This window comes from Microtus pennsylvanicus, chromosome 19 (genome assembly GCF_037038515.1).
Source record: "Microtus pennsylvanicus isolate mMicPen1 chromosome 19, mMicPen1.hap1, whole genome shotgun sequence".
Lineage (NCBI taxonomy): Eukaryota > Metazoa > Chordata > Mammalia > Rodentia > Cricetidae > Microtus > Microtus pennsylvanicus.
The window spans coordinates 2547027-2653173 of record NC_134597.1 but is presented as its reverse complement, the minus strand read 5'-3'; the positions used below and the strand labels follow the sequence as shown (position 1 = coordinate 2653173).

The window sequence follows — 106147 nt, the reverse complement described above, 5'->3', positions numbered from 1 at the left end:
GGGTGACAGTTATGTGGCTTGATCTACGGGGAGGGGGTTCTGGTAGTGGCACCAGGACCTATACCAGGTACACGAGCTGGCTTTTTGGAGCCCATTCCCTATGGTGGGATACCATGTTCAGCCTTGATACAGGGGGGAGTGGCTTGGCCCTGCCAGATCTTGTTGACTCCCCAAGGAAGGCCTTACCCTCTCCAAGGAGTGGATGGGGGATGGGAAGGGGAAGAGAGATGGGAGAGGGGAGGGGAGGGAGGAAGAAATGGGGCTGGTATGTAAAATGAAAAGTATTTTTTAATAAAAAAAGGGGGGAAAGCTGTCTTTTCTTACATCACTGTCATTTGTTGCTAGGTTTATTATTCCATATGTTAATATTTTGCAGTTGGAATATGTTAATTTATTTTCTGGGGCATTCTGGGTACATGATTGGTACTGCATTGTGGGTGACTGATATCTTCTTTATATATCATTCCCCTCTCAGACTCATCCCTTGGTACCCCCTCCATCCCTCCGCCCTTTATGCCCATCTACCCTCCCCATCACATTCTCCACTGTCCTACTTCCCTTTACTCCTATTGATAAGGCTGAAGCATTCAAAGAAAATTGATGCTAAAATGGATTTATTATCTCATTAAAGATACTATTATTAATATATTTATTATTGTATGTTGCTTTTTGATGTAGTAGGTTGACTGTCATTGGTCCTTAGTTGTGTGATTGACATTTGTTATGCATCCCCATCCTCTCTCTTCCCACTGCCCACCTTTCCAATTCTCTTTTTCCTACCCCTACACTGTTTCCTCTCTTTCACTCTTCCACTTATTGATAACTTTAAAATATCTTAATTAATATTAAATATGTATAATCAATGAAGTCATTCTTGATGACTTAATTATTAATATGTTAATAGCCTACAACTGCAGTATCCTTATTGTCTTGGAGGCTGTGAGTATACAATTGATCTGGACTGTGATTGATGTGTTCTTTAGATACCCTCGCATCTCAATGTCACATCCAGTCCCACCTCTCACTTTCTCCACCCTTCTCTCTTCTCCCTCCCCTCCTCTCTCCCTATTATACTACCCCCTTTACTCTAATAAATAAGCCTCAACTATTCCAATATTGATACTAAAGATAAGATTTATTATGTCATAGGAGAAACTAATTTCTTTACTATTCATGGTATTGTTTCTTACATGATAATGTAAAATCAGGTAACATCCTTGGGTATTCTGGTTATCTTGACCCTGGATTGTGTGATTGACATTTTTTAAAACATAACAATCCTCTCCTCAATCCATCCCATTCCTAATCTTCTCTCTTTACTTCATTACTCTCCCCACCTCTCTCAGTGTCCCTCCATCTCCACTCTAATTAATTTCAAGTATTCCATTTAATAATGTTTTATGATGATGAAAGCCACTATTAATTGTTGGCCTTATCATATCTGCTAATATTTTTCAGCTGGAATTCAGCTGATCCCTTGGGTGTTCTAGGCATATAATTGATAATGAGTTATGTGATTGGTATTCTTTATGCACCGTCCCCATTCCAAAGCCACACCCAACCCCAACCTCTCTTCGTGCCCTTCAGTCCCTACATTCACCCTGCTTTCTGCCCCCAAATGTTCCCCTACTCTCCCTCCCTCTCCATTTATTTTGTATGAGGAGGGGGGAACACCATTGTCCCACTTTGAGCTTATGGAGGTCAAAGGTCAGCTAATAGGTACTCATCTTCTTCTTCCACCAGGAGGGGTCCAGGGATCCAATCCAGGTTGTCCAACTTGGCAGCAAGCAACCTTATCTGTTGCGCCATCTTGCTGGCCCCCAATTCCACTTAAGTAAATCCTAATTGTTTCAAGTACTATTAGTATTGGGGTTTATTATGTCCATGGGCTTGATTTTATTTGGTGACTCTGTTACCACAGATACCCATGTTTTGCATCTGGAACATGTTAAGTTGATTTCCTTGGATCTTCTTGGCGATATTGCTACAGGGTTGTATGAGTGGGACTGACAGGCTCCTTACCCACCACCCGCCCTACGGGATTACTAACGCCACACCTTTACTCCTCCTTCAGTTCTTCCTTCCCCATATCTCAAGAACACCAGTCACATTGAATCATACCCGTGTTATGTCACTGGAATTACCATTAATTGGTGCGTCTGCATGTTAGTCTTTTGCTCCTAGAATACACTTATTTCCCGGGGTATTCTTGGCGTAGGCTCTGTGATTGATGTATTCTTCATATAAAACCCCTCCTGTCACCGCTTCCCATCCCCCACTCTGCCTTGTGATCCTATTTGCCCATCCTCCACTTATAAATCTCAGTTGTTCCAAGAACATGACTAAGGTCATGTCATTGTAATCGCTATGGATCGGGTGCTTCCTACACATGCACTTTATAAGTGGAATAATTTAGTTTGCTGGGGCAGTCTGGGTACATCATGGATAAGAGTCTATGGGACTGGTATGTGGCACGGCACGGCATCCTCCACCCTCCTGCCCCATCTCCCATCCTTCTACCCTTGTTCTTCTTCCCTTTCATTCTCAGAGGTCCCGCCCCCTCTAATATATTAATAAATCAAGTATTCCAAGTCATACGGAGATTAATGATTATGTCGCCGGACTTGCTGTGAGGTGAATATTTGGCTAATGTCACAGCTGGAATGAACTGGTCGATATCTTGGAGTATTCTGGGTATATTGTTAATGAACTGTGTGACCGATTGATATATTGTTAATGATGAACCGTGTGACCGATTGCTTATATGCCATCCCTATCCCAAACATCTTCCCAACCCCACCCTTCCCCACCCTCTTTTCCCATTTGCCCCCCCAACCCCTTTACTTCCTAGTTGCCACCGGTTACCACTCCAGCCCCGCCCACTGCTCCTCCCTCCATTCTTGATGATGGGTGGGCGCTGAAATGATCAGGACACAGTTTGCCTTAACCACTACGTCTTTATTTATTGAATTTTTATTGTAACAGCAATATAGTAAAGAGAATACAGTAATATCGTTTGAAGGGTGGGGTTGGGAAGGGGAAGGGAAGAAGGGGTGGGGTTAGGGAGGGGAGGGGAGGAGGGCTACTGACAAGGAAAGAACAAGAGATTTTATTCATCACATTCTTATAATTTCCATGAACATTTGTCATTCAGCATTACAAGTTTTATTCCAGAAACAGTTTCTCAAATATGTCCCTTAATGTTTTACTCACAATCTATCCCTGGAGATAATTCCTGGGCCTTTATTAGACTGATCTAATCATCTTTGAACTTTCACTAGAATTCTCTCCATGTCTAATTCACTCATAGAATGTTGATTTCCCTGCAGTTCCCTCAGAGTAGAATTTTAAAGGTAAAATTGTAGGGAGGGGTAAGAGGGACAAATAAGTACACTGGTCCACTTATTGTTATCTTATCCTAACTTATCCTATCTTAGCCTAACTTATCCTAACTTATCCTATCTTATCCTAACTTATCCTATCTTATCCTAACTTATCCTAACTTATCCTATCTTATCCTAACTTATCCTAACTTATCCTATCTTATCCTAACTTATCCTATCTTATCCTATCTTATCCTATCTTATCCTAACTTACCCACCCACCTATGATTACTTAATAATCCCTCCCAGCCTAAAATTCTTAATGACTATGTATCCCCTATTACTTGACTATAGAAAAAGAAAAAAGAAAAACAATACAATGTTCAAGACCAACTCAAAAATGTTCTACAATCTGAAACAACCAAAAGCTTTCATTCCCATCAGATGCATGTTCCCTCTCCAGCTGAATATGTAGCGTGGTTCCTGCAGACTCTTCTGTTCCGCAGGTGGTCCTTCAGGCCTCTCCAACAGGGTGCTCTCCATTGCCCATCTCGGAACTGTGTGGGATGCAGGATGCTGATGATGCGCGACAACCAGATCAGTTCAGGAGTCCAAGAGGTACCTGCAAACTTAAACACAACTCTAGACGGCACCATACAGATGCCCCTCTCAAATGAGCATCTCAGCCAAATGCCTCCTGGTTCAAACCAAACTAACTGACCCTTCATGATGTTAATGAAAAATTAAAATTTGGGCCCACAGCCAATTAGTTAATTTTGTCAGTTTGTATTTTCCTCCTTTTCCAACTTATCTTTCCTTCCTAATAAATGAATAAGGGCATTTTTGTTGGAAATGCCAAATAAAAGAAAAAAAATTTAATGTAAATTTGATCAACAGAAGAAAAACAAAAGGAAACTTAACAACTTAACAAACTAAAAGGAAACTTAACAACTTAACAAACTAAAAGGAAACTTAACAAAATTCCAGTAAATTGAAGAGTACTTATCCTTAACACCTAACCCTTATAGCTAGTATAGAGGAACAGGGCATAGTACACACTGCCAAAAGTCATTAAGCAAGCTTCAAAAAACAATCCAGTGTGTGTCAGGGCTGTTGTTTGTGAGCTGTGGGCCCACACCAGCATCTTCTCCCTGACCGTCGTGGTCAGCTTCTCCCGATATCTGCTTGCAGTGGTGGCAAATGTCCGTGTGTCTACGCCAGGGCTGCAGAAGATGGCCCATTTCTAGGCACTCTGCAGCTTGAAGATCAAATCAATGAAAACGCATGAAGGATGAAACTGAGTTCTGAGGTAAACTGAAGTAACGCTTCACAAAAATCAGAAGCACAAATGCACCATTTAAAAGTAATTAATGTAAAACATGATGACTGGCAAGCTCTCTGGTCCCACTGAGCAGGAATCAATAGCCAATCAGGGTTCCTCCAATTGTATATCTTTTTTTTGTGAACTTTAAAGGCCCAATTAATAGAATTTAGATTGTACGTGTACTTCCTAATTCAATGGAAACTCTGAAAGCATAGCCAACACTTAAAAACAAAATGTTTTTTAAAAAAAATCTACTAAACTACTTAAACATGCAAGGGTAGGGGAGAGATGATGTTGATGGAAAAGGAAAGTTCGCCGTGAAGACAAAAAAAACGATGTTGTGTCCTACTGCTCAAACTGAACTAGAGACTGAGTCTCAGCAGTCAGGCAGGAAGGTGACCAATCCTGCAGCAGGGTGAACGGCAGCCGTAGAGAATCAAACAAAAAGAAAGAGGTTAGACAAATGGAGTTTGAAGTCGGCGAAGTTCCGGAGGGTGCAGCAAGTTAATCACGGAAGCCTTTCGGTGCTGCACCAGAAAGTCTGGCTTCCTTCAGAAGGTGCCCGTCCTAGGATGCGGGCAGGTCGTGTCCTTCCTCCTCCTCTCCTCCCCTCTGTAAGAAATCCGCAGGTCCTGTGTTTGCATCAGCTTCTCTGTAAAGAAATTAGCCAGTCTGCAATTGAGATGTCAAATTACTAACTGGCAGTCAAGATGGAAAGCTGACGTTAGCCCTGCGTGCCTTTGTGCCTTCAGGTGGTCTGAAGATCCAGTAGCACACACAGTCATTGACTGAGAAGCTGCACAGGTCAAAGTTGAGGGCAGAGACACTCCGAAGGTCACGACAGTCTTTACAAGGTACTGTAGGATGGAGGTGGTGGAGGTGGCGGCGGCGGTGGCGGCGGCGGAGGTGGCGGCGGCTGCGGCGGAGGATACTGGGGTACCGGATGAGGATGATGGCGGTACCAATGTGGACACCAGGTGATCACAACAGGGGTGAGGATCATTCTTCCATGTATATCTCGTCCCACTGGGTGCCATGCAAACATCACCTGATGACCTGCGTAGGCATAGACAGGGATATGGTGATGATGGTGGTGGTACCCGTGAACGTGAGGGACAAATTCACCATAGGTTGCCAGGTGTGCTTGGTCTGCCATGTTTGGAAGAGTCATGCGAACGTACTGGTTTTGGACTGTGCAGTTGTGTGGAGCTCTGCAATTGTACGTGACTTGGAGTTTCCACCCTCTCTTCACTTGCAGGACCTGGGCTCCGTTGGGAGCGACGGTCGGGATCATGAGTCCATTCTTCACGTTCCTGTCCACGAATTCTCGCAGGGCAGCCATTTCAGATTCAGTCAACGAGTACACATGTCCACTGGGAACGCTGTGAGGTCCAGGGTTCATCTCTATGTGGGGGTCAACCAGCCGCTGACCCGGGTAGACGTGCTCATCCACAGGTGTGTACACATTCTGGACGTAGTAATACCGCACAGGGTGGAAAACTCTGTATCCATCCACGTGGTAGAAGAACGGTGGATGTGGAGGATAAGGCGGTAGCAGCAGCGCAGGAGGTATCTGGGAATACACCCGGCAGCGGAATCGGCAGTAATCAGAGTTGAAGACAATGGAGCGAGTGCTCCAGGTAATGTGAGGGTCGTGTGTGCTCAGCCAACGAATTCCCAGGACAATGGGAAAGAACGGAGACTGAGTCACATCGAAAGACAGTAGTTCTCGGTGGTCACCCAGGTCAACAATCAGGTGGTGTGTTTCTAGAACAATTGGGCCCGAGGCTATAGGATGCCCATCTATCGCTTCCACCATGATTGGCCATTCTTTGATTCTCAGAGGAATCCCATTTTGGATGACGAAGTCTTGATCGATGAAGTTGCCGGATGCGCCAGAATCAATCATAGCTCGGACAAACAGGGTGTGTCGGCCCGGGATATGGATCTGGAGCATCACTTGCAGGTGCGGAGTCGAAGCCTCGGGGGGTGGGGACCTTATTCTGTCTGGCCCGGTCGCTGAAGGTCCCTCTACAGCGGGGCCGGGGAGTTTCCCGACGGTGAATTTTTGGAGGCCTTCGCTGGACAGTTATCAGCGTAGTGGCCTCCACTGCCGCAGTATAGACATAAGTTCAGTTTGCGGCGTCTTTCTTTTTCTTCCTGGGTCAGGCGCATGCGGGCACCTCCCACAGGCTCAGTAGGATCAGACTGGCGGTGGTTCTGAGGCATCACCAGGGCCCTGGGTGGCTCAGATCGAGGCTTGCGAGCAGCGGCAGCAGCAGCAGCAGCAGCGCGGGCCTGTCTTCTCTCAATGTGAATGGATAGACCGATCAGAGCAGAGAGGGTGTTTGGGAGCTCGTGGCGGGACACCTCCTCACGAATTTCGTCGCTGAGGCCTTCAAGGAACTGGTCAATTAGAGCCTGCTCATTCCAATCCAGATCCTCGGCCACCATCTGGAATGAGTTGGCGTACTCGGCAACAGATCCCAAGCCCTGGCGCAGACGTCTGATCTTGCGTTTGGCAGCTTCACGTCTCTGAGGGTCTTCAAAGACTTGCCTCAACTCCATCATAAAGGCACGGTAGTTGTTCATCAGGTAACTGGCTCGTTCCAGCTTAATAGAAGCCCAGCGGGCGGCTCGGCCGGTCAGCATGCTTGTCACGAAGCATACACGGATACGGTCAGCAGAGAAATCTCTGTTGCTCCTCTCCATGAAGGTCTGGCACTGGGCAATGAAGTAATTCAGATTGTCAGGGTTGCCATCAAACTTCTCAGGAAGGAATTCAAGGCAGTCGTCGTCAAAGAAGATGGTTGGAGCAGCGGCCGCTGCAGCACCCTGGAGCGCAAGGTCATCGTCACTGTCTTCTAGGCGGAACCGGAAGTGAATGTGTTGAGGTTCTGGCTCAACTTCGACTTCCACGTGATCGCGCAGGTGGCGAAAGCTGCGAAGGTTGCGAAGGCTGCGAAGGCTGCGAGGACTGCGAGGGCTGTGAGGGCTGCGAAGATAATTGCCGAAATTGCCGAAGTTGCCGAAATTGCCAAAATTGCCAAAATTGCCGAAATTGCCGAAATTGCCGTTGTAGCCTGGGAAGAGCTCCACCTGGGTGTGCAGGCTGTTGTTCCTCATGGCCGGCCTGACCACCTGTTGATCTCCGAAGCCGTTGTCGCTCTCTCCAGAGATCTCACCATGGCGGCGGCGGCGGCGCTGGTTGTTGTTGGGCACGCAGGGGCTCTTGGGCTTGTTGTTGTTGTTGTTGTTGTTGGGGGGAGGAGGAGGAGGAGGGGGCGGGCAGTCGAAACCCCCGGTAGCCATGGTGGTGGTAGGAGGGGACCTCCCAGGTGTTGCCTCACACCGGGGAGGGTGCCCTGGATTCTGGGCCCTTCGTGGTCGGCGTCTCCTCCGGGGCCTCAAAACACGCTTATTCCTGTAAATGAGAGCAAAAGCATCCATTCAACATATACATTCAAAGCAGTCGCTATAAACAATATAAAAACAATATTATAAATATGTAAACAATATAAAAATATCTATTGATAATTAACAGAACACACGCCCTCAAAGGGGGATGAAGGAATCACTCGCAAAATAATAAAAAGCACACCGCCTCTTGATGTCCAGACATCCAAATGCCTGTTCTCCTAAAAAAGCCACCTGCTCCTTATAATTAATACACGACCTTTATCAGAAGCACACTCATCTTTCCAGGCTACAAAGTACACAATCGTAAACAACTCCATTTGTATGGAGGTTACACAGCAAGAAAGCTCCAAGGCAAAGATAAATAGGAAGTGAATTATGCAAAATAACTTCTAATTATGCAAATAATCCCAACACCATACCTTTTATTAATAAGGGTGTTAGGAAAAAAATAACTAATACTCTAATCAATAACAATCCACACACACAAAAGAGGTGGGTATAAGAACCACAATGCCTGTACTCATCAGCTCTGAAGAAATGAAGTACACACTTGGCCAAAGGTCACAACAGAGGTGAACACTTAACACCGAAGGTCTAATTATAAAGTCGACCAACCACTATCACAAACACAAGGCTGTCTAATTGCTTTTATGATCACAAGTTAATGTCCTCAGAATTGTCTATGGGACAGAAAAGGCAATGAACAGTACAAAGGGATGTCAGTTTACCTTAATAAGCAATCATTAATCAAATATTAATTGATGCCTCCTAAAAAGAAATAGGTTATACAATAGGACATCTTTTCTTAATGATGCCTGATAATACAACAAATTTAATTATGACTTAATTAAATAATGCAGGTATAAATCACTGAATTATACCTGTTAATTAGTTAACAAGGTTATTAATTTTAAAAAAGGCAACTTTCTTATAAGCGGGAAGGGGCTGTAATTATAGCAGCTTGGTCACCCAGAATTACAGATAATTAAAAATATACTTTATTATGTTTATTAATTAAAATTATTCAAAAAAATGAAGAAGTTTATTTATACTACAGGTCACCGGTGCAGTCTTTAGTTTTTAATTGAGATTTCCGTAGGGCCCACCCACAGGCTTCTAAATTTAAGGTGGGATAGGCCTGGACTCCAGAAAGATGAGTGGATGTGGGAGGGGGGAAGAGTTGAAATGTTTTCATAATGAGGGTAGTGATAACCATGGGACACTGTCTGCTTATGTACTTCCTAAAAAAAAAAAGTTAAGTACAATTAGATAATTATGGATTCATAAGGATCTCAAATCTCAAATTAAGACAATTAAAGTAGTTATAGTAAAGAATAAGATATTAAAGTTTTACAAACTTTGAAATTGGACAGTCTAGCAAACTTTTTAAAAAGTTTAACTAAGTTTACTGAAGTTAAAAAAAAAAACTTTTTAAAAGTTTAAACTACAAACAACTTTTAGGTTTAAAGCCTGAAACTTCAGAAAGTTTTGAAGTTCTGTTTTCAAAAGTTTGAACTTCTTAATAGTTACAAACTTTTAATTTAAAAAGTTCAAATGAAAGTTTAATGACATAAAGTTTAAATAAACAAAAGTTTAAAACTAAGTTATTTTTCTCTGGCCAATCAAGGCGAAAATGGGCACTATTAAATTCTATGAAACAAACAAAGATTTAAAAATGTTAATTAGAAAAGTTGGGTGGAAAGCAGCTAATATTTTATTCAATAGAATATTTTTTGAAAAGAGGAAAACTGTCATCCCACGTGACACCTGTTCATCACCCTTGTCCATCCCCCTGCTTTCCCCCCTCCCATCTTTTAGACCCCTCCCCTGCTACAACCACCTGCAGCCATTTTCCCTTTATCCCAAGCCGTCCTGTGGCCTCTCCAATGAGTAGAGCACACAAGGTCCTTAAAGGACAGGGAAGAGTGTGCCATTTTAACAGGTTTAACACTTCTACTTAATCACTTTAAACAGATAACTGATAATATTCATGTTTTTAAAAATTAGAAGACACCTTGACCTGTGGCATTCCCAATTCTTTAAAGACAAGTATATTAGTAACAAAGACCATAGTCAAAACAAAGCAATATTTTTTAATTAAACTGCTGTAATCTCTCCTCAAAAAAAAAAAAAAAAAACCACTGGTCAGGTGACTAAAGTGTGACTTCTGTCATCTAGAAAATAACAATTTCAAAGCAGAAATTAAAAACTTCCTTAAGATGGTCTCAGCATGGCTTGGTGCGGCCTAATCCAGGTCAGGAAGGTACACAACCAAACGGGGTGGGCTTTACTGAAGCCAAGTCTGGTGGACATTAACACTTACAAAAGACAATTCATTGTAGGACAGAAATTGCATTAGCAAATCAGCAATCAATACACCATTTGTATTGATATTGCAAAATATCTCATTGTTTGTAAAAGATAATTTAAAAAGAGACTTGAGTTAAGGGAATGGGGGAGGGGCTGTACCCCTATACCTTGGAGAAGTGTGCCCCTCCCACGAGGAAACTCAGGGGGGCTGCACCCAGGCACCTTGGAGAAGTGTGCCCCTCCCACCAGGATATTCAGGGGGGCTCCACCTGGGCACCTTGGAGAAGTGTGCCCCTCCCACGAGGATACTCAGGGGGGCTGCACCAGGGCACCTTGGAGAAGTGTGCCCCTCCCACCAGGATATTCAGGGGGGCTGCACCTGGGCACCTTGGAGAAGTGTGCCCCTCCCACGAGGATACTCAGGGGGGCTGCACCAGGGCACCTTGGAGAAGTGTGCCCCTCCCACCAGGATATTCAGGGGGGCTGCACCTGGGCACCTTGGAGAAGTGTGACCCTCCCAAGAGGATATTCAGGGGGGCTGCACCAGGGCACCTTGGAGAAGTGTGCCCCTCCCACCAGGATATTCAGGGGGGCTGCAACCGGGCACCTTGGAGAAGTGTGCCCCTCCCACGAGGAAACTCAGGGGGGCTGCACCAGGGCACCTTGGAGAAGTGTGCCCCTCCAACGAGGAAACTCAGGGGGGCTGAACCCGGGAACCTTGGAGAAGTGTGCCCCTCCCACGAGGAAACTCAGGGGGGCTGCACCAGGGCACCTTGGAGAAGTGTGCCCCTCCCACGAGGATACTCAGGGGGGCTGCACCCGGGAACCTTGGAGAAGTGTGCCCCTCCCACGAGGATACTCAGGGGGCTGCACCCTTGCACCTTGGAGAAGTGTGCCCCTCCCACGAGGATACTCAGGGGGGCTGCACCTGGGCACCTTGGAGAAGTGTGCCCCTCCCACGAGGATACTCAGGGGGGCTGCACCCGGGCACCTTGGAGAAGTGTGCCCCTCCCACCAGGATATTCAGGGGGGCTGCACCAGGGCACCTTGGAGAAGTGTGCCCCTCCCACGAGGATATTCAGGGGGGCTGCACCCGGGCACCTTGGAGAAGTGTGCCTCTCCCACGAGGATACTCAGGGGGGCTGCACCAGGGCACCTTGGAGAAGTGTGCCCCTCCCACGTGGATACTCAGGGGGGCTGCACCCGGGCACCTTGGAGAAGTGTGCCCCTCCCACCAGGATATTCAGGGGGGCTGCACCTGGGCACCTTGGAGAAGTGTGCCCCTCCCACGAGGATACTCAGGGGGGCTGCACCCGGGCACCTTGGAGAAGTGTGCCCCTCCCACGAGGATACTCAGGGGGGCTGCACCCGGGCACCTTGGAGAAGTGTGCCCCTCCCACCAGGATATTCAGGGGGGCTGCACCTGGGCACCTTGGAGAAGTGTGCCCCTCCCACGAGGATACTCAGGGGGGCTGCACCCGGGCACCTTGGAGAAGTGTGCCCCTCCCACCAGGATATTCAGGGGGTCTGCACCTGTGCACCTTGGAGAAGTGTGCCCCTTCCACGAGGAAACTCAGGGGGGCTGCACCAGGGCACCTTGGAGAAGTGTGCCCCTCCCACCAGGATATTCAGGGGGGCTACACCCGGGCACCTTGGAGAAGTGTGCCCCTCCCACCAGGATATTCAGGGGGGCTGCACTCGTGTACCTTGGAGATGTGTGCCCCTCTCACCAGGATATTCAGGGGGGCTGCACCCAGGCACCTTGGAGAAGTGTGCCCCTCCCACCAGGATACTCAGGGGGGCTGCACCTGGGCACCTTGGAGAAGTGTGCCCCTCCCACCAGGATATTCAGGGGGGCTGCACCCGGGCACCTTGGAGAAGTGTGCCCCTCCCACGAGGATACTCAGGGGGGCTGCACCCGGGCACCTTGGAGAAGTGTGCCCCTCCCACGAGGATACTCAGGGGGGCTGAACCCGGGAACCTTGGAGAAGTGTGCCCCTCCCACGAGGATACTCAGGGGGGCTGCACCCGGGCACCTTGGAGAAGTGTGCCCCTCCCACCAGGATACTCAGGGGGCTGCACCTGGACACCTTGGAGAAGTGTGCCCCTCCCACCAGGATATTCAGGGGGGCTGCACCCATGTACCTTGGAGAAGTGTGCCCCTCCCACCAGGATATTCAGGGGGGCTGCACCCAGGCACCTTGGAGAAGTGTGCCCCTCCCACCAGGATACTCAGGGGGCTGCACCTGGACACCTTGGAGAAGTGTGCCCCTCCCACCAGGATATTCAGGGGGGCTGCACCCAGGAACCTTGGAGAAGTGTGCCCCTCCCACCAGGATATTCAGGGGGGCTGCACCAGGGCACCTTGGAGAAGTGTGCCCCTCCCACCAGGATATTCAGGGGGGCTGCACCCAGGCACCTTGGAGAAGTGTGCCCCTCCCACCAGGATACTCAGGGGGGCTGCACCCGGGCACCTTGGAGAAGTGTGCCCCTCCCACCAGGATATTCAGGGGGGCTGCACCTGGACACCTTGGAGAAGTGTGCCCCTCCCACCAGGATATTCAGGGGGGCACTTTTGGTTTTTAATAATACAGTACTAGCTAAACAAATTAAAGGCCTCATTTGGCTTGTGAGGTCACCACTTTAAGGTTTGTGACCTTCCCCACTCCTAGACCCTAGGCTCACCCTATTGGGGGTCTTGCATTTTGGGGGTGGGGCTCTACTGTAAAAAAGAGTATTTAATCAGAAAAGTAATAGGGCCCTGGGAAAACAGTTAAACAGTAATTATAAACAAGTAATGAAAAGTTTGAGAGCAACTGGGGCAGCACAAATTTTGACTTAATTTTAATTTGATTTATCCCTTTCAAGGGGCTAGATTAGGAGTGGGGTTTTCAGAACACTCCCATTCCTGAAAACTGGAAGGTCACACCAAGCTACCTGAGTCAGGGACCATCTTCACATACGATAATTACATTTTAGTCTATTTAGAAATAAATAAGTACATCTGATTAATTATTGGGCCTTTACAATGACTTCAAATTCTTCTTTAATTCCCCCAAACACATCAAAGTATAATAATAGTAAATAATCTTATATAAATGTCTCATTAGGAAATGAAACACCAATAAGCAACTCTTAGTTGCTTTAAATTTTAAATGTCCTTTTCTTAATATTATGTGAAATGCAAATTCTAATTTGCATGTATTTATTTCCAATGTTTTGAACCTCTTTAATAGGCAGATAAAATTAAGGAGGGGCATTAGGAGGGGGAGAACTGTGGGCAAGAGCCTATAACTCCCCTTAACAAAATCCTGGTTCATAGTCTGTAATATATAGAACCATTTTTCTTAATTTCTTCATTAATTAAGAGATATTTCTATTTGGCTTGTCTGTAAATTACAGATGTTTAATTAAGCCAGTTGAAACAATCTATGTCTTGTAATGTAACCACTCAGTTACATCACACAAATTTTAAATGTCAACATGTAGCATTAATAACCCACTTGCCCCAAATTTAAATTAGCTTTTTATGAAAAAAGCTAATTCCTTGGGACAGCAAATAATTAGCTTTTTATGAAAAAAGCTAATTACTTGGAATATCAAATAATTAGCTTTTTATGAAAAAAGCTAATTATTTGGAATATCAAATAATTAGCTTTTTATGAAAAAAGCTAATTATTTGGAATATAATTTTATTTCACATTATAATTACAGCTTACTTTACTGGAACTCAAAAACCCACTTTTTAAATGTGTGAGAGAGTGACCAGCAGCTCAGCTCAGGACAGCAAAGCACCACAGGAAAAGGACCAAAAACTCAAAAGCCTGAAGGCCAGCAGCAAGACATTAATTTGCTTTGGCCATTCAACAAACAGTTACTGAATGCCTACTATGTGCCAAGCACAGTTTACTGTATATAGGCATGTCAGTCAGAGCTAATCACCTAGAATTCTTAAAGAAAATCAAGAAACTGAAACGTTTATATGCTCACAAACTTCTTCCTCAGAGGCCAAGCCATAAACCAGTGCCACTTCAAACTCCTAAGAAACACAGTTCAAGCTGCTCCTGTTTCTGTATTCACCAAAGCATTCAATTCCAGGAAGTCCAATGGTGTCTTGAGAAAATAATTAAATATGAAAATATTTTAAATTTAATTTTTAATTTAAAATAAATAATTGGCTTAATTGCTTTAAGGCATCAGCCAGGTCTTATTAGAAGTTCCCATATCCCACTATCAGTTTTAATTGTGGGATCATTTTATTTAATAATGCAAGGCACTTATTAAAAGTGCTTATACATGCCAAGCATACTTATTATTGTTGCTAATTATTCTTATTATTCTTATATTTACTAGACACCTGTGGACAAAAATCAAAACTGCGCAACATTGAAACAGCAGGGAGGCGGGGCTGTACAGCCAGGCTCAGACAGTGTGGCGCACTTGCGCAGTGGAGGCAAACCTGCTGGGAGGGGCTGGGGCCCACACTGCGCATGCGCAGGCAGGATGAGGGGAAGGCGGGGCTCTGAGCCTCCTCAGTGGAGGAGCTCTGGGCGGAGTCAGGCATTAGAGAGGCGGGGCATGGGCTGGACAGAGCAGGTTACGTCAGAGGAGGCGGGCCTCAGGAGGGGCTGGGGAGGCCGCCACAGAGGAGGCGGGTCCTGGGCGGGGCTGAGGAGGCCACGTCAGAAGAGGCAGGCCTCGGGCGGGAGGGGCTGGGAGGCCGCCTCAGAGGAGGCAGGCCTGGGGCAGGGCTGAGCTGGTTACGTCATTGGAGGCGGGCCCTGGGAAGGTTGGCTCTATGACGTCAGCACTTGGGAGGGAGGGCCTGTGGAAGCATGTTCTGGAAAAGCGCGTGACCAGCGAGGCGCGTGGACGAGGCGCGTGGACGAGGCGCTAGGCCTCGACACTGCAGAGGCAGGCTAGGAGGGGAGGGGCAGGTCTGAGACTGGCTGCTACAGGGCCGCAGAGTGTCTGCGCGCCTCCCCCCGCCCCCCCACCTCCCCAGACCGCCCCCCACCAGCTCCCAAGTGTCCAATTTCCGCGCATGGCCGCAAGAGCAAGCCACCGCCACCCCCCCCTCCTCCTCAATCCGCGCATGGCCGCAAGAGCAAGCCACCGCCACCCCCCCCTCCGCCTCAATCCGCGCATGGCTGCAAGAGCAAGCCACCGCCACCCCCCCTCCGCCTCAATCCGCGCATGGCTGCAAGAGCAAGCCACCGCCACCCCCCCCTTCTGCCTCAAACCCATCTAGCAAACCAGTTTGCACAAACTGTTGCTGTAGGCCTATCTGCGCCACCAAGCCAACTGCATCGTCACCTCAATCAATCACCCCTAGACAAGGCCCATTCGGCCATCTCCAAAATCCAACACCCCTCCACGCTCCTGCCTGAGCAGGAATGGCGTGGGCAGAATTTTAAACACTAATTTTTGCAGCCCAGGGCTCCATTTTGCCCCCCCCCCCGCGCCCACCATCACGCAGCTAGCTGTCCTACAGAAAAACAGAAACGGGACCTGTTCCAAAACGGCGAACCGCGTTTTGTACCCCCCTCCAGGGAGAGAGTTGTACTTTTTCCCTCGTCTTTCCAAAACCACTTTTTCTGGAGCTCAAGAGTGGGCTATTGCTCTGCAGCAGTTTGTGACGCATTTGTAAATTCATTTTTCTTGCGTACTCGTATTCGGTTACCTTCCTACGGCTCAGAATTCAGTGCGTGAAGCACGAATCGGCCGCGGATCGCCGCGGATTGCCGCGCGGATCGCCGCGGTTCGGGCTGATTTGTTGCGCCTGAAGCGCAAGTTTGCGCGCAAAAGCGCATAAGGCGCCCATTAGTACATGGCAGAGCGCATGAAGCGCCCATTAGCACACACTGGAGCGCAATAAGCGCCCATTGGTACATCGCAGAGCGCATGAAGCGCCCATTAGTACAGAAAAGCGCATGAAGCGCCCATTAGTATTTCGAAGCGCATGAAGCGCCCGTCCGGTTTTAGCGCATGAAGCGCCCATTAGTAGTTCGTAGCGCATGAAGCGCCTGTTAGTTCATCGCAGTGGCGCATGTAGCGCCCGTCTGCAGCGCAAGTAGTAAAGCGCGCTTCTCCGTTTGTAGCGCATCGAAGCGCCGTAGAGTTGCAGAGCCGTCACTTCGTAGCGCCTTTCAGGAGCAGATTGCAATTCGGTCTGTAGCTCATGTGCGTCTGCAGCTCATCACTGTCCGCAGCTCATGCGTCTACTGACCAATTCCGGACGCGGGTCGTGGACACCCGAAGCCGTGAAGGCTCGCTTTCCACACTCGCGTCTCTCAGGATCCGGCCACTGAAGGCGTGGGAAAAGAAAAAAGATATGCGAGGAGATATTCCGGGGCGCTACTTCATCTCCCGCAGCTCCTGGAAAAACAAAAAACGGGGATTGCGTGTGATCGTTAAAAAAAAAAAAATCCTCACCGCATACTCACCACTCGAGGACCCCTCTGCGAAGCCGGGAAGGATGACGGGGTCCCACACCTGGCCCGCGATGGTCCACTGGTGACCGCGGTCCGGAGAAGCTCCGGACCGCAGTCGCGCAGCGGACCGCGGCGAGGCCCGGTGGACCGCCTCGGATGGGCTCCCTTCCTCAGGTCGCCGTCAGGATTCTGCTGGGTTCTTCGACACACTGGAAACGCGTGTGCCGAGAGCTCCGGACTGCCCGCCTTATATAGTCTGTTCCGAGGAGGGGGCGCCAAATCCCAGCGTGCTTCGCGGGCTTGCGGGGGCGGAGAGGGGGGGGCTGCGTGGGCGGGCGCCTGGGGGGATGGGGGGATGCGGCGTGCGCTGCGCTGGCCCGCCGCTAGGGGGAGCATGGGCCCGGATGGGGGGTGCACGGGACCGATGCCGAAACGGCCTAGCTGGGAGGAAAGAAGAAAGGGAGGGGAGGGGAGAAGCCGGCCTGGGCAGGCCAAGAATTCTATTATCGTGGTAGTGGGAGCTGGGAGACCCCTGTGCTTGGACGGGAAAGGGTCGGGGGACACGCAAGATGAGCCCCGCGACCACTGGCACGTTCTTACTGACAGGTTAGTGGCCTGCGCGCGACATGGAGGATGGGGGGGGACACCACAGGCCGTCGCCTCCCCATCCCCCCACTCGGGTTCCGGGGTACCAGGGCGCGCCCAGAGGGTGCTGAGCCCCTCTCTACGCTCACTGCCCCACAGCACCCCGCTCTTCGGGCATGCTGAAGCCCACTTCCCCGGCCCCGTGGGTCCCTCCCCAGGCTTGACCCCTGGCCCTTTCTTTCTTTCGGCACCCCCACGGCCCCTCCCTGTCCAGCAGGGCAGGAATCCGGCTCCAGTTTCTACTGTGAGCACCCCTCCTCCCCCCCCCCGCACCTCCACCCCCACCCTGGTGGTGGACATCTTCGGATCCCTGAAGCAGAGACCTGGGGTTCATTGCCCCTTGGGGTGGGGGGGGGTCTTTACCCCACCATTGAGACTCCTTGGCCTACATGCGAGCCAAAGGACATGGCTGACCAGCTGCTTTCTTCTTACACAAAGATGCTCGTCTTTTCTCCCTTTCGGGAATCTGATTGAGAGACAGAGACCACCGAAATATGACATTCAAAAGACTGAAATCCCCCCCACCCCATTCTTTTTTTTTAAGAATATTTCCTGGTGGCGCAAACCTGCTTTTTCTTAGGTCTTACCAAACAAGGAAGCAGAATCATAAAATGCTGGGAACCAAAGGTGTCCGGGTCAGGGTCAGCCATGGCTGGGGGCCAGAGATGCTGCAAGCAGCACCCGTTGCCCTACTGGATACATTCTGAGGGGAAAGGAAGGAACAATTAAAAACAGCTGTGGGTGCTTTGGAGGTCTCAGCTACGGGCTTTTGGTGATGATTACAAGGTTTACACAGAGACCTCGGCTTTCTCCCCGCGCCGCCGTTATGTTTATCTAAGTCTTGGGGGTGAATGAATGTTTTTGAGCACAGTAACTGCACGCGTAAACCTAAGAAACAGGTTGTTGAGACTCAACTACAAACATTTGCTCGGCTTGGTTCATATAAACTTGTGATTTTTGTTTTTAACGTTAGGGAAATTTGCAAAGGGTCAAAATCACTCAAATACTGAAGAGAAAGGAGGCGAAATAAAGCAACGTGGATTACCACTTAAGCTGCTCAAAATGTTAGGTGCTGAGAAAATTGACAATCTGTTGCTAAATCTTTGTCCAAAAAGTTAAAGTTAAAAATCAAATTGTCTACAACGGAGTTGGATTTATTCACCACAGGTGAAAGATATTTGTCTTTCCAGACTAAAACTCGGTGCGTTTCAGGAAGATTCCTACAGCTTTTTCCCTTAAAGAAAAAAGCAAGACTTTGATTCATTGTACACCACAAGGTGGAAGGGACCTTGCGCTATAAAAAAAAAGCGTTCAGCTTTTTAGCATTAAGCTAATACTCATTGATTTACTGGGAACCAACTTATCAGAAATTATGCGTTGACCCCCAGAAACAGAAATGAGGAGGTGCAGGTTTCCAGCAGGAAAGGCATTTATCAAGGAAGCTAGGTGAACATAATCATGTTTTTTGAATTTAAAAATGTTTATTCTCTTCTGTGAGACAGACTAATTACAGGATTTTTAAAGGAATGTTTATTTAACAGTCGCTGTTCTGGCTGCCGCGGGACTGCCTTGTGCTTCGCAGTTGTTTCTCGTACGAAGTTAATTCACCTAGCTGTTCCTTGATAGCTTTGCTTTTTCCAAAGGTGAAATTTATAGTAAGCATGGATTAAAAATATAAGAAAATTCAAGTTTAAAATATCACCGAATCTTTCAAAGTTTAAACTAGTTTGATTTTTCATTTCAAAATTTGAACCAGGATTTTTTTTGTCTTAAAAAGTAAAAAAAGGCTTTGTTTGTATTTTTGTAATAATAGTTATTCTATTCATTGTCCAAATTCCAGAGAGAGCCTTAGTAAAGGCGACCGAGATCACCTGTGACACCCTCGCCTTGCTGCGGGGAGGCAAACTACCTCTTTGCTTACAGAGGTATCTAAAGAAGACATTTTTTTCAGAGGGTTGCGTATATTTTTTTCTCAATATAAACAGTGGATCAAATTAATTTTCTTTATGTTTTCTTTCCAAGTAAGTAGATTTTGAGCATCAAATAACATTAATTTTACAGTTTTCTTTAAAAGAAAATATTAAATTAATATTTTCTGGTTGATGTATATGAGCAGCCGTAACAGCAGCGGTTTCAAACCCACGAGCTGAACAGACTCCCTGACCTCAGTATTCTCACGTGTAGCTGTAATCCTGATCAATATCCTTGAGGTTTTTAATGTCTACTTAGGAAAAGAATTTCACTTTGCGTCAAATTATAATTTTCCCATGGAAAAAGCAATAACAGATATTCAGGTAAAACTTTCTTGCTATCTGAAGGAGCAAAACAACATTGAACTGAACAGACAAAATTAATAGATACTTTAGATTTTTCTTGTTGTTGTCACCAAAACGTACTTTAAATCCCCGTGTGTCCTAATTCTGATAGACAAGACTCTCAAATTCTCTTGGTGTTTACCATGCAGGTGAATTTCAGATTTCCTAAGCGATTTTCTCTGTGTGGATTTTTTTGTGCCCGGTTTTCACAAGGGTCAGCATGGAAGGCGTGCACTGTTCCTAGGCATGACTTACCTCCCTAGGTACTAGCTGTCCTTTGTAGCTGAACGTTTTGTCCATTTCTGTTAGAGTTTTCTCTGGAGCTATCAATTTCTTGCTTTGCCACCATGTTTAGTTTTCGGTAGTGTAGGCAGGGAAAGTACTTTAGCACCAAGTAGGGTTTTGATATCACACATAATATTTCTTCTGTTTGTATATTTTACCTATTTTATGGCAATTTGCCCTGTATCTGTGAAGCTGTTGATTTGTATCTTATATTTAGGGTAAATTCTAGAGGAGTAAGGGATTTCTATTCTAAAGCATGGGTAGAATTTTCACATGCCAAATAGTAGACCTCCTATTTGGACATTTTATCCTTTTTAATGAGAATTTGATATGCTGATTTGCCACCTGTAGTTGGCTTAAACAAGATAAAATTTTTACTTGTCAGAAAAGTAGCTAGGGTTTGAATTGCTCATTTTATCTATTGTTGTAACCGTTTACCATGAATTTAGCAGCTATTGGTTTGCTCTTATAGGTAGCACATCTTTTAGTCCGGGGAGTAAATTGTATTTCTAAGCCAAATGGAATTTCCACTTGTCTCCCCGACTTTGCAAACAGGAATGAACAACACCACAAAGAAGGACTAGATATAACCTGAGAGAGAAAGATAGCGTGTGCCCAGCTTTCAGCACTACTGCGCTGATGAAACTCGTCCCTAAAGAAAAGATGGTAACGGTGAAGAAATCCTGGCTTGTTGAAAATGCTTCAAGTCAAATAGTCCGATTGTTTGTGGATCTCAGGACAGTGTTTGCACATGCCGCTTTTCAGATGGTTTGTGGATCTCAGGACAGTGTTTGCACATGCCGCTTTTCAGATGGTTTGTGGATCTCTGGACAGTGTTTGCACATGCTGTTTTTCAGATTGTTTGTGGATCTCAGGACAGTATTTGCATGTGCTGTTTTTCAGGTGGTTTGTGGATCTCAGGACAGTGTTTGTACACGCTGTTTTTCAGATGGTTTGTGGATCTCAGGACAGTATTTGCATGTGCTGTTTTTCAGATGGTTTGTGGATCTCAGGACAGTGTTTGTACATGCTATTTTTCTCTACAAGTATCCCACAATTGTTTCTTTTCTTTTTCCTTAATTGCCTATAGGCTCATACCCTTCCCCGTCCTTTTTCTTTAAGCTTACCCTTCCACAGTCTCTATTCTAAGCCCCTAAATCTATATTCTGTTTATTTATTTCCTAGTCTCAGCGTGGAACAGGACCCTAGGTAATCAGATGAGACAGGTTTGTCTGTTCGGGTTCTTGGGCTGGAAGGAGTCTTTACACTTTGCTCTGTTTTAGTCTCTATCCGGTTTTTCCAATTTCTCAACGTCTCTAGCAGAGGCAGACAGAGGGATGGCTGGACACACACAGACACGCACACACGCTTTCGCGTGCTCATACACACAGGCACACACACCATCCAGACTGTTTTTCTAAATTTCAGGATCCAGGTTTCTAGTCTGTTCTTTCCCTTATTATTAGGTTCTTAAGTCTAAATAGCAATGTAGTGCTGAAAAGAATAGGTAAAGAAGAACCGGGGAGAAAGGAAGAAAGCGAGGCTGATATTCCTAGGGATCAACAAGTCGTATCAGAGACTATTTTTCTGAGTAGAGTTTTCCGGTTGGAAAGAGATTCTCAATGGTCTAAAGCCATTTCACATGGACTGCTTCCAAGCCGAATTCTCTGTACATGATTTTCATTGTGAATTATTTTAAAGAATTTGTAACTGTAGTAAAGACGGCAATGGATTAAACAATAGCAACAATAAACCCCAAGAACCTCTGCAGCCTGCCATAAACCTTTTCACTGGTATTCTTTCTGGCTTTTGCTTGGTGTGAATGTATGTTTTCATAGACAAGTACTTTTAAGCTGTGTGGATCTTTTACACTTTATTTGGAAAGATAAGAGCCTTGTTTTTAGGGAAGCAGTTTGCAGCCTGATGTGAGAGATGGTATTCAGACTAATTACCAGGATCTGTGTGTGAGCCAGACACTAAATGGGACCAGCGCTGGCCAGATGTGTACAGGTTACTTCCTGGGTCTGAAGAAGTGGGAACCGACTAGAGCCACAAAGCCTCACCCTGGGTCTTCACTTGTTTAACATTGGCATAGTGATTTTTGACAGAGATCTAGAAGGCTTGCTTTACAGTTCATGGATGACTGGAAAAGGAATAGCTGTTGAAAATATGTAGCAGAATTTAGAGCTAAATACCATTTAAGTTGAGTCGAGTGTCATGCCGCAAGCACAGAATGCAGCAGCCAGTGTACTTTAATTCACTGATATGAAGAGGAGGGGGTGACTCTGGTGTGCTTCCTGTTTCTTAGGAAGACCAGTATGAAGCAAGGGCATGGTGTGGCTTATGAAAATAAAAATCCAAGTTAGACTGTGGGATTAACTTGTAATGTCTGTACATCATAAAAATTAATAGGGCCTTGTTCTAATCAAGCACATCTGGAGTATTGTGTTCATTTCTGGCTGTCAGTTTGAAGAGAGATGTTGACACATTAGACAACTTGCAGAACAGTCTGTGAGGTTGGTGGGCAAGTACTCTGTCCTGGAGGGTATCCTCAGAGGGTCTGGAAATGCTTAGCTCCAGTCGGGTGGAAGTAGCCATGAGCTCCCCTCTGCTTCAGAGAGCAGAACCAGCATGAGTGGGGGAAAGTGCACATAGAGTCAACCCAGGGGCTTCCCAACAGTGCAGCGCAGCAGGAACATCAACTCCACTGTTCTCTTACAGTATCTGGAACATTCGCCTCCTTTGCAGTGGGGACTCTGAGGAGAACTGGAACGTTTTCACGTAGCCAGTACACAGACTTGTCATGGAAACCTTTCGTCTCCTGACAAACGTTCTAAAAAGAATGAGCATACAAGTTACAAGTTCGTGTTTCTCTCCTCTGCATTACAAACGTGAAAAAAAAAAAATCCAGGATCCTTTCTCCCTTTGTCTTAACTAACTCCCCAGAGTCACTTTTTTTTCTTTCTCCCCTCATTCCCCCGGTGTCTTGTGTGGTTCAAGCAGACTTCTGCCTAGTGCTGGCAGATACTTGGGACTCCAGAGTTACCAGGCAGGCCACTGGCCCAAGATAGCTTGGTGCCTGCCATCCTTTTCCTCAGAGGAGTGTGGGACAGAGCTCTGCAGTAGCCCTTTTCCCCCTTGTGGTATAATAAACTTTATAAAAAAGTTGAGGTTTTTTTGTTTTTTTTTTTTCAGTAGTACCATAAAATCATAATCACCAACTGTGGCTTCCAGCCTGTGCTGTTTTAACGGCTGTCAGCATGAGCTGGTTTCTCCCTGCCTCGGGGGCACATTCTTACTGTGACAAACAACAGGTCTCCGGAAGATTTTTCTTCCGTGCATCTGCCCATTGATCGTTTATTTTGATAGCCATATCTAACTTGGAAGACGTGATTATCCAAGATGAATTCAGGAGGTTATAGGACTTCCATAGGGGACCTTTTTTTTGAGCAGTATTCCTCACTTCCTAGAATCTGCATTAAATACTTGGGAACCTTGCAGACTCTGGAGGGCTCTGTAAGAGAGGTGAAGGGGAGGGAGGCTCGGGTGCCGTCCTTGCTAGTCAGCTCCCCCCCACGGCTTTCACTCCTGCCTCATCCGGGAACTTTATTCTCCGCGCCAGTGCTCACAAGTCAGCATCCTGACTGCACGAAGTGGATTTTACTGTTAAACAACTTCCTTCTCTTTCTTACTCAATTTGTAACAGTGCCGTACACTTCGGTGAGGTTGTAATTACACACACAGCCGCTTGTGGTGGCTGCCTTCCCAGTCGCTGGGGATGCCACAGGCATTCTTTGGCTCAGCTCCTATTTCCGGAAGAGAAACTCTCAAAAGTGAGGTTCTGGCACGGCAAAGCTCACCTGATCCACAGCCGGCTGGCTACTTGCAATTCCTTGAGTGCGGTGCCTGCCCATGTCCCTGAACTACAAAGTAATAACCCCAATGTTTAAACTTTAAAACTTATTATCCTGGGAAATGACTGTGCTGCTTCCAAACATTGGTTGCTGGTGTGGCTATTGTTGCTCTCAGAAGCATTAATGTGTTAGTGAAGGCTATACACTGTTCTTAGGTCTCTCTGGTGAGGTTTTTTTTTCTTCATTGTTGTTGTTTGTTTTAAATCTTCATTTTAATGCACCTATGTTAGTGGTTTAAATTATTTTATTGTTTAAAAAAATATCTTTCACACGGCTCACTTTCTAGCTAATTACCTTAGGCTAATCAGGTATTTAGAATAGATCCTTGGTAGCCTGTACCCCAGGAATCACACAGCATCTGTTGTGACACAGAAGGACAGACTTTCTTTTCAGATAAATGAAAGGGCTGGTTTCAGAATTGTTTGGGAAATAGGCAGCTTTGGTGTGGATTGCTTCCCATTCCCTGCCCTTTCGCTCATTCATCCCCTCACCACTTGATTCTTATGGAGATCGGTGTTCACTCTCTGAATTAGAAAGAGATCAGTTAATTTTCCTAGCAGTTATCGCAGGGAGTTTCAGCTCTATATTTTTTTTCCCAGCAATTTGCAAAGAAATATAGCTTCTGTTTTACCTTCGAATACAAAAGCAAAGAAAACATTAGCTCTAAGATTTTTGTTTTCTCTCTTTACGAATCTGTGTTTCTCACTAGGCAGTAAAATGATACTGCTTGCTCTTTTCCCCCATGCAACAGTTAATCAGTGTAGCACCTTTGACAGCTTTGATTTTCGGTAGTTACACAGTTGATTCTAATCAAAGCCTAGCACTGCAGCAGGCTGTTAGCTATCTTATTAGGATCTGAATTATACATTTTATTTTTTGGTCTCACAATTTTCCCTATGGATGGTTAGCCTACATGTAAACAGGTAAAAGCACTGAGAGGTACAGACATGGATGCTTATTACAGTTGATAGTAAAAATGAAAAACTAGGAAACCCTTGGTAATTTTAATGAATGAGTAATTATTTTATACTTTGTTTGGAGATGCATTGGGTGTTTTTGAGACCATGTGACAGATGCTGAGAAATATGTGATCCAGCTATAGAGCTTTTTACACTATTGAGTTGACAAAGATGAATCAAACTTTTTTTTTCCTTCAAGATTAGTCTTTGCGAAGATTAATCAAAGAATCACATACAATATCATACTCAGCCGGGCGGTGGTGGCGCACACCTTTAATCCCAGCACTCGGGAGGCAGAGGCAGGCGGATCTCTGTGAGTTCGAGACCAGCCTGGTCTACAAGAGCTAGTTCCAGGACAGGCTCCAAAACCACAGAGAAACCCTGTCTCGAAAAAAAAGAAAAAAAATATCATACTCACTGGAACTAAGCTAAATGCTGCAGACACCAGCAGAGGATTTGGCTGGAAGAAGGGTGAACAGGCTTTTCAAGGAAGCGTTCAGATGTGAAGGGGAGTAAACGCTAGGGAGATGAGTCAGGAAAGGGCCAGTGAGACCAAGGCTCTGCTGAGGTCCCGGGGCAGCCAGAGCATGCTAAATAGAAAGTACTGAAAGACGGGCAAGGACAATGCCAGCAGGCCAAGGAACCAATCTCTCCCGACCCAGTACACCTACTTAAAGAGGTTCATCGGGTAGTAACACCAACAGGACGTCTCAGAGGGGGGTTAAACAGGACAAGGCCAGATTTGCATTTCAAAAAGAGTACTCTAACAGCTGTGTGAAGAAAAGGTTAGAGGCCTCTGAATAGCCGGCCGCTGGAGGTTGTTTAAATCCAGGTTGGAGAGAGTGACCTTGTGGGCTAATGTAGGAATAGCAAAATGGACCGAGGAGGAACATTTTTGAAGGGTAAAATTTGGGTGAGGGTATCAGATTGAATTTGGGGTTGTTTGCCAGAAGGCTATGATTGCTACATTTTTTTTGTCATCTGTGCGATGGCCGCTGTAGTGTCAGAAGGAGGTCTGATAGCTGGTCTAAGTTTGATCCGGTTGAATTCACGGTGACAGTAAATAAAGTAAGATTATAAAGTATGATTGAGTCACAGGATGGAAAGCTCGGCAATTTTAACATGTAAATAGGTGCGAGTATGCTCTTAAGAGAAAAGCAGAGGGAATCACATGTATGGGAGAACATGGTATGTATATTTATGCCTGTGTACCAATATATGTTTCACATGAATAAACCATAGAAAGGTGCAAAGACAGTGCATGTTTTAGCCAGTGGGTGGCCTTGGGTAGCATGACAATAGGGATGTGAGAAGGGACCTTTATAAAACAGGGCTTCCTGATCGAAGTGTTATGAAGCACGACTCTTATAATACAGACAACTAATGACAGTTTAAAACAAACACTTGATGCAAGCCTGTTTCTCTTTTCAGATGCCTGCTAATTGGAAAGAGGGTGTAGCAGTATTGTGATTTTGATTCTGAAGAGCAGCAGCCTTAGCTGCGGCTTCCCTTTGGTAGCCCGGTGGCTCACGCTGACCCCAGTGCTTTCTAATCCCTTTCCACTAGATCGCACTAGCAGTCTGGATTTGTTCTTCTTTTCATTCCAAGCAAACGAGCGCGCGCGCGCGCGTTAGGTAGCTACGATGCCTATAGCTGCTGCGGGCATGGCAGACGGCTTTTGTTAGGGGTCCCAGTGCGTTCCCTTTCAGCAGACAGTTCTGTGAAGCACAGGGAGGACTGCGACTTTCCTTCTAATTCATTTGAGCGAGGGAGCAACCCTTAGCTGGAGACCTCTGGTCTCAGTTCCTCTGTCAGATGTCGCAATTTAATTTTCACCCAGTCGTGGAATTATGTTTACTGCAAAACTGAACCGTGCACCTGGCAGGCAGCTTTTCCCCCTTTGGTTGCATTCTTCCCTCAGAAAAAACACCTAAAGAGTTCATGAGATCTCAGGGAAGATGTAATGGGAATGGAATTCACATAGCATCTGCTTTCTTCAAAGAGATAAAGGAGGACTCTGAGTCGCCAGAACTCCCTGGCTGAGGGTCAGGCCTGAGGACATGCCTGGTTACCTGACTCTTCGTTCCAGGAGGCAATGGGACAGAGTTTCACAAGGCTGGAGGCACTAGGCTTAAAAGTTTTTGAGGTGCTTCCAGAATGTTCCCTAGCCCAGCATTGAAATATGGTTAAATTTCATGCATCACAGTTGTGGGAAAAATTGAGAGTGCTATATAATGCCAGCTGAAGTGATCATTTTTTTAATTGGAGATCACTTGTGGATTATCATTTCGTGCTAACTTTCACTGTAAAGGTTTTATACGTGTTCTCTCTCATTCAGTACTGACAGGGCCTCTGTGATGGGAGCCCTGCTCTGTTCCTGTCCCACCAGAGAAGAAACTGAGGCACCGAAACACTGGATAACCAGTGTTATGTGAGTGCAGCTGGCTTCCTGCAGTCTCCCCGCAGCACTGCCTTGCTGCCTCTCGGCTCTTCACTCTCCTTTCTCCTCCACGTCGCCTAATCGACCTTGCTTCACGACGAGAAAGAGTCTAGTAAACTGGAATCGTATTAAATAGCTGCTCAGGTTCTGCTAGGATTTTGTTTTTGTTTTTGAAGTTCTTGATCTCAAGTCCGGCTGTAGCAAGCACTTCCCTTGGGAAAACCTTTTCTGGCACCTGAGAGCAGCTCAGACGACAGGCTCAGAGAAGCCTCTTCCCCGCCTAGATGCTTACCGACTTGATGGCTTTCTTCTGTCAATGAATTGCTTTGTGTTTTCCTTTTGTTTTGATGCAAAAGCGCACCGGCTTAGTTTCTCCCTCTCAGCCGAAGCACCGGCTTGTTGCTATCTCTAATGCACGAATCGGGCAATGCACTTTTTTTTTCTCAGAAGCAAAATAAACTGTAGTTGAAATGCTAGCAATAATAAGGGTATCTGAGCTGAGAACATGCTGTTTATGCATTGCATTCTTAGGTAGGGTTGATAAGTATCTAATAGTGATTTTGCCGTCAGCTGCAAAGTGGGTTTAAAATCCCATCCCGCCACTTACAAAGCATGTGACTGGTGGCAAGTAACATCATTTCATAAGACTTCTTATTCTTATTGTGAAACGGAACTAATACTACCTATTTCACAACACTTAATTCAAGGATGAAATTGGTAAATATGTATAAACACTTTTGTTCAGTGTCTAGCTATCGTAACACTGAAAACATGGACGTTAATTTAAAAAGTTATAGGTGATGTTTTTTTTTTTTTTGTTGCTGTTGTACAAAGGAAAAAAGCAATAGAAACAGTTTAGGAAGCAGTTTTATAAGGAGTAGGAAGAAAGCATAAGGAAAGGAAAGTGGGCCTGGAGATGCGTCTCAGTGGGTAAAGGGACTTTACTGCTAGATTTAAAAGCCCAGAAATCTGAGTTCAATCCCTGGAACCCATGTACAGTTGAAAAGAAAGAACTGACTTCACAATGTTTTCCTTTGATCTCCAAACACAGAGTGAGGCACGTGCACCACAGACATCCCTCTCTCACACACATGTGAACACACACCCATGATGATAATAAATATTTTTTTAAAAAGGAAAAGAAAAAAGGTCTTGAAGGGAGTTGGAGAAGGGAACACTGGGTGATGTGAGCTATCCAGTCAACAGAGGCAGCATCTTTGAGCAGTGTCTTTGCATATGCAAAGAGATAACTGGAGCAGGGACCTGAGAGAGGCCTGAGAAGGCTTGATCGCTCCCTGCTAAGGTGAGTGTGCTAATCAGATTAAATTTCATTTGGCATGTCCTGCTGTTTACTTGGACAGTGATGTCTGAGCAAGTTATTATTTATTATTTCTGTCCCTTGTCTGATTAGCTCATCAGCAATCAGCCACTATTCATAGCTCCTCAATTGCTTGTATTAAACAGCAGCTCCCCTCCCCTAGTCTGCAAATTACCCAGGTTGGGGAAAGAGGAATACTCTCTTTTCAGAGACTGCTTGCCCCTTCCCTTGCCAGATGAAAACTTCTGCTGCTACAAGCCTCCAAATGAATCAGAAAAATCCTAAAACAAACTTTAAGTATTGTGTGGTTTCTAGAGAGCCCGAAGGCATGCTACCTTCAGATTCATTTGGCTCGGATTATTTTGGTGGGGAAGCATTGAAGAGCTGGCTGTGTTGTGGACAGCGGTGGCCCAGTGAATCCTGTGAACTGCTACAGACTTTACACTGTGTGAAGGCAGGATCCGGAGCCCTCGCTCTTTGCCTTTACGGCTCTTTAGTTAGAGCAAAGCATTCTTGTCAGTGTAATTGTGTCAGATGCTCACCGCTCTTCCTGTAATGATTTCCGAGGACTGTGTGCAGCCTTCGCAGTTCGCCCAGTTACTGGTCTATTCAGGTTGGCATTATTTTACACATTGAAAAAGTTGTATACAGGAAAAGTATTTTTTTTAAACTGAGTCATCACTTTTAAAAGATTTTTTTTCTCGTAGGAAATAAAATGCTCTCTTTGGTCTTCTAATGAAGAGAAAGCTACCGAACATTACTTTTGTTTTTTTCAGTGAGTAACCTCCATTTTCAGTGCAGATTGCAGGTTTTTTTTTTACACAAGAAATTAGTTAAGTGCTTCCATAATGTTGAGCATATAATTAAAAGCAAATAATTATTTTCATATTATTGGGACTTTTCTGTAAAGTGTGTGGGTACTGGCATGTCTATGCAACCCCATTCTCTGTGGTATTCTGTCTTGCCGTTAATAACACTGCTTGTGAGCAGAGCATAATAGTTGCCCTTTTATTTAGGTTTATCAGGCTTCAGTTTTTCTGAGGTCAGTCAGCTATTATATGAATTTTAAAAATGAATATGCAAGGACCAGTGGGGTAGCTCCATGGTTAAGGTACGTTTCCATGAAGTGCTATGGCCTGGAGCCCAAATAAAACAGAAGGAGAGGATTGATTGTAAAATTGTCTCACAGATGTGTAACATGATACGCCTAGTTTCATGAACATGTATCGCACACCCCACTATATAAATAAACACTTTAAAAGAAAGCTCTGGCTTTCTCTTACATTAGAAAAAGAAAGATGTACTCAAAGCATTGCTGCTCCTCAGGTGTAGTAGCATTTGTGCGATGCATGCAGCTGTTTCGTCCTACCTTAATCCTTGACAGTTGGGGCACTAATCAGATGTTTTAAAATATCTTATGAAAGATAACTAAGTTATCTCTATGGAAGACTCGGGAAGTGTGGAAGTGATACATTAGTTTACCAACCACAGACACAAAGTGGCTGCAAAGCTCTCTAGGTTAGTCAAGTTCTGAAAGCAAGAGTAGAAGAAGAAAATCTCACGGATTTAGAGTTATGCACATCAACCCCTTGAATCACTCATAAAGCACAGTGCGTGTGGTTTTGTGCATCAACTCTGCGCAGTGATTCCTGGGTACGGCATAGTCTGATGCGGTTGAAGGGGGGAAGAATCAGCCCAGTGCTATCTGGTCTCTCAACCCATGCTTCCTTTGTGATGAGTCACCACCCAGTTCACAGAGAAGTGACAAGCCTCGTCTGCCTCCTGGATTTACTACCTTGTGCTTTAAGATTAAGCCTCTGTAATCTTCAAACACATTGAGTCCCTTGGGTTTGTAAGGATTGAGACAATACATGAAAGCTCTTCACTCAGGGTCTGGCAGTGTGAAAACAGTCAAATCGAAATGCTGCTGGAAAGTCCAGCTGAATTTGTCGTCTGCTTCCCGCATCTGTAGGGTGGGCTTCTTCACCATCCAGCAGCGGCTCTCATCTTCTGGCTGTCAGGATAGATTAGCTTGGGGGTCAGGAGGTAGGGGTTTCAGTGCTGATTTCCCTCTTGTTTTGGTACATACACGCAAGTCATATGCTTTCATGTAATATTAGTCTTCCGGACTTACTTCCTAACTGTTTATGAGAATCACGTGATGAAATTGTGTAGCCCATCTACCTAGCTTTTCTTTTATAGAGTCATGGATATCTGTTGTGTTTAGATTTGCTATAAAGCTTTTAAGGTATATGGGACATTTATTCTGAAGGGGCTGCCTAGGTGTGTAACCAAGCTTGCTCAAGCCTTTGGAACCCAAAGATGAGGAGACCTAGAGAGGACTTCTGAGTCATGGGACATTGTTAGCAGTTTTTGGATTTTGTTTAAAATTGAAGCTATTAGGAATGCCTACCATGTGTCTGAGATTAGCCACTTAGTAGAGCAAGCTAGTTCACTCAAGTTCACGTAGTTCTAAAAGTGAGTGCCAGCCAAGTACTTTCCTCCCGTGGGGTGCTAGAGCCTCCCACTTACTCCCCGAAGATTTGTGCTTGTTTGATTATGTGGGTTATGACCCAGGGCTTTGCAGGATTTGTTTGTTTGTTTGTTTGTTTGTCTGCCTTTTATCTCTTTATCCTGCTGTTACCTGTAAGTACAGGAATCAAAGGCATGTATTACCACAGTCCATAGATTCTGGATTTAGTTGCATTCTTCTTTTTCTTTTTCCTTTTCTACGGGTACTTGATATTTTTTATTTAGTCTGTTAAATATGTTGCTCAAAAGTCAACGTGAAAAGAAAATGCATTCACAATGTCTGACTTCATGTCTTTTAGCGTTAAAATTTTCGGGACTCTCCATGTTTGTTTGCAGTTGTCCTTCCTCATTAAAGAAGTATTTTCTGTATTTATATTGTCTGTTTCTAGCCCCCAAAGTTCTACTTTTCTTGGACTTGTGTCCCAATTATTATGGTTCTTTTCTTTATCTCGCTATGCCTTTCTTTCTCCTCTCATCTTTTCCAGTGCTAACGTAAACCCTCCGTTTGCCTCTGCTAGCATGACTCCACCGTTTCTCCACCCTGCCTGCCGCCACTGCCCACTTTGCTTCCTCGTGCTGACGGCTCTCACGGAGGGACTGCGCTGGCAGCTTCCGCATCTTCATCTTTGCAGTTTTATTCTTCCTCCACTTTACTCGAACTCCACTTTCAGGCAGTCACAAGTAAAGCTCCTACACTTGAAAGCTGGTGTTCTTTTTTCTAACGCTCTCATCGTCTGACCACTTTGTAGCAAGTGAGGATACGGGTCAAACCCTCTTCCTTGACATTTCTTCATTGGTGTATGGTGCGTTTCAGACCTGTGACTACCTTTGTCTTCTCTTTGCGGACTCACTCTCTGATTTCGATATAAAAGTATTTATGTTAACACATTCTACTTTTACTGTCCCTGCCAATTTTGTGCATTCTGTCTTACTCATTTCTTTTTTAGTTTTTAAATGTACGTGTGTGCATGAACTCTTGGGCACAGCCTAGACACAGATACCTGAGGAGATCAGGATAAAGCATCAGATTCCCCTGAGTTATAATAGATCATGATCTACCTGAGTTGGATGCTAGGAGCCAAACCAGTGTCTTTTTAAAGAACAGAAAGTGTTCTTGACCACTGAGACGCCTCTCTAGCCCCTTGTGTGCTCTCTTTTTCTGCATTTTGGGTTTAGAAGAAAGGATAAATGAATGGGAGTAAACTCTAGGGGATTCTGCAGCCATGCTCAACCCAGAAGCATGGCGAGAAGAGGGAGAGTAGACTAGAGAACTGGTGTCGTCCAAAGAATGGACGCTAACTCCGTGACTCTGGCCAGGTAAGGGAAAGGACTGAAGTCAGCAGTGAGATGTGCAGTTTGGATGAAGAGAGGCAGGAAGAACTGTGTACGTGCTCCAGACCACTTCATGGCGTAGAGTGTCAAATGTCTTCCCTGGGGGCATGGTGTGCTTGAGAACTGCCCTGGGACGTCAGCTTTTGCAGTCAGTTCTGTTGAGAAATGACTTCAAGTCTGTACCTGAAGCCCCTTTATATTTGCTTGTCAACCAAATCTGTAGACCTGTCTTCTTAACTGGGTTCACTTGGCTGTCCATTTGGTACCCTAAATTTAAAATATCTCCAATTTGATTATCCTCTTTCTCCTGAAGTTAACCTTTCTTCTGGGTTTTTCTGGCCAGTGTCATTCTAGACCAAACCTTCAAAGCCATCTTTGATTCTCTTTTATCTACGTACCCTGAGGTTTGAAAAGTATTCAGTTTTATCTCTTTTGGGTCTTGTGGCTGGCGCCTCTTTGTCTTTCCCTTAGCTCTGAGCTGGCTGTTGCGATGGTCTCAGCGTATCGATGGGCTCTATCTAATCCTCTTCATCGCCGCCACTTTAATATTTCCAAACTCAGCTCTGCGTTGATGTAATGCAAAATTCCTAGCCAGAGATAATTGTCTCCCCTCCAGTGTTCCTGCGGCCCCTGTGCCTTTGGCCATCCGTGGACATCATTGATGTCATTTTATAATCAATATTTCTGTATAGACATTAGCATTGGATCCTCACAGACCGTAAGCGCCTTATGGATCAGGAACCATGCTTGTTTACTTGTTATTCCTGTAGCTTCCCCACATGGGCAGGTAATAAACATCTGCAGCTACTTTGACCAGATGTGATCTGAGCCAAGTTAACAGTATCGGTGATACTCATTTTTACTTTGACATTAATTTCATTTCTTTGTGTGCATTTGTTTTACTCTGAAAAGCTTTTTTATTAAGCTGTGCTGATGGCATAAATGGAACAGTTAACTGGAAGACCAGACAAGCGAACAGTTTTATTATCAGCAGAAAAATGGCTGCTGGGAAGAAAGACGGTGAGTTTAGGCTTGCCTCTGCTTGGGGGGGTCAGTGTCCACGTCAGTGTTCCTCTTGCTCTGCTCTAGTCCTGTGGCAGTGAGTGTTTAATAAGTCAATCTGGAAAATAAGATTTTGTTTTCCTAATCTTCTAAAAAGACTCTTGATCCTCTTGTGTTCTTAATACACTGTTTTCCTTAAAAAACAAAACTAAAAATCACTCTGGTTTTTAACCTGCGCCCCTCATCCAGCTTCTGTTGTGCCTCTCACAAAAATCGTCTGAGTCTGCTCATTATAACAATCTATTGAAAACATTGAAAAAAATTAAGAAGTGTAATTAACAATATGGTTTTAAAACACTTTATGTAAACTTAGAAAAATGGCCTTAAATATTTTGTCTAATTTTGGGTGATTTGATTGTAAACCAAATTGATGGTGTGCTATTAAATAATTACTTGGTACTTAATATTTTTTAGAAAGGTGGGTTCATTCTTGTACATTTTTCTCTCTATAAATGTGTCCATTAGCAACATTACATGACTTCTGAAATAGTGCATTTGGGCGAAAGCCTGCCTAAGCATTAGGTTTTTTAGACTATCAGTTGCCATTGTCAACTTTCACTCCATATTCATGTAGCTAATGTTTACTACATTAGCTATAGGTGATTATAAAGATTAACCAAATAATAGACTGGTTTCTGTAACTTTGGGGTCACCAAAATGCTTGCTTAATATTGATAGTGTTAAAATATTTTGAAAAGAGCAAATTCGTATCATAAAATGTTCTTCCGGTAAGATAAAAAAAAAGGAGTTTCTCCATATACCCTTGAAGTTGGGGTCGCTAAGATTTTTATAACTGGGACCCAACTATACAGCAACGAGAATCTTCACCCTCCACATCTGTTTCACAGTCAGGTAACGTTTCCCAGGATCGCCTCTGTCTTTGAAACAAACATCTGTGTATCTTGAGGGACTTTCATTGCTCATGTCTATATGGAGATAACAGCTTTATAACAGTAACTGTCCATGAAAAGACGCCAAATAGTTGTCTTAAAAAAAACAAAACAACACCAGAGTGCTCGTTCTTGGATTGCTCGTGGTCCCTCTCCACACATCCTCTTTTATGTCCTGCAGATTCTCCCACAGGTTCTTCAGAAGACTCACTCTGATAACCCTTATTATTTTGTTAGTTTGACAGAGCCTCATTCCTCTTTCTTTCTATGGGTCTGATGTGTTTGTGTCTTTCGTTGTTCTGGTTAGCACACTCTTACTTATACCCTGTTCTTTCCAAAGGAATGGAGCCTTCTTTGGCTCTGCTATGCCCATGGGATCCCCAAAGATTCTTCCTCTGATCTTTGCAGAATTGCATAATAAATCATAGTGATCTTTTTATCTTTTCATTCTTTCTCTTGTTTTAAACGATGATTCTTAGGCCTTCTGCCCTCTCTGCCCTACCCCCCGTGGTCCCTGTTTGATTTGCCAAAAATGACCTGTTTAAGAAGCTGTTAGCTCCAGCCAAGTCACTAAACCAGATCTACTCTGAAGGAGATGCATTTCCAGGCAGACAGACAGACAGGCGGACAGACAGCATCCACTAGAAACTCCAAAGGGTGATTTCTTTTTTTTTCAATGTCATGCTTACACTTGGACCTGAAACGAATGTTCAGTGTGTAACTTGAGACATACTACCTCTTGAGCTAGAAATAAAAACCCTTCTCAAATCTCTCCATGAAACCAGCTTGGGTTGTGCTGCTCTTAAATTCCTCATCCCTGAGATGTTTTCTCCTTCCATGTTTCTTCATCCCATCTAACATCCAGCGTTCTTCTGAGTGATTAGCGTAACGTGTCGAGAAAGCTGTTAGTTTTGCTAATGATAATGAAGAAAACTGGCCATTACTTTTAAGACTTAGCAACAAGTACTAGCAGCCTGTGTGGTGAGGATGTTGTCAGTGCTATCTCTGAGTTCTCATCTCTGTCATGTCCTTGACTACGAATGCCGGTCACTAGTTGACAGTTTCGAGGGAGCACAAGTAGAAGAGCGTTTATATAGGAAAATTAATTTAGTGGTTATTTTTGACACAATTTTAAAAAATCACGTTGTAATTCTTAACTAAAACAGTGGAACAGAAGTTCTGTAAATAAAATTCAGAGGAATTTGGTTGACTTATACCTGCATATTTCACATTATTCTCTGATATATAGTGATTATAAAAGCCATTAAAAAAAACCTCCAAATATGGATCCCCTTCTTTTATCCTAAAGTAATTTTAGAGAAATTAAAACTGTAATGTGTATCCTTAGGGTAATTTACATGAAAAGAAGTATATTTTCATATTTACACACTTAAAGTTTTCATTACATGTTAATTATACGAAGTATATTTTTCCATTTGACACTTCCATATTTTCATGTAGTGAGCTTTGATTGTCTTCTTGTATTCGCTTCCTCTTGTTATCCTCCCTTCTTTAGGAAGATTCACATTCTAAAATTTGTCAACCTTAGGTTTACTGCTTGACATGCATTGTGGGTTTTTTTTCTAAGAAATTAAGACAAAAGTCAAAATGATTGTGCCTAGATTCCCTAATTATTTTCAACTTAAAGGTTAAACTTTAACTGAATATTCAGGGGATAAAATAGTATGCGCATTAGATGGCTTAATCTTCCGTCTTAAAGGAGGCTGCTTTATTGACAAGTAAATGAGTGTCAGGAAGACAAAGCCGGCACAGTGGTGGAGCACTTGCCGCTTTGCAAAGGACTTTAGTTGCCAGAAATCACACAGGTGACTCCCAGCCAGCTCTAGTTCCAGTGCCAGAGCACACACAGACAGTGAGACACTCTTTCATATACACAAAATAAAAGTAAATCTGAGAGACACACAAACACATACACACACTCAGAGAGAGAGAGAGAGAGACAGAGAGAGAGACAGAGAGAGAGACAGAGAGACAGACAGAGAGACAGAGAGAGACAGAGAGGAGACTCGAAGATAGAGATAGGGTTCTTAATTCTTAATTACCTCTTTTATTCCATGAGCGAAGAGGAACAGGAAGTGCCCTAGGCTGAAAATATTCCTTTGCCTATGATAGGAGGTAAAATTGGGAGTAGAATCTCAAAACTTTAAGACTCTAAAGGACCATGTACAAGATATGTGAGACTCTCCTCCTGAGTTTTAGCTACGACGTTGAGATGCCTCCCCCTCTTATAAACCACTATGTAGGCTTCTTCCTACTTGAGTTTGTTAAGGTTTGTGTGTATACAGTTGCCTTTTCTTGTTCTGAAGTGTAATTAAGATTCTCTGAAATGAGAAGCTTAGATTATCTGATCAAGTTCTAGTTCTTTATAAATCACGCAGATTTTAAGAAAGCTAAGAAGCTATGCGATATAAACAATATAAAACAATCTTATTGTAGCAGAGCCGTTAACTACTGAATGTGCTAACTTGTGTTTTGTATTGTCAGATTGATAAACTCCATGGCTGATCTGTCGGTCCTGCATCTATACTTGTGAAACAAACATTTAGCCTCTCTGAGTTCACGTTTGTGGACAACCTACACAGTAAAATGGGGGACTTATTCTTCCAGCGAAGCAAATGCATGTCAATCCCGGCTTGTGTTGGATGCTGAGGCTGTGTCTGGGTCAGGAGTGCTTTGATCTGTCTTTTAATAAAGATATTTGCATGCCTAGCGAGCATGGCACATAAAACCCTTTTCAACTTTTTGGCGTTCTCCGAATCCCGTGTTCTATTGATCACCCATTAACAATAGTTTGTACCCTTTTCCTATTGACATTTAAGCCACACAAACAAAGGGGGAAAATACATTTGATTAGATAATCAAGAAGATAATTGCAATTTAGAAAAAAATAAAATTAGTATCTTAAGCTAGGGAGAAAATTTTTCATGAAGAAATTCTTCTCTCTTTTTATATAAAAAGATCCAAGCCATGTTTTCCGCCTCCCATGAACAGAAGCGTCTGTATCTCTCAGCAAAGGAGGCACTCTAGTGCTGTCCTTAGGATGAATCCCGCAGCTTAGCATGGACAGTTTGTGACTGCTAGGGAAACAAAGCTGCCTACCTCTAAATGAACGGGCCCGCTGGCCTTTGATACCCTGAGGTGAAGGGCTGACAGCAGAGAAACGCTTTCAGTTGAAAGCCAACATTTATAAAGCTGAATTGATCAAACCTAGCATAAATCTCAATGAGATGTTAAAAAAAAAAAGAAGAAAATACATTGTTTATCTGTTTGGCTATTAAGATCTCTTAAAATATTTTTCTACAGTAATTCTCTGGTTTAATAATTAAATTTTAATTTTAAGGGTGTAATAACTTGTTAAAATGAATTAGGAAGGAATTCATACATTTATTAAGCACTGCAGATCCCGAGGTGAATTATCTTGAGTCAGAGAGCCAAAGGGATTCATCTTGCAGGTTGCTCCGGTGCGCTGAGTAGCGGCTTCTCGCAGTGCTGGCTATGCAGGGGCTCTGAGCTGGAGGAGATTGTTAAGCCCCTTAAAGCTGTAATATGAAAAATGAAGTCTCATTTCCCCTGCTAGTACTTACGATGTTTGATTTTCAGGACACTCATGCCTAGTTGCTTAGGTCAAGCTTCGCTTTTTAAGTTATATTAAGAAAGGTGCCTGATCAGTGCTCTCCTTATAGCTTGAACATCCTGGAAAATCTTCTTCACAATTTTTATCTCATTTCTTCCAGGTAGTATTTTCCATTAAGATAATGCTGTGAACAGTTAGAAATATATATGCTCTCTTATTTAAATAATTTGTCTCCCAGAGTACCTTTTTGATAGTTCCCAATGACTGGACACGGAGGGCACATTGATAAAACTGAGATGATTTTAGTAAGAAACTTGTCATTTCTCATGCGAAAGCTATTCCTTATAGTAGCTTGGTGGGTTTTTTTTTTGTTTGTTATTTTTTTGTTGTTTTTGGGGGGGGGCTGGTTAGGTTACTCGTGCTAGGAGTAATATTTAATCCGTAAGTCTGTTTAAATTATGCAGTCTGTTTTTCACATAGCAAACATGAAGTTATTTCACGTAACCCTTTATGTTCATTTTGATTTGACAGCTCAGTGTTTACATAACATCTGGATTGAATTAAGACTTTCAATTGTACACTTATTTATTTCTAAATGTATTATAGTGCAGAGTTTATACTGCTTTTGCCTCAAGGAATGCCACTTTCCTGAGGATAGCAAGAGAGTCTATTCAAAGGCCTACAGCGTGAGCTCGGAGCCAGGAAATACACCACAAAAGGGCCCTTGGGCAGCTAATGCTTCAAATGCATGCTTCTGTTTTTTTCCCCCGTCTAGCAGAGCAGTGCACTCTCAGACACGGCACGGCACGTATCTCCTCTTAATTTAGCACGCAGTCCACCTCATTTGCTAGTCTGGTTTTTAAACCTGCAGCAGGTTCATCATGGCAAACTTGAAAGGCTAGAAAAGCTGCTAGAGAAAACATACTGATAGCAATGATAGCAATGAGAAATGACAGCTGACGACTTGTCTACCGGGGGAGAAAACAAAATCTATAAAACACGCAGCCCTAAAAACGCATTAGCCTGCTGGGAGCCACTCCTGTGATTTGTCAGTGACATACGGCCCCTGTATAATAGAGTGGCATGCGGTAACCGATGTGCGAAATGATGACCTTACGATGTTATGGAAAAGGATCAACTGTGGCTACCTTAGGAACAGCAACCCTCTCCACGCTCCGTTCTGTGGAGTTCCTGGTCATCTGAGATTTTATTCCTTGTAAACCTTAAAATGAGAAAAATGACAATGTAAGTGGATGTTTTAAAGCCATCAGTTTGTTGATAAAGCTCCTATAAATGAGCCATTTGCATAATTTGGTGCCTAACAAAGACTACTTGGGACACTTATTGGCAATAATTTATGACGTTCTCAAAGATTGCGAAGAAGGACAGGTTTAAGATTAAACGTAGCTGGAGTTCTCTGGCCTCACGCTCAGTGTCTGTTTTATCTTTATGGCTGTGTCCTTGTTCTTAGTGACGCAGAAGAAAGGGCCGGGACGTGTTCCTTGGACTCTTTGTAAAGATGGGATGGTATGTGTGTCTGTTTACCTATTTCAGTAATGATCACAGCAATCGTGAAGATCTCTTACAGCTTCTTTAGCAGCGTGATTCTTTCAAACTTCGGTGTTTGTGAAGTCCGCCCGTGTTTGCTTTTGTTTTAAGGTAATTGTAAGGAAGCACACTGATGCCACGCTTACCTTCTTCTTCACACAGAGAGAAAATTCCTAACAGAGTCTTAGCCAGGGAAGACGGGCACAATTTAGCTAGCGTGAGGCCCCACTTTATTGATACTTCTGTCAAGATCTATTATTTGATTCTTGGCTATCTACTGTCGTATAACACAGAGTTGTTGAAATGCCCTGACCTTTTCTATATTCCCTGTGACAAAACATGCAAAGAATATATCTGTGAATAAGGTTTTGGTTGCTTGGTAATGAGAGACATAGGAGCTTAGGGAAGGTAAAATATTTAAATTGTTTTCCAACACTATTTTCCTTTTGGCTCTTATTTATTCAGACATGAGTTGTTGTTTTTTTTAAAATAAATTATATTGCTTATGGCAGTGTATTTTCAAAAGTTTTCATCTTTATAACCCTAGCCGTCTCTTCTATTTGACAATGCTGATTTTGATTCTCCATGGGTTAAACTTTTGCTTTAGTTGTTTTGCCCACTAATGTTGCTAGATTTGCAGGGATTTAGCTCCATGCTGGTTTTCAGTTTCATTTGTTTCCAGTGACATGCTTGCAGTGGTGATGGATCTGCAGCTGTACAAGATTACGGAACCATACAAGACACAGAGAGGCCAGACCCTGTGACCCCGGCTTGATTAGTACTACAGTGCTGTACACATGTTTATTGTGGAGCTGATCCAATCTCTGTGCTGTGGCTTTTAGGGTGTTTATGTTTCATTTTCCATATTTGTTATTAAGAAAGGGTATGCATCACGTTTGTTGTTTGTGGATGCGACCTCGGCACCTGTGCGTGCAGCAAGCATTAACTCTTAAAAGAAGCAGTCTCTAGGGGTAATGTGCGGACCTGTGAACATTATTGACATCGCCCATGTTTAGAAGAACAACAGCCCAAAGCTTCAAATTCTATGGCATTTTGCTTTTGAAAAGAAGCATAGGTGTAAATGCTGCCCAAATAGCCTCTTGTGAAGAGCTCCTTGTTTTGCAAATCACAAAGGAACAGGAAAAGGGCTCTTCTCTAAAAATGTTGTGTGGGCGCCCATAATTTAAACCTATCATAAAGAAAGGAAGTATTATTTTCTCAAACAAAACAGTGGCTTAGTCATTTTCCATCTCTAGATGATGAATATATCATGCATCTGTATCGTGTTTTTCTCCCGTCGAGTGGCACACTATACTTAAGTGAAGAAGGCTTTACTGTGAGTTTCCAAGGTAACTGACCAGCAAGGGTACAGCTCAGTAGATTACACAACGGCAATTGAGTATACATGAATAAAGAAAAATGTGCATGTCATCTCAAAGCCTGAGAGGGCCATGGTGAATTGTGGCTTAACACTGTGCATTGAAGAAAAAGTTTTTGTTTGTGCGTTTTGTTTTGTGAGGGCAGAATTTGAGGTGTTCTATACTAGTCATGGTGGGGTGATATAGAATGATAGGTGCCCTTTAATGGGTTCATGTTGGGCTCTGTGAGAGCTATATAGAAAATAGAATTATTTCAGTCTTATTTAACATGAGAAACATTTCCTTTTGCTTCACAAACTGACATATATCACTTTGTGTAGCAAACACTAAAGAAGGCTATTACTTTATGATGGAAATGGAGGATAGTAATCTTCAAAAATACTATACCTTAAATTAACTGTCATATATGTTTAGTTCCCTAGCGTGAGACTCGTGTCTGTCTCTGCATTGCTTTCCATTAGAATGTATTCACTCATTCCAGAGGCATTTATAAACCTATTTAAATATGCTCAACGCTCCTTAAGGTATTAAAAAAATGACAAGGAAAATAAAACTCAGTATTGCACAGCACGGTGTTTTCATCTCTAGGAAGATTAATAAATCAGATGAGTTCAGAAGAGATTCATTTGGATCATTCTAAATATTCCTGTACTTTGGATATAAGGTTGCAGTAGGAATTTTAACAACTGTCATATAGAGAAAAATAATTTCTCAGAAGCAGTTTGAAACTCTTCTCAATTTGATTCTTTTCCCAGTTCTGTTTTCTTCTGCCACGAACCCCAGGATTGTGCTTGTTTGGCTTACTCACTTCCTCTAAAGGCTCCCCATGACAGCCCACTCCTGCATCCTGCATGTTTTCATTGCTGAATGCCTGAATATCCTGTTTCTGGCTTACAAACAACTACTATTAGGAAAAATATTAAATCTCCTAATTTTTTACCAGATCTTTCCAAAGTCAGACCACCCTTCCTAGTATTGCCAGAGCATCTTATATCTCTGGGATAATACCTGGTTAAGAAGATGTTGGTCTCCCGAGTTGGATGGTGGCCGTGTGGGAAGCAGGGGCTGGGTCTCTGAGGTTTTCACATTCCTGACACCATTGATATTTAGGATACATTGTGTTATTCAACTGGGGCAAAGAAAGTCAGAGTCTCTTATTTTCCATCCTTATAATATGTTTCTCTGATTCAGTGATTATTATTTGGAATATGATCATCATTTCCCCAGGTGAGTAACTTGTCTTTGAGCAAAAGCTGACCCTCGGAACACCAGTGCCCAACACAGCAGTGTTTTTTAACCTGGCTAAACTATCTTGCAGCTTCATTCATTCATTCATTCATTCATTCATTCATTCATTCATTTATTTATTTATTTGTATGCATAGCCTTTCTTGCTGTGGTTACTTTGAGACATGATCTTGCTCTGTAATCCAGGCTACCCTGAACTTATTCTATAACCAAGACTGTCTTATTAAAGCAATCCTAATACAAACCTCTTGGGTGATAGAATTATAGGCATGAGCCACCACTTCTGACTGCTCCATAGACTTTGAAGTTGTGTTTTTAGTACCCAAATTATGGATACATGAAACTACAAGCCAAATGTTTTAGTTCAGTCTTCTTTTTTAGGGGTAGCTCTCCACAAAACAGAGGGACAAGGTTTCTCAGAGGGGGCTACATTTTGTGGTAGCTTTTTTGTTTTGTTTAGTTTCCTTTTGAATTCTAAAAACTTTACTGTCAATGATCTGGCGGTCTAAGGACTTTTTGCGAGTTTTGAGCTTGGTGTGAGAAGTCTTGGGGTTTCTCAGGTTAATTGTGACATTTACAAATCCATCAGTGACTAAGGGGAAGAACGGGATGAGTAGGGTGTATCTGTCTAGAGGTTGCAGCTACTGCCAATCATGAAACTAGAATCCCAAAAGAGGTGACAAGGGGTGCTGACAGGGATGTGTTGGTGGAGATGATGATATCAGAGAAAAAACAAGAGGTGGGAACTAGTCAGACTAATTTAGCCATTTTTGTACACTGAAATCTTATGTCCTAAGCCACGGTGAATCATGAAATTGGTCCCATTTCGCCTAAAGGACTTGCTCAGAACTGTGCAATTGTTGCTGCTTAGTTAGGAGAGAGCGTAATGGAGTAAATTGTGCTATTTTAATTACTAAGATGCTAAAATCAGGAAACATGAAATAAAGTAATTGTTTCTAGACAAGGTTTCAGTAATGCATGGAGAAACTCGTCAGCACATCCTCATAAGTATAAACAGAGAGTCTGGGTGAGAGTTATATGGGCTGACTTGCCTCTACTTGGAAAGCCATAGTGCTTTTATCATTTTAAAAGTGCTAATAATGTATTCGGTTTCTAAAAAGGGAAAGAGAAAAAGCTCTAGTAACTATGAAGTATGTCAGTTCTTGTTATATATATTTTGTTGGTAATATTTTGGACAAAAATAAATCATCAAAATGATATTTGTGTTTTTATGCTTAATGGCAATTAAAAATACTAAACATGACGTGTGTCGTTTTACTTGTGCGCTATTTTAATGGTTTCTAAACACAAGTCGGAAAATTTTTCTTAGCTTTGTCCTAAAATTGTTTCCCTTCCAATCACATATGTACTAACACGTTCCCTCATGTGTTGTGTTGGTCTTCTCGGCAGTTTCTGCATAGAGAGACCGTTTCTATAGCCGCGGCTCGGTCCTCGAGGGCAAGTCTCATTAGCACCTTCTCTCTCTCTTCTCTCCCTTTGCTTGCAGTGTACACCCTTTTCTCAAAGGTGCACGCTGATCGGAACGTATACCCGTCTGCAGGGGTCCTCTTTGTTCATGTTTTGGAGAGAGAGTATTTCAAGGGTGAATTTCCTCCTTATCCAAAGCCCGGTAGGTTCTTGGCGGGAGGGAAGTAGGGGGAAATATTTTTTTTTGTTCACTGTGCAGAACCTGAGCGATACGAGATCAAACACGATTAACACTTTTTAAAGTGATTTGGATATGTGAAAAATTGGTTGTTGTAGGATCTTTCTCGTTTTCAGATTAGAAATTTAATTATAAAAGGAAATTTTATTTTTTTTAATTTTCGAGAATACGTATTTCTTAAGTTGCAGTCTTGAGTGTTATATCCCTGCCTGGCAAGTGACCTAAATTTAGTCACACAAAAATAATTACAGCTGTACCCAGTTATGAGTTTCTGTACTCGGACTTAGTTTCTTATTTATTTAATTCACTGTTGGTTTAAATGTTAATTATCACAAGTACTGTCACACTAATGAAGATACAGAAAGAATAGCAAGAGAAAACATTAAATCAGTAACAAAAAAATGACTTTTGAAAATTAACTTTTCAAAATACATGTTTAATATTAGAATTCATACAATTATTCTTTGTGGGCTGTATGATGAATAGCAATTTACCTGACCACATTAATAAAATGAAGGTAGATCTGTTTTTAATAATAAAAAGGGTCTTTTCCTCTATTAATTTTAAAGTGTTTTCTTATGAGATATTCATTTTTAGAAAACTAGATGGCCAGGCCTTTCAGGCAGCAGTTGTTACATATAGGAAAAGTGTGTAGTCGTGACTCATTATGACTCTTTCCTGATTATCAGTCCACTCCTCGGTGTTGCTCTGATAATGTTTGAAGATCAGGGAAGGTTTGCCACGAACAAATGAATGCATCTCCGGAGATATTTGTGAAACTTGTTTTCTAACTGGCAAAACTGCCCTAAAGTATCATCCTCAAAATAAAACCAAGAAATTTGTTAGAATCTACTATGCTTATTTATTTGATCTCAAGACCAATTGAATAATCAAAAGGATATTTTTTATTATGTGTGTAATTAAAGTCAAATTTCCAGATAAATTTTTTATTTGTATATTTAGGTTGCTACAAATGTCAAACACTTTTTTTTTTCTGATGGAATGTTTTGACTGAAAGCACCAAAGAAACATGTATGAAAATAACTGTTTCATGTCTTAATTCTGTGTTCCTTATCTAGGTGAGGTTAGTAATGATCCCATAACATTTAACACAAATTTAATGGGTTACCCAGACAGACCTGGATGGCTTCGATACATCCAAAGGACACCATACAGTGATGGGGTTCTGTATGGGTCCCCAACAGCTGAAAATGTGGGGAAACCAACAATCATTGAGGTAATTTATTTTGAATGGGAAATACTATGTTTTTTTGTCATTTATTTTAAATGTGGAAATTAAAGTTACATGGAAGTGATTTTTAAGAGTTTTTAAAACATAGAAATGTACTCGCTAATGTTTTGACACATAATATTCTTCTCTATAAAGTTTGCTGTTTCAACATTTATATTAAAAGTGATAAAGTAAACTAGTAAAAATGATTAAAGAAATACATTAATGTAGAATCTATTTAATGAGATAAATGCAAACCTAAAACATTTAATTGTTCTGTATTTCAGTTATTTGTGTGCGTGCGTGCGTGCGTGCGTGCGTGCGTGCGTGTGTGTGTGTGTGTGTGGTGTACGTGTGCCTTGATGCATTTGTAGAGGTCAGAGAAGAACCGTCAGAAGTTTCTCCTTCTATCATGTATGTTCTGAGGATCACACTCAGGTCTTTGGGCTTGGTAGTAAGTCTATTTACCCACTGAGTCAAATTGCCAAGTCAAGTCTATATTTGTTATTCAAATTTTATACCTATTGAAAGAAAGTCAATCACTAGACATCTTAATCAGCAAACATCGTGAAAGGTGACTAAGGCCGGAAGGATGAGTGACAGGTGCATTGAACCATGCGATATGGTCTAGGGGCTGAAGAGTGGAGGAGAAACAGGCCTACCCAATACCAGCATAGCAGCTGCTGGGGCAGTTCACACAGCCAAGGAAGCCTTCTAGGTTTTGAAAACAGGGTTTGAGCTCTGGTTTAACGGCAGAGAAGATGACAAGTATATGCAAGTTCATTTCCAGCACTGAAAAAACAAACAAACAAGCAATAAAAGTACACCCACCCCATCCCGAATCCAAAAAACCGAGGGAGGTGTAAAAGTAGATGAACTCAGAAAGCTGTATTTGTGGTTAGAAGTTAAGGTATATTCTAGGGGACAGGTGATAGGCACAAGTTACTAGTGTTGCTAAGCAAACCCCCAAAGGCTGTGCAAGCTGTGATAGTAGGGTTAACCTGTATTCTGAACGCCTTTGGGGTGTTGTAATTCCCCAGTTTTTTTCTAATATCAGCATACATATAAGACATGAGAAGTTAAAACCCCCAGCAACAATGTTAATGGTAATTTGAATGAATAGTTCCTTTAAAAGTTCTAGCTTTAGGGGCTGGAGAGATGGCTCAGAGGTTAAGAGCATTGCCTGCTCTTCCAAAGGTCCTGAGTTCAATTCCCAGCAACCACATGGTGGCTCACAACCATCTGTAATAAGGTCTGGTGCCCTTTTCTGGCCTTCGGCATACAAACAGATAGACTATTGTATACATAATAAATAATAAATAAATATTACAAAATAAAAAAAATTTTAAAAAAAGTTCTAGTTTTAAAAGATAAAAGTTTCACTGTTGGTGTGGGTGCTGGGAACCAAACTCGCATCTACTGTAAGAACGGGAAATGATTTTAACTGAGGAGCTGTCTCTCCAGTTCCTCTGTTGAGCACTTTTTAAACTAAGGATCAAATTGATCTTCCTTAACCTGATAATTTTTCCCAAAAGAATAGCAAACATCATTCTCAGTGGGAGAAACATTAGAGAAATCGCACTTAAATTTGGGAACAAAACAAGAATGACATCCTCTATATTTTATTATAGGATATATTGGAAGTCATAGCTAGTGAAGAGAAGAACATGAAATCAAATCCCCAATGATTTGAAAGAAATTGAACGCTCAATAGTATAAAGTCTATTGACTATTAAAATATTATGAAAGCCTACCAATCAGCTGTGGGGTAAACATAAATGTGTTTTATTTCTGCACTGAATAAAAAGTATTGAGAAAAATAGATGTTTCAAAGAAGCACATGTTTTCAATAGAGACAGAAATTATAAGGTACCAGGAGTAAACAAAACAAAATGAATACAAAATTTGCATAAATAGAAGATAATTTCAGTGATAGGAAGATAGTGTGATAATGGCATAATTTCCCTTGATCTATAGATTTAGTGCACACCAATATAGTTTTCAGCGGATTTTTAAAAGTAGAACTTGACTGTTTCTGACACGTATGGGGAGGGCTATATGGTAGAAACAACTAAGCCTTAGTAAAGAAGAATGAAGGGGAAGGTTTCTTTTCTCTCATAGGCATCCAGATTTTCAGAAACTCATGGTGGTGATCACAGAGTTTCAGTGACACAGGGATGGACGAATGGGCTGAAAGGTTGAGTAGCAAGGACAGAAACAGACCACACAAGGAACAGTGACAGATGTGTGAAGAGTTGGTGCCACAGGTCTTTGGAAAAAGGGATGTCTGTTTCTTAACCAGTGCTCAGAAAATTTGTTAGCCACTTGAATTAGATCCTTCATACCAATCATAGAGTTAGATCCTTCATACTAAATGCCAAGCAAAAATATAGGTAGATTAGACATTAAATGTGAGAAACAAAAAAAACTTAAACTATTATATTAAAATACAAAAGACTCTTGCCGACTTGGGGACAAAAATAGATTTCTTAAATATAAACTGCGTATTTTTGAGAGAAAAAGACATAGTTTTCACTCTTATATTTGTGAACTATTCATCAAAAGAGATTCTTTAAGAGATAAAAGAGCAGAAGATGTTATTGCATGTGCCTGACATAGGCATGTGAAATCGAAAAGAGACCCTCAATTCAATTAAAAAAAAAAAGATTTCACTGAACAGAACACACAGATAGTCATGAGACCAAGTAAGATGTCTATTCTTAACCAGTAACGAGGAACATACTTATTCAGACAATAATGAGAATTTTACCATCAGTGAGATCCATTGAAGAGAAATGTAGAGATTGACATAATCACTATGGGATCAGTCCTAAGTTATGATCCATGAGCAAGCATCAGTGTGTTGTGTCCCAAAGCAGTCCCACTTCTAGGTAACTACCCAAACAAGCAACTTGTCAAAACTCACCTGAAGACATGTATGGACATACTCCTTGAACATTGTTCATGAAGCGGAGCCCTGGAAACCCACAAAACAACAGACTCGAAAGGCTGTGAGCAAGAGCTAGGTACAGGCATTGTGTTGTGTATATGTGATCGATACTAAGAGCAAAGCTGAACTGAGGCTTGTCCAACAACATGGATAAGGTTTAAGCAGACTGTCAGATGGGAGGTGGGGAGACAGACCTTCAGGAGAACATGTGGGTGGTATATAAAGTACTAGTCTTACAGTGTTCAAAAACAAGCAAAGCTAAGCAATATATTTGAAGTCTACGTATTTTTGTAATGAGCAAATGAGCTCTTAAGTAAATAGGTAAATGAAATCTTAATCTCATTAAGTAAATGGGATTTTAAACATCCAGTTCCACTATTGCCGGAAAGCAGCCTGGGCCAACACAGGTGAGCCGTATTGTTGTTGAGGGGAGTTCTAGAACAGTCAAGACATTCTTATAAATCACCACAGACATTAAATAATATGCTTAATGAGTGCCGATGAAAACTCAACACAATGTTTTATAGAAGACAAATATATCTATATAGTGTAAAAAGTATATAGGATTTTATATATTATTCTATTAATTTAGTCAAATTTTATGTCTTAGAACATTGTTTAATTATATCAATCTATGAATTAATCCATTCAGCGGCTATGAATTTGAAATATTTAGATTGTAAACATCTAAAATTGGTTAGGCATTATTTTAGAAAGAGAGGATGAAGACTAAAGCCTCCTCCATCTTGTTTTGAAGCACTTCATATCTCTGAAGTAAGGAAAATCTGATTGAGGTCATTATAGTTCTTAAATATCTGAGCAGGAGTGAGGAAGAGCATGCTGTTCTCGGGTAGCTGCTAAGACTAAACATTAGATATACATTCAGGTAATTAATTTTTTCTCTTAATATGAAATGTTCTTCACTGCCTCTAGTAATCTGAGATTTTTAAAAAAAGGAACTTGCAATCATGAAATTTGAGACAAATTGAGAAGGCTACTGTTATTAATTTAAAATACTCATCTCTTCTGAGCCAAAAGCTCACAGTAATAGCACATTGGAGAAGATCAGTCATTCTTTTTTCCACTGATAATATGATTATGATTACTAGGGGGGGAGTATGGCAAATTAATTTATTAGTACATATTATTTGTGTAAGCTAATGAGTAAAGGCTAATTTTTAAATCACAAAAATTCCCAAGTACAACTTATTTTTAATGTTTTCATTTGCTGTCTTGGAAAAATAACTCCTATTTAGTTTTGGTAGCCAGCATACCTGGTGGTCTATTGGTTAGAACTTTGCACTCTCTCTCCTCCTTATTTTGGTGACGAGTCTCAGATCACTGTTTGACTTGAGAAAGAAAGTGGCGATGGCGATGGAATTTTGACAAGTTGGAGAGAGAGAAGCTCCACTAACTCTGTGGGTTAGTGTGCTGTTCAGAACAAATATTGCCAAAGGTTTGAAATGATTTATCCCCCAATTCTGAATCTTGCTGTTTTAGCTTTCAGCATTCCCAAGGAGTGTAACCTACTTCTGGCCAAGCTCCTGTTCATATGTAGAGATCCGCAGGGCTTGTTGCACAGCTCCTATTGATATGTAGAGATCCGCAGGGCTTGTTGCACAGCTCCTATTGATGATATGTAGAGATCTGCAGGGCTTGTTGCACAGCTCCTATTGATGATATGTAGAGATCCGCAGGGCTTGTTGCACAGCTCCTATTGATGATATGTAGAGATCTGCAGGGCTTGTTGCACAGCTCCTATTGATATGTAGAGATCTGCAGGGCTTGTTGCACAGCTCCTATTGATGATATGTAGAGATCTGCAGGGCTTGTTGCACAGCTCCTATTGATATGTAGAGATCCGCAGGGCTTGTTGCACAGCTCCTATTGATGATATGTAGAGATCTGCAGGGCTTGTTGCACAGCTCCTATTGATGATATGTAGAGATCCGCAGGGCTTGTTGCACAGCTCCTATTGATGATATGTAGAGATCTGCAGGGCTTGTTGCACAGCTCCTATTGATGATATGTAGAGATCCGCAGGGCTTGTTGCACAGCTCCTATTGATGATATGTAGAGATCTGCAGGGCTTGTTGCACAGCTCCTATTGATATGTAGAGATCTGCAGGGCTTGTTGCACACAGGGGTCTCTTCTAGTAGCTGGAGCCAGTTTCCTTCCAATCTTCTGTCTCCGTGTCACCTACAGCTGCAGCCATCGCCAGAAACCTAGTACCTGGACTCTTAAGAGTTTGACGCTCTTTTGGTTTTGCTGAGGTACTCCAGATGTGTCTGCACCATTTAATGCCTGTTACAAAGTTAATCATCCCTTGAGTTCTGCAGCCTTTGTTTTGTTTGTCTCTGGTAGCCCCTTCTGAGCCGGCTTGGATAGAAGCTCACTGAGCCTGCAAATGTTTACTAACATGTGGCTGTATGAAACACCGATTTGTGGCTTTTGAGCATGTGCTCTAAGTTTATAGACGGTCACCCTCACTGCTTTACTCATCATGAGGTATATCTACATCATGAGAGGGTTATTTATGGCATCTCTTGACCGATTGTTGTGCAGTTCGACACTAAACGCAACATTGGTGTGCTTGGTTAAAATGTACTTTTCATGATGATTCTTAAATTCATTTACAAGCACAACCATATATTTTAAGTTTTTCTGTGTGTGTGTGTGTGTGTGTGTGTGTTGTTTAATCTTACTGTCACCAGCAAGTCACTAATGGTTCATAGTGACCCATTCATGTGCCCCCTCCTGTGCCTAATGGCTTTCTAGAAAAGAATTTTTTGTATTTAACTTTTTGTTTTAGCATGTTAAGTAGACCTGACTAATTAATTATTTTCCTACAATACTGCTAAAAGTCCTATGATTTTTATTACCCAGGAAAGAAAGTTTTCTAGATAAATCAACAAATAATAAAAATAGGAAAAGCAATGATTTGTTTCATTTTGCCTTTACTGAGTTGTATTTTCTAAAACATTTCACTTTCTAAACATAATTTTCCTTTTCTAACAGATAACTGCCTATAATAGACGTACCTTTGAGACTGCAAGGCATAATTTGATAATTAATATAATGTCAGCAGAAGGTAAGTATGGAAAATATGTCGATGATCATTTCTTATTTTTAAGAAGGATTTCATTGCATTTATAAACAAAAAATACAATCATGGGTTGCAAAGCATCACATACCTACTATTAACTGATGAAATTGTAAAATGCAGGAAGAAAAGCAAGCCATTTCTAACTTTTTATAAAAGTGATGTGCTTGGTGGCGCACGCCTTTAATCCCAGCACTCGGGAGGCAGAGGCAGGCGGATCTCTGTGAGTTCAAGAGCCTGGTCTACAGAGCGAGTTCCAGGACAGGCTCCAAAGCTACAGAGAAACCCTGTCTCGAAAAACCAAAAAAAAAAAAAAAAGTGATGTGCTATGCTGACGAACTAAGGATGGCTCTTCCCAGATGCTGGTGTCTTCAAGCCTTGCTACATCAGTGCTGAAGGGGGCTAAGATGCTTCTGGGCTTGCTCTAACGCCTATGAGTTGAGTCCAAAGACACAGAGTAGTTGTTCACTACTTCTATATTGTACTTCAATGTAATTGTAAGTAGTAGTTTAGCTGCAACTGATTTGGGGAGTGGGGTACACTGTTTGCTAATTAGCTAATTTTGCTCATTGTGTAAATAAGAGTCCACCAACAATTTAGAAGAACATGCTCAAACTGTAAGTGATTTCCTGAGGATTTTGAAGGTTGGGGACACAGAAAGCATAAAATTATGCTTATATTTGACCCCATTTTGACAAAGACTAGGAAATGTATTTAACACTTAGAATGTTCTAACAAGGCTACCAACTTGAGAGTGGGGGCAGGGGAATGGTTCCTGGGAAGATAGGTTGAGGGCCTGAATGGAGGAAAGGGGAAAATATTACCATCCCATATTCAGACTTGAGGGATGATGATGATTATTTTTTTTCAAAATAATGTTTCTCTGTGTAACCTGAGCTGTCCTGGAACCTGCTCTGTATACCAGGCTGGCCTCAACCTCGAAGAGATTCACCCGTGGAGGCTTAAATATTAAAAAAGAATGAGAAGACATTTTAGGTAGCATTAGAAAATTATGGGATACTCTACTACTGTTAGTGAAGGCACCGAGAGGAAGGGAGCTGTGACAGATCTTTTCTTCTGAAAAAGAGCAAAATAAGAATACATTCCTGATGGGGAATTACTGCTCCTGTTTATTAGCAGAACGCAGACAAACAAAAGCATTTGCCAGAAACAAGTATTTTGAAATTTATGATAACTCGGCTAAGCTGAGCTACAAGTTGCTCTTAGGCTATATCAAAGAATTAAATACAAAAATTGGTAATGTGTACCTGGAAAGACTGCTTGAAGACTTGAACCTAAGGTTTTTTAATAGTACCTACTGCAGACAACTGCCAGGTTAAAATGTAAAGTGCTTTTCATATAAAAAACCAATCACGGTGAAGCATTCCCTCCCCTCACTCCTGCCTTCTGCATGGTCTCTAGGCACCCATAGATCAGGGCGACTGGTTCTTGACTTAATTAGATTGGATAGTTGTATCTAGTTAAGCTATTCTTGTAGAATTGGGAACTCTTGAGTGGGCAGAGTCATTGTCTTTTCCTTTTTCTTCCAATCTGTGAATTCATGGCTTGAGTCACATAGATACCCCGTGGTGACTTTGGGCTCTTGGACCCTGTAATTATAGGCTGAAGAGACCAGGTCTTTGTCAGATATGGCAGACTGGAAGAGAGCCTGGTCTGCAGTTGGAACTCTGTCTTTCTCTAGACTGGTCTCTGCTGTAGAAAGTTAACATTCAGAAGCTACTGTAGGTGTTAATGTCACACAGGGATCCATATTCACCTGGTTCCTGGTATGAGAGAGAATACTACCCAACAGGAGGGTCAAGAGTAAGCCTTAGGGGCTCTTCATCTGCATGAGGTAGGTAGAAGTTCATGAGGTAGGGAGGAGGAGAAGATTTTAGAAGTCTCTATTTGGAATTTAGGCAGATCTGCTCCACGTTTTCTCTACATAGGGTTCAGGGACCCCCAAACGGTTTGAAAACCACTAAACTAAAAAGGTCACACATTTGTCCTTGCCGATCTAGACAAGATTCATATGCACTTGAGAATGACGGTCTTTGAACATGGCCTTCACCCATGCTATTTGTCCCAGATAAGCTTTAGAGGAAGGAATAACAAAGTTGTAAATCAGGGGACTCGTGCTCAGCCCAGCGCTCTGGCCAGCTGTCTTGTACTCTGAGTGACCTCATGGGAAATCAGTCATGTAGACTCACAGCAGGGTGCTCAAGAAGACTGCATAAAAAGTGAATCCCTAGATTGGGGTTAGCACCTCAGAGGCCTGTTGCCACCAGTCTGTTGGCCTACTGTTCTCTTGGCCTCTCTGATTTCCAAATATAGCAATCACGGGGATTTCCCCAGAGTTAGAAAGCTCTGCTGACTCATGCTAGAGAGACCTGGCACTCGTTCTTGGCCCAAGCTGCACGGGCCAGAGCCTTGGAGGGAGACGGTAGCAACCGCAAGGCTCGTAGCAGATCTCAGAAAGGGAACCACTAAGTGGAGCTGAATGGATCAGGAAGAGCCAAAGAGTGGTTCTCCAGAAGTAGTACTGATGATAAGACAGGTGGGGTGGGGTGGAGAGGGGGTGGAGCAGGGGCTTTCTGTATTTTTATGGAAAGTTGGATGAGAAAATATTTAGGGAAAAGAGTAATTTTATACATCTGGCATATCCAAAACTATATTTGCTATTCTTTATAAATATTACATCATTTACCACTGAGAAAGCCTTCATCATGATTCACTTGTGTGACTATTTTAGGCTTGGGAGAAAGTGTCATATGATTAAGCTACTGTAGTATGTAAAGAGGAAATACATTTGTATCAACTGAAATCTTATCTACAAGGAGAGAATGAAGAATTTATGCTCTACAAGACTACATATGGACCATGCACTGAATAAATCTAGCATAATCACAAACCAGATTAGTGCCTGCAGAAGAGGAGGCAAGGATTTTCCTTGAGAAGGGCCTTGCAGAGCTATGGCTTTGGAAATGTTTGCTACATGGCTCTGGACAAACCTCTACAGCCAATGCTGGCTCCCTCACCGAATTTCTGGTGTCTAGTGTCCATTAGTATCAAAGAGTCTTCCAAGAAATGAGGTCATTAAGATGTTGGGTGATTATTATGTATTTTATCTTCTGTTTATTAAATAAGAGTAGGTTAATTTACAAACTCATGATTTTGTTTAAATAGAGAATGTACATAGTATAATTCTTATTGAAGACATTAAGTCTGTTTAAAATTCAGAAGTATTCATATAACTAGCCTTTTCATGTTAAAATAGGACTAAAGTCTGAATATTTTATAAGTTTTTACCATATGTTTGAAGTCTGCTAGGCACATTATAGACATAATCTCTAATTTAGAGAAAAATTGAATGAGATAAATTCAAATGATTGTGTCTTTCGCTGACAGTATGGGGGGTGGCGTGAGAGCAGAGCCTGCTGACACTCCCGCTGTTACAATCCACAGGGGCCTCCTCATTTGCCCTGCTTCGTAATCGTTTTCAAATTAACTCTTATTATTGTACAAAGAGTATTGTGTAGAAGAAGAAAACATTTTTACTTTTAAAAGGACAGTCATAATATAGGGAAAATGTCAGTAATTCAAGACGAGCACTTGAGAAACATATATATTTAGTAAGTGTTTCTTATATTAACAGACTGAATTTTTTATTGGGTTTGTTGAAAGTTATTTACATTTTTTTGTTTGTTTTTTGTTTTTCAAGACAGGATTTATTTGTGTAGTCCTGGCTGTCCTGGAACTAGCTTTGTAGTTTCAGGATGGCCTTGAACTCAGAAAGATCCTCCTGCCGCTGCCTCCTGATTGTTGGGGATTAAAGGAGAATAAACACCACCTGGTTTATATTTTTTTAAAGGAGAATTTAGTGAATGTATTGAAAAAAAAAAGCTCACTAAAACTCTAACTGTGAAACTGTACAAGAGCTTTCTGATTTTCTGAAATATTTAGTACACAATAATCCAAATAAAATTGAGGTAAATTTTAGAATTCTCACGAGCTATGTAATCAATATCATAGAAAAAGCAATGATTTTTTTAGCATGTTCCAAAAAATATGAGAAATATTATAAATTAAAGACAAGGGTTTAGTCATCTTCTTGATTTCTCTGGTTAAATTCTGAAATTATAAATTACTTCCATGAAGCATGGATTTTATTATATTGCAGATACAGTTTCAGTGCCTAATGTATATTATGTTCTTAGCTACAACATCAGTTATAGAGAAGTCTTTGAAATCACAGCAATCCCTCAGTACCCACCAGGAATTGGTTCCTAGATCCCTTTGGATATACAAATTGGAAAACTCTCAAATCCCCTATATAAGTTGGGCAAGTCATATGTAAAAACATATAAAAGCTGTTTTTATACATGATCTGCACAATTCTCCCATATGTGAATTATCTCTAGATTATGCATTATACCTGTGCAATGTAGGTTCTATATAAATAGTTGGCACGTTGTTTAAGGATTCATGGATGAGAAAGTTTATAAATTTATACTGTTGAGTACAGACATAATTTTGTTGTTGTTGTGTAGACAGCGTATCATTATGTAGCCCTGGTTGTCCTAAAACTCACTCTGTAGACCAGGTTGGCCTCCACCTCACAGAGATCTGCCCGCCTCTGACTTATCCAAGCGTCTGGACCCATTCAGATGGAGAATTGACGGTTTTGCATTGCTCTCTGCTGTCAGGTCTATAACAGAACTCAGCAAAACTCAAATTGTTCCTTTTAAGAGATTGCTTCATTAAACATATGTGTATCCCTTTTCATCAACACTAGAATTCCCGTTGCCATATCAAGCAGAATTCTTCATCAAAAATATGAATGTGGAAGAAATGTTGGCCAGTGAGGTTCTTGGAGACTTTCTTGGGGCTGTAAAAAATGTGTGGCAACCGGAGCGTCTCAACGCTATAAACATCACGTCGGCCCTAGACAGGGGTGGAAGGGTGCCGCTTCCTATTAATGACATGAAGGAGGGGTAAGACAACTTTTATCTCGTTGCCTTTAAATGTAGATTTTTAAGTATGGTGACTTTATCAAACTTATTGTAGATGGAAGATAGCCTATTGCATTTTCTTTTTAATAAGAAATAGATATTAGGAAGATACGAAGACATAAGCAATTTTCTATATTGACTAAGAGATAGTGTCAATGGTTGCTTCAATCACAGTACCCAGGCCCTGTGAATCTAATTGTAGATCAGGATCGACATCATAAATTATAGCACTGAGCCTTTTGTACCTTTAGAGACAAGCTGATTATTTAGGGCCATGAATTTCAAAGGAAATTGACTCCCAGTTATCAGCTGGAGGACTCCCCGCCTGCTGGAGCTTTATTCTAGGAAACTCTTTCTTCGCCTGCCACATTCTTTCCACCATGTGTTGGTGGCTGATGGCTGAAGTGGATTTGAAACCCATCCCTGTGACACTAGAGCCAAAAGTTTGGCCTTGTCACTCACACGCTGGGTGACATTGCAGAAATGCGGAACCCCTCTGTGCCTCAACCTCCTTTTCTGTTCCGGTGGGGATGACATTCTCTCTCAAGCTTCTTAAGGTGATTAAATGAGACAGTGCGCTTGAGGTGGCTATGCCAACTCTCAAGCAGTGCCGAGTGTGACCTGTGTAAGTAAAAACAGTCCTGTTTGGTGAATTGAAAGCATCAGTGTCAATATCACAGCAGACGTCCATCTTTAATTTCTTATCTGTAGGTTGATGGAGAATTGCTTCTTAACTCAATCCTGTGAAAGTGTCCTTCGTGGAGTTAATCACAGTTTGCTCAACATAACCCCCTTCTAATTCTCCCGTCTCCCATAATCCTGGGAACACTTCTAGGCGATATCTAGAATTAAGTAGGATAACTGGATTCAGAAGAATCAGATTTCAGGGCTGCTTCAGGGAGAACTTGCTAGGAAATAACAGCAAAGATCATAAATGAATTCTGGGAGGGCAGGCAAGAGAGGGCTGGGGCAGCAGTGGTCTGTGAAGTTCAACTTAAAATTTCAGAATTAACGTTTATCTTGAATGCTATAGCAATGGATTTTGAAGTCAGTCAAGCACACATAAAAGTGCTTTAAGGAAAATGGCGGGCTTATCTCTTGTCCGAGTGCTGGTTGGCTTTCTGTATGACACGTAACTCTAGAGCTTCACTTTTCACTGTGGAGTTCCAGTGTGGCTCTCTTTCCCAGGGAGTAAATTAAAAAGCATAACTGTGGAACAAGGTGAGCAGGAGAGACCCCTGAAAACACTCCCAACTTGCCCCCTTTTCAGCAATTCCCTTAAGATGTTCCAAGACGATTGTCAAAACAACAGCCAGAGTTTGGAAACAACAGCGTGAGCTCCAGGCACCAATAGTTCCACTTCCTCTGGGCTCACACCGACTCTAGCCAAACACCATCCCAAAGCGTTCCAACTGTGCCTAGCCTGAGCTTGACTCAAGTATTATTTAAAATGTAGAAAAGAGGTAGGTTGCTGGCCTCTGGTACCCTCTAGAGAGGTTGAAGTTTTAAGCTGGGCCTGAGCATATGACTCTAAATTAAGAACAGAATTTCGGCTCTCCAAGTCCTCGCTGAGCATCCAGCCATTAGCTAACTGACCCACAGCACCTGCTTGAGGGCACTATCCCCTGCCAGCTATTTAAGAGCGCTTGCCCTGTGGCATTAATTTAGACCCTTGTCTCAGATCCCTGCCCAACTTGAAATGCTTTCCATGACTGTAGTTTAACGTTAAGCTTTACCCTTTGCGAAGTATGCACAGGAGAAGTCTTCAAAATAGTGCTTCTATAAATTGCCCCTGATGCCAGCTCTCCCCTCTAAGGTCTCCACGGGAGTCCCAGTGAGAGAAGATCCTGATTGGGTGACAGTTGCCGGAGAAAAACATGTCCCTAGGAATGATTTCGCATATTTTCTTTCATTCTTATATAAACTTATGATAACAAAAGTTTCTTTACCCACATTGCCTTACGAAGACAAACAAATTCCGCACTTTTCTCAGCTCTATGTCGTTCTTTCTCTTTAATAGTATATAATGTATATATGTAATTCACTTAATGTATTTTAAATGATATATCTGTGCATATGTAATTCACTTAATACATTTTAAAATGATATATAGTGTGTATAGTAATTTACTTAATATATTTTTTTGCCTTTGCATTTAAAAATATCACGAGTTGTAAATATAGTTAAAATAAAATATTAAAAATATAAACAAGGAAGGACAGATATAACCAAGGAATTTCAGATATTGCTTTTTTATAATCTTATTTAAAAATAATGTGTATGCTTTGGTAATAGCAATTAAGAAACTAATAAATGTGTTCTCTTAATACTTAACATAAATCGTGCTCCGAGATTTAAAGGAAAAATAAAGATCTTGATGAAATTATTATTTTAATCATGGCAGCCCCACAGTCCTCTAACATATTTTTTCTGTGCTTGCTATGCGTAGTGACACAGCTCACAGGTGACTTGGAGTATCTTAGTGGTAGACCCTTTTATGCCCTTCTACAGCCCATGGTGCCTTAAACACCAGCCAGCAGGGCCCATTGGAGCATCCCAGCTCCTCCTTCATGAGGAGCATTTCCGCATCTCCACAGACACTGCTGACAGCTTTCAAATTTCTTCTAAATCAAACAGAAAACAATTATAAAGATTTACTTCAAAGTGAGGAAGCCTCTGCAAAGGAAGGCTGAGCCCTCTGAAAAGATTAATTTTCACTTGCCAAACTTGTAATCCCAAGGCAAGTGTGCATGAACTTGGTGTTGCCTTTGCTCCTGACATAGAGCCAGAGGGTAAGGACTCATAGATGTATTTTAGCCCTGGATAAAACTAGTGGAAAGAAGAGTAGGGTCATATTTCATGCTAGGCACCGTGGAGCTGCCAACCGTGGGTGAGTGATGTGGTGTAAATGGTGACTCTGAAGGGAATGATGGGGTGTGAGGATTAGAGAATATACTCGCTTCTCATAAGAGATTGTCAAACCTATTTCCTCTGGTGACCAAAGCGAGCAGATCTAGCCTCAATCAGTGGCAGAGAAACTGGCTTCATTTATTTTGTGAGCCATTTCATAAAATACTCTGTCTAACTGGCTGGGTTTTGTCTAAATGATGAGAAGTGAGGAAGAGAATGTAAGTCAGTGGCTGTTAGATACTGTTGTGATGGAAAGTCATGTTGCTGGACCAGGGTGCTTAGCTCAGAAGCTGTCTCGTCTTTTCCTTCTCAGAGAAAGAGAGAGAAAGGGGGAAGGAGGGAGGGAGGGAGGGAGAGAGACAGGGGGAGAGAGAGAAGAGAGAGACAGGAAGAGAGAGACAGGGAGGGAGGAGAGAGAGAGAGAGAGAGAGAGAGAGAGAGAGAGAGAGAAGATAGAGAGACAGGAAGAGAGAGACAGGAAGAGAGAGAGAGAAGAAGGAGACAGGGAGAGAGAAGAAAGAGAGAGAAGAGAGAGAGAGAGAAGAGAGAGGGGGGGGAGAGAGAGAGAGACAGAGAGAGAACCAAACATGGTCATTCCTCAGGAGCTGTTCACCTTGTTCCTTTGAGACAGGGTCACACTGGCATGAAGCATACTGATTAGACTGAGCTAGGTGCACAGTGAGCCCAGGATTTCACAAGTCTGTGCTTCCCCAACATTGGGATGGTTATGAAGCTGCCAAACCATGGAAGGCATTATAGTCTATGGAAGCTGGGTGGGTATCATCCTGAAGCAAAGGAATCTTTTCAGAAAATGGTTAATAAGAAAGCTTCTATGTTAGGCTCGTCACATACAGTTTGGAAAAAAAAATAAAACAGAATGAAGGAGTATGGATGGATGTGCAGGCTTTAGATGGCTCAGGGGCATGGAGCTTGGGCCATCTGAAATCCACACAAGCGTCTCCACTCCTCCCTGTCTCCCTTTACTATACACCAATTTTCACAGAATTTACAGTAGTCCTGTCTTCTGGTCTCTAGGAACTAACCACACTCCTCCTTTTATTATTAAGAAGGTAATATATTTTTACTGTTGTTTTTTTCTTTTTCTATTTTTAATTGTTATGAGAAAGTTTACTGTGAACGCAAAGCTCTGAATTAAAATGCAATTCTTAATTTTAATAATTTTAGTTTCTGGCCTTTACTTAGTCATTTTGTTATATATCTTATAAATAGCATTATAGATCTTTAATTTTACACCTTATTTTTTGTATCTCTTGTAGGCACAAGGTCAGGAGTCAAATGTATTCCATGAGTAGGACAGTTATGAAAAACATATATTCATGGTGATCGTTGTCTTGCTGTTGCTGTGAAAGGCAGTGTTGAATACAGCTGTTTTCCTGCTTGCTGGCTCCTCACTCACATGATATGTTTATCAGCAAGCACATTCTACCTCAAGGGAGACTGAGGTGTTCAAATTGTAATAAAACTATTGATAAGGCATTTTATCCAGAGTGCAGAAGCTCCTGGCATTTTGAAGCACGATACTTTATATTCTGCTAGAGTAGTGCTTCTCAGCCTGTGGGTCACAACACCTACTAGGGTCACATAGCAGATGTCCTGCATATCAAAGGTTTACATTATGATTCATAACACTAGTAAAATGACAGCTATGAAGTAGCAGTAAAATAAGTTCATGTTTGCGGGTCACCACAATATGAGGGACGGTTAAAGGGTCGCAGCATTAGAACGTAAGTTGAGAACACTGCCCTAGAGGTTTGTCCTTGACAGGCTGTGCCTATCTCAACTGTTTAGACACATTGGGAAATTTGAAAACATATGGTTGGGTTCAAGATAACAATTAGCCTCATTTTATTTGATAAGGTATTTTACACACACACACACACACACACATCATCATCATCATCATCCCTAAAAGGAAAACATGAAAAACATGTTTTTTTTCATGTACAACATTCGGTTGGTATTATTAAATATGTTCTCATACAAAATTATATGTGAGAAAGAGCCAGTGTGCCCAAAGTTGCTTATTCTACAAAAAGAAGCAAGAAATCCACCTTTGGCCCATGAGACAAGTCCACTGTGTACTGTTACTCCTCACTGTGGCATTTGCACTCGTGACTCTAACTGATAAGTGCTATTCTCTGGTGCGTCTGCTCGTCTGCTCACTCAGTAGGTGGGCTTCCAGAGGACAGCGGCAAAGGCTGGCGTTAGGAATTACAGGACTGTCGCTTTGCCCCTATCTCGGGCGGTGGTGACGCAAACTAAAGTGGTATCAGTGAGATGGGACCAAGTGACACTTGTGTTCGCGAGTTATTTCAGGGCAACTGTCAGCGACTGATGATGGATTGAGCTGTGAGGGAAGGAGACTCAAAGACGATGACTTGAGCATCTGGGGTTGCCAGTTACTAGAGAAGGAGATGGAAGGAGGAACAGGTGGGGTGGGGTGGGCTGGGGTGACCATGAGCTCAGTTCGGAACAGATCAGGTTTGAGGGTTTATAGTTCGTCCTAGTAGAGATAAAAGTAGCTGGCACAGTGGCCACTGCCATAGACATGTTCCCACTTCCAGCCTTACTTTTAAGGCAGCAACAGCAAGGAAGGAAAATGCACAGAGAGCGGCTTTACTCTCTTATTTATAACATCAAAAAATTAGAAACAACTGCATGTCCAACTCTGAAATAATTGCCAAATAAATCATGTGCACTTAAAAAATTATATTGCCATAAAACCATAATTACAAAGACTACAATATGGAAAATGCTTATGACGCATTAAGTGCAGAAGCAGGATGCAAAATTAAATTTTAGAGATGATTGCAATTAGGTTAAAATATATGCATTTGAAAAATAGTCTGCAAGGTACATTGGAAAATGAAAATAGTTATCTTGGTAATATAAATGAGTACTGTTTTTATATTCCAAGTTTTCTGTAATGTTTTGTATTGCTTTTAAAATTTAAGAAAAAACACATTTCAAAGTACCCAAACTTCTTATGCTTATTTGTATTAACTTCAGCTGAATTAATCTAAAACCTTACTAATTATCAATGCAAATCACTGCCATGTTTGAGTAAGAGGGCCCTTACCAGATGTGAGAAACACATCCATTGTCTCTGTTTATGAAAATACTTTGCAGTGATCAGGAAAAATTGTGTGGTACTGGGCAGGCCGTTAGTAAAGGGATGGAGACGGTTTGCGGAAGCTGGAAAGCAAAGACTTTATAAACAATATGTCATGGAGCACTTGGCTTTTCCAGTGATTTCTTACATATACTTCTGTCCTGAATTTTTACTTTGATCTTTAACTTAGTGTATTATTTCTTCTTTATTCCCCCAAAGGCATATAGTTGCTGTTTTTAAGTTGTTCTTTACATGAAACTTCAGCCTGATATAAATCGATGGAAAGGAGAAACAGATTCGTGCAGCTGTGTTCTAGAACAATTGTCGCCTCAAATGTCGCCGTGATATCATGCTCACGTTGATACAGCTTTGAATTTTTATATCATGCTTTGGTTTATTTAATGTCAAAATGAAATAACAGTAGGCCAGGAGTGGTGGCTCATGTCTATTATCTTGCTACTTGGGTGACTGAGGCAAGAGGGTTGCTGTGAGTTTGAGCCAATCTGGGCCACATAGTGAGTTTATATAGTAAGTCCAGATTATAAAAAAAAAGAGATCCTGCCTCAAAACATTGACCAAATAACATCTTTATTAAGGTAGAGTCCACGTAATTCACCCATTCAGAGTGGATCGCAGTGACCAGTAGGTGTAGTTTATCCCTGGGAGTCCCCCCACCCCTAGGCACATGCTTCAGTAGTCACTTACACCAACAGTCTCGGTTTTTGACTAGCTCCCTTGGCTGCTTCTTTCCATGAACCTTTCCTGTGCACCCCACATAAATGAAATGGTGCAGGGTGTGGTTGTTGTGATTGACTTTTTCATCATTTTCTATAATATTTTCAAGTCGCATTCGTTGTAGAAAAGATATTCCGTTCTGTCTTATTATTCTCAAATATGGCTGCCGTCATGCATTTGTCCATAAATTGACAAGACTTTGGATTATTTTCACATTTTCACTATTAGAAATGCTTTTGCTGTGAACGTCTAGCTATGTAGAGAGAGAGCTATTTTCCTTTCCCCTAGGCTTATCCATGGGAATAGAATACCCGAGTCCTCTGATGGAGGAACTGTTAGCTGTCTTCCCAAAGCCTTGAGTCCTTTCACGCTCCAGTCACAGACTAGGAGGGACTTGATTCCTCTGCTGCCTTCTTAACACCAGCTTTCATCCTGCTTTCTGGCTGTCACCATTCTAGCAGGAATTAAGTGGTATCTCCTTGTGGATTTGATGTCTCTCTCACTAGGGGCCAGTGATGTTGTATGTCTTTCTGTCCGTTGTTTGTGTGCAGTGCAGCAGAACCATCTTTTTCAGATTTTCTTTGGAGATATGTCCGTTCAGATCCTTGATCATTTTTTTAACTGGGTTATTTGTCTTTTTAAGACATGAGATTCCTTTACATATTCGGGATGCAAGTCACTTATCAGACATGCAGTTTGTAAATAACCCCTTTGTGACTTATCTTTACTTTCTTGTTGTTGCTCTTTGAAGCATGAAATGTTTTAATTTTGATAAAGTTTAGCTTATCTAGTGTTTCCTGTCACTGCTGGAGCTTTTGATGTCAAAGCTAAAAGAACCAGGGGCTGATCCAAGGCTGCAAAGATTTATGCCTATTTTCTTCCTAGTTTTAACTCTTGCATTTAAGTAAGTCACTGTGTACATTTTTAAGTAAACAGATTTTAGAGAGTTTTTAACTTCATAGCAACATTAAAGAGAAAGTACAGAGATGCTCTGTATGCCATTGCTCCCGCACACCTGTAGCTCCCCTGGTTCTTATTATCTATTGTCAAAGTGGTACAGATGTTGCTGTTGATTGACAGGGCTGGTAGTCCATACCTTACGTGGGGGTTCGCTGTTCGTGGTGTACATTGTATGGATTTGAACAAATGCGTATGGCATATATACACTTTAGTGTATCTTTCTGAGCGGTTTCACTGTCTTGAAAATCATCTGTGTTCGCGTCTTCATCTTTCTTTTTCGTCTACCTGCTAGCAACTATCTTTTGTCTCCCCAAAGTTTGCTTAATCTGGATTGCCATACAGTTAATAAGAGTTGTTCGTTATAATACCGCGTACCCTTTTTATATTCTTTTATTCTGTCACATGCACGTAAATTTCTTTTGCTTGATAATCCATTCCTTTTTGTGTGTGTGCTGAATAATATTTCACTTTTTTCTGGATATACCACAGTTAGCCATTTACCCCTAAAATGCCCACAGATGGCTTCTGGATTCTTTATTCATTGATGATTTTGTGTGGACCTAAGTGCTGGATCCTTTCGTTAATAGCTGGGCCGTAAGGTAAAATATGCTGAATGTTGTTAGAAAACTTCAAGCTGCCTTCAGATGGCTGCACCACATTATCTTGCTTCATTCAGGAAAGTTGATCTTGTGGTCCAGAGTTTTTGGTCTCTCAATACCGCTTTTGTCAGTTTCCCAGTGCTATGTGATGTGGGACAGCTTTTCATCTTTATTTGCTCTCTGTGTATTTCCTTGCTAAATTCTCTATTAAGGTATTCCTCCTTTTTAAATTTAATTAATTAATTTACTTTTTAATTTCTTTTTGAGACAGTATCAAACTGGTCTCATGCTCACTATCTGGTAATGGTTTTGGATTCCTGATCCTCTTGCCTCCACTTCCTGGATTCTGGATTATAGATGTATACCGCCATGCCCAGTTTATGAGGTGCTAGAGATTGAACCCAGGATTTTGTGCACGCTAGGCAAATGCTCTATCAAGTGAGATAACCCCCCAACTCTGAGACTCTTTTAAGTCAATTTCATTTTATTATTTGTTTATGTTTGATAGCAGCTTTTATGCTATAGGAGGTTTGCAAATGTTTTCACCCAGGCTCTGGAAAGTCTTCTTGAAATTTTGTTTAATATGGGAGAAAATTTAAATTTGTTTCTTTTATCAATTCCTTTATCTCATGAATTATACTCTTAGTGTTTTGTTCTAGAAAATCATGTAGTATTTCTCTGTGTTTCTTTCTCAGAATTGTGTACTTTTGCAGTTTTTGCTTAGATCTGTGACTAATTTTGAGATGACTCTTGTGAAGAATAGAAGCTACATATGAAGACTCAATTGCGGTTGTTTTTTTTTTTTTAATGGAAATGTTTAGTTGTTCCAGTACTGTTTGTTGAAAAGATTAATATAAGTTAGTATATTTGTTCCTTATTACCGGTCAATTAACTGTAACTTAATATGGGTAACTCATGTAGGTCTATCCCTAGGCTCTCTCCTTGGTTGCGCTACCGTATCTACAATTAGATTGTTTTGATGACTTTGCTTTCCTGTGAGTCTCGAGGTGGGATAGTTTCAGTCCTCTGACTTTTTTCTTGTGTTTCAGTGTTATGTCTGATATTCTAAGTTTTTTTTCTCTGTGTAAGCTTTAGACCCAATTTGCCAATAGCCACAGAACAAATCTCTGGGCTTTTGATTGGCATTTCATTGCGATTATGAATTAATTTGGAAAGAATTATCGTCTTCACAATACTGAGTCCTCCTATTGAGAACACAATTTCTCTCCATTAATTTTGTTTTCTTATTTCTTTAGCAGGCTTTGTTTTTCTCATATATGCACCTTTAACCTTTAGAGATTTTTATTTAGTTTATTTTTGTTAGCTTCTAATGTCAATGGGATGGTGCTTTTGGTTCAAGACTCATCTATGCTGGTATGCGGAAAAATGATTCGTGCGTTTGGTCTTTGTGTTCTGTTGTATTCTGTAATCCCACTGTCATGAATTATTAGCTCTGAGAGGCACTTGTGCATTATTTTGGATCTTGTCATCTGTGAATAAGATGTCTTTATATCTTCCAAATTGGCATGACTTGTATTTCTTTTTCCATTCTGTCTACATTAGCTGTAACTTCCAGGACAATGTTGACATGAGAAATCTTGGAGTTTTTTTTTTTTTTTTTAACTATTCATCATTATCTGGGTTTGATTCTAAAAGATGCTCCATATTGAGATTAGGAAGTTTCCTCCATCCTCATTTTATAAGTGATCTTATCATTCATGAATGTTTGATTTTGTTAAAGATATTTCTTAATCTGTTAATAAGACAATTCCCTGTGCAATTCACTAATATGATAAATTATTTTTAATTTATTTTCATAACTGGGATAAATTCTACATGGTCACCTTTTATAGTTTTATTTATACATTGTTTTTTTTTCCATTTTGTTTTGATATCAAATACACTCTGAAACTCACTGCGTAGTGAGTGAGACTAGCCTCAAGCTCCTGGCTCCCCTGCTTCTGCCTTGCTAGACTATTGGCGCCATCTAGAAAATGCTCTCTTGGCTTCTGTATTCTGAATGACTTGGCAGGAAACTAGCATTATTTTATCAACTGTGTGGGGAAGTCTACGACTTCCCATGTGTCGGTCTGCTGTTTCCACTGACTGACTACTGATGAGTTTTCTTTCTGGATTGTGGTCTACACCAATTGTTTCCTTTCTTACTAGTTGTGTGAGATGGGTCTCCCCCATAATTGTTCAAGTTCTTGTGCACAATCAAAATTTGGGTATGGAAATGATTGTGATATTCCTTCATGATTCATTTGTCTTCATATAAATCTCTTATAATGTATAGCATTTATTTTTATATTAACAACTTGTATACCACCATTTACCTGTTTTTATCATTTTTAAAAGAATTATCTTTTCATTTCTTTGATGTTCCTCTTCAGTCTTGTTTCCAACTCGTTCATTTCTTCTCTGAATTTTATTGTTGCTTTTTATTTGTTTACTTTGGATTTGATTTGCCGACTTGTTTTGTTTTGCTTTTGTTTCCTAAAGTGGCAGCGTATGTGATTGATTTTAAATTGTTCTTTTTTTTTAATATATGCATTCAGTGCTATAAATTTCCCTCTAAGAACTACCTTGGCTATCGTCCCAAAATTTTGAAAAACATTTTGCATTCTTTGTATTTATATTTTATGATTTATATTTTAACAAAAACAAACAAGACTTGTATTTTAAGATTAAAATATAAAAATATTTTAAGATTGTTCTTTGAGGGTGTTTGTTTGTTTGTTTTGTTTTGTTTTAAACTCACATTATAGGCCACTGTTGCTGGGTCTGGTTCACACTCTGCTGGAAGTTTCTCAAGCTGTGGTGTTTACCTCCAATGTTTTTCTTGGCCCCTGGACTGATACTGAGAGAAAGGAGCTGCTGTGGTTAAGTAATGGAGTAGTTAAGATGTGGGCCTGGGGTAGGCACTGGGGTCTGTTTCTCCAACTCTGTGACTAGCCCACTGTTTGAAGTGATCCTGTGCCCTGGAGCTGAGGACAGCATCCCCTGGGATGGAGAATGGAAGGGCTGCTAGACTTCCCTTCATTCCAGAAGTCAAGGATCCACATGGTTTCTCCTGAAGGCAGGCTTTAAAGAATGGAGTTGTTCCTTTCCCTCTTTTCTGCCAACAGCACAAACACATTGTATATCCTGAAGAATTGGGGGCAGGCCTGCTAGCGACCATATTGCTCTGGAGTTTGTAACTATGGGGTTTGTCTACACTGACCCTCCAGCAAGTCTGTAACTGCAGCTAAGATTTCTTTTTCCACCACCTCACAGGCTGGCTCCTCAGAGGCTGGGGGTTGCAAACTTCTTTTCCAGGAAGTTGTAATTCTCTGTATTCATCTGTTGGTCTCTCCAAGTCCAGAGCATCAGTTTTATCTATGGTCTTACTTGTCTTCTGGGTCTAGGAATTGTTCTTTTGTTCAGCTTGTTCATTTTTTGTTTTTTTTTATGTTAAAATATGGTGGGAATTGCCAGTCTTCTTCTGTGCTAACTGAATCCAAAACCAGGATTCTTCTTTGATCAGTTGTGGGTAATGGTTTTTATGGCATGAGATAATGGTGGGATTTAAAGCTTTCTTCATTTTCAAGTGGATACCTAATTGTTCTACGACTTTTATAGTAAATAATATCTTCTGTCAGACTTTCTGTGATAGCAATTGACTAAATACCCCATGCAGGGCACATTGTATCTTTATGTTGTGTGACTTGACGCTCATTTGCAAACCTTCACTCTTCCTATTCCAAATTTGTTTTGTTTACTCAAATTTTTCTTTTTTGGCCTTTAGGTTTTCTTGAACTTACATGAGTCTTGGGATCTGTCTTTTTTTTTTTTTCAAAGACAGCTGGATCCTGGGTAGGCTTATCACATTTTAGAAATAGCTATTCCTTATCTTTTAAAAAAAGAAGTTGTAGTTATTTTATAGTTATTTAGAGAATTTTTCTGTTTTCTCTTTTTCCTTGGAAAGTTGATAAGATTCCGATCTTGTCAAGATTTTGTGAGATTGTCCCTGTCACAGCAGGCACTGTCTCCCTTTGCTTGTGAAATCCTGTTTCTCAATTCAGTGGATTTTTTTCCCTCATGATTCTAAGGGTACTCTTCAAGAAAACATGTTTTGACTCAATTGTGTGACCAAACAATAATTTTCTCTTACATTAACTTCTTAGCTGCCGAGTAGGAGATCTGAGGTGAAGCCAAAAGCAGAGGGGTCTGTGTGCTCCAAACACTCACAGAAATGTACAGTTGAAAAATGAAGTTGGAAGAGAGCTTGGCTGTTCCAGTGTGTGATGTCACAATTACATTAGGATGAAATCAAATCAAGAGCCATTACTCACAACTATTATTTTAGCGATAGGGTTATTTTCTTCTTCAGATAAATTCTTTAAATTTATCTGAAGAAGAATCTTAGTGTAAGAAGTCTACCAAATATAATAACCAGGGCATAAAGCACGTAGCAGGTTTGAATGCTATAAAAAGGATGAAATACAACTTTTAGGCATTCACACAGAATGGAAAGAGTACTGGGTCCACCTAAGCACTCAGTAAATATTGGCCGAATAAAGGAATGGGCAGCAGGAGGCCCTACATGAAGCGTTGCTTTGAACGCCTGTTTTCAGGGGTAAATGTTTTATTTTTTTTCAGTATTTTCAATTTTCTTAAAGGATAACTTGAGGGTTTCGCACTTTTGCAGTGTCTATGTCATGGTTGGTGCCGATGTTACCTTTTCTTCTTGTTTACGAGAAGTTGAAAATCCACAGAACCAGTTGAGATGCAGTCAAGAAATGGAGCCCGTGATAACGTGTGACAAGAAGTTTCGAACTCAGTTTCACATTGACTGGTGCAAAATTTCACTGGTGAGTTTTTTGTTTCTTTTTTTTTCCTAAAAAAAAAAGATTTTGCTTGTGCGCATGGACTCAGTCGTGATGTCTGTGAACATAACCTCTGACTAAAACCTGCAGTGCTGTCGGAAATAAATCCTAGGTTCTCTTTGTCAGCTGTGTGGGCTTGCTTGTTTTTCAGGATTTGGTAAATTTGATGATGGTACATCCGCTTAAGAAAGAGTCTTGCCACCTTTGGACTCTAACCTTGTTTAGTTGCTGAGTTGCTGAGGCTGGATTATCTGGTGAGAGCTTCTGTTGAAGCTCTTAGACATGCAGGAGGAGGCTGTTAACTCAGCCTACACCAGGGAGCCAGAGTGGTGTGAGCAGAAGGTCCCTTTAAATGTGCTGCTGCTGGGAAATAAGAGAGCACAATGAAACAGTGCGGATAGAGTTGCGTTCTGCTGTGAACTCACACGACAGCACTCAATAGACAAGGAACAATTCTAAGGGAAGAGAGCCTTAAATAAATGTATCAACATTCCAAGTTTTTTTTTAATTACCTTAAAAAATTTTTATTGATTAAATTTGTCCTATGACAATTGCAAACGTGTTTTGAATTTGAAAGCTAAAAATAAAAATATTCCTGTTTATCTATGGTGTATGTCTTTTTTGTCTTTTTATATGGTATTTTGAGCTTATTTAGATTCTTAAATTTTTTTATGACCTTTAATTTTTTAGTGACCTTTAGATTCAACTTCTGTCAACTTTTTGATTGGTGGTGAAGGATTTCGATCTAAGTTTAAACCTGATGTCTGAACAGAGTTACTGACACATAAACCCAACTGTCACTTCATGTCTTAGAGAGGCCACTGCAGGTGACTTTCCAGGCCCCGGTGCTGGCCAGGGAGCACATTGCTCACTCACACTGCAGCGCTCAGCATTCCTTGTGGCTTTCTGCCCTGTATGCTTTTTCTCCTGTGTTTTGTATTTTAGAAAAATTATACCCTTCTCTGCCTTCTTAAATCACATAAAATTACTTTAAAAAAAACTGGTTTATGTACAATCTTAGGTAAATATTAACAGCTCAATATTTCAGTCACGGTACTAATCACCTAAGACTGTGCAGGAGCAGCTGGTTCCATGACTTACAAACGTTCCTCTCACCAGCCAGGAGCCAGCAGGCCCTGCCAGCGGCATTCTGTTCGTGGCGACGCTGTTACGTGAATTTATGTTTAGCAACACTGTCTGGCTTCCAAAAGTTAAAAACTGTTTCTGTTTTGAAAGTTTTGAGGGCAAGGCTTTTTATAATGGAGGAGTCTGGGGATTTTCATTTTAATTTTGCATGTGTATTTATTAATATGCCACATCATTCTACAAAAATATTTCTTGAACACGTCTTACTATTTAAGGCAGCTTAGATGAAAGAGATGCGATGGTGCTTGCTTGTAACCCCAGAACTGTGTGGGTTTGAGGCCGGCCCGTTCAGGCTGTAGCTGCCGAAAACTAAAATAAGATAAAGATAAGTAACACAGTCTTATAACAAGCATAATTTTTTAAATGGTAAAAGTAGGACGTAAATAAGGTTATAATGGACAGCCAGCTTCCTACTATTAAGACTAACACCCCAGGAAACCGAGTTAGAAGTCCCTGGGAGGAGGCAGTGCACTGGGCCCTCTGCAGGAGTGCCACGGTGAACAGGCTGTTTCCTGCAGAGGATGCTCAATACGGCCAACGTAATTCTCCCAGCAGTTTGTTAAATCATAAAACGAAACAAATTTCACATGGCTACAGGAAACCCTCAGTAGAATGAAGTGTAGCACAAAGAAGCAGATGAGCAAACTAGGAGACGTGTGAGCGTGGTGCGGGGTGCGTGAGCACTGTGGTCCTGGAGCAGGGCGCAGTGTGCTGTGCCACCCGGGGGGGCTGTCTTCTGCTCCTTTTTCTAAATTAATGTCAGCCCAGTAGAAGAAAGATTGAATAGTGCATTGGAAATTGTCTTTTCTTCTTCCTTTTCCTGTTACATGCCGTCTCTGTGTCCTGGTTTATCAGCCAGTTGGTTAGCATTTCCATTAGGAGCTGGTCACAAGTATTTAGTCTTAAAAGGACTTCAGCTTTGCAACAAACAAGCAAATACATGGGCACACATATAATGCATATACCTGTATATGTGTTTATCTTGCAAACAGGCTTCTATAAAGTCTTTATTACTTAGATACATACTTTCCCTAGCTCCAATAAAGGACGATAAATCAGGATAATAAAGTAGTTGGAAAACTAATTGGCTTGGAAAGGTAACTTATCAAAGACTGTTTTTGTTGTGTTTACATCTTAAAATCTCATGTCTGTAGCTACTAATTGGATGTGTAATTGTCTCCTTTTGTATCAGGTTGATAAAACAAAGCAAGTGTCCACCTATCATGAAGTGGTTCGTGGTGAGGGGATCTTGCCCGATGGTGGGGAGTACAAGCCCCCCTCTGAGTCTTTGAAAAGCAGAGACTACTACACGGATTTCCTGGTCACCCTGGCTGTGCCCTCGGCAGTAGCACTGGTGCTTTTCCTGATCCTCGCCTATATCATGTGCTGCCGCCGGGAAGGAGTGTGAGTACTTTCCATAAAGACCTCAGGAGCGGGCGAGCCTGCTAGCACCACAGAGACGAGGCCATTCAAAGCCAAGTGTGTCTAGCTCGTAAAGCACACTGTAAATGAATTGAAAATTTGATTCAAGTCAAACAGCAGTACTTTATTCCTTCAAAATGAATTAATCTAGTTGTGAGTCTAGCAAACCAAATTAGGGGCCAAAATTATTCAGAAGTGATTAAGGCTAGATATAAATTCATGATAGGAAAACAGTACCAAGAATAATTGAGGCTAGACACTGTGGTTGCGCAAACCATCTTGTGTGAGCAGAGACAGAAGTCTATTGACATGGTAATTGCATTTAAATAAATAAATTGTCTTAGTCAGTGTGATGAAAAGTGATGGTCAGAATTCTTGGAGTCGTTCTGCTGTCAAACAGGGTGACACAATCTAAATGTTTAAAATATATTAAAAAAAAAAACAACCCAGGAGTAAATTAATGAAAATAAGGTATCATTTGAGTAATGAGTCCTCCCTTCATGAATAGTTAGTACTTTCAGGACATCTATGTCAATTAAGATAATCTCCCGAGATTACTTGGAAGTCAGGGTAACAAAGCAAAGGCTCAAAAACTCATAAAGCAGCAAGTAACAAATTCTCCATTCTTCATGTAGCTGATTTCATTATGTCATGGAGTTTATTTCAATCAAGAGCTCGATTCTTAATCTCCATTTTTTTTTCATTTTCTGTGTGTTTCTCATCAGTATTCCATCGCTGTATGTGTACTCTTCCTGGTAATATTGTGAACCTGGTGGCAAATGCTGCCCGGTTGCCTCTGAGTCACAACATCAGCCCTTCCCCATCACACGAGGTCCCATGAGCATATAGTCTTAATGTTCCAAATATCAATGCTATTATTTAATTCATAAATTTTGTTTTGTTTCTAGGGAAAAGAGAAACATGCAAACCCCAGAGTAAGTGTCTTCTTTCCTGTTATTTTCTTTGCCACCGTTTCTGTCACTCCTCAGTTTCCCACCGCGCTCCGTCCATGTGTCTCATGCTTTCTTCCCATTCACCGTCGCTCCTAGTTGACGTCACCAACTCGAAAGCTGCTCTCTAAATAGAGGTTTAGGATGGGTAGACACTAAAATTAAAAAGGGCTCAAAACCTAAGGTAACCTAGATAAAATTAAACCTAAATTATTTCAGATTCAGAACGTTAACATGTCACTTATATTATGTGCTTTCCCAACCTGCACTTCTATAAACCAAAGGACAGATGGCAAGGCCTTTCATACATGTTTTCCTGAATCTATAGTAATAACCTTCCATAAAATGAAACTCCTGGGAGTATTTATAAATGCCCCCACCAGAAGCAATAATATAAAAAGCTATCCTAAGTCTTATCTTAATCATAGAAATAAATAGGTAACCAGTTTGTGACTCTTGCTGTAATGTTAACATAGTCCTTCATAGCTGACTTTAGCTTGAGACGTAAATAAAGGGATGTTAGATGTATGTTTCTCTGAGCTAGTTTATAGAACACCCCAATGCAATAATGTATAATTTTTTTTGAAAGAAAGTGTCTTTTTTCAAGTTGATACTTATTAGGCTAGTATACAATTTTAAATATGTGTTGTTTTATCTCTTCCTTTATGCAGTATCCAACTTGTCCATCATAGTTCTATTCAGAAATCTACCAAGGAGCTTCGAGACATGTCCAAAAACAGAGAGATTGCATGGCCCCTGTCCACGCTCCCCGTGTTTCACCCCGTGACTGGGGAAATTATACCTCCCCTGCACACAGACAACTACGACAGCACCAACATGCCCTTGATGCAGACACAGCAGTAAGTATGCATGTGGAGGCACAGAGCCAGAATGCATGGGTATTTTACTACTATCTATCAAAACCATTCCATTTAGCTGTTACGGGTTTTGTTCATTTATTATTGGAGTATACCATAGCATACTTTCATGACTTGGTCTGACATAAGTGTAAGAGAACCATTTTCTAGATGTTTTTCTTTAGTGATAAAAATGCATCAAAATTAATATGTGAGAAATGGACGCTGATAATAATCTACATGGTTGTCGTAAGGTGAACTCAGTGTAAGCAGATAAGCAGAGACTAAAGCGTGACAATCACATTGTTTCTAAGAGGTGACGGGTTTGATTTTTCTCTTAACTTTCACAGAACTATAAACTATTTTTTTTCTGTTTAAAAAAAAAATTGTGGGCCAGGCAGTTTCATCCCAGCACTAGGGAGGCAGAGGCAGGCAGATCTCTGTGAATTCAAGGCCAGCCAGGTCTACAAGTACTGTGGGAAGTCCTTCTGCATATGTGTTGCTTTTATTGGTTAATGAATAAAGAGTCTGGCTTGGCCTGTGATAGGTCAGAGTAGAGCTAGGCATGGAAAACTAAACTGAATGCTGGGAGAAAGAAGGCAGAGTGAGGGAGCTGCTATGGAGCCACCAGAGAGGGAAGATGCAAGCTTCCAGTTAGAACCTTGCTGGTAGGCCACGATTCTCATAGTAAAATAATGGAAATGGGTTAAATTAAGATGTTAGAGCTTGCCAATAAAAAGCTAGAACTAATAGGCCAAGCAGTGATTTAATACAGTTTCTGTATGGTTATTTTGGGTCTAAGCAGCTGGGAACAGACAAGTAGCCTTCTACTATATACAAGAGCTAGTTCCAGGACTAGCTTCAAAGATACAGAGAAACTCTGTCTTCAAAAAAGCAAATAACAACAACAAAAAAGTGTATGTGTATACGTTTGTACATCAAAACAAGCAACTCTGATTTGAACTTTGAACATACAATTATTTTTATTCGGTTTGCTTTCTTAAGGCAGAGTTCCATGTAACCAAGATGGCCTTGAACTGCTGGTTCTTCTGTAGCTTCGTAAGTGCCGGAGGTACAGGCATGCGCCTACGTGTCCAGATGATCATGCATTTAGTTGTAGCAAACCCCTCATGCTTCAGGAAGGGCACTGTGAAGGTTAGATGCTGGGAAGGAAGGGAGGAAGTTTACACGCTTAGAAACTAGACTTTGATATATGAAGTGGTAGATGAATCTGTCATTCGTTCCTTTAGTATGTAGTTCCTTTTTACCTTATAATAGAATGGGTTAAATTGAGTTGCCCAAGAACTAGAAGTCACAACTGTATTTTTGTACGTGTTCGTAGTTTTCAAAGTGAATGGTATGGAGACACAGAAAAATCTCTCAGTCTTTCTGACCTTTACTCCTTCACACATATACACACACACACACACACACACACACACGCACACATGCACACACACACGCATGCATTCACGCACATGCACACGCACACAGATATAAAAGTAAAACCTGTTTAAAACCATGCTGGGCACAAACATTTTTCCATTGAGAGTGCTTATTTATTATTATGTAAAATGTATGTGCTAATAAATCAGTTCAAACAATAATCATGTAGAACTGTGTAAACAGCATGGCTCCATGTATTTACCCAAACACTCTGAAAATCTAACGTAATTGTAAATATTTTCTTAAATGTCTAACATCATCTACTTAGGGATGGTTGTATAAGCTCAGGCTATGTGTGTGAGTGACTAATTTAAGTCTTTCAATGGTGGTCAAACTTTGCATTCATTTGAATTCATAATTTTGGAAATTATTATTATAGTAGTGATATATGCAAATTTCACAATATATAATTTTAATGTAGAGACATATGTACATTTATGTTTTCTTTTTAAAAGGTAGTGGTCCATTGTTATAGGCTAATCTAAGACCTCACTTACTCAAATTAGGGACTGATAGAAAAATCAGTAGTTTTAAGAATATTGTAATAATTCTCAGCTTATCTATCTATCCAATTTTTATATGAAAATTGAGAATAATCTTTTTTATTCTCAGAATCATACTTGATATTTAAGTACTGTCTCTTACATTGTGTAGAGGGCCAAAGAAGTGTTCACAGTATTCAAAACATGAAGCTACGTATGCTTACAAACCAGACTTTTGTTTGTTTTACTTTTTTCCCACTTACTATTTTGGGGAGGACTGCATGCCATAGTGTTCATGGGGTGGTTAGGGACAACTTGTAAGAGTTGATTCTCTCTTTCCACCATGTGGGTCCTAGGGATCCAACTCAGGGTAATACCCTTTGTAGCAAGAACCTTTATGGGCTGAGCTGTCTCACTGGGTTTTTCTTAAATTTGTGGAGAACATTCTGAGTTGCTAACTCTGCAGAGAACAAGGGACTGGAAGTGTTTCTGTTGATGACATCACGATACTCTCAAACTTTAGAGTGCAGCGGTGGTTACTTACTGTGGTGTGTTTAAGAACTTGGCTTTGTGTAATGCAGGTAGGCTCAGTGACTGACGTCTCAGTGAGAAGGGGAAGGCTGCTGCCACTTTTAAAGATACCCTTTCCAGTTATATATGTTGAGACTAGAAAATATTTCCTTGAAAAATATTTATTTGTCTTGTGCCAAAACAGGATTCTATACTCTCGCTACTGATAGATTTTTTTTTATCTATCAGTATATATAAAACCTTCTGTCTGGTTTATAAGTCCCTGTGTCTCGCAGGCCTTCTCAGAATCCGCTAAGACCCACCATTATGCTGCCCAGCTCTTTGCAAATACAATAGGTTATTACACCGAGCTTGCAACAATTTCAACGTATATGTGTTTTGAAGTCCAGAAAACCTTTGTATTATTTCTATCCCTGCTAATGGAAAAGCTCCATTAACTAACACTTCTATATAAATGGGGTCCATAGATAATTGATGATGTTCACAGTGATTGTTCTGAGGCACTGTGGGATCATCAAGTGTGCCTGACTCATCAGAGGAAAATTAAATTACATTCGGTGTCGTTTCAGTGTTGAGTGTATATTATCTTTCTTTTATTCTTGGAAATAGATAATATGTGCACGGTCTCTATGGTAACTCCCTATAAGCCAGAATATGTGATTAACCTCATTTTCTAACTATGCCTGATAATAGGGAATTTATTGTGTTAGATTCATCAACACTTTTTTATTACAAAATTCAACTTTTATGCTTTAAACTGAAAATCATTTTTTTTTTAAAAAAAGGCTTTATTTTAGCATCAAGTAGACACAAATATTTTGGTCATTTGGATGGAGCTGAGTTTTCAAGGTGAAAATGTGGTATTTATCTGAGCAGGCTACGGTCCTCATGGCCAGGTGTGTGCCCGGATGCTGCTGCTTTGTGTTTGCTCATCAGCCCCTTGTGAAAGGGCTGGCGTGTCAGCCTCACGCATCCAAGCACACCAGGCTCACCCAGCTACAGGATTTCGTGTTTATTCCTCAGATTTGGTAGCAGAAATAGTCAGGCAACGTGAGATGGCTAAACACTTATGTGAGCTTATAAGTAAAACTTGGGAACATTTAAAGCTTCCCTTCAAGGCTGCATAGAAATTAATTTGGTCTTTTAAACAAGTTAATGCCTTTGAGAGGTATGGAGCTCTCCCAGCAGCTGGGTAACTACAGGCTGTGTTATCACTTACATGGAAATATCTTCCTTCTTTGACACAATACTTCACAGGGCTCGAGACTAACACCATAAATTATCCAGTTTAAAAAAAATAATAAGCCTGATCGTTTGTATGCGATAACTTTAAGACACCAACAATGGACAAAGATAAACGCGGTCAGGGTGGAGTATTTACCAGTTCTGCTATCTACTTCAGATAGATAGTGTGAGATCATTGACCTCAGAGGTACTGAGCCAGCTCGGGAGGCATGTCAGGTGCTCAGCAAAGGGGTGCGTCTGACACGCAGTTTCTTTTGGAGGTGCAGGGATAATAGAGCCTGCACTTGCTCTCAGTTACTTTCTTTACCACACTGTGGTTCCGGGGAGACGCATAGGACCAAGGTGAGGTTCTTTTCAATGGCCCTCTGCTATTACCTAGTCTGCCGACATTCTTGTAGATATTCCTAGTTTTCCAGTCATGTTCTTTTCTTCTTCCAACATTTTATTAAGGGCACAGTAGTCACCGTGTTTCCTTAGTGCCCGCTGCACTGGCAAGTTCCTTAGTCCTGTCTGATGGCCTTGATAGGGTGCAGAAGTCCTAGCTAAGTGTTCTGAGGAGTTGTCCTACCCTCCACCTGTTCACGCGTGCTGCTTCCCCACTTTGTTGTCTGTGACTCTCAAGGTCTACATGTCTGTTGATGCCCCCGCCACCGGCAGTTTCCTTAATACAATTCATTTCTGGAAATCACATTTTAAGATAATTCTTAAATGAAATTGAGGTAATGTGTTTAACTAGAGGCTTATCCAAAACTCCAGAAGATACTCTTTATAGGTAGAAGATTGAGTTCTGAGTCATAGAATTTTATGGCCTCAAGTTGGAGACAATCAATCTAACACCATCTCCATACCACGGTGCTCAGACCTCTTGGAGCTGTTCCAGTGAGGAGCTCAGTCCGAAGTCTGGGTTTGGAGGTGAGTAGAAGCACATGTCACTAAGAGCAGGATCCTGACTGCGAATTCACCTTTAACAGACTAGAGAATCGAGGGAGAAGACAAAACTGCAAAGCCTCTCAGGTCATCCCAATGGGACTGTAGTAAGAGTATTGATGGCACATACATACACTCTTCACCTAAAGTTTTCAAAGGCATTTTTTTCTAAGTTCCCCCAAAGGGCATGTTTGCAAGTATGGATTTTACGTATAGAGTTTAGGTGATTAAACATTTGGACTTTGCACCAAATTAATTCTTCCGCTGCTCGAAGGAAACACTGTGTGGAAGAGAGCAGTTGTGCTGACTTGAAAGCAGTGGCCAAATGAGAGAAAAATGCCAAACCTTGAAAAACTAAAGTAAATAAAGGAATAAAAATACCTTAGGGATTGTGGTTAATGTATGGTTTTATGCCTTGAAAAGCACAGGGGAGACCCCAAATACTGAATTTTCTAGAGGCTCACTGATTTCTTGAGTGTTGAGGAGTTGCTACTCCAGGCAGATGGTTCTCTTCCTCATTCCTTTGTAACCAGATCCACAGCCCCTGACCTTTTCTAGGAGAAGCCTCTTCCCAGAGGACATGTTTGTAATGGAGCACAAGGAGAAGCCTCTAGACACTTTCCTGTAACATTTTTAAATGGCTGTACAAAAATTGTCATTATCCATTCTGCTAAACCTAACATCTAATCCAGGATAACTGAAGCCCCTCAGACAGACTCTGCTCAGATCCCTTTGCAGATCAACAGCTATGCAAGCACAGTTGAGAATTAGAATTATAGCTAGGAAACTAATTTAGCTTTTATTTGAGTGTTTTCCATTTCTCTTCTCTTCACTGATAACGAAAACCAAGTTTTCAAGGTAAAATTCTACATATAGAAAGTTAAGTTTTAATGAAAGTTAATGTCAGTTGGAGCTGACTGCTTCTGTAGGCCAAGACTGCAGTGTTCCTGCTGACAGGAACCATCAGCTGCCAAGAATATTGCAAAAAATGTGTTTAGTTATTTAAGTATACACTAAAAGTGATGGGCTTGTTGCTTCTTGATGGACTCGGGTCCTCTTGGTTTCTCCTGCATCAGGTTAAAGCTGTGATGAGTCCTGCTTCTGGACTCGAGCAAGCACGGGGGGGGGGGGGGGGGACTGAAAAAACCAGATGGAGGCGTCTTCCTCCTTTATGTATCATATACAAAACAGAGTTGATTTTAATTAAAATGTCTTCGCATCTAAACCACAATAGTGTTTTTGTATTCTGTGTGGCCTTCCCTTGCTGTTGATTTCTCAGAAAAAAAGAGAGTGGTAGGTCCAAGCCATCATGTTCAAGGACAAAAAAAATGGTTTGGTATTATCAGTTTTGCCGAAACAACAGGAAAATTTCCCAAATAATATAACTACTACTTGCTGCTAAATATCTCCATATAATTTTAAAAGACGACGTCTGCACACTGAAGGTCATTTTCTTTCGATTCCGGCATAGAGTCTGTCTGTGCCTTTATACAAATGACTTTGTTTTTTGAGTCTTCAATCAAGGCGCAGCATAATCAGTTGATAATCATCCACCTTACTCATAGAATTACTCTACAGGATAGCCAACAATGTAAATTACCTTGAAACAGTTGTACAAACTACGAATAATTGTGTTCTTTCCTAAATCAATTATTTACGAATTTGGAAATTATTACCTTTGCTTTCTTAAAGAATGAAGCTTGTGCAGTGGCTAATTCGGACAATTTTCTATTTAGATGCAGGCAATTAATGGCAAAAAAAATTGGGAAATAATTAATGTGAATAATTTAGAGAATTACAGTTTTTCTTAGCTTTCTATATACTGCTGCAGTTTACATATTATAACCCTTCCGTAAGTCCATTAATAACTTAATTACTCAAAATGGTCTTACGGCTTCATAAAGGTCCTTTCTTTGAAGGAGTCTAGGTGCTCTGTTTGAAGTTGGCCCCACTTTCCTGCCTAATTGCTGCCCGTGGCCCGTTTTCTACAAAGATGGGCATGCTCCCACGTCCCCCACAGTCTCCCTTCATCACAGTGCCAGAAGAGTCCATTGTAGGCTGATTATTCAGGATGCCTGCTGCAGGGCTTTTCTGAGCGCTCCCTACTCTAGGTGGCACACAGGACCTCCCAGCGACCAGGTGAAGCAGCATTCCCAGGCTGGATCTCTAACCACGATACCGTTGGCCCCTCAGTTTCCTTCATGTTCACGCACAGGTGCGAATGCCCAAAAGTAGCTCAGCTTTTTGCTGTTGTTGTTGTTTAACCTCTTTGCACACGTGAGCTCTTTTTATATAACTCACCTGCAGTTGTATCTGCAGGCTTGGGGGGACCATGTATATCATCCAGTCAGATGTGGTGTTAGTTGCTTTGAGCCCCCAGACTAATCCAGGTATACAAATGGCTCTCTCGTGTACCTTTTCTAAGCTTCTTATAAGCGATTAAGTTCTTTAACAAACAATGTCTCATCACTCATCCAAGAGTATTTTGATTGTAAGTTTGACAGTGTAGTTATTTTTTTTTTGGTGTTTATAAATAAAGCTTTAATAGGAACACTGCTACACGTCCATTGATATGTTGTTGTCTGTGGCTGCTGACAGCAGAGCTGAGTCATCACAGTGGAGAGCACAGGGCAGATCCGGAAATGTTGACCTTACGGTCTTTCATAGAAAATGCCTGCCGACTCCTGCCTTAGCGTTAGTGACTCCAAATCCCCCCTGCCTGATTAGCCCTGATAGCTGTTTGAGGGGGGCGTACAGTACAGAAAGTACAGAACTGTGTACCCCCACCTCAGCACTGGCTGTCGTCAGCATTTTGCAATTTGCTTCACAAATATTTATAGAGGAAATAAAACAAGTATTATAACATGTTCCTATGCTCGCTGTCTCCTTTCTCCCTCCCTCCTTTCCTTCATTTGTTTGTTTATTATTTTTAGGTTTTCGAGACAGGGTTTATCTGTGTAGTCCTGGCTGAATAAGTTAAAGACCGATCTGGCCTACATAGGGAGTTATGGGGCAACCAAGACTACATAGATCCTGTTTCAAAAAAAGACAAAACAAAATAAGATGGGCCGCGGTGGCCAATGTCTTTAATCCCAGCTCTTAGGAGGCAGAGGCAGGTGGATCTCTGAGTTCGATGCCAGCCTGGTCTACAGAGCAAGTTCCAGGTCAGCCTTGACAGTGTAGTTAAAGAAAAAAAAATCAGGAAATAACAGGCACGAACTGACAGGCTCTAGTTTTTAAACAATATATGCCATTGACAGATGTGCTGCGGGGCCCGACAAGAGTGTAGGATTCCAGTGGCTGTATCCCAACCCTATTTTTGAATTTAAGATATCCCTTCCTCTGCAGCCTTTGGGAAATCGCTGTCTTTGACCACGTGTCGGAACGCACATGCTCTGGGTTTCCCCTTTCCTCTGTGGATTTTGTTAAAGTGTTGGTTTAATTTGCTATTAGACTAGGTGTTCCTGGAGCTAATGGAGAACGAGGAAGTGTGTTCAGAAGGCAGGGCGAGCGTGGAGCAGTTTCAGGTGCAGACTAGACCCATGTCCGTTATGCCTGAGGACCTGAAATGAAGTTCATCCACCCCTCAGCCCCAGGGCCCACGTAACTGCGTTTGGACTTGTGTAATAGAGGTCTCTGCTCTTCCACTGTTAAATGCACAGCTGATCTCTTCATGGTTTCTAAATCAATCTTTTTACTTTTGTGACCAAAACCAATATAAAATACATTGTGTGAACTTCTGAAAGAAAACAAACCGAAAGAAATATTCCCTAGGCCACAGGAGCATACGCATAGCTAAAACCAATAGCGGAAGAGGAGGTAATCGTTGGGGTGAAATATCAGATCATTTCCTTGAGTGAGAATTGATTTTTGTTAGTTCCTCAACAATGTGTATTCTAAGTGGTTTAATCACTTAAAGGCATTTAGTAGAGATTGTGAGTTTAGGCTAGGCCTACTTCTTTAATACCAGCATTCAGCTGAGGCAGGTGGATGTCCATGCGTTGGAGGCTAGCCTGACTTACATAGCAAGTAAAAATCTGCTCAAACAAACAAAAACCATTGGAAGCTTTAAACAGCAATCAGCTGTTTTCACGTCCATCATTATGTATGCTTTTCTTCTTTATTGTTTGTGGTGTGTGTGTGTGTGTGTTTGTGTGTGTGTGTGTGTATGTGCACATCTGTGTTCAGTGTTCAGGCCCAAGGTTGACATAGAAATGCCCTGTCTCAAAAAAAAAAAAAAGGTCTATGTTATGGAGCTCACTCTGTAGACTCCAGGCTGGCCTTGAACTCACAGAGAGCTGCCTGCCTCTGCCTCCTAAGTGCTGGGACTATGTTTGGTGCATCACAGTTCTTTGCGTTATTTCATCTGAAAGGAGTCGCACTGCTAAAGAGAAACTAAAAGCTTGGACAGTCCTTACCGCATAGGATGGGTTGACTCTGGGCTTTATTCCACCTGCAACCTAGATTGTACTTTCTCATGAACAGTATCAGTTTATGCATCTACATGTTAATAAATATGTGCACATTACTTGAGTCTTTATGAGCATCTCACTTCTGCATATAGTCATTCAAGAAATTGTTGCATGTTTCTTCCCTCCTAGAACTATTAACAAAATAGGATGGTTCTTACCAGTACAGCAATTTGGGGCAACAAAATAGCATATGCGGAGAAATATAATGGTAGTCAGCACATGTGTAAGGCAAGCTAAATGGCCTAAGTATCATCATCTAATTTAGGGGTGCTTAGAGAGTGAAAATGTGTGGAAGAGGTCTTATTTCCTCTTATCTTCTGCATGTATCTGTGTGTGATGCATGCATATGCATGGTCACATATGCAGGTGCGTGAAGAATGCATGTGTGCATGTGGGGCTTCAAGGCTGGGGTCAGGAATCTTCCTTGAGAACTCCCCGTCTTGTTCACTGAGGCAGAATCTCTCTGTTGAAACCAGAACCTGTGATCCATAGGCTAATGACCTCCCTCCTCACCAGGGGGACCCCGTGTTTCTGTCTCCCTAGCGTCGGAAGTTTATGTAGATACATAAAGTGACCCTGCCTGGCATTTATGTGGATGCTGGGAATCTGAATTCTGATCCTTATGCTTGTCCAGCAAGTGATTAATCTACTGAGCCATCTCCCAGACCCCCAAAGAGGTGGTTCCTACGGTGTTTTTTTTAATTAAAATAATACTTCAATATTTGATACAGTCATATAAATCTTATACTGACGAGTAATATATATCTGCTCTGTGCAATATATACCTTTTTTAAAAAAAAAGAATTAATGAAATGATTCAGTGGCTAAAAGTACCTGCTGCCAAAGCATAAATGACCTGAATTCAATCGTTAGGACCCATGTGGTGTAAGGAGAAACTGACCTCTGGCCACGCCCGTGCTGGCTGTGGCGCACATGAAGGGACACAAACACACACAGACACACTCTACAATATATCTGCTGGAATCAGTTTAAAATTGAATTTGCAAAGACAGCTGCAGGCTCACTGAGTTGGTTTTTTTTTTTTCAAACAGGTGTGGCTCTCTGTGTCGGGGGCAAGTTTATTTATCTTTCTGTGTGTGGGGGTGGAGGCACAGGTAGTTTTCTGACTGCCTGTGGCATACTAAAGCAACCAGAAATTTGATTTGCTGATCGATATAAAGAAGTATTGCTGTATTAGTTTGCAAATGTGTGCCTTGAGAGAGCGTGTGACGACAGTGAACATTTTAAGGGAGGAAGAATGTGAACAAAGAAATATATCCGACCTATCAGACATTCCAAGGGAGGAATGAAAGTATAGAAGAAGGGGTCAGATTTAACCAAGACTGAGACGTGTCCTGACATACCAACTGATTGACTTTGGGAGGAGAGAGAAAGGTTAAGGGTGACTGGTGTGTTCTCACTAGTCAGGTGGGAAAATGGCATTCCTTGGCATGAAGATACAAGAACACACTTGGAACATAGTGAAGAAAGGTGGTAATATGCTTTAAAAGACGTTACAACATGCCAGGGACGATGATGATATGAAGACATTGCATATATACATATATGTATTGCATGGATATATACCTGCTCTATGATCTAGACCTAGTTTGAAATTGTACAGATCAATAGTACTGGAATCACTGTTTGCATCTTTATCCGCTGTGTTTAGTTGTGTGATCTTGGAATACTAAGGCTATTTCCTAATTTAAGAAGATGAAAAAAAAAAACACTGTATCTCAGAGTTGTGAAGGAGTTAATATAGTATGGTGAGAGTTTCATGGACATTATCAGGGACTGCTGTTTGTCTTCCTTGGATGTCAATTTCTTCGTGTGTAAGCTCCAGAGAGGGGAGCTGAGAACATCATCTGGGTCCTGTCTCTCCATGCAGGCTTCCATCTTAATGTGAATTATTCTCTCTTTACAAGTGTGAAAACACACTTTTGCTTAACTGTGTTAATCATTTCTAGGAACTTGCCACACCAGACTCAGATTCCCCAGCAGCAGACTACAGGTGAGTGCGGAAATGCTGATGTGATGTTTATGAATGAAGCTAATATATTAAAGATAATCACAATACTATATAATTGAGGACAGTTTTATCTTCATCAAGGAAGGCGAAACAGTTGTATCAGCCCTAATTAGACTTAGAACCTCAGAAATAATCGCTTAGATTATTGCATATAAATTGGCATCAGAGTGACAAAGGATAAATGATCTTAGAGTGTAGCATCCATGGAGGTCCTGTCTAATTAAGAAAGACTACGTTGAAGTCCCTTTCTAAAGGGGGTTGGGGATAGTCCCTATTCTTGTCCTTGGTATAAAAGGTTTTTTTTTTAGCTTGGATGGGCCCAGGATTTGTCTCAATAAGTAAGCAGGTGGAAGCTGACTCACAAGGGGAAGCCATTGTGACTAGTCACTGAGCCTTCAGACGATCAATCAAAAACAGCCTGGTTTTAAAACCCTTTTAAAAGGCCATTAGAACATGACCAGTGACCACAAGATGGTGGACAATTCTCCCTGAGGCTGTTACGTTTCCCCAAAACTTGCTTTCTTTAAGTTTATGTCTTTCAAGGGTCCCTAAAAAAATTTCCACAGCCAATTATTTCCTTCATCCCTTGCTTACTCATGATTGTCTCCTAATTAGTGGTTGATTCCTAGTTCTAATTGCCAGGCAACCAATAATGCCTTTGTTCCTCTTTTGGAAACGTAAGAGAAGTTCTGAAAGTGTAAGTTGAGTGTGGAATTCTGAGTATGAATAGTGGCTTTGTGGTAGGAGAGCCATTAAGTGAGCCTCTCAAAAATGTCAGCCACATGCAGAAATGTATTGGATGTTTTCATTCAGAATTATTTTCTTTATTACTGCTTTCGGGAATTTAAGGAGATTTTCGTTTGACAACTTTTCAAAGATTTGAGGCAAGTATAATAAAGTTTTTTTTAAATCAGATTTTAATTATAAGATGATGTTTATCAGAATTGTTCCTACAGTTTTGATTGCTTGTTTTAATTAAATGCTAATGTGATCAAGCAGATTGTTCAATGTATTGGTGGGGGCTGCTGTTCCGTAAACATTCAGGAGATTGACAAAAACAAACTTAGTTATAAATACATGTCACGGAAAGAGGAGAGTTTTCAAATTCTTTATCTCTACTAATGACATACCTATATTTTTAAAGATGGTATAGCCCCTTCCTTTCTAACCACCACCAAGGCCTATCTCTCCTGAGATGTCTGTTTTCTGACTCTTTCTTATTTGAGGCAGGCAGTAAGCGGGAGTCAGATAATTTCTAGGAACATCCTAACTCGATGTTGAAACTCGTAAAAATCTAGGTCTTTATCCACGTGGATACTAGGAGAGCATAGACATCTGAATAGGTGCTGTTGGGGATGGCGTCAGTAGTCCATGGTACTGACTGTCCTCAATACCGGGGTGCTTTCTCTGCCCTGGTAGGAGGAGCATTTAGAGCTGAGAAAATGCTTCCCCTTGGACGGCTTCTTCTAAGAAGGTTTAGGGGGCAGGCACTTTGGTGAGGTCAGAAGAATTTCATCCTTCTTGTTAGGCCTGTCCTTTCCCTGCGGCTTTTCTCCTCCTGTTATTGACTAGAGGGCCCCGTCCTCTACCGTGTTCTGTTGTTTTCTCCGTGAGCCTCCAAAGCTTCTGAGAACTGCGAGGCGCTGTTGTTTCAGCCTCTCATACATTTAAAACCAAGTGGAGCTAGGCCTCCTGCGAAGGGAGCTGAGGGACAGTTCTATTCTATATTCTATTCATTTACATTAAAATGTTGTTTTTCTTGGCTCCCAGTTTGTTCTGTTCCATCTGCAAATACATGGCTTTGGGCCGGTTGTGTATTTTCATGAGTACGGTTGAGCTGTTCTGTTCCCTCTGTTCCCTCTTTTCCCTCACTCGGCTCATCTTAGCATGGTGTGGTGGGACAGATCTCTGCGTGATTATTATGGAGCAGGGACAGGCTTTTTCTGTGTGGAGGAGAGGCGCTCGGGTGGTCTCCTGGAGAGCAAGTCATTTTGTTTGTAGCCCCTAAGTGGACTTTGCCCGCAGAAAGTAGGTCTGCGGCTTGTTTCCTGCAGCCAGTTGCTTTCTGCTAAATTTTCATCGCAAGTTTAGCAAATGAGTTAGCCCGTGACGCGGATGCTGGGCTGGAGCGCTGGCTGGGATAATAGGGCAGGGGGGGCAGACAATAGCACTTCCTTTTGGACTGGGTCCAAGATGGTGGGCTTCGTGTTCTTTCTGGGTCTCTCTTTTACGCTGCCCTTCCAAAACGTGGTGTTTTTTTAAGCCACCATTCAAAGGTACAGTCATACACCCCGCAGTCAAACTCATTCTGCTTGTTTATTGAGGGAGGGATTTTCAGACTATAACTTTTGAGAAAAAAACATTGCAGCCTGGTTCAGGAGAAAGTTGCTAATTCAGAATTAATTTCTTCCTTTTTTCCTTTCTTTATTCCTTCCTCCCTTCAAAACCAAACCAAAATAATGAATATAATTATTTTAAATTAAGATGATAGAAAAATCCTCCCTGCAACCTAGGTTTTCAGATATGCAGGTATGGTGTGTATGTGTGTGTGTGTGTCCTATATACAACATGAAAGTAGAAGTCTGCTGGGGGCAACAAAGGAGGTGAGTGGTGTGAAGAGGACCCCGAGGACCCAAAGGAGAGTCCAAAAAAAAAAAGGTGATAAGGAGCCAAATAGAAGCAGCATACAAGAGATACATATGTGGAGGTATAAAAAAAAGCACCATTTTCTACATTAGCTAGAAATTTTGGTAATGATATAATATAAGCACTGTACTCATTTTAAAAGACAAACTTTCTTGTAATAATTTCTGATGCTCAAAAATCTAGGTATACCCATAATCTGCATAACTCATGCTCATATTGTCTTCTTGATTCTAGGTAAATGGTATCCCTGAAGAAAGAAAACTGACCGAAGCCATGAGTTTATAATCAGCAACACAGCGTTCTGTCTCATTTCCTTTAGCTCCCAATAATGCATGAGCTTTTCTGACATCAGTTATGCATGCTGACTGTATTAAGTATATACCAAATACTACAACATATCTTTTGTTTACTAATGTATTTTTTTGTACTTAAAGCATTTTTGAAAATTTATAAGACATCAGTGACTTTATATTTGTTACAATAAAAAGTGATCTTTAAAATAAATATTAATGAAGTCCAATGTGCAGTGAAATTTTCTTCAGAAAAGTATTTGATTGCCTCCTGTGTGGTAGAAATCTATTAGTTGCTAGGAGCAGGGCCGTTCAATGGGATTTTTATTAAGTGCTTCTTATGACTTTATAAATTGTGTTCCAAGTGAACAGCCCATTTAAATAATGCGTCAACTCCTGTGAGCTGTACAGCCTGTTGTTTTCATATTGTATTTCATAGAGCGCTCATGCCCATTTTATGTGGGGTGGCCTGGGGTGTAGACTTGGCCTTGTAACTGGATGTTTGCAAGCCAAAGACTGCTCCACACAGAGAGAACAGTTGCTAAGGCTGTAAATTAGCCCTGCAGTGTCCACTATGGGAAATTTCATGTTCCGGGTTTGGCATTTTCCTCATCCAATTTTGTTCTGTTTCATGACTCCAACACTGAACTGTTCAGTTAATCTATTCTTACAGAAGACTTAGAAATTTAACTTTAGTAACTGAGCTAAGTCCTGATAGAGATAAGTCCGTGTAATATTTTCCAAATAATCCCTTTTCACTTTGGACCATTAATTTCCAGATCTTGCATCTTTGGGTGTTAAGATAGCTGCTGTGGTCTATAGGATTAGCATCTAGTGGACATGTAATGTTTAATCTGACAACCAGACATAATTTTCTTGGGAAAGAACATACCTGCTCATTTGGGGAAGCTCCTCTGCTACATGATAAATCCTCCATATTGATTCTACTTTGCTCCCAGGGACGATCTGGGAATGAACATCTGATCCCACTGAGTCACAGTACTTTGTTCCCCGAATGCAGGAACTGGTCATGTGACTCAAATCGGGAAGAGCCCTCTCAGATTTGGGGAAGATCTATTTTTTTAAGGTGACTTAGCTGAGAAGCTAGGAGCCAAGGACCCATATGGGTGTAGTCGCAGACGCTACAGCCTTACCTAGGGGTGGACTGGCTGTAACATGCTTTGTTTCTCTATTCTGGGCCAGTTTTTGGGTTACCTTGTACCTAGTCAGATGTCACACAAATGATATATAAATACCACTTCAAACTCCAAAGCATTTCCCCCTTTTTTTTGCATATGACAAATTATCTCCAACACAGAGGGATTACTGCAGCGGGTCTTTGGATCACCTTCCTGTTCTCAGTTCTTTCTAGGACTGAGGATATTATGTGGGCATGTGTTGGTTTATGTCTTTTTATTTTTTTTAATTGGATACAACGTCTTCCAGTGTAGCTTGTCTGGATGTCACAATCCCCTTCTCTCATCTACCAAAGACCAGGATTGCAAGGATGCAGTGATATACCAGGCTATTTTATTTCTTTTTTTTATGTATTTATTAAAAATTTCCACCTCCTCCCATTTCCCTCCCACTCCTCCCACTCCCCCTTCCCCCTCTCTTTCCAGACCTGAGAAAAGTCAGGGTGCCCTTCCCTGTGGGAAGTCCAAGGCCCTCCCGCCTCCATCCAGGTCTAGGAAGGTGTGCATCCAAACAGACTAGGCTCCCAAAATGCCAGCACATGCAGTAGAATCAGAATCCAGTGCCATTATCATTGGCTTCTCAGTCAGCCCTCATTGTCAGCCACATTCAGAGAGTCCGGTTTGATCACATGCTCGTTCAGTTCCAGTACAGCTGGCCTTGGTGAGCTCCCATTAGATCAATCCCACCGTCTCCATCGGTGGACGCACCCCTCACAGTCCTGACTCCCTTGCTCATGTTTTCCCTCCTTCTGCTCTTCATCTGGACCTTGGGAGCTCAGTCCAGTGCCAGAATCTGGAACAATCTAGGTGCCCCTCAATAGAAGAATGGATAAAGAAGGTGTGGCACATATACACTTTAGAGTTCTACTCAGCGGTAAAAAAAAACAATGACATCTTGAATTTTGCATGCAAATGGATGGAAATAGAAAACACTATCCTGACTGAGATAACCCAGACCCAAAAAGATGAATATGGTATGTACTCACTCATTAGTGGATTCTAGCCATAAACAAAGGACATTGAGCCTATAGTTCGTGATCCTAGAGAACCTAAATAAGAAGGTGAGCCCGAAGAAAAACATATAGTTATCCTTCTGGATATTGGAAGGAGACAAGATCGCCGGGCAAAAATTGGGAGCACAGGGGTGGGAGTGGGGTGAGGGGAAGTGAAGATGGGGAGAAAGAAGGGAGAAGGGGAGGATTGGGGAGAGCTTGGGGGAATGGGATAATTGAGGTGGAGGAAGGGTGGATATGGGAGCAGGGAAGAAGATATCTTAATTAAGGGAGCCATTTTAGGCTTGGCAAGAGACTTGGCTCTATAGGGGTTCCCAGGTGTCCATGGAGATGTTCCCAGCTAGGTCCTTGGGCAGCAGAGGAGAGGGTGCCTGAACTGGCCTTATCCTATAGCCACACTGATGAATATCTTGCATATCACCATAGAACCTTCATCTGGTGATGGATGGAGAGAGAGACAGAGACCAACATTGGAGCACTGGACTGAGCTCCCAAGGTCCAGATGAAGAGCTATGTTATTTCTTAAAGATAGATCTCTTCTTCTAAAACAACCAGAGCATTGCCTCTTGCTGCTCCTTGGGAGTGTTCAGCTGGTGATTGTGTTAGGCTTACATCCCAATGGAAGAACGACTGTCGAGGCTCCAGAGGGTGCGGCACAGAGGCTGGCGTAAACTGCTGGCCCTGCTGCTGAAATCAAAGTCTTCTGCTCAATAAGTGAGAAAGAGTAGGATAAGGTTTAATCACCAGAGAATTGTGCATTGGGAGTCAGTACAATCACTCACCTGTAAAAACACTGTGGAGGGATTTGGAAAATTCAGCTGGAGATAACGCTGATCTTTGCAGTGACCATCGTCCAAAGTCTTACACACTGTTGACAGCCTTAATCTCTAGAAAGCCACCTGAAAAGCAGTCTTCCCTCTGATGAAACTTAGAAGTCCAAAGGTTTCCTTTCAGTTGCTAATACCCTAGTGATCCTTATTTTGAGTTTGTGTGTGTGTGTATGTGTTTTTAAATAGGCATTCTGCCACACACGGAAGATTCCTGTGTGTCCTTGTGAGGAAATCATCGCCTGGTGGGTTTGGAGCTCCAAAATATAAACCTAAAATACCTTTTCAGTTGGCTACAATAAGGCCTGTCCTAAAACTGTAGTGTTCCGCAGTTGTGGAGATTCAATTAAAGTTGGATTTAGGGTTCAGATGTTCCCAGACAGTAAGTGTCTTCTGTCCTCACAAGTATAGTCACCAACAGAAGAGATGAATTGCCTTTCATGAAGACTTGTGATGTGTCAGTGGTTGTGAGATTTCCCACAATTCCACGAATCCCATGTCTATAAAACAGCTCCCTAAAATTGACTAAAGGAGCATGACCCTTGAAAACACTGAGCCTCCTAAACACTGTTTCCCACCAAACTTCTATTTTTGTTTCTGAGCCCATCACCTATTTTGGACACCAGAGGCATCATGATTAGTGAGATTGGACCATAAGCAACAGGGAATTTTTACCAATGGCTAGAGGTCTCACCTACATTAAGAAAACTAGGCACTCCAAGACAGTTCCGTTAGAACGTTCATTAAAATTTCGACATGTACAAGTCAGCCCTAATGATAGTGGAGAATACCAAGAAAGAATGTTAAGTCTGAGGTTGGACTAAGATAATAATTAGAAAGCAGCATCTAAACCAATGCCTTTGAGTACAGCTATAGCAAGTGGAAGCAGTGTGACCACGCGGACCCACAGCTCTTGAGTTAAAGTACCAAGTTTCATATTTGACTATCCCAATGGAGATGGTGGATGAACATATCTTAAAAAACTAAACTAAGAAGGATGTGTGCATGTGAAAGCATCTATGGAACACACTTTACCAGACGCTTATTTATTTTAACGGCCAATAATTTAATCTGAGCCAGTCAATGTTGGAAGGACACAGTGGTGATGCCCAACGGGCACTAGTACCCCTCATGGTGCTTACATTCTGTTGGGAAGACAGATGCCAATCAAGTGCTCACAGACATAAAAGGCAAAGTGCAATCATGAGGATGAGTGTGTGTGAAAGTAACTGATTCTGTGAAACGCGCTTATCTCAGAGCGTCCTCAATGGCTCAGCAGGGAAAGAGCTACTCCCATGAAGGAGGTCATGGTGACATCTAAAGGCCTGTAGAGCCTCATTTGAAGACAAGCGAGGAAGGATCGGGAGCATACCGATGTCCATACTACCAGCAAAAGGCATGCCAGTGAGCACCAGCAAAAGGCATGCCAGTGAGCACTGAGTTCTTTCTCCCAGAGACCCCAGTGCTGCCAGCGTGGAGAACAAGTAAGGGTTGGTGAGGTGTCAAGCAGACCCAGGAGGTCTCTAGAACTAAGTTTTAGGTGAATTTAAAGCAGAAAAATAAAACCTGAAAAAAATTTTAAGACTAAAAAGTGATGATGTCATATTTTCCGTAGTTTTCCTATACAAGTCATCTAGCAGTAGGGTAGTGAGCAGTGGGCAGAGTGGGTGTGGCTAGAACTGTCATTTCTATAAGACCTGCAACTGGAGAAATAATGGCTTTGCCCATGAGAGGGGGTGGAGGATTCAAGGGCTACTTAGGAAGTAAAGGGCGGCAGCTGTATGGTGGCAAATGTGTTCTGGAACAGGAAGGGGCCTGTTCTGAGACACGATGCCAGGCGGCAAGCAGGGCCGAGGAAAATAAATAGGAGTTCTGATTTACGCATTTGAATTTAAGGTTCTTTTGAGAGAACTAAGAACAGCGGGGAAGTGGATATTTGAATTTAAAGTTTAGAAGAGAGGTGAGGACCTGCGCCGTGAATGGCGAGCGATGGTGGAGGCAGTCATCGAAACGGTGGGAGTCCATGGAAACCCCCACTCTCTGTATGAGCATTTCCCAGGTGTTATTCAGCCTAAGAGTGTTATTTCTCCAAGAGAATAGGATACACGCAGTTGGTGGACGCTTTCAAAAAGGTAATAACAGAGTACCGGCAAAAGGCCTGTTAAAGGAAAACTAATTATTTCTGGTCAAGAGGATGAAATCTCTGGCCTGGGTAGAGGCTTAATCGTCCAAGCTATCCAAAACATTAAAAAGTGAACCCAGTTGGGCCTGTCAGTCACCTAAGGATCACTCCCAGGAAAGCTGGCTCTCCTTCAGCAATGCTGAAGAGATCGGCGAAATAATGATCCCTCTCCCGTTCCCACCCCCGGAACAGTCTTCCGGAGCTGCTTTCATAGCTTTGGCTGGGTCCTTCCACCTTTTTGAGTCCTCACTCCTAAAGGCCTCTTTGTTCTCCTTGTTTCTTCTATTTCTTTCTGAGGATGGCCAGAGCTTAAGGTGTTTTTTTGGGGGGAGGCATTTTCTTCTAAAGTTCTGCTCCCCATCTTGTGGCTGTCTGTCCCTCACTGAGCTCCATGTTGGCTTAGCTCTCGCAGAGTGGCTTTTCACCTTCTTTCCTTGCTCTCCTCCTCCGGACAGCTGCTGAGCTTCACAGCTTGCCTGCCCCGGGGCAGCTTTTAAACTTGGTTTTGTCTTCTTTGAATAAATTTAAGCTTTGCTTGATTTTCAAAGTCTTCCTGCCTCTTAATTCTTTAATCAGTGGAGAAAACTAACCCATCCCTGCACCGCTAGATAATATGAGTAACACTATTTTACACTATAAACCATGCAGAGATGGATTGAGAGAAATAATATTCGTTGCTGGTACTTGTTCCAATGGGCTTGCTTGTTTGCTTGCTTGCTTGCTTGCTTGCTTCCTTCTTTCCTTCCTTTCTTTTTACCGTAGTATATGAGTTGCTTCCTTCTTTTGGCTGTTTTGAATGTGAACCACCATTTTCAACATGCCCCATCAAGAGGCAAATGTACATGTTTCTTAACATTGACCAGGTAAAATAGGTGCTTCTCAGACTTCTGCACAACGAAACGGTGAAGGCACTGTGGTTTGTATGCGAAAACTGCCTGCCTGAGACTAAATGAGAAGAGATATGGTAACAGTGAACGTAAAGGCATACAATACAATCACTGGTCTTAGCCTCCAAAACTGCCAAGCTTGCAGAGTCCAAGACTGAGGAGCTTCAGGTTGCTGAAGACAGTGGAGAAGAGTCACAGGTAACATGTGACCTCCACCTGAATTCTGGATCAGAAAAGCCGCCTTATTGGGCCAATTTGTAGAATAAAAATAAGGTCAACCCATCAGACAATAGAATTCTATCAAAACTAAAGTCCCTGGTGTGGATTCTGAAACACAGGTAATGTAAGAGAGTATTTCTTTCTTTTTCTTTTTTTTTTTTTTTAAGGATTTACACTAAAGGATTTAGAAGCAAAGTGTACAGGTCTACAACGTAATTCTTACAGGCGAAACTAAACCAAAGGTGAATGCATGTGTGTGCAGAAAGGAGAAAGCCAGTGCGGTAACACAACAGAATTTGAAGTCGGAGTATTTCTGGATTGTTTTCTATATTTAAAGTTTTTGCAACCCTGAAATTATCTCAGAGATAAATTCTTAAAAATTGTTTGTGGCTGGCAACATGACTCAGCAAATAAGAGCACCTACTCTCAAGCCTGAAGACCTGAGTTGGATTTCTCGCTCCCACATAATAGAAAAAGAGAACCATTTGCTGAAAGGTATTCTCTGCCCTCCACATGTACACTGTAGCACACTCACACACACATACACTGTAGCACACTCACACACACAGTGGCACACTCACACACATACTGTGGCACACTCACATATATGCACACTGTGGCCCACTCACACACACGCACACTGTGGCACACTCATACACACATCAAACAAAGTCATTTTAAAAAGTAGTAAAATAACATTGCAACCAAGATACAAATTCTGAGAGAAAGAGCAAGAAGTTCATGCAAAGGCAGCCAATCAACTGTTTTCATGCTGAGGATGCTAAAGGAATAGACATGTTTGCCATTGAGAAACAGTTTGAGCATAGACTGGCTCGAATTTTTTTTTTTCGAAATTTTTGATAAACTGCAAAATGTGAATGTGTGGAAAGGAGACCTGAAGATAACTTCCAGAATCATGACCTTAGGTTGTGAATGCATTTTTTGCCTCTTTACTGTGTTCGTGGAGGCATGAAGGATAAATGTAAGATTATTTCTGCAGATTTTTTTTTATCTCTTGTCACAAAAGACAACTCTTTCTAGGGAAGAGAACTTGCCACATGTGCCAATTTAGAAGTTTTCAGTGCCATCTGCCAAATTTTCGTCAGTGTCCTGAAACAAGTTTTGTGGGCTACAACAGATGGTCACGTATTAGCTAGCTGTGATGTGCCTAGGTCAGACAGAGCACAGCGTTCAAAGGTCCCACCATGGATAAAGATAGCGAAATCCAGGGGTCTTGTCCAGGTCAGACAGAGCACAGCGTTCAAAGGTCCCACCATGGATAAAGATAGCGAGATCCAGGGGTCTTGTCCAGGTGAATGTGTAACACCGAATGTCTTCTGCAGACCTCAAGCGCGATAAACAAGTTTGAGAAGTAAATAAGGGCTGTTACCCAATTTGTCTCTAGTAATCCCTCATTATTATGATCTCTGAAAATTGTGGAAATTCGAAATGAATTAAAGTTGCTTCCCCTTTTTTTGTGTGTTGAGAAATCTGAATGTTGAGAACAAGAACCTGCAGCCCATTGTGGCCATTAAGAGAGAAGAAATCTTCGCTTATTGTGTATGCAATTCCTACTGAGACGTAACAACGCACACCAGCGCCTCATCTTGATAGATGATCAGCTTGACGAGTCGGCTTTGTGAGAAACTCCAAGTACTTAAAATTTCCCATGAAACGGGGTGGGGGTATCCTTCAAACGGATTATACTTTGTAGTTCATTTCTTCATGGCTACACAGTTATCTGCTGCAACGGTTCTGATGTGTACAAAGCCACTCTGAAACTTCAGTGATTTAAATAACTTTTTAAAGGCCTTTGTGAGCAATCTGTTTAGGTTATATTTAATAAGAAGATCTTCTGACATTAGCTGGATTTCCACTTATGCCTTGTGTTGGTTAACTACTGAATACAGTGGCGGATAAAGACTGTTCTTATCTGAGATGTTGGGGACACTTAAATTCTTCCTTCTCTGGATTAGGCTGTAAGAATGCGTTTCCATAGAAAGGCAGAAATGGGAGTAGCTAAAATGTACAGAATATATGTACAAATGACTCTTTGTGACACATTTGCGAGGATCAGACCAAGCAAGTAAATTAGCTGAGCCCTCAATCTGAGTGAGTAAAGCATTCAAGACTACAGGGCAAAGTGTAAATATACAAAAGTTATTCAATGAAACCAGGGATGCAGTCACTGTACCAGACAATACATTGATCTTAAGTATTCCATTCTTCCCACGTGTAAATACACAAGGCTCCCAACAAGACCCCCAAACTCTTTCACAAACATGGCAACAGTCTTTGACAACAGAATCTCATACTCTACACTAGGTTAAGATATGTCTCCTTGGCTGTGTCGGACACATTAAATCTGTGACTATTCTGCCCTCTCTCAAACCCTAACATAAAGTGAAGAGAAAGGGACAATATCTGTTCTGAAGACACTTTGGTTAGGCAGCAGAGACTTGGAGAACATACAGGCTGACCCTGATTATAAATACCTATGTAATCTATTTATTGTTGATTTCTAACTAGCGACATCCTTAAAAGTTGAGATTTCTATTGATGATCAGATTCAAGAAATGTAAGCCTTCTCTGTCATTTTCTTCATAATTATTCCAACTTGGAAAAAAAAAGACCTATCAATTCAAAGTGTGTCTGACAAAACTACCTATTAAACAATGCAAAGAAATTAAGACAGTTCCAGGAAAATAAAATCTGAGGAAACTTAAATATCATTAGACCTAACTGACGAGCTACTTCAGAGTCCTTCAGGTGAAGACAGACAACAGGAACCTTACCCCTGTGAGGTTATCTTCAATGAGGGTGACTCCCTGAGTTAATATGAAAGCCAGTTCTTTTGTGATGGGTAAATATGAAACCCAGGGCTAAGTTTGACTTGGAGGCAAAGATTTAAAAGATAAATCACTAATCCATACTATGGACAACACTACCAGGTACTTTACTCATGGCTGTGACAAAAAAATTCCAGTGAGAAAGGCAGGTTTACTGGTGCTAGGGAAATCCCCAGGAATCCACAAGGATGACCCCAGCTAAGACTCCTAGCAATAGTGGAGAGGGGGCCTGCACTGGCCATCTCCTGTAATCAGATTGGTGACCACCCTAATTGTCTTCATAGAGCCTACATCCAGTAACTGATGGAAGCAGATGCAGAGAGCCACAGCCAAGCACTGGGCCAGGCTCCTGGAGTTCATTTGAAGAGAGGGAGAGGGGATCATATGAAAAAGGGGACAGGATTATGATGGGGAAAATGACAGAGAAAGCCAACTCGAGCTAGTGGGAGCTCACAGACCCTGGACTGACACATGGAAATCTTGCGAGGGATTGAACTAGGCCCTCTGAATGTGTGTGATAGTTATGTGGCTTGATATGTTTGGGAAGCATCCCTGGTAATGGGATGAACTGGCTTTTTGGGCCCCATTCCCTATGGTGGGATAACTTCCAGAGCCTAATTTAGGAGAGAGAGGCTTGGTTTTGCTTCAACTTGGTATCCCAAGTTGTTGACTCCTCATGAGAAGCCTTATCCCCTTTAAGAAGTGGATGGGGTTGGCATGGGGGGAGATTGGGAAGCAGAGAACGGGAAGGAGGGGGAACTGGGGTTGGAATGTAAAATGAAAAAAATTAAATAAATTTTTAAAAAAGGAAGGCAGGCGAATTCCAGCCCAAGGTTTGAGTATAGGGTTCATGGTGGTGGGGAAGTGTTTCCAGCAGTACACGGTGACAGACTGGTCACATTGCATCCACCGTCAGGAAAAGAGGTGACTGCCAGCTCTCTGATCAGTTTTTCTTTTTTATTTAGTTTAGGGCCCTGATGGCATGAAGTGGCCCGTGTTCAGGGTTAGACTTCCACGGAAATGGGCCCCACGGACACACGTCAGAAGCATCTGTCTTGATTTATTACAAATGCAACTAAGTTGACAATGAAATTAGCACCGCATGTTTATCACGTATAAAATTTTAAGTGACATCAACAACATAAAAAAAAGACAGAGACGTAAATTGGTATCAGCTTGAATTTCGAGGCTGGGACAGGACTGGTAAAGTGCTTTCCTAGCACCCGTGAAGCCCTGAGTTCAATCTCCAACATAGAAAGCAGAAAAGAGAGAGAAGTGTGTATGTGCATGTGTGTGCTGTCTGTGTATGTGTGTTGTATGTGTGTGTTGCATGTGGGAGTGTGGGGTCAGGAGTACGGGTGTCTGTCTGTGTGTAGAAGATACACAACACAAAAGGAAAAACCAAAAACTGTTCACTGAAAAAAAAATAATCAACTAAACGCAAAAAGCAAGAATGAGGAAATGAGAAAGCAAGAATCTTTAGCATGTTTACCACAGTTGACAAATGGCAGAGTGGGGCTTATCCTACCAGAAATTACTTTTAAGGTAAATGGGTTAAAAAATAATATAGTTAGAGGACAGATGTGCTTGTTTTTCAAACATTCTTACGTGCCCCAGGCACGAGAGGCCTAATCTGATCCCTTACGGCACTCACCCAGGGCTAGGGTTACAGCTGCGCACCACCACACACCTGCTTAAAATCAAACCCAGGGCTTGTATGCTAGGCAAGCAATCTACCAACTAAGCTATCCTCCGTTCTGACAGGTCGATATTTTAAAATGATTTGGATATAGTTAAAAATCCAATTGCATATCTAAATACACTGTAGGTTTGTTATGACATTTGCTGAGCTTATATAACGCACTTTGACCGTACCCCTCACACACATCGTCTTTGCTGACTTTACACTCTGGCCTTCTTTCTCCTAGCTACGGGCTTTTGGAAAGGGTCAGAAGCCATTGGGTGGAGAAAGAAAGCCCCTATCAAATGCTCTTAGGAAAATAGATAAGCGCATCCAGACCGCGTGGCTAAAGGCTAGTGTGGTGCAATCCCACCTGCCGGTCCAGGCACCTGGAAGGCTGAGGCAGGGGGGTCATTAGTGTGAGGGCATCCTGGGTATTGAGCAAGACTTTGTCTCAAAAAAACAAAACGTGAAAAGGACAGGAATCTAGTTCAGAGGTAATGTTCTTGTTTGCCATCTGTGAGGACCTTCAAAACTGAAAAAGGAGGTCGGGGTCGGGGGGAGAGGCAAGAGAATGAAATTGTATTCTGTACCATATTTGAAAATTTTCAGATTAATGGATAAAGAAAAAATGCCTTATGTGCATATGGAGGAGTTTTGTTCAGTAAAAAAGAACAAAGTCATGTCTTTTGCAAGAGTGGAGGTAAATGAAGATTATCACAAAGTAGCTTAGACTCAGAAAGACAAACATTACGTGTTTTTCTTATTCGTGGGTCCTAGGTTTTATACGGATATAGCATGGGCAGCTGGACGTGAGTCTGGAAGAATGAGAGGGAGAGGCAAGAAAGAGACGAGTAGAACACGGACACGGTCAAAGTACAAGATCCATCTGAGGGGAAATGTCTGTGAAACCTCCTGCATCCAAGCCAATAAAATTACATTATAATAATAATTCAAAATGTATCAAAGGCTTCAACCCAAAACTACAAACTCAGGAATATAGGAAAATATTATCTTTGTTAAGATTCCCATATCAAAACCACTAACAAGGAAATGGAAAAAAAAGTCTGAAGAATGGGAAAATATTTGCCACTCTTTTATCTGATAAGAAATGTGCACTTTGTCCAAAGAAGCACTCCAGTTCAGCAACAACAGGACCCCCCTCACCCAGTTCAGAATCAACAACCTGGCTGCACATCTCTCCAAAGGGGACACATAAATGAGCAGAAAGCACATGAACAGATGTAAATAAAATTAAATATAATAAAGCCCACAATTCAATGTATGAATTAACTTATAGTTTAAGATGAAGTGACCGTCCCCACTGTAGCTGGAAAGTGAGTGTGATCTCCACTCTGTTTTCATCAAGTAGGGCCCAGTGCTTTGAAGGAGAACCCAGGCAGGTGTTTGCTTAGCAGCCCCGTGCTTGAAGAGGGCACAGCAGAGGTGTTCTGACCCGAACTGACTACACAAGAGCCATCAAGACAAGACAGCAAAAGTAATATGACAATCTGACCCTGCAAAGGGAACAAAAAATTAATGCAGATAAGAGAGTGCAGAAAAAAATATAAACATCCAAGAAAATCAACTAAACAATTACAAATGAGTAAAAAAAAACCCCAAAATCCCAATTATTTTAAAACTGACTAGTACAATGGTATACAGATTTAATATAAAGATAACTTTTATATATATATTATATATATATATATATATATAATGTATATATAATTCCTAGTTAGAAGATATGGTTAAAAAAAAAAGTCCTCACTTAAAATAGCAACCCAAGCTAAACCAAACATAAACCAACAACAGCAACAAAAACATCTAGTAATGAGTTGGCCTGGAAAAATTTTATGTAAGTAGAAATTCCAAAATGCCAATTGACTATCACAAAAGAGGGCTGCATAAATTTTTGAAAAGGCGTCTCATCTCTTTGAACTAAGCAAACAAAGCATGCCATTTATCCAACATTAGCAAAAGCGGAGTGCTTTGGATGTATTTGTATGTGCATACATATGTATACACACACACACATGACTAGGCTATTTTTGGAAGTAGACAAACTTTGAATTTAACTGGAAAAACAAGCATAAAAATTGTTAGTAAGCCTCTCATTTTTTTTTTAAGAAAAGAGAAATGGAGATGCATTTTTCACCAGCAACAAACATTTTACAGCACAGTGTGAGATAAAGGAACTGGAAGCCTCGGTAGTTAGAACTGAGAGAGCTCCATCACAAAGGTAACGGGCTCAGTGTGACTATACCGCATTATAAACACACAGTGCTCTCGGCACCTATAAGAAGAATATCAGTAGACGAAGTATATAAGAAGCAATGAGAAGTCACTTATGAAAAAAGATGGAGTATTTAAAAATTGGTTCTGGCAACACAGTGGTCATCTGAAACAAAATTAGACTGAATTCCAAGCACACATTACCCAGGCCTCAATAAATGACTGTCAGTTTCCCTTTATTAGCTTCCTTTGTTAAAGAAGAATGGGAAGTCCCATCTATTCAAAAATATTCAAATGGAAACGTCATAATATGGCAGATTGACACAACCTATTCTTTGGAAATATTTTTTTTTCTTGCAGAACAAAACAATAAACAAAAGACAGACTGAGAGAAAGTATAGTTTAGATCACTGATAATGAGCTAATCTCCCTGTTCTATTAAGAGTTGAAGAAAAAAACAATAGATAAACAAGTACTTAGGTCTAGATGCCTGTACGTACCACACGAAAATTTATAGACTGAAATTTACTGTGCAAAACATTGGTATAAGAAAATAGGGACTTTGTGGAGTGATAAGGGCAGGCAGATGGAATGGGATTAGTAGCCTCACAAGAGAGACATGCCTGGCCCCTTCCACCATGTGAGGATACAGAAAGAAGACGGCTGTCTCTGAGACAGGCATTAGGGCCTCGCAAACAGGGTCTGCCAATGCCTTGATCTTAGACTTCACAGAGTCCATAAATGAGAGAAATAAATTTCATGCTTATGAAACCACTTTGTCCATAGCCTTTTGGCTATAGCAGCCTCAAGGACTGAGACAGGGCGGCAAGCGATAGATGCAAATTGTTCACATGGAGAGAAATATTAATGCCTTTTTTTGTTGTTGTTGTTTTTCAAGACAGGGTTTCTCTGTGTAACAGTCCTAACTGTCCTGGAACTAGCTCTTGTATACCAGGCAGGCCTTGAACTCACAGAGATCCACCTACCTCTGCCTCTCGAGTGCTGGAATTAAAGGAGTGTGCCACCCACGCCTGGCATATTAATGACATTTAAATCTACAATAGAGTATGTGATGATAATGCCAGTGTGTTGAGGGAAAGCTACGGTGCCAGGAGAGGCCAAGGATGCATTGTTATTGGAAAGGTACTTTCCCAGGGGCCCCTAAGGAGGGCAAATTTCCAGAATAAAATTAAAAATGCAGATTCCCTAAGACTCAGTAATTGCACGTCTGATAATCTCTCTTAAACCAATGCACTTATAGTGGAAAATGAAATGTAAGCAAAGCTACATGTATAGTACTGTTTTTTTTAAAAATATTTTTTGTTAGAATTGACAGTATTAATAAATAAAGATGTTGATGGTATGTCACCCTGTCACCCAGGCCAATGACTTACATCCGTACTATGCAATGATAAAACATGATGCAGAAGACCGTGGAGGATGGTTCAGGAGTCAAAGTACTCATCTCTCCATTGTAAGAACTTGAGCTTAGTTCCAAGAACAGACACAGAATTTTAATAATGATACATAGTTGTAAATGATAGTAAGGTAGAAGGCAGATAGGCAGATTCTCTAGACATCTGGCCAGCTAGTCCAACCTAAGAGATGACGTTCTAGGTCACTGAATGATCTCATCTCAAAAAGTAAGGTAGATGGCACCTGAGAGTTATTCTTTGGCTCTCTCTCTCTCTCTCTCTCTCTCTCTCTCTCTCTCTCTCTCTCTCTCTCTCTCTCTCTCTCTCTGTCTCCACCCCTCACAGACACACACACACACACACACACACTCACAATGGAAAGACAGCATATTGATAGAGATAGATAGTAAGGAAAATTTTTAGGTAAGAAAAAGTTCAAAACTCTAGTATGTTGCCAATTAAAAATAGCAATTTTTTTGTGGCATATGAAGAAAATTTACAAGAACACAAAGAACTAGTAGACGGGTTCCATGGAGCTGGAATGTGGACGTCGTAAGAACCGCACAGGTGAGAAATGAAACTTTGCCTGATTTCTCCTTAGCACTCCTTGTTTTCTGAACCATCAAAACCTGCTCTTGAACAGAAATAAGTACACAATGAAATGTTCTGTCCTTGAAAGAAGAGGATGGCGGTCAGGGCTGGCTCAAGCATGCATCCCATCTCTGCTGGCTTCACGTGACTCCTCTGGTATTTTAAAGATGACCAGAATGCAGAGACTGGGGAAGGGCGCCAGTCCTTCTTTCGGATTTCACCATATGACTCCACTGCTATTTTCAACGCTAGATTCTTGCCAGAAGGGAAGCATGCACTTGTTTCATGTATGAAAGGAGGAGGATCACAACGATTGAAATTTTTGTTCCCTAATATGTCTGCTCTTACGCACAGCACTGCTCAGATAACACAAGAACTGTAAGGCAAAGAAGAAAGACAACCCCTGGCATTGGACGACTCAGGAAAGTAAAAAAAAAAAAAACTAAAAATGAGTTGAATTACACTATATGAGAAAAATAAACCGCATTACTGAGTAATAGAAATAAGCAAATGAAGACGATAGAAGCAGGAAGTCTTTATCCGAATAAATGTAAAATATCCTCTGGCCAGTATCTGCCGTGTGACTGCCTTGTTTGGTTCAACAGGATGGCAAAGTTAGGCATGAGCTGGGGACTGTCGGGATGCAGGGTGACAGGAAATTTTTTTTCTACATATTAAAAACCTAACTAGAAAGTACACACTGTGTGAGCTGAGACAATCACTGAGGTCTGGTCAAGAGCTTCTACCTGACAAAAATTATAACTCTAGTTAACATTGTGGCACTGTAGATAGCACATACATCCCGAGGAGTATCCGTACACACAGCACACTCAAGCGTGTAACAACCAAGATCATCTGTGTTGTACCAGACAGAGTTTCATTACTAGAACAGGCTGCTGAAGATGCATAAGCAAGTCCACTGATTTAGTAAATTTGTTCCTTCTATCTAGCCAGAAATAGTTTGCAGTCACATAGAATAGGGAGGATTCATTTGACTGGAATGTAGCTGTGTTCGCCCTGTCTCATCAGATGGCCCGAAGAGCTGTGAGCTGTGGGTCCTCCATGTGTTGCGTGCACGGACTCTCACGATAACAGGCTATACTGAGGACAGAATGTGAAAAAGGTGACCTCTGCTCAGACTTTGGTAAGATATACACGCTATGGACTCTGGGTAATAAACCCTTCAAAATAGGTCAGGCTCTTCAGCAAACCTTTTAGGAGTCCAGCAATGAGTATTGTGCCCAGGCATGTCTATCAAACCAAAGAATACATTACCGCCTCTAGCATCTTATACTACAAGGAAAGAAGAGCTCCTTAGTTAGGATTTTTCTTTTTAAATTTTAGAGACAACACATTCTTCTTCAAAGACTATTTCTCTGGCTATATGCCAAGTGACAAAAGAGGCAGCCAGCTTTTAGAGGGGCCCTGAATAGGAAAACACTTTGCAGAAATAGAGTTTTTAATAGGGATTTTATTTTTCATGTTTTCTTTTTTTCTCTTTTATTGAAAATAGATTCATTTCTCAAATAATACATTCTGATATAGTTTCTTTTTTCATGATTTTCTTCCCAGTTTCTCCCCACCTCCCCTCCCATCCAGATCCACTCTCTTTCTGTCTCTCATTAGAAAAGAACAGGCTTCTAAGAGATAATAATAAAATATAACAAAATAGAATATAATAAGATAAAACAAAATTATCACATAGGATTTGGACAAGACAAGCCTACAGGATGAAAAGGGCCTACAAGAAGGCATAATCAGAGACACACTTGAGTGGATTTTATTTTTTAAATTAAAATTTACATAAAGAAATGAAAAGTCAAAATAGAAGGCAAGTAGAAAGTAGAAAGATAGTATTTTCAAAATTAGAAAAAAGGGGTTATCGTCCTTATACAAAAAAAATGCTTATAAATGACTAAGAAAGCTATACACCTTTACGTCACGTAAGGATAAGGGAAATGACCTGGCATCTTATGGTGAGAAGTACAAACTGCTAATTGTAGTTTGACTTTCCCATTGCCTACCACTAAAATGTCATTTTCCTTTAAAGAATTTTTTTTTTTTTCAGAGATGTGAGTTTCCCAGAGCTTGCACTCTCTCCTAGGACGGTCGTTCCTGATTCTTGTATGGAAGCAGCTTATTTCTAGGATATTTGAGAAGTGGCCAAGGAGACCAAAAGTCTAACTTCTTGTACTGAGTGGCCATTCAGCACCCTAGCTCTGTATTCACTACTTCTTAGCTGTTGCTAGCCTCTGCTCACTTTGTCATAGGTGACGCATTATGCATGCATTCATGGATTCAAGCCCCTCTGAGGGTAATAATGTTGGGTCCAGAGAGTAGTAAGCCATGTTTTTCTAGAATTTCCCTGACTCTGTCAGGACCAACTGGCATACTGGAGCAAGGGGAGAACAGGCAGTGGCGTGTTGATTGTCAGAGAACAAAGCAAGTAAGCACACACTTCTGCTGGAGAGACAAGGATGTGCCACCATCTTGAGGCTGTGGCTTGGCGCCTGGTCTTCAGGACCACAATCTCTGGAAAGGGAAATAGTATTGACAGTTTGGGGGGAGGGTTGGGAAAACGGGGAGACATGATACTAGAACTCATGCTAACTTAAAGAGAAAAAGAAAGAAGGAAAAATACGATCGAGAAAGAGGGCACACATGCAGTGAGGAGGTAAGGAGAACTTCCAGCCATGTTGTTAAGGAAGAGTGAAGAAGGCCATGAAGACCTGCTGCAGAGACACGTAATAAGAGCGTATTGTCCAAGTGTGGCCACGAAGACGAAGAGTTCATGTGACTGTGGTGTTTCTCATTCTGACTGCTGTTAGCTATGGACACTCCCAAACCATAAGACTGCCTTGTTTCCAGAAAGGATGAGGGCAAGGCAGAGAGCAGTACCGTCTGAAATGGACAAGAAAAAACAGGTGGCCGAGAATGGGGGTGATGTGAATAAGACACACCAAAGTTCTCTGTTCTTTGAGACAACAGCTTCCCTGCTAGTTCTTACCAGTAAAAGCTAAGAGCCAAAGCACGGTGTCTACGGGCAAAGAAACTAGACTGAGCGCTCCAGTGCGGAGGGAACAGAGCAACCAAAGTGCACAGAAAGAGTTCACCGAGGTGTAATTAAGGTTTTGGAGGATACAGGGTGCTTCTCATAGAGTTGCTC

At 41.6% G+C, this 106147-nt stretch overlaps 2 protein-coding genes across 8 annotated transcripts; one reads left to right on the top strand and one right to left on the bottom strand.

Annotated features, from left to right (window-relative positions):
• Positions 1-5340: 5340 nt before the first annotated feature.
• On the bottom strand, positions 5341-17065 carry Peg10 (paternally expressed 10). The gene is given in 3 exon segments (XM_075953379.1): positions 5341-6705; positions 6708-8071; positions 16813-17065. Coding segments are annotated over 3 exon segments (2580 nt in total). The 5' UTR covers positions 16818-17065; the 3' UTR covers positions 5341-5494.
• A 128-nt stretch (positions 17066-17193) lies between these two features.
• On the top strand, positions 17194-88100 carry Sgce (sarcoglycan epsilon). 7 transcript variants are annotated; one of them, XM_075953585.1, is made up of 13 exons: positions 17242-17417; positions 33464-33571; positions 43780-43902; positions 45018-45175; positions 51139-51211; positions 56019-56217; positions 69263-69425; positions 71779-71990; positions 72917-72943; positions 73630-73818; positions 84889-84932; positions 85800-85834; positions 87831-88100. In XM_075953585.1, the coding sequence occupies exons 1-13, from the start codon at positions 17381-17383 to the stop codon at positions 87879-87881; spliced, it is 1419 nt and encodes a 472-aa protein (XP_075809700.1). In that variant the 5' UTR covers positions 17242-17380; the 3' UTR covers positions 87882-88100. The 7 variants fall into 7 exon arrangements, with proteins under 7 accessions (XP_075809705.1, XP_075809706.1, XP_075809704.1 ...); XM_075953589.1 differs by lacking the exon at positions 33464-33571 and having other exon boundaries at positions 17209-17417; XM_075953587.1 differs by lacking the exon at positions 85800-85834 and having other exon boundaries at positions 17229-17417.
• The last annotated feature ends 18047 nt before the right edge of the window (positions 88101-106147 follow it).

Coding starts and splice junctions, on each gene's coding strand:
- Sgce (XM_075953585.1), top strand. CDS start 17,381: ATGAGCCCCGCGACCACTGGCACGTTCTTACTGACAG. Junction 72,944..73,629: donor AGAAACATGCAAACCCCAGA/GTAAGTGTCTTC, acceptor TCCTTTATGCAG/TATCCAACTTGTCCATCATA. Junction 85,835..87,830: donor CAACTTTTCAAAGATTTGAG/GCAAGTATAATA, acceptor TCTTGATTCTAG/GTAAATGGTATCCCTGAAGA.